Source organism: Akebia trifoliata, chromosome 16, assembly GCF_017979445.1.
Source record: "Akebia trifoliata isolate Shusen 1 chromosome 16, ASM1797944v1, whole genome shotgun sequence".
In the NCBI taxonomy this organism is placed as follows: Eukaryota; Viridiplantae; Streptophyta; class Magnoliopsida; order Ranunculales; family Lardizabalaceae; genus Akebia; species Akebia trifoliata.
In genome coordinates this window covers 23,180,165-23,324,343 of record NC_141390.1, presented here as the reverse complement: position 1 = coordinate 23,324,343, position 144,179 = coordinate 23,180,165, and the positions used below count along the sequence as shown (strand labels likewise).

The 144,179-nt window shown below is 34.2% G+C and overlaps 7 protein-coding genes and 5 long non-coding RNA genes across 64 annotated transcripts in view; 5 read left to right on the top strand and 7 right to left on the bottom strand.

Moving 5' to 3' along the window:
* The window catches only part of LOC147382942 (uncharacterized), a 4,914-nt gene extending 2,974 nt beyond the window's left edge, over nucleotides 1-1,940 (bottom strand). The window contains exon 1 of the long non-coding RNA XR_015173271.1: nucleotides 1,665-1,940. This is a non-coding gene — a long non-coding RNA (uncharacterized LOC147382942). The remainder of the gene's footprint in view (nucleotides 1-1,664) is intronic.
* A 4,312-nt stretch (nucleotides 1,941-6,252) lies between these two features.
* Nucleotides 6,253-13,514, top strand: LOC147382941 (26S proteasome non-ATPase regulatory subunit 2 homolog A-like). Of its 15 annotated transcripts, XR_015173776.1 has the most exons (13): nucleotides 6,253-6,505; nucleotides 6,606-6,714; nucleotides 7,482-8,220; nucleotides 8,393-8,555; nucleotides 8,653-8,760; nucleotides 8,846-8,950; nucleotides 9,040-9,114; nucleotides 9,741-9,871; nucleotides 10,482-10,561; nucleotides 12,063-12,197; nucleotides 12,325-12,668; nucleotides 12,896-12,958; nucleotides 13,045-13,514. XR_015173776.1 is itself a non-coding variant. In XM_086428771.1 (5 exons), exons 1-5 carry the CDS (start codon nucleotides 8,455-8,457, stop codon nucleotides 9,744-9,746), a joined length of 372 nt encoding a protein of 123 aa, XP_086284897.1. In that variant the 5' UTR covers nucleotides 8,399-8,454; the 3' UTR covers nucleotides 9,747-9,872. The 15 variants fall into 15 exon arrangements, 1 of the variants encoding a protein (XP_086284897.1); XR_015173775.1 differs by having other exon boundaries at nucleotides 6,253-6,714; XR_015173765.1 differs by lacking the exons at nucleotides 6,253-6,505; nucleotides 6,606-6,714; nucleotides 7,482-8,220 and having other exon boundaries at nucleotides 8,399-8,532; nucleotides 12,325-12,415; nucleotides 12,564-12,668; nucleotides 13,045-13,511.
* A 16,414-nt stretch (nucleotides 13,515-29,928) lies between these two features.
* Nucleotides 29,929-33,164, bottom strand: LOC147382940 (uncharacterized). 3 transcript variants are annotated; one of them, XR_015173232.1, is made up of 5 exons: nucleotides 32,501-32,783; nucleotides 32,161-32,387; nucleotides 31,043-31,478; nucleotides 30,829-30,933; nucleotides 29,929-30,670 (listed from the first exon to the last, which is right to left on the bottom strand). It is a non-coding gene; the product is annotated as an uncharacterized LOC147382940 (long non-coding RNA). The 3 variants fall into 3 exon arrangements; XR_015173231.1 differs by lacking the exon at nucleotides 32,501-32,783 and adding an exon at nucleotides 32,810-33,164 and having other exon boundaries at nucleotides 30,486-30,670; nucleotides 31,344-31,478; nucleotides 32,161-32,345; XR_015173230.1 differs by having other exon boundaries at nucleotides 30,494-30,670; nucleotides 31,344-31,478; nucleotides 32,501-32,776.
* Nucleotides 33,165-42,291: 9,127 nt separating this feature from the next.
* On the bottom strand, nucleotides 42,292-45,552 carry LOC147382939 (uncharacterized). Its single transcript, XM_086427059.1, has one exon. It carries the CDS (start codon nucleotides 45,416-45,418, stop codon nucleotides 42,605-42,607), a length of 2,814 nt encoding a protein of 937 aa, XP_086283185.1. The 5' UTR covers nucleotides 45,419-45,552; the 3' UTR covers nucleotides 42,292-42,604.
* A 12,207-nt stretch (nucleotides 45,553-57,759) lies between these two features.
* LOC147382935 (phospholipid:diacylglycerol acyltransferase 1-like) lies at nucleotides 57,760-116,505 on the bottom strand. 18 transcript variants are annotated; one of them, XR_015173268.1, is made up of 9 exons: nucleotides 68,266-68,487; nucleotides 64,702-64,832; nucleotides 64,153-64,562; nucleotides 61,424-63,788; nucleotides 61,229-61,301; nucleotides 59,665-59,921; nucleotides 58,494-58,984; nucleotides 58,052-58,153; nucleotides 57,760-57,966 (listed from the first exon to the last, which is right to left on the bottom strand). XR_015173268.1 is itself a non-coding variant. In XM_086427419.1 (9 exons), exons 6-8 carry the CDS (start codon nucleotides 59,854-59,856, stop codon nucleotides 58,780-58,782), a joined length of 369 nt encoding a protein of 122 aa, XP_086283545.1. In that variant the 5' UTR covers nucleotides 59,857-59,921; nucleotides 61,229-61,301; nucleotides 61,424-63,788; nucleotides 64,153-64,562; nucleotides 64,702-64,832; nucleotides 68,266-68,484; the 3' UTR covers nucleotides 58,160-58,339; nucleotides 58,494-58,779. The 18 variants fall into 18 exon arrangements, 10 of the variants coding, with proteins under 10 accessions (XP_086283545.1, XP_086283537.1, XP_086283536.1 ...); XR_015173265.1 differs by lacking the exons at nucleotides 57,760-57,966; nucleotides 58,052-58,153 and adding an exon at nucleotides 58,160-58,339 and having other exon boundaries at nucleotides 61,424-61,497; nucleotides 61,684-63,788; nucleotides 68,266-68,486; XM_086427419.1 differs by lacking the exons at nucleotides 57,760-57,966; nucleotides 58,052-58,153 and adding an exon at nucleotides 58,160-58,339 and having other exon boundaries at nucleotides 58,494-58,892; nucleotides 58,929-58,984; nucleotides 59,657-59,921; nucleotides 68,266-68,484.
* Nucleotides 78,870-79,475, top strand: LOC147382938 (uncharacterized). The gene is made up of 3 exons (XR_015173274.1): nucleotides 78,870-78,961; nucleotides 79,044-79,126; nucleotides 79,371-79,475. It is a non-coding gene; the product is annotated as an uncharacterized LOC147382938 (long non-coding RNA).
* On the bottom strand, nucleotides 85,773-86,405 carry LOC147382937 (disease resistance RPP13-like protein 4). Its single transcript, XM_086427245.1, has one exon. It carries the CDS (start codon nucleotides 86,403-86,405, stop codon nucleotides 85,773-85,775), a length of 633 nt encoding a protein of 210 aa, XP_086283371.1.
* LOC147382934 (BRCA1-associated RING domain protein 1-like) lies at nucleotides 89,290-130,142 on the top strand. Of its 19 annotated transcripts, XR_015173260.1 has the most exons (9): nucleotides 122,668-123,244; nucleotides 123,720-123,790; nucleotides 123,880-123,980; nucleotides 124,091-124,492; nucleotides 125,650-125,991; nucleotides 126,156-126,629; nucleotides 127,989-128,082; nucleotides 128,692-128,739; nucleotides 129,772-130,142. XR_015173260.1 is itself a non-coding variant. In XM_086427409.1 (8 exons), the coding sequence occupies exons 6-8, from the start codon at nucleotides 126,559-126,561 to the stop codon at nucleotides 128,290-128,292; spliced, it is 336 nt and encodes a 111-aa protein (XP_086283535.1). In that variant the 5' UTR covers nucleotides 122,668-123,244; nucleotides 123,720-123,790; nucleotides 123,880-123,980; nucleotides 124,091-124,492; nucleotides 125,650-125,991; nucleotides 126,443-126,558; the 3' UTR covers nucleotides 128,293-128,321. The 19 variants fall into 19 exon arrangements, 11 of the variants coding, with proteins under 11 accessions (XP_086283528.1, XP_086283529.1, XP_086283530.1 ...); XR_015173256.1 differs by lacking the exon at nucleotides 126,156-126,629 and having other exon boundaries at nucleotides 122,667-123,244; XR_015173259.1 differs by lacking the exons at nucleotides 128,692-128,739; nucleotides 129,772-130,142 and adding an exon at nucleotides 128,122-128,685 and having other exon boundaries at nucleotides 127,989-128,010.
* LOC147382936 (uncharacterized) lies at nucleotides 102,815-112,253 on the bottom strand. Its single transcript, XM_086427244.1, is given in 6 exon segments — nucleotides 102,815-103,588; nucleotides 103,619-103,819; nucleotides 103,822-104,957; nucleotides 105,014-105,278; nucleotides 105,281-105,576; nucleotides 112,117-112,253. Coding segments are annotated over 6 exon segments (2,700 nt in total). The 3' UTR covers nucleotides 102,815-102,923.
* Nucleotides 130,143-131,637: 1,495 nt separating the features above from the next.
* Nucleotides 131,638-133,994, bottom strand: LOC147382933 (uncharacterized). Its single transcript, XM_086427397.1, has 2 exons — nucleotides 132,088-133,994; nucleotides 131,638-131,774 (listed from the first exon to the last, which is right to left on the bottom strand). Exons 1-2 carry the CDS (start codon nucleotides 133,849-133,851, stop codon nucleotides 131,772-131,774), a joined length of 1,767 nt encoding a protein of 588 aa, XP_086283523.1. The 5' UTR covers nucleotides 133,852-133,994; the 3' UTR covers nucleotides 131,638-131,771.
* A 7,872-nt stretch (nucleotides 133,995-141,866) lies between these two features.
* Nucleotides 141,867-142,814, top strand: LOC147382932 (uncharacterized). Its single transcript, XR_015173275.1, has 3 exons — nucleotides 141,867-142,077; nucleotides 142,540-142,610; nucleotides 142,693-142,814. It is a non-coding gene; the product is annotated as an uncharacterized LOC147382932 (long non-coding RNA).
* Nucleotides 142,815-142,918: 104 nt separating this feature from the next.
* Nucleotides 142,919-144,179, top strand: part of LOC147382931 (uncharacterized) — a 1,686-nt gene continuing 425 nt past the window's right edge. Inside the window, exons 1-4 of one of the 2 annotated variants that reach the window (XR_015173273.1) lie at nucleotides 143,053-143,083; nucleotides 143,208-143,374; nucleotides 143,783-143,902; nucleotides 143,987-144,088. This is a non-coding gene — a long non-coding RNA (uncharacterized LOC147382931). Of the gene's footprint in view, nucleotides 143,375-143,782; nucleotides 143,903-143,986; nucleotides 144,089-144,179 lie in introns of both variants that reach the window. The other variant, XR_015173272.1, reaches the window with a different exon arrangement.

The window sequence follows — 144,179 nt, the reverse complement described above, 5'->3', positions numbered from 1 at the left end:
GACCTGTGGTTAGTTGTATGATATCAATATGGAGTTTGGTGATTTATTATCGTAGTTTAATGTGGGATTTGATGTTATGATATGAGAATTCATCACTTAGTAGGAACAATTACATAGCTTAACCCTAACTCGACGTTTTCCTGTTTGATTTCTGATTTTACCAATTTTTTGAATTTTCACCTTGCCATCTTATTCCCAAACCCCGACTTGGTGAATATGCTTCTCTCTAATGAAGGTAACATCAGAAGCAAGTACATTTGACTCTAAAATTTTGAAAAGTGTGATGTTGACATCTTTCTAGGGATGTCATATGCAATCATAGAAAGATAAGTGAAAATTTTGTTACTTTCAGCCAAAGATGATCAAGATGTTGGAGCTAGTAGAATGAAGTTTCCAACAAATATGCCTAGAATTATTTCTTATTACTTTTAGTTTCAAACAAATATGCCTAGAATTATTTCTTATTATTCGTCTTTGTTTTCATAGAAAGAAACAATATTAGACGAATGTCGACGATTAAAATTAACTTACTTCATCAAAGGTAACCATTTTTCCCTATTATCTTGTATTTCCTTCAAGTGAAAAGGTTTTTGGTGTACATACCAATATTTGAATGTTCACTACATGCTATAAAGACAAATCAAAAGGAGAGACATTTCACCAACAGAAATCTTGAGGTGTAAGCCCTACACAAGTATTCATTTTTTAAATAGATAAATAATCCAACATGTAATAAATAGGAAAAATTCTAATAAATGAGAAAAAATCATGAAAAAAATGACAAAACATAGTTTGTACATTCCAAACTTTACTATCAAAATTCCAAGGTCATCAAATCAAATGAAAGTACAACATATCCATAATTTAACACTTTCTAAGTTTATACTTTTAATCCCTAAAGCAAAAGAACACTTTGTAATAATCGATCCAACTAAAAAATCACAACACCTCCTAATAGTAGTAGGAGAAGTGTAGGCATAAGTTTGGCATGTTGAGAGAAATAGAAATCATGAAAAAAAAAAAAAAGTAGAGTAAGAAAAACTAGAGATTGTACGCAAATTAAGTGTTATAAAACGAATTACTTTATAGCTATAAAGACTATTATATGATGATGTTTAACAAAAGAGCCAAAAAAATATAATACATTCCCCATTAGGCATATACCTTAGAAAAAACGTATGGACATCCCCCAAGGCACAAGCTTTTTCTTAATGTCTCTTTGAGTAAGGCATAAGCATTTTGGGAAAAAAGCTTTTCCTTAAAGTTTCAATGTATTTTACGAGAACCTCGTCCAGAAGCTGGACTCTAGTGACCTTGAAAACGTTAACATAGACTATGTAAAGCACAAAAAAAATGTTTCTATGTTATGAAATACGTAATATTTAGGCCTACTTCATTTTTTAGATATTTTTAATTTTTTCTGGACCAGCTTCAACTATTAAAGCTTTGGATAGACAAAATCTGAGAAAATATGAATCATAGATTTCTAGGGTTTGATCATATAAGTGAAAATCAACATCAAGAGCACTCCCAAAATATATCTGAAAATGCATATTATTATATCGAAACAAATCAAAACAAAGAACAATTACAACACATACATGAAGAGAAACCCAACATAAAACAATTAAAGAAACAAGTCTACTGGTTCCAAAGATTATTACCAGAATCAAAGTTGGAGAGGCTCTCCAATCTCACTGATTCAGAAGCTGATTGCAAAATAAGATTCCTGAAACTCTGATTCAGCCATTGATGAGAGCTATTCTCCGAAACTGGACTCACTTGTTTGATAAATTTTCCCAAATCGAAGAACTAAGATTGAGAGAAGTAGGGTTTCGATCTTCTTCTCCAGTGAGAACTGACCTGTCGTGTGATGGCACAAAATGGACTTATTTGGAAATACGAGCTTTGTTCTTGGCTCAGTGGCTTGAATTGTTTAGTGTTGACATGCGGTTTAGTAAAAAGTTATTATAAAAGAAAAATCTATCGATTTGTGTTGCAGTTGGAGTGACCTCAAGATTACGGTTGGCAATGATCTGATTTGGATCTAGGAATAGGATTTGGATTTTTGGATCGGATTCGAATTGAAATGTATAGAGATCCGGTAAAATTTCAGATCGGTATCGGACTACCCTTAATCCGATCCAATTTGTTATATACCCAAAAAATCTAACAACCGAATGAATTTCTATCCAAATAGAAGAAATTTGGTTCTTTCTCTTCTCTTTCAATCCAAATAGGTTGAAGAGAAATTAGGTTTCTCTTCTCTTTTCTTAATGAATTTCTCTTCTATTTTCTTCTATGAAAATTTATCAAACTCGACCCATTTAATAATCATGTTAAAAACTTAAATCCAAATCAACCCATTTATAAATAGGTATACCTGACTCAGACTCACATATAACATATTTACTAATATTCTAATCTTTATTGAAAAATAAGTTTTATTTTCACCGTTAAAAATAAAGTCACACAATCATTAAACAATATCTACGAACATAAATTAAGTATCACAAAACATAAATTAAGTTTTATCATCAAAAAAATTTATCACAACCAATTACAGTGACGAGAGCCTAGTACAAAAACTACATATCCTATAAAAAAAATTAAGCACTCTTTTATAATCTATCTCCATCTTCGTCACCATCACAATCTTACTAAAGGTTGTTGGACCTAAATGGATTACTAGATTTGTAATTCAACATCATAGCCTTTTTGAATTTCATGGAAAAACTCAAATTAAAAAAAAAAAAAAAACAAAAACTCAATTTTTTCTTTTAAGTTTTATCCAATGTTTTGCAAAATTACGACTATCTAACTCCCAAAATTTTCAATTACAAGCCAATGGTGAAAAATAATTTGCTTTGGATTTTATATTTTATTTTTTTGTTCATAGAATTTTGTCCTTTAAATCACCGTGACATTTGGTCATGTTTTTGGATGTCATAAGGTGATGTTGTCAAAACTTTCCTTACTAACATAATAAAGAAATTATTTTTCATTATTATTATTACTGGCTCAAATAAGTGTATTTTACTATCACATGAGACATACAAGCCTTCCTTAGTATAATCTTAAATCTTATTAAGAGTATTTTACCCATATGAATCACCATATAAAAATATAAATAAATAAATAACTTAGTAAAGAAAGCATTTTTTTTTTCTTTCTTTCCCAAAATAAAAGCATAACCATTAATTATTTAAAAACTATCTCTTAGAGTTTGAAAAAATGTATTATGAAAAAATATAGGAAATTATAGCAAAACAAAATGGGTAATTTAAAAAAATTAAATAATTATTGATATATTTAAAATTAGATGTTAATGAAAAAATACCTAAACGTGTCAAGACGGGTTAAGTAGATTGAAGTCGTAATTTGGTGTCATAACCTAAACCCAATTAGGCTTGACCCAAACCCCACTAATTCCGTGTCGTGTTAAGATTGCCACCCTTAACTAAATCCCCCCCCCCCCCCCCATGCCACAATCAATTTTTTTTTTTTGAAATAAAATATTTCAAACATTAATTCCTTAGATTGTGGCTCATGTGGCATGTGTTGATGATTTTAATCCTCCACCTTAGGTGCATACAAGCTGGACTCTTATTTTTTTACCCCAAAAAACACTTACAATTTTCATTTGACCATTCAACCCTATATTACCTGATTCATAGGTTTGCTCGATTCGAATTCAGGTTCGCAATTCATGGTTTGGCATTCTAGAACGAATCTGATTTGTGGAGGTAGATAGAGATAAGGGCATTTGAAGGTCGAAGATGAAGGCATTGATTTTTTTTTTAGTATATTAATAAAGACCAAGGTCAAAGGGGCATGCAATCAGTTTGAAAACTTGGTTAGTTACCTCAAATACTTCAAAACATGGAGGGCTATGTGAAAAATAAATGAAAGTAACACTATTCATTAGATTCATTATATTCCACGAATCAAGTGCGAACTGTACCGTGACTTGATTCACTACGAACTGGATCGCGGCTCGCATCTTGTGCAACTCTCATGATTTTCTTTCCAAAATTTTGAGAAACTCCAAATTTTGTGAAAATTATAGATACCTTCAATTTTCAAACTAATCATCTACCCCTCCTGACTTGCTCACCACAAGAGACTAACCAAAATGACTAAAGTTTGAGATCTGCCATTAAAGAAAGCAAAATAATTTTACCTTAGAGGTTACATCAATTTTTTTTGGTGGGGGAAAAGCAATGGTTTTGATCAAATTCGAAAATTAGGGTTTTTTTCATTTTTTTGTTTTGTTTTTAGTCTCTCATAGAATATAAAAGTCGAGGGGTATGTAATGAGTTTGGAAACCCCAAAACTACCTCAAAAAGAATTTTCATTTAAAAAAAAAAACCTCTTGTATTGCAAAATGAACTCAATTGTAATATGGTACAATTATTGTAACATGGTGGTACCAGCAGACCCTTTGTAGTTTGCACCACCAACTCCTAATCATTTTTCGACTAAGCATTTTGTTATAGTCAATGAACCCAACATTGGTCACTTGTATCTTTGTTCTTCTTTGTGGATATAAAACCATTCGTCGCAAAACTTTTTTCCTTCCTCTTCTTCACCGTTGTTCCGTAAAGGTGATTTTTTCGGGGAAGTAAAGTTGATTCTTCTTGAATCTACATTGCTTTTGGGTGATGTATAATCAACTTCTTTCGAATGATCTTTTTCACAATCTTGCTTTTTAAGCAAGTCTACATCACAGAAGAAATTTCTTTCAGACTTTTGTAGAGAATCTCCTTTATTTAGCCATGAGTTTAGATCATAGTCTTTTGCCGATTTGGCTTCTAAGCTATCGTCGTCATCAATTTTTGTGATAGATAAGTTGCTTTCAATGCGTTTGTTGAGCTATAAAAAGATGAAAAAGTGACTTAGGAATACATACATACTACTACTATTAGGAGATTAATTATTTGGATTTCAACTAAAATTCGACATAATTGATCGATCCTTACAGATTTTTAAACACTAATAAAGGAATGTGGTTGACCAATGGTATGAGGATCATCTAATGTGACTGCTTTTTGGCTCAGCATTAATTACTATTCATTCACAAATTGGCAAGGCTCTAAGAGCAACTTCAACCCATGTCTCTAAGATTTGACTCCAAATTGCCATCTTCTCTAAGTTTAAAAAATATGCTCTCCTCTGAATCAATTTGAACTCCAATTGATCCCCCACTCTAAATCACTATTCATTTTCTAAACCTAGGATTGAATAAATTTTTTTAACATAAATAAGGGACAAAAATAATATTTAAAAGATGAAAGTAAAAAAAAAATGATATTTATGTAAAAAAGTAGATGCAAAATGTTATTTAGAGTAATGAATAATGATTTAGAGACAAACACAAATTTTTTCAAACGTCTCTAAATATAAAGTCATGAACAGTGATTTAGAGGGGCTATCACAGATTTAGAGACCAGTTGGAGCAAGGTTCGGACATCTCTATCTCTAAATTTAGAGATTTCGAGACCATTGGAATTGCTCTAAGGAACTAAATAAACCACATACACGAATAGAAGCTAGCAGTACTATATTTACTATCATAAAGAAAGTCTAAGATGATAAGATTAAGTTGGCTAATGATTTTCTTAGGAAAATGTTATTCATCACTATTATGCATAATACCAAAAAACCTTTTTTGTTTTTTAAATCTCGTTTTAAACGCATCTTGTAACTCTTAAAGATTAAAACAGTAAAGAAAAAGTTGTCTTTAAATATTTATATAAGGGGGCAGTTTATGAGATGTTTAAGAAACCTGTTGAGAAATCGATGGGTGTTAATTGTTCGATTTAAGGAAAACAACAGCTTGGATCATAGCAGACGTCAATTCCAATCTTTTATAATATTTGCAATGAATTCCAAACACTCCCTCCTTCTTTTTATTTTTTTATTTTAAAAGGAAATAAACTCTCTCTCTCTCTCTCTCTCTCCCGACTTCAAAGAACAGCCCCTATACAATTTCCATTTTCTTTGATTTCTATAGAAACCCATCTTCTCCTTCTTCTCACTACGTCATATTGCGTTTTTCGCAACGGCGTAATTGCGCTAAAAACGACTGCTTAAGGCTGTCGTTAATTGCAACAGTTTTAATCTGTCGTTTAACCGTCGTTTCTACGGAAGAAGTAAAAATTGGGGTGCCAATAACCATTCTAAAAGAGAGAGAAAAACGACTCTCTGTTTCTCTGCGGTCTCTCGTTCACTCTCTGTCTCTCGTCCTCGGATTAAACTCGACTTCCGCCATTGTCGAATGCTTCTCTCACTCTCACTCTCTACTCGTCTGTCTCGTTTCTCTCTCTCTGTCTCTCTCACTCTCACTCTCTTCTCGAATCTCTCTTCTCAAATCTCTCTCTCGGATCTCTATTCTCGAATCTCTCTCTCTCGGATCTATCTTCTCGAATCAACTCTAAGCTTTGATCTAGCGTTTCTCCCTCTCTCTCACTCACTCGACTCTCTCTCTCTCTGAATCGATCAGGTTTTTCATTTTTGAAAGTAGATCGTTCGGATTTTTTTTTTTTGGAAAGAAATTGATTGGAGTTTGATTGAAAGATCTTTGCTCGATCTCTCACTCACAGAATCTGTGATTTTGAAGACGCAATCATTTTCGATTTGCAAGTTTTAGGGCATAATCGGTCGGCGTTTGATCGAAAGTTTTAGGGTTTGTTCGATTGACCGAATCTTCAGGTATGTTATAGCTTTTGATTGAATCTAAGAATTTTCTTAATTAATTTAGGGTTTCAAATGTTTTGAAGTTTGCATTCAACATTTTAGATTATTCTTGTTTGATTTTGAAGTTTTTCCTTCATATTGTATTTCTTCCAGATTAATATGCACCAACTGTTTGTAAAAATTCCTAAGAGAATCGAATCTATTACAACTAGTGCATATTCATTTAATCTAACCTTTTTTTTTCCTGAATTGGTCACACCAGTAAACAAAAAGAATTAATTATTTAAGTAAAGGTGTAAGAACCATCTGGATCAACATAATAGCGGTAAATATATGTTCTTCCAGAATCCCAATCAAGGCTCTGTAGACAAAAAGAAATATTGTGTCATGCAATCAATGAATTACATTTCAGATAAGAAAGACAGAGATGTTGCCCCCACCACCACCATTAGATAGACAACGCTGTTACAATTTCATTTCTATTTGCCTAATTTTGGCTGAACCTCTAAAAGATATTAACTACAATAAGTAATTACATGCTGTTGTAATAAGAAATGTAGGGGAAACCAAAATTTGAATATTCTTTTGTTAATGATTGTTTAAGAGTGCTTAGTTGGATAGGAATTATTAAGGAGATCCAATACAATCCTACTTTCAAAATGTTGTTTTGTAGCTCATTTCCTCCTTGACTGATATTACACCATCGATAATTTTTGTAAAGTTTCTTTTAAATTTTGTACCTTCTATTAATTTCTACTAATTTAGAAAAGAAATCAAATCAGGTGGAGATTATGATGGCTCTGGAAGAGAAGTTTGGAGTGTCAATAGGAGAAGGTGGAGCGGAGAACATCATAAGTGTTCAAGATGCTGCTGATCTGATTGAAAAAGTGAAGGCTCATTCAGCTTAGGCAACAAAACCTCAAGGCCGAATATGAGGGAAAGTCTGTTTTTTTGCAGAATCTAGTCAAGGATCCACCATAAAAATGACTACATCTTTCATTTTATTTGTAGCCATTTTTTTTTTTTAAAATTAGCTTGCAATGTTTTCTGGTTTTGGTTTGTTGGAGAGGCTCTCAAGTAATCATAAGTCATGAGATGTTTTCTTTCTCAAAGAAAAATAATATAACATGTCATTGATGTTTGGACATGCACCACAGTTATTCTTGATAGCAACAAAACTTTATTGATTACTTGATACATAATTGTATCAACCATTTCATCATGAGACCTTAATTAATACTGATTATAATACTGTGAAGTAGTGAGCAAGATCCTAAACATTGGATGCTCCTTGACTACGTCACTTCACGTTCCTTTTTATCTTTCTCTGTTGAGTTTAGTCCACATCGGACACTCATTCCTTTGTGTCTTTCCTTTTTATCCGTATTGTCATGTAGGTACACTGGACATTCTCATGATGTATGGTGCATATTCTACAACACGCCATCTAGCTGTTTCTCGAATATTTCTCCGTTTTCTTTGGTTTAGCATGGCGTCTGTATTCATTTCTTATCTTTATGTGTAAGTTTTGTTTATTACTTTTAAATATCTTCCATATATTCATTTAGTGAAAATGGAAATGCTTATCAGAAAAACAACCTTTGTATAATTTGTTGTCTTACTGATTCTATTTGCTTCTGCTTTGATAAGGATATACCTTATAGCTTTCCTCGTTTTTTCAATTATTTGTCAGCTGCACATTTGAGGAAAAATAATAAAAAGTGAGACAGAAACATAACCTGAGTGATTCATGAGATGAGCTGCTGGATTCCTTTTGAAGGTCAAACAAGCATGACAATGGATTTTTCTACATGCTGGATTCCATTTGGGATGGTAGATCTACATTCCACATCCAAGTACTTGTTTTGCTAGTCAATGAACCTTTGAAGCTTGTGTCAGTCTGTGCTTTAAACTTAATTTTTTGCATGATTTATTTACATTTTGTTTTCTTAGGTGCATTTGATTGATGGCCTAGCAAGTGCTAGTGCAAGTGTTGATTCAGCAAGGCAGAACTTAGCAGCAACCTTCGTTAATGCTTTCATGAATGCAGGTTTTGGTCAGGTAAAATATGTAATTTTAAAGGGATTCTCATTATGTTTATTACATAATGCACATGATTGGAAATATTTTTTTCCCTCTTCTACAGGATAAGTTGTTGACTGTCCCATCAGAAACTTCTAGTGGTGGCTCTGCAGGAAGCTGGCTTTTCAAAAATAAAGAACATGGGAAGGCCAGTGCTGCTGCAAGTCTGGTATATTTCTTCCTTTCTACATGATTTGCCAGTTATGCTAACACCTACGACTTCTATGTGATATTTATAGTTATTTTTCCTTGTTGTAGGGCATGATTTCGTTATGGGATATCGACTCTGGACTCGCACTAATTGACAAATACTTGCACAGCAATGATTCTGTGGTACTCTTAATTTCCTTATCTTTTCTCACCGAAATTTCGGAATGGGCTGATTTTTTATGATAATGATCTCACCATAGAGATCATCCTTACAAAAAATGAGCCCATTCCGAAACTTTTAACATATATAGGACAAAACATTGTCTCCCTAAGCGTAAGCTGCCGAATGTGTGTGTGCATTCAAGAAAAAGCACTCCAGCTTCCAAACACTGGTAGACAGTATCCCTTACTGTATTGATGGTGTAAACTGCAATACTGCATCACTCTACATTTCTATGCTTAAGCCATGTTAAATTTGTCTTTCTCATTATTAAGAAAGAAAAGGAAGTTATACAAATAATAGAATAATTCTGAGACTCCGCGGCTTGCAGAAGCTGCTCCTCTGTAGTAGCTCCAAATACTCTTTGCAGGAACTTGTGTACAACTGAAATGAATTCTTCCACCTTTTCTTCATGAGGCAAATGGCCACAGTTGTTGATTACATTCATTGGATCATGTTTATTATGTTAAAGAATCTGTTTTCATTCATCGCATGCATATGCCCAAGACAAATGTTGGCTCTACTTATCTTTTCCATGGTTTTTTTTTCATGTTGGCTTTGAAATATGTAAATATGTAAATTTTTGCAGATCTAACGTATCAAAGAGTGCCCAATGCTGATATGGCTGAATCATCCAATGGAAAATTTCACAAGAAGCTCGTTGTAGAAGATAATCACTTGCTTACAGTTTGAAAACAACAATTTCTAGACGCAATCATGGTATCTCTCCATATTTTGAGCCATATATTTGAATTTTATTGAACTTTTCTATAAAATGGGTTACACATAAATCCAATTCTTTTAATTGAGAATTATCATGGGGTGCATGTTATTCTATGTCTCTCTTTTTGTCATATGGCTTTCCAATCTCTTGGGTTTTTGTTGGATCATTACCTAATTTGTACTGACCTTTAAAAAGAATGTGATGGGTTGGGTAATATGATCATCTTATCAGATTGTTTGTTGACCCTACTGAATTCTTGCAATACCTTTAAACGTGCACCACAGGCTAGGAAGATAACCATTCCCTTCCTCAGGATTCAATGCTGTCTAACTTAATCATGAATTTGTTTCTAATTTTTCTTCCAACTATTCTCTTTCTCAATGTGCTCATTTTACCTATTGTCATTCTATGACTATGTTGTTTCTTTAATCTATTCAAGAAACATTATTGTGTTTCGCAATTTACAAGAATACTTCTAAGCGCTTTGTGAAATTTTTTTCAATGGGGCTGCCCATTATCATTTTCTTAAAAACCCAATGTTTATTGGTTTCAAAGTTTTTTCTATGTTCACTTTGTAATTTCTTTTGCTTACCAAAAAAATTACAGGTTGTGGCAAGCCCTGCTGATCTCATAAAAGTGAGGATGCAAGCGGACGGTCGCTTGGTGAGTCAAGGCCTCCAACCAAGGTACACTGGTCCATTTGATGCTTTAAACAAAATTGTAAGAACAGAAGGTTTTAGGGGATTATGGCAAGGAGTTGTTCCCAATGTCCAGAGAGCATTTTTGGTAAATATGGGAACTCATCCAAGCTTGAACCTCAATGTATCCTACCCAAGGTTCATCATATAAAAGTGCAGATCCAAGAGCAAGAAATCTCTAAATGTAGATTGTTAGTTTTTTACTATGTTGTTTGGCATTAATTCATGCTTTTACATTAAAATTATCTTTCCCATCAAAACTCTTATTAGAATAAAAAACTAAAATATACCATGAACCCACCTAAAAATACATGCCATGAGTCCCCGAATCCCTTGTTTGTTGTTGGTTTTTTTTTTTTTTTTTCTCTCTTTATTTGTTGAAGTTGAAACCTATCACTCATGTTTGTGCAACGTAAGGCAAAAGTGATCTGGAAGAATTGGTCCAGACGAATTGATCCTTACATCTGCAGTGTACAGTGGATATCTGGATTCAGATTTTCTACATAAAAGGACAATTCATTTTCCATATTAGGCAATGTCATATTCACATGTTGGACACGTTGTTTACAAGTGTAGATTGCACTCGAAAAGATAATGCAGAGGAGATACAAATTTAGGAGGTTGAGAAGACCTACCTAGCAAAACAAAAAGAATCAAATAAACAAAGAAGAGAATGTTGGTAGTCTTTCTAACACACTGAAAAAATTGAACTCAGTAAGAATCAAGTCCAGAATCAGGGAGGCTGGAAAAATCAGCCACAAGTGGTTTTTTGCTTTGTGATTGGAAATGTTGAGGGAGACAAGCATGTGGGAGCTTGCTTCAGCTAGAAAAAAGTCCAAGATCATTGAGTGTGGAACACAAAACAGACATAAATAGGGAAAGTCAATCGAGATGGTATGGTCCTGCGCAATGACAACCGATAACATCCTCAATTAGTAGAGAATCTACAACTTGAAGGTTCTAAAAGAGTAAGACAGCCCAAAAAAGATGTGGATTGAGGTAGTTAGAGTGGATATGAACGTAAGTGTATTAACGAAAGATCAGTAGAATCGAATGGAGGAACATGATAAATTCAGCTAATCCCAAAACTTTAGGATAAGCCTTCAATGATCATCATTGTCATGACTCATGATAACATTAACAAATTTAACTGCATAAAAGGGCCACAAGGTATTTAAGAGGTGAAAGGTAGCAATCATAGATTATGATTAACTTGCTGAAACTTTTATGGCCTACCAATCAAAACTGAAGAATGTAAGCAGGACTAGAAACATACAAATGCACTGAATAATCCCTCTTATTGCATATTGCTCTTTTGTTCGACAAACGAATGCTGTTAATAATCCCTCTTATTGCATATTCGGGCATACAACGATCATTTGTGTGGTAAATGGCCAATTTATGATTATTTTTCTTGCACATCTCTTATTTTCTTTAGCAAAATATCTACACTAAAATGTTTATTTTGCCATTCTTTTTTTTTGATAAGTATAATATATTAAAGGAGAAAGGGGAAGCAAAGTACAAGGAGGCCGAGAGAGTCTCTCAAACAGCAGCTAAATAAAAGAAACTAGAACATTAGTGGTTACATAAAGAATTCCATCTAAAAAGAAAGTCATCAAAGGTAATCTCCACAAACTCTATATTTTGCTTTGACCAAAATAATGTGAAATCAGACCTGCATTGTTTTATAACCTTTTGCACTCAAACAGCTTAAATTTGAGTTTTCCATGGTGTACTATTTTCTTTAGAGTTGGCCATGCAATCAAACACGCCTTTAAGAAGAGCTGGATTAACTTAAAAATGCTGGACATAGATATGGCTCCCATTTGAAGTTTCCAAGTAATATCAACTTTAGAAGACATGGTCATGTTTTGAGTTGTGTAGCTTTTCCTCTCTTAGCTTATCTACTACTTGAGCATTGGATTCTGATATCACTCTCGTAGTTGTATTTTCAATTAACTAATGATGTATGATGTGTACACTTTAGGCTGGCAAGCTGAAATTAGGAGATTTGAAAGGGGCATTGTTGGATGCGGACTTCACTATGCGGGATGGAGAGGCTAATGTGAAAGCCCTGTTCCGTTAAGGCCAGGTTGGTATCTTCCATTAATAGGAATTTTAAATTTTTGGGAGTCTGAGCTCATCAAGGAGAAGTTAATGGTTTCTCTTGTTTTGCATATGGAGAAGTTTTTATCTCGTAGAGAACATGTCTTCCCTCATCATAATGAAGATGGATTGCTAGCTTTTTTGAGTACTTTATGTGATCCTTACATGGTAAGTTAAGATCTCAACAAAATTTGCTTTTATTTTGGAACCCAGGATTTCCACATGAGTGTCCTAATAGCATATATGCACCCCAGCTCAGAGTCTGAGCTCATCAAGGTATCTTTCTTACCTATTCTTTTTCGCATTGTTGACTCTTTCGATTTTTCTGTGGGATGGCTAAGTTTTTCTGCGCCCATTGGCAGATCAACTTAATAGCATCCAGAAACTATGAAGAAGGGCATACTTACTGTCCATTCTCTCGTCCTTCCTACGGTATGGGAGGTTGATGTATGCATCTTCACACGTATAGAAACATATATGTAGTTATATGTATCAAAAGTATTAAAATAGAGGAGACTAGAGCATCAAACCAGACATGGGGGCATTAGTCTGTAAGTATATGATGTATTTGATTAGCGTCTAAGACTATGGTTTTGTTTATTATATTCCAAGCTTTTGATTTCATTTGTGATCAACTGATATCCCATAATGAGTAACATTGGTGATTATAAATATTGGAATGTCTCTCATATTGGTGTTAGTGCTACTCTGTCAAGGCCAAGGGTTTCATAGAAAATGTATATATATGGATTTGGGATTTGCTTCATTACAAATAGGTTATATGTAATTTGGAACATGTTTTGTTTTCAGTGAAAATGAGGGGCATTTTGGTCTTTTCATATTATTAGTTGGGGTCTAGGTCATCAATGTCAAAACATAGGGCTATCTTCAATATTCAGCAACATGTGAAGGGGGGCAGGTGTAAAATTTTTTTTTTAAAACAAAATACCCTATAGCGACGGTCGGAGACCGTCTCTATATCCCTATTTTACCGTCGCTATAGCCCGATGTTAAAGTCGTTTTTTCCGACTATCTTGGACAGTCGTTTTTTAAAAACCACTCCTTTTTAAACGACTCTTTTTGCGACTGCAGGGGCAGTCGTTTTTGCCGCATTATGACGTAGTGTCTCTTAGCTCTTTTTCTTTACAATCCATTGAAGATCTCTCACCAAAGCTTCGAAAGATCGCAAAACTTTTCCAATTGGTAAGAGAACCCAAAGCGAAGTACGAGCACTAAGTATCACCCTTGAGTCTGTATGTTTTACCACAGATGAATCTGCTCGAGGAGATCAAATCTAAGTTCAGCCTTTTTATTTTTACATTTGTTATAGATGCAAGAAAAGATCCCTTGGCATATTCTAGTCGTTGATGTAATGATGATCTATGAAATTAGAGAAAGAAATTGCAACTATAACTATGGAAGAATATATTAGAAAGTAAAGGTTGAATGAAGGTGCCAGCAAGGCTTCCCTCACACTTTTAGAACAATTTTGCCTTTCAAAGAAAAAATAAAATCAATAGAAAAAATGAGTGGTTGTCAAACTCAATTCTAGGAAAATGCAAAGAATACCATTTTAGGCTAGCAGGCTCTTGTTAATATTAAATAAGGGAGACGGCCATATCCAAAGTTAGAATCATAGAGTATAGTACGTAATATTGTTCTGTAAGCTGTAGTATATGTCTGGTTAGATTGATGAAATTGTCTGAGAAAGAAGTAGAGCATTATTAATACAATATCCCAGTATTATACCAAAAATTCGAAAGACAACCTTCATTTCCAATGTGAACAAGAACAATGAAATGTATAAAGAATAAAAGAATTGACAATTGCAGAAAGTATGCACAGGTGGCTTCAAACCACAGAAAAATACCAAACAACAACAACATAAAACGGGCAGCAGAAGTGGTCTTTGGGATCATTTCACTACAATACACAACAATAAACCAAGCACATCTCCTTTAGAACAATTTTCATATATAAAGAAGGAAGATAAGAACATCATCATCAAGAGGTAGAGAGAGAGAGAGAGGATTTCATTTGATTTCAGATCGAGAGAAAAAGAAGAGACAGTGATAAGAGAGAGAGTTTATTTCTTTTTTTTTTTTTAAATAAAAAAAGGAGGGGGGCATTTGGAATTCATTATAAATATTATAAAAGATTGGAATTGATCTCTCTCGCGATCCAAGCTGTTGTTTTCCCCAAATCAAACGACTAACACCCATCGATTTCTCAGTAGGTTTCTTAAACGTCCCATGAACCACCCCCTATATATATATGAATATATATCTTTTTTTATGTTTTAACACTTTTTTTTACATTTTAAATGAGTCTTTACATTATAAACACGTTTTTTCCAAAACAAAAAAAAAATTAAAAATTAAAAATTATAATAATAAAATTCTATTTATTTAAAAGGAAACAATTAATTTTTATTATCTTATAATTGTTTGTAATCTAGTTATAAGTATTGTTTAATGTGGGATTTGATGATAATGTCTTGATGGTATGATTTTTAAATATTTTTAAGTGTATAATTATACTCAAAAGATATGGTGATGGTCAAACATCATGAAATGTATCGAATCAGTTTCATACTCTGGGCCCCATACACGAAATCAACAATTGTGAATCTTTTGATTTCTCCAGAGAGTTATATTAGACTTTCTCACATAGTTATGAAATGTTGAGTAGACTTAAGAAAGAAAAAAAAAAAACAGTAACCTTTCCAATCTCCCCCAAATTCTTTTCTTTTTCTCTACCAATCTCTTTAGAATTAATACCCTGTTTATCTCTATCGATCTGTCCAGAAACAAAACACTTGAAATCATCTTGAGTATCCAATTTTGGAGAGTCATAAATGTAACTCGAGAACCAGTTTCTGATATCAAGTGGCTCTGATGGATCAAACCAAAGGATTTAAAAATAATAATAAATAAATAAAAAAACAGAAACCCTAAAAATTCAAAATTTACATGAAGAGATGTTCAACACAGAAACAAAAATATTTAAATGTTTGTTACGAACCAGAAGGCAATGAGAGCACAAGCACAAAGAACCCAGATTCTACAAATAAGAGTAAAAATGAAGACGAAAGATTTTAATTTTGGTTCTTGAGAGAGATATCGCAGAAATGGAGATTTGGGTTTGAATCCTCTATTATTTCTTCTATTTTTTCAGCCATTTTGGGAGTAGAATCTGTGGGACGTATGGTTTTTTTCCTTGATTTATAGTGGAGTCTGAGTCTGTAATCAGCTCTATCACTTTCTGGGACTTCTATTTCAAAATTCCCACGAAGGGTTGGCGGTCAAAATTTTGTATTTCAGGAAACACTAAATAGAACATTTCCTTTTGGTGGACCTAAAGGCCCAAAGCTTAATTGATGATTGAAAACCATAATATCCAAGTTCCCCCCAAAATGATCAAAATCAAAATGGTCAGAAATCAATCATGAAAAATGATTAAATTTGTTGGCTACTGATCAAATTAATTATTAAGTCGATTGATCCACCAAAAGATGGGCCAAATGTCTAATTGGATCAGTGTCCTCACAAAAAAAAAAAAAAAAAAAAAGAAGTCAAAATGTTAAAATAAAAACGCCCATGTTTTATCCATCATTCAGTAGATCTAAATAAAAAATTAGTTTGATCAATTATTTCAAGCAATTGGTTTGAGCAATGACATTGAATCCGTTAGCGTATAAAATAGATTTCATTGTCGATCTATTCATTGTTTTCAACCACATTCTTCTATTGTTTCGTTACCTTCGAGTTGGGAAAGTTGTGGGTGCATATTGATTTTACATACATTACTTATTAAGAAGGTGATTCAACGTCAAGTTTACACAAAAAATGAGTACAATTAATTAAATTAATTTTGATTATGATAGTTAACTGCAAAAGCTGCCTATAAAACACAATAACTTGACAATTAAATGATGACCTTCATAGGTGATAGAGAAAAGGTGATCGATCATTCAAAATGTCCTCCTGACATGGTCTCAAAAATGGTATCAATTATCAACAAAGGTACCCAAAATGAGATCGGTGATTTGATAGTTGTCACCCATGTCATCTCATTTTAACATATATAATATGAAGATAGAAAATGCTAAAGTAACATTGAAGTTGACATTGTTTCACACATTGCTGATATGGATGTGTGTACAAAATCAAAGGTGCTTTTCATCAAGATGTACAAGTGAGAAGCATCTATGATTCTATGCACATCAATGTGTGAAGTAATGTTACTTTCAATATTACTCCAGCATGACTCTATGAAGATTGGTGAAATTTAAGAGATGCAATTTTCCATACCTCAAGTCTATTTGTAAACACTGCACTGAAGTTCGAAGTTTGATCAAAGTAAAAGGCCAAACACGTTGTATCTTCATCTCAGGATGTTGATTAATCCTATGGGGACTCACCATTTTGTAGGTCCCATTCCACCTAGGGGAATACAACTGACTTGATTGATCAATCACAACCACCCAATCTAAAGACTTTGTCTAGAACTCTTTTGAACGTAGAAAAGAACGCAATGCACATGTATGTTAAGGACCACCTGATAGGGTTCGTTTGGGTTGATCGCATTGTTTCTAAATGTTATTTATAGATAATAATTGTCATCAACTCGCTGGAAAAGATGATACACATTTGCAATTCGGCCTGCGAAAAGCAATATAAAAATTCATTGTACAACTATGTGATCTATTGCCATGGCTTTGATCTTAATGGCAAAAGTTTTGCACGATTTTAAAAAAAAATAAGATCATTTAAAAATTCCAAAATTTTCAAATAAAGATTTTATGAATTTGATGAAATAAAGAAGAGAACAATTAAGAAACCCAATAATTATGTGTGATTTTCCAAAATTCCCTACATCCACGTGCAATGATGAGATCCTTCCCTTATTTTCATAAAAAATAAGGTTACAATCCCTCATTCCCACTCTATCCCAATAATTATCTTACCTCTCATATTGAATTCACTTTCATTTGAGTTAGCATTAGCATAACTCCTGGCTGTTAATACTAATTTGAATAATGTTGATGTAACCTCAGGCTGGAATTTCACGTCAAGGAGTGCGATATGAGGTTCCAATTTGAGGTCACTCCAATACAATTGTACTAATTCTACTTTCCTTCACTACAAATGTAGTAGAAACTCTAATTGTGAATTTACAATCTGTACAAAAGACGAAATTTCCCTTCATGCAAAAGTTAAAAAATTGAGGAAAATAATTTGAGTAATGATTTCCTCCCATGTGGCATACCCAAAATACTCTCCTGATGTGGTATGTGGTAGAATCACATATCTTTTTCTCTCACGATACACAACTGCACATATTTATGGGGATGTGCATATGTTTATCCCGAGACATAAAATCTATGATTCTAGCACATGCCACATCAAGAGAGTATTTTAAGTATGTCATGTGAGGACATCACATTATCATGATTGAAATAATTTTGCACGATTTCTTAAGGAAAGTGTGAAAGTACAAAACTTTGTAGTGTTTTTATCAATCACCCAACAAATTTTTGTCATGATTTAGTGAGGGGCAATCAAGCATTGAAAGATCACAAATTCTATTTTGTTTTGTCTGATTAATTAACTAGGATTTGTGAATTGCCAAGTAGGATCAAAGTTGCAAAATGTGTGAATTATTGCAATTTGGAGGCCTACCAAATAAGACCATATCATACATGTTAGTCGATTTTGATGGGTCCTCTTGGGCTCTCCAAAAAGAGAGAGAGAGAGTATAATACAAACAAACATTTATTCTAGTTGATTTTGCATGGTGGAGCTACTTACATATATTTAAATCACTCCTTTGAATAAACGTTTCTAACAAATATTTACTTTATTTGATTAATTTACATACCTTACTAACCCCCCCATCAAGATTCAACTCAACGAAATTCAAATAAACTTACTTACATTCAATCTAAAATCCCTATCTTATTTCACCGGCTCGAAGTTGCTTTTGTGTATGTGCAAAGAAACACACTTTTTGTTGACAATTTGCCCTGGCATTGCACATACGAGTTCTATACCTTGCACGATGTAACCAAAACTCAAAGACCCCAGGCGCCAACTCACATAACTCCCCCTTCTTGCACTATCCATAACAATAGTGGGGACATGCAACCGTGGAATAGTTGAATTTACGTGGATCGCGACGTTTAGCCTTCTCGCCCCGATGCATGAACGAGCATTCAATCCAATCGTGACTTCAGTTCCTTGGGCATTTCTTGATCTTGAATATGTACATACGGAATTCATCGGAATCACAAATTGGTGTACTAATGGTATATCCCTTATTCGACAAATCTAGGAAATTTGGATTGAACATTTTTAATTCCCCTTTTAATTTCTTTTTTTATTCAATGAATTATTATATGAAAATTTGCATGTACATGAAAAAATATATACGAAGGATTTTATTGAATTAAAATAAGAAATATCGAGCAGTCACTTCAAATGTCCCTTTCAAGAGACTCACCAACTGAGAATTTGACAATCAGTTCTGAAAATTTTGAGTTCAAAACTCAATTTTGTTATCTGTTCGAATAAGAATGAAAACTATGTTTTGCATTTCGAACAAGCATTATTTATAAACACTAACATTTCTTATTTTAAGAAATAATACCCAAATATAAAAATTATACTTACCACAATCAAGAAAGACAATAATAATTACTACTCATAAAACAAAATTAGGAGAGAGAGAGAGATCCATTCTCTATCAAAACCTTGAAAAATAATCTTCTAAATTATAACTTCCTCCCTCTAACATCTTATACCGTGTATATATGTATATATAGTGTGTGAGTGAGAGAGAGAGAGAGAGAGAGAGATTCATTCTCTATCAAAACCTACCAAAGAGGCACTAGATTTGACGAACAAGATCTACACACTCATGTGTCCGATTCCCGATCTAATTAAGATTTCCACCAAAGACTATCAATCTCTCCTCTATTTCTATCATTTTTTTTAAATCATTATATATTCTTATAATCTTAATACATTTCTCAGCCGTAATTATATAAATGAAATATGGTAACGATTTTTTTGATCTCACAAAATTTTTTAGGTTTTATTCATAAAATTTACCCAATGTCAAACCTCAACGTTGGAATGTATGTATTATAGAGTCAAGGCTCAAGAATACCTAATGCTGAAGTTTGACACCGTGGACGTTTTTCACATACAAAAACTTCTATTTGACAATTTTGTCAAGGTTTGACACTAAGTACTATTGAACATTAACTTTATAATACGTACATTCCAGCATTGAGAGGTTTCATACTGGGTACATTGTATAAACAAAAACATAAAAAATTCATATTTTTGCTACCATTTTTCCTTTTTATAACTATAGACAAGAAAATATATGAAGATTATAATAATATATAAATAATTTAAAAAATGAATGAAATAGAGGAGAGCTACAATTGTTCCTTAAAGCTATGGTCTCTTTGGTGAATTCAAATGACTTTTTGGTAGGTTTGGGTAGAAAGAACAAATCCATCTCAATTTCAATGGTATAAAATGTTGAAAGGGAGAAGTTAAAATTTAGAAGATTACCTTCAAAGATTTATTAGAGACATTGTAGGTGAGGATATTTCTATCCAAAATATGAGTTACCATAGGAAATAGCCATATTCTAAATATTAACAAAAAAATGTGGACTTTTTTTTTTATTTCTATAAATCTATGGATTTTTTATGCTAAATGTCCATAATAAAAAGTGCCAAAATGGGTTACACAGGTTGACATCCCTAACCTAATCATGACCCATTTAATTATCATGTTAGATAGGTCGACACTATTATGATCTAAACCCACAAATTTTGTGTCATTTTCAAGTCTGTGTTCACAGGTCATGTCCTGATAGTTCACTTGTATGTTGAGGTAAAACATCTATGGCTCTAAACACACATCCACATCCATACAAGTGAAAAACATCTATGGTTCTGAGCACACCTCCATGTCAACACAGTGTTACACGAAGTCACTCTAGCATTTTTCTTGGGAGACAATTTGAGATACCATTTGAGTTTTCCTATGATGATATGTCCCCTTCGGCCTCACTCTTTTGTGAAAACTTTAGGGCTGTCAATGGATAGATATCCATCGGATAATGTAATATCCGAATTCGAATCCAAAAAAAATACTGATATCCGAATTCGAATTCTAATCTGAACGGATATCACTAATCCAGATTCGAATTTGAATTCAAAAAATATATCGAATATCCGAAAATATCCAATTCGATAAACCAAATCGACCTTGCGAGCTCCATAGGTTGAAGATTTTAAGACTGAAATAGGTTGAAGATTTGGTTTAAACTTCGATTTTTTTTGAAAAAAAATGATCTTAAAATCAAATCAACTTTAATTTTTGAAAAAAATTATGAAAAATTCGAATAAAGATTTACATCAACGTTGAAGAAATAGATTTTTAACAAATAAAATCAAGGTTGAAGCCGATGGTTTTACTATGTGTGTGTGTGTGTGTGTGTGAGAGAGAGAGAGAGAGAGAGAGAGAGTTGGATGCTGCCAACAACAAACATTTTGGCAAAACATTTTTCAAAAGATGGGTTAGAGGTTTGGGAATTGGTTGATTTTTGGTGAGGATGATCTCTACGGTGAGGAGATCATCCTCACCAAAAATCAGCCCATTCCAATGCTTCTAGCCCCAGTTTATAAGTTGAAAAATCGTGGACCGTTCATTTTTGTAAACCATTTTTGATGGGTTTAGAAGTTTGGAATGAGCTGATTTTTGGTGATGATGATCTCCTCACCGTAGAGATCATCCTCACAAAAAATCAGCCCATTTCAAAACCTAACCCATGTTTTGAAAATTGTTTTGCCAAAATGTTTGTTGCTGAACATTTCCCATATTTAACAAACGTGTTTTGTCCTACATGGGTTAGAAGTTTTGAAATGGGCTGATTTTTGGTGAGGATGATCTCTATGATTAGGTGATCATCCTCACAAAAAATCAGCTCATTCCAAAATTTTCAGTCCCATGTTTACATGTTGAAAAATCGTGGACCGATAGTTTCTTGTAAACCATTTTTTATGGAGTTAGAAGTTTTGGAATGAACTGAAAATAATAATAAATGAATTTTTAAAAAAAAATTAAATATAACGTTTAAAAATAATAATAAATGAATGTTAAAAAAATAAAAACCCTTTAAAAAAATGTTAAAAAAACAAAAAATAAAAATAAAAAACGTTAAAAAACAACAACAAAAAAACGTTAAAAAAAAGGGTTTAAAAAAAACGTTTAAAAAAAACATTAAAAAAAAATAAAAATGTTTAAACAAAAAATTAAAAAAATTAAAAACATTTTAAAAAAAACATTAAAAAACAACAAAAAAAAACATTAAAAAAAGTAAACAAAATAAAAACGTTAAAAAAAAAACTTAAAAAAATTAAAAATTAAAAAAATTAAAAAAAAATGTTTTTTAAAAAAAATTAAAAATTTTTAAAAAAGTTAAAAAAAAAAAATTAAAAACAAAAACAAAAACACATTTTTAAGAAATTAAAAAAATTAAAAAATAAAAACGTTAAAAAAATTAAAAATCAAAAATTTTTAAAAATGTTAAAAACAAAACGTTAAAAAAACAAATAACGTTTTTAAAAAATAAAAAAATTAAAAAAAAAAATTTTTAAAATAAAAAAAAAACGTAAAAAAAAACAATAAAAAACGTAAAAAAAAAAAAAATTAAAAAACGTTAAAAAATGAAAAAAAAATGTTTTTAAAAAATAAAAATACATAAATAAAGAAGACATTTTACAAAAAACATTTAAAAAATAAATAAATAAAACGTTAAAAAAAGAAAAAACTTTAAAAAAATTTTAAAATTAAAAAAAGAAACGTTTTAAAAAAAATTAAAAAAAATAAAACATTAAAAAATTGTTTAAAAAAATTAAATTAAAAAGAAAAACTTAAAAAAAAAAAATTTTAAAAACATTTAAGGAAAATTAAAAAATTATTAAAAAAATAAAAATGCTATTTTTTTAAAAAAAATATTATAATAATAATAATAAATAATAAAAAATCAAAATCAAATAAACGTTAAAAAAACTTTTGAAAATTAAAAAAAAAACATTTTAAAAAAATTAAAAAAATTAAAGACGTTTAGAAAAAAAAAATTAAAAAAAACGTTTTATAGAAAACGTGTTGAAATAATAAAAAAACATTAAATTTTTTTTTTTTAAATTATAAGTCTTAATCTCTAAAATTATCAATCTATCGTCAATTCAATATTCACAGAAATCTCAAATTATTTTGAATCGCCTAAAAGGGACTTTTGATTGGACTATGATAAAAAAAAATTGTTTGGATTAAAAAAAAAAAAAATTCTCTTCCATGCTTATTCCAATGTTGGATATATTGATTATTTTTGTGCTATAAATTTTTGCCCATCTAACATGTTATGATCTTGATATACATATATTTGATGTACATGCCTTGATTCGATCTTGATGTTATGAATATTGTGTGTATTTCTTGATCAATAATTGGAATTCATACTCTTGTGATTAGGTCTGGCCTATAGGCCTATTTATCTGAAAAAAAAAAATCCCGGGCACAGCCCACCCTACCTTGCACACACTACATGCACGTTTATTGTTTTGCACGCTTGCACGTCCCATACAACCAACGTGGCACTAGTACGTGACCCGGTCTCTTCGGAGATGCGACGTCATTCATGAAAACCACAACTCCAGTCACGTACCTTAGGGTATATCAAAATGGGGCATCAATACCGTCTGATCAGGTGATTCTGAGAAGTATATTGATGTACCCAGGCTGGAGTGACCTGAGCCTTTGACCTATTGTGAGCCACACAGTCATATGTCCCGATTGCCAACGTAGTACTAGTACGTAGTCAGTCCCCTCGTGGGATGCAAAACCATTTATGAAAACTACAACTCTTGACTCGTACCCATAGGTATGTAAAAGATAATCTAAGTATATCAATTATACTTCTTGGTCAAAATCAGTGCCTAAGCGAGATCTTGCCCCGCTGTACCTTACTGTACGAAGGGGATAGACTACGTCTATTCTAGACGAGAGGTATTTAAGTGGGCTTTTGCTCAGCATTGTACGTTACCTCTCAACTGGAGATCAAACTGGCTGTTTTTGAATTCAAAGAAGTGAGTTGAGGTTTTAGATTATCACCTATACGGTATATCAAACCAAGTCACCACATATCGAGAGGTATATAGGTGTGCTTGGGCAAGGGTGGCCAGATAAATTGCATTGCACGTAGTAAACTTAGAGTCTAGAAGCTTTCCTATAGGTCACGACCTGAACTGACTATGAGTGTTCCCGGGTTGCTCAATTTAATCCAACAAATAGGTAAGTGGGTGAACTGATTCAGACTGATCAAATAAAACCCGTGATATCAGTCCGACCCAATCGGTGAAATGTACCGATTAAGTTGAACCATTTAAACTCGTTGGCCCAATTGACAAATGGATCAAATTGATCAATACCAAATCAGTTGGACTAATTGGTTTCACTTTTAAAGATCTAGACCACTTTGTATAGAAAGATTCGATCTTAGGATCAAATTAATTTGTCTAATTAAAGGTTCAATCCCAATTAGGGGTAAACCCGCATCTAATCTTTCTCACTTTCTTGGTTAATATAGATTTATAGTGCATTTGGATTCGATATTTCCCACCGGAGGATTAATTTATATCAAAATTTTAATCATGTAGTTAAAAGACAAACCTTCAGAATCGATGGTTAATCATAGGTGCCCCTAAACGTTTTAAACCCTCATCTGTGTCATTTTGGATCCTTTAAAAGAGTCATTTAGTCAAAGTACTAATGTCAAATCCAAGTAGTCCATCCACTCAAAAAGACCTTCTCTCTTTGTAGATAATTGTCCCTAGTTTTCTTTGAGTTTCAATCTAGTTTCGTCAATCTTTAAATCCAGTTAGTTGTTTCAGGTACGTTAGTCTTTCTTCAATTTTCAAGTTTTAGTCGAGTTTGTTAATCTATGTTTTTCAATTCCAATAAAATATAGAAGCTTCTGATTATCATGCGTGTAATAATGATTTGAGCATAATATCTAATATGAGGATTGACTTAGAGCTCATTAATCAAACTCGATAAATATTTGAATTAAAGAGTACACTCAAAAAGTGCAAATAGGTACTATATTTTCCTTAGAAGAACATGAGAAGAATAATAAATTTACTTGAGAAATTCAACAACGTTCCTGCATGGTCTCGTGAGAATATATGGATATATTGCACCAAAATAGATCAAATCCTAAAGTTGAGGGTGAACTTCAAAATCAAATATTATTAAGAATGATGTATTTGAAACCATCAACAAAGGTGTTAAGATCTGCAAAGAAGGGATTCATCATGTTTTTCACTTAAGAAAGAAGAGTTCTCATTCGCGAAAGAATACAAGATTTTTTTTCGAAGTTTCGAAAGGATTGAACGAGTCAACGTCAAATACAAAGAAGTCAATCACACTCAACTTTGTAAAAAATGACCGAAGATTTCTCTTTATCAGAAAAAGTCTGAAGATTATTCCTTCTCAGAAGAAGATTGAAGATTACTCATTCTCAAAAGAAGACCTTACTCGATAAAGCAATCGAGACATCGAGTTTCTAAAACCTTGACCAAATCTAGTAGTATTTCACAAAAGGAGACTTTCATTGGTCGAACTATTTTCTTGTCTTACCAAGAAGAAGACAACCTTCTTTAACCCCTCGCAGCCTTTAAAAAAAATCAATAGCCTCTTCTTTCTAAACCACGCCGACCAACCTTGGGAGGGAATCTTAGTATGAACTACGTTTTGACCTGATCCCAAAGGAAAAAAAGAAATATTTGGGGTACGTAGGCAACCTAAGAAGTTACTTCAGGCCCGGTCATTAAAAAAAAATGTATTCTCTTAAGGAAAGTGTCATCCAAAAGAAAAATCCACTATTGAAATGTTCCAAAGAAAAGAATGCCAAACTAAGGGCATTAGAAAAAATAATCAAAAGAATTGATAAAAAAGAATGCCAAACTAGGGGCATTTAGAAAAAATCAAAATAATTGACAGAAAAGAGAGAATATCAAACTAGGGGCATTTTGGAAAGTTAAGCCTTATATCTTTTCTTTCTAAACCATATCCTAAGCCCACCTATTAAGTCTTCTTGAAAACTAATTGACTCGGTTAAGGTGCAGGGAACCAAGAAATTGTAGAGTTGGTCATTCAAGATCATCAAGAAAAAAGAAAAGTCTACTAAGTCGAAAACTCGAAAAGGTGACTTAGGCAAAATTTAGGGCATAACCATAAAAAAGAAAGCCTGCTAGGTTGAAAACCTGAAAAGGTGACCTAGGCAAAAATCAAGGCATCATCAGAAAAAGAAAAACAAAGTCCGCTAGATTGAAAACCTGAAGAGGCGATCTAGGCAAAAATTAGGGCATCATCAAATGGGAGGAACGGTCCCATCAAGAAGAAAAATTCAGAAGGAAGCTTGTGATAAAACTAGAAAATACAGAACCATTCAAGCCACAATATTCGTTTTTCAGCCAAGAACTCACATCTGACGAAGACAATGTTGAAGTCGAAAAAATCAAGAGTCATCTTGAACATTGTAGGATCTTCAAAAGTATGTTTACCTGTTCAAATGTTCGCTAATGAAAAATGTAGAATCATCAACCACTTTGAAGAGGAAGATCTTCTATTCTAATATTTATCAAGATTTTTTAAGTCCAGCTCAAGCATTTTTCAAAAGAAATTCGAAAGAAAATGATCAATTCTTTATTACACATATGATAATCTTAAGAGTCTTAAATTTAAGAGAATGTCAGTTCTTCTACCTGTCATACATCAGAGTCTATATTTTCCAAGCGTAATCCATTCCATCAGTCTCGTAGTCAAATCCCAGTTAAAGCCAACCTTAAAACTAGGGGCATTTTTTAAAGTCATTTAATTCCAAAGTTTTTGTTCTTAATCACATGATAAAAAGAAAATCTTCAAAAGCTTAAAAGTCTGGCGAAGTCCAATGATAATTACGAATCCAGATGCATGATAAACCAATAAATGCCTAATCATTCAAATTTTGAGCTCGATTGAATTAATAGGATTATTTAAATTCCTATAAATCTAAGCCCGAGAAACGTGGCTTAGTAAGTTCGAGTCCGAGAAACGAGACTCCAACTTTTTGAATCATAGAATGAATAGGCTTTTTGAAGTGCCTATAAACCCAAGTTCGAGTTCGAGAAACGAGACTCCAACTTTTTGAATCATAAAAATGAGTAGGCTTTTTAAAGTGCCTATAAACCCAAGTTTGAGTTCGAGAAACGAGACTCCAACTTTTTGAATCATAGAATGAATAGACTTTTTGAAGTGCTTACAAACCTAAGTTCGAGTCCGAGAAACGAGACTCCAACCTTTTGAATCATAGAATGAATAGGCTTTTTGAAGTGCCTACAAACCTAAGTTAGAGTCCGAGAAACGAGACTCCAACTTTTGAATCATAGAATAAATAGGCTTTTTGAAGTGCTTACAAACCTAAGTTCGAGTCCGAGAAACGAGACTCCAACTTTTTGAATCATAGAATAAATAGGCTTTTTGAAGTGCCTACAAACCTAAGTTAGAGTCCGAGAAACGAGACTCCAACTTTTTGAATCATAGAATGAATAGGTTTTTTGAAGTGCTTACAAACCTGAGTTCGAGCCCGAGAAACAAGACTCCAACTTTTTGAATCATAAAATGAATAGGCTTTTTGAAGTGTCTACAAACCTAAGTTAGAGTCTGAGAAATGAGACTCCAACTTTTTGAATCATAGAATGAATAGGCTTTTTGAAGTGCCTACAAATCTAAGTTCGAATCCGAGAAACGAGACTCCAACTTTTTGAATCATAAAATGAATAAACTTTTTGAAATGCCTACAAACCTAAGTTAGAGTCTGAGAAATGAGACTCCAACTTTTTGAATCATAGAATGAATAGGCTTTTTGAAGTGCCTATAAATCTAAGTTCGAGTCCGAGAAACGAGACTCCAACTTTTTGAATCATAGAATGAGTAGGCTTTTTGAAGTGCCTACAAACCTAGGTTCGAGTCTGAGAAGCGAGACTTCAACTTTTTTGAATCATAGAATGAATTAACAGGATTGTTCAAGTTTCTTAGCCCGAGAAGCGTGGCTACAATAGGCTCGAGTCCGATAAGCAAGACTCAAACTTTTTTTGAACTCTAAAAAAGAATTTCAAATAGGATTTAACGAAGTTCCTACAATGTTATGACTCAAATTACCTCATTATTCAACCTTGTCATGATTGCTTTTGTTGCAAAAGCACATTTCAATTTTGAATCATTATTGTCAGTGAGAGAAGATCTCTAGGACCTGACACATTTTTACTCAGTAAGCATCACACTTTTGCACACACGTGCACTTTTGCATTAGTAAGGAAAAATTTTCTAAAATTCGAGGATCTGACATCGTCAGTGAGAGTTCAAGCTTGAGGACCTGACAACCTTTTAGTTCGGGGAGAGTTTTACGCTCAAGGATCCGAACACCCTGACGAATTACTAAATCAGGCTGCAAAATGAACTGTCACTAGCTTTGACATTCGGATATCGCACTATCTACCAAAATAGATTTGCTATTTAGTTTGCTTCAACCCTCTGCCAAAGAGGGACATCTGTAGACACCCCATTTTTGCATCCGCTTGATTAATCAACTCGTCAACCCGATCGTAATGATTCCCAATGATGGATGTGTATTCCATTATTTTATTTTGTTACCAGATGTGTTTCAGAAATATGGATGAGGTATCTCGAACTGACAAAACCTTAGAAACCACGTCACGCTAAGAAAATACAACTCCAGAAACATAGAAATCATCATCTTGCAGACCAAAAAGAAGCTTCACGATAAAAATCACTAAAAATGACCAAATTACCAAAATACCCCTAACATCAAAACAACCCTAGAGCCTATGTTACGATTAGGAAAACTCATTCAAACACATAAAACAACAAATCGTAACCAAATAAATCATTTCGCCAATTTTCACAAAATTTGACAAAATTACGAAAATGCCCCTCATAAAGTTCACAACATTTCACACAAAAAACTTATAAATGACACAAACTAATATTTCCATTGAATTCCTTATGAAAAATCAATTCTAAAACATCCTAAAACATTAAAAACCGACTTAAAACGTGAAAAGTCCTCTCTGGGGCAAAATAGTAATTTCATAATTTTCATAATTAAAAAATTTGAAATTAATAAATAAAATATTAAATAATTTAAAATTTTGAATCAAAGAAATCGATCAATCGGGCTCTCATGAAAAATTGTTGAGGGTTCGTGAGATATTTCTTTAAGGACCTCTCCATTTGGGGGTCCAAAGAATTAAAGAAATAATGGAAGAGGCTTCTCCAAAAATTTAAAGTCAATCAAGCAAGACTAAGGTCAAGGTATTAAAGTCAATCAAGTAAGAATAAAGTCAAAATTAAAGTCAATTAAGCAAGACTGAAGTCAAGATATTAAAAGTCAATCAATTAAGACTAAAGTCAAAATATCAAAAGTCAATCAAATAAGACCAAGTCAAAATCATAATAGAATTCTAATTAAATAAAAACTCTATCTAATAGAGTTCTAACTAAAAAACAATTCTACCTAAAACAATTCTAATTAAAATACAATTCTACCTAAAACACAACTTTAACTAAAAGAACTCTAATTAAATACTAACTCTATCCAAATCAACCCTTAAAATATTCTATAAATAAAGGTGCTCACACCCTATTTTCGTATAAAATCATAAACCCTAAGAGAAGTAGGTCTAAAAAGTCCCTCTAGCCTCCCATAAACCCTAGTTTTGAAGCCCCAACTCCTTACCTAACATCCCTCCTTCGATTTTAGCCTAGAAAACACGTAAAAGTCCTCCAAAAACACTTCAAAATCCATTAAAAAACTCGAAGAATTCAGATCCAAGAAAGAAGAGATACCTTGCCTCGGAGATCGGAAATCAAATCCGGAAACAGAACAAAGCAAGAAGTACGGTACAAGGAGCAATTTTTTTCAGATCTGAGAGAACAAAGTCTTTGCTATCGGAAAGGTATAACTTCTAATTTTTTATTTTATTATTATCTAGGTTTTTTAGCAATGTAACCTATTTGGAAAGTTAGTAGAGACCGACTTTGGTCGGGCGGGGTTGGTGCCTAACACTTTCCAACCCCGTAACATGATCCCCGAATTTAGTTTTTTCTGTTCTAGATTAGTCCTTTATCTGTTTAGAGTCATTGATCGCTTCCTAGACCGTAATAACTAGGTGGCGACTCCCAAACCTCAAGGGTCAAAAGCGGATCCGTACACCCCGCGGATCGAGGGCGCTTTCAATTTGGCATATTGCATACATGGAAAACACAAAAGAAACTTCAAAACATCCGAGCATGTTTTTCCAAAAAAGTGTGGATCCTGTCAATGGGTGGGATCAGGCTTGAAATCTGATCCGTTCTGATTCAGTAACTTCGATGTTTTGGAGTCTGATAAGGTTTCAATCTGATATCTTGTTGGATTGGATTTGGATCAATGCTGAACATTTTAATTTTCAAGGTAGTCTAGGTTGTTACTCAAGACTTGATAATGTCTTAAAAGATTTTTATTAGTAAAAAGAGATCCACTACTCTTTGGTTTTCATAGGATTTGAAATGTTCCTTGAGAGGATCTGTGTGCACATAATCTTGACAGTCTAAACACAAACAAACCTGGAATTTTTTGAATTTCAACAAGTCAGTAGGCATATAAATTATCATCAGCACTTATCTTAAAAGAAAATATCCCTTTATTGAAACCCCCCTCCTTATACAAATAAAGAAAATATTCGTTTATTAATTGAGTCCTTCCATGATAATCTAATAACAGAGAAAATAAAGCCAATACTTGGTCAAGGATGAATACTATCTTTTCTGTCTTCGCCATTGCTCCAAATGTTTCCACCTGTAACATAGTATAGTCATTAGAAGGCATTACTATAGGGGGTGCATGAATTTTTTGTCTATATCAAAAAGAAAATAACCAAACCAGCATAGGTCACTAAATAAAGCTCCTATCAAAAAGAAGTTTTATAATGCTTTGTAGTTTCTAGCGATACTTACAACAATTTCTTGCATCAAATCAGTAGCTTCAGCAACATGACTCTATTCTTCCTCAATCTTTACAAGTTTCTTGATTAGCCGTGCCCTCTCTATTTCAACATATATCTAAAAGTGACAAATAATTCAATTAAAATTCCCAAAAGAAAACAAAACCAACAAGTTCTATAAAAGGATAAGCTAACAGGACACCGTTGGACCCATCAATATTTCTCACCTTTCCAGCAGATACACTGTTGAGTGTTTTGATTAGTTTTACATGAGTTTCAATATCAGTGTCTTGTCAATATATTACATCGCTTGTTGAATGAGTTTTGATTAGCTATTACATCGCTTGTTGAACGAGTTTTGATTAGCATTGCCAATGTTGTTTCCAACAATTGAGATAAATTATATTTCATAAATATAAACTCAACTAGGCACAAAATAAAAATGAATCAGGGAAACATGAAGAAACCACCATCATTCCGGCCTTAGCTCCTAGGCAAAAACAAGGTAAAAGCTTAGCAACTGCTCACCTAGAAAAACGCGAATTTGATGACCCACCATGACATGAAAAGCTTTATGCCACAACACTTCAAATGCCTTGTAGCACACTTTTTGGGCCGAGTGACACCATGAACATTAGGATCGTCTCTTAGTGGGCCTTCATACTGCAAGCAAAAACATAGATTACATGCTCTTCAATCTTCAAAATATCACTTGAAATAGGTACAAAAATAACAAAACTGAATATTTCCATTTTGTGAGCATGAGGAGATCATCCATTCAACCATAGTCCAATTTGTATTAAGGATGACAAAAGAGTAACCACATGTAGTCTTCTAAATATCACTACCAACAGACAAATTTCTATTGGATAAATTTATACAATATTAACACAAAAAATTTAATCCTTATGCCTCATACACATTGAAACTCCTTACACGTTAAAGTTTTTAAAAAAACAACGAAGCCAAACCACGTTGAAGGTTTCCTCAAAGTGTTAATTTCTAAAACTTTTAAAACACAAATCTCCATCTTTCTATCATGATCTATCATTTTTTATAAACAACTAAAAGAGCTAGTAAGAGATTGTAATTGATTTGGAGCATCAAAGCACAAAAAGGATATTAATCATGCTGAACTCTATGTAGACACAAAAGAAAGAAGAATAATTCTTCTTCGACAGGGATGGTAAAACAACAAGCAAAATCCCATATTTGTAGAGTTGTAGGCAAAATCCTAAAATTTCTCCTTGAACATACAATAAGAACAATTGACAATGAGATTATGTATTTTGGTACAATATTAAAAAATAAAAATAAAAAAAAGAAGCAAAAGAGCATTAATTACCATCCCATTCAAAGTTGTTCCAGTAGCTGGTGTCACCCCATGACCAAGTTCCAATCCCAAGCTTTGTGACCTTCAAGTCAGACTCTCCCAACTTCACCTTTTTCAAATCCTCCGAGGAGGCAACACCTCTTATTTTTGTATCATTTCTTCTTCTTCTTCTATTTCCGAAAATCCACAAACTTGAACTGCAAATTTGAACAAGTGCCATCACCAAATTCTTCTCTCTTCTATAAAATAAAATAAAAAGAAAAATCCAAGCAAAAAAACAAAGTTTCATGCCTTCAGTTCAGTTTTTTTTTGGAGGAATTTAAGATATAAAAAAATAAAATAAATAAATAACCTGGATAATTGATGGTGAAGTCTTCTCCTTAAAACTCAAGCAAGTTCAATAGTTCCATTGAAGGGCATTCTAAGTGATTTCTGATATATTTTGCTTATTATTTCATAACCTCAAGTAATGTAAGTGTTTGTGAGCATTAAGTAGTAGTAAGTAACAATCATTTTCAACAAACTACAACCAATTCCGGAATAAATAAAAAACCCTAAACAATTACGGATTTTTTGTCTCCATCAAATCGGAAATCAAATTAATCGAAAGAAATCAAATTAATATAAAAGAGTGATGGGAGGAGGGAGAGAGAGAGAGTACCTGTCTTCGTCAAGAGGGAGTTGCAGCGAGAAATGGAGAGGCTTTTGTGGCTGCAGCGAGGTCGAGATGAAGGTAGTTGCAGCGAGGTCGTTGCAAAGACGTTCGAGAAGGGTGGTCAGCGAGAGCGAGAGAGAATGAAAGAGTGAGAGAGAGGGTCTGTTCAGCGAGAGAAGATGAGAGAGATCGAGATTTTCTCTTGAGTCGAAGAGAACGTCTGTTCTCTGTTGCTCTCGGGTTTAAAGAGAAGAAGGACTTTAGATTAAATATTGATAAATTGAGGGATGGCGCTTCAATAAATTTATAAATTATACGTTTAAGTTAAATCGCTGCGAGATTTAATCTCGTCCATCGGATCACGTTATATCGAACGATCTGAAACTGTTTGCCAAAAAGTTTGCCAAACCGTTAGCCAGCGAATGGGACCTATATATATATATAGGGAAATGTTCAACACCCGAAGCTTTACCCTACACTTTAACAAACGTATTTTGTCCTACATGGGTTAGAAATTTTGGAATAAGCTGATTTTTGGTGAGGATGATCTCTATGATTAGAAGATCATCTTCACCAAAAATCAGCCCATTCTGAAATTTTTAGCCCCATATTTACAAGTTGAAAAATCGTGGACCGTCCCTTTTTTGTAAACCATTTTTGATGGGGTTAGAAGTTTTGGAATGAGCTGATTTTTGGTGGGGATGATCTCCTCACCGTAGAGATCATCCTCACCAAAAATCAGCCCATTCCAAAACTTCTAACCCATGTATGGTCCCGTTCCCCACCCTAAGCTTTACCCTACACTTTAACAAACGGGTTTTGTCTTACATGGGTTCGAAGTTTTGGTGATAACTATTAATAGATCGAATCAAACTTAAAATCCAATCCAACCAAAGGGTTTGGAATGGTGGCATGCACACACACAGAGATTTGGAGCATGTGAATAAATAAGGTTAACCTGTCCTTGCACTAAAGAAGACCAAAAATAATCTAATGAGCTCCCCACAGTTGAGGTCAAAGGAAAAGGTGGTGGGAGAACGTGAGATAGAGTATGAGCAAGTTTGCCTTTGCTTTTTGGCTTTCTCTACCTTTATTCATCGAGATTTCCATAAGAATTGATCTGAATCGTAGTTCAGATCCAACTTGGTTAAGTGAGGGTGACCACAAAAGTCGTCGAATGGGTCCATTCCTTCAATTTCTGACATGACTGTTAGTAAATTTGAAACTATTCTAGTTTCTTATTGTGGCTCTCTAAAGCTTTTGACCTTGTCAATGCCAAAGGGGATTCACATACTAAAGAATATATGTGAATGAAAGAGTTTAAGGGTTAGTTCTTTTACTAATTTCTTTCCAAATCATTATGGATGAAACAAAGGGAAATGTTAATTTATCAAACTTCAAAAGAGAAAGGTAAATAAGTGTTATACCATTAGTTTATCATTAAAATCATGTTTAACCATAAATGCCGATGGAATCGCTAGACCCCTCTCACTCCTAAAGTGCAAATTGTTTTTACTATGCCACCACATAGATTCATCTAACAAGGTAAGCTCTAAATGGATCATATAGTCTTAACAATATATTAACCAAGCAAACAAAGGAACCCCCAAAGTAAATACAAATTTCATAAATCAGTAATAAGACAAGAGTAAACCAAACAATAAAGTTAATAATCAAATAAAACAATTGTAATTATGTAATTTAGATGAAAAATAAGGATGTTCATAATGCAATAAAGTAGAGTACTTGACAATTATGTAATTTGGTTTAATCTCACCACCCTTATTGCTATCTTATTCTTTGCCATGAGGGATGCCATTAGTTTCACAGCAAGCATTCCTACTTTTGCTTCCATGATATCTAAGAGAAACCGCCTTCAAGTCTTATAGTATTCAAAATATTGAGATGGTCACTCATTAATAAAATATATTTACATTTATATAGGTTAGAACAATCAATGCTTTTGTGCCTAAAGAAGGGAAGCAATGTGTACTTTCAAATTAAATGGCAATCATAGAAGCAAAAAAAAAAGTACTCTTACTCATCCAATGAAATGGGTATTACAGAAATAAGTATTTCTATAAGCGAAACACTTTCCTTACCATCATCATGGAAAACGAAGGATTAGAATTGAGAAGAAAACTAGATCACATGTGACCTATTTTTACTCTAATCTCTTCGACATACTAGCATAATCTAAACTTCTTTTTTATAATGTAGATCATATTGATGATGAAATTATCAAGGTTAATTTATATTATATTGTACTCTCTAATCCCACTGTTGAACTTAAATTAGAGAAATCATAGCTTTACATTGGGAACTAGAATTTTCCAATTACATAAATTAGTTCCTCGAGGCTGATGGAAAGATATTGGTTACTAGTGTATTTTATCTAGCATAAATTTCACTCCTAAGACCCTACCATACCTGTTAGGCAGCAAAGATTGGTATATTCACTAAATTTTCCACAAAGTTCAACAAACAAGGCTGAAACTAGTGTAATGTTCAATCACTGGGAGTTTTAGACAAGGCTGAAACTAGTGTAATGTTCAATCACTGGGAGTTTAAAAACAGAAAAACATAACACCAAAAGAGGGGGAAAAAAGGATTTATAAAAATCCTCATGGTCAATGGTATGAACAAAATCTCATTCATGGTGAATTCTCTAACTCATTAAATCTGTACATGTCATCAATTCATAGTCCATTGGTGGGTCTTACACTTAAAGGAAGATCACACGGCCAAAAAAAATATAATAAGTTGAAACGAATGACAAATTATAAGTTTGAAAGTCTATTTAAATGATGGTGAGCGACAATGTTTACAATATCGTATTGATTGAATATTTCGGTTAATGAAAGTTTCAATATGGTGTCAATTGATACATACCTAAAACATTCAATGTTTCATATCAGCTCGGCTGATACTGATACGTATCGATTGATACATTCTGATATTTCAAACCATAGTGAGAGATACATTTTGCAACATCTAGATTATCAATAGAATGTTAGCTTTCTTAGAATAATTCTCTTTGTTTTTCTTGTGGATTCAAAGTTCTTTATCAAAGGTGAATAAAGTGGTCTTCTTCTTCTTTTCACCACGATTCAATTGTGTATGAAATTCAATGTTAATTTTTTTAATCTACTAAGAAAAATCATATAACCATAAGTTAAAAAAATGTTCAATGTGAGTTTTGAATAGATAGATATACCTTTCACTTGTTCGTCTCGACAAAGCTTAGCAGCCAATGTAGTCTTCCCTGATCCACCAATTGCGCACAATCCGATCATACGCACGTTGTCTCTAAGCAACTCCATCTTCAATTCTTCAATTCGCACTTCCATTCCAATAGAAAAATTAGGGATTTCAGGAATTGCACACCGATATTCGTTCTGATCCTCATCTCCACTCCCAACACTTGTTTCTATCAAATTCAGTTGATCTAATTTCCTATTCACTTCTTGCAAATGGACCAAAACCTGTTTTTGATCTAGGAGATCGATTGCTCAAATAGAGTGGGAGATGAGATTTATCGAGGGAGACAGATCGATCGAGAAAGAGACTGTGAGAGAGAGATAGAGAGGTCAATCGATTGATGGAGTGGTCTATCGATCGAGAGAGCGAATAACAAATGAGGTCGATCGATCGAGAGAGTCACTGTGAGAAAGCGAGAGATCGTGAGAGGCGATCGATCGATCGATGACTGTGATAGAGAGACTGTGAGAGAGAGAGACCGTAAGAGACGATCGATCGATCGATGACTGTGAGAGAGAGAGACCGTAAGAGGCGATCGATCGATCGATGACTGTGAGAGAGAGAGACGATCGATCGATGAGAGACTGTGAGAGAGAGAGACTGTGAAAGACAATCGATCGATGAGAGTCTGTGAGAGAGAGAGACTGTGAAAGACGATCGATCGATGAGAGAGTAAGAGAGGCAGAGAAACAGTGAGAGAGGGAGAGAAACAGTGAGAGGCATATTATAAATTGGGTTTTAAAACGTGGTCCACGGGCCGCGGATTTTGGATTTTAAAATTCGACGGGCCAAGCCCAACAAATTTTTTAATGCAAATTTGAGATTTTCACGTAGTGATAAGGGGCTGCTGAACCGCTCCATATATATATATATATATATATATATATATATATATATATATATATATATATATATATATATATATATATATATATGAATTGAGTTTGAAAACCCAGGGGTGTATAAAAAACAAGGATTTGGGGCCCTTGTACTATTGATGAGGGCCACCATTTATGTGTGTATCTGTCTGTTTCTTTCTTGAAAGTCTAGTGCTTTATTTTAGAGTGCTTAAGTTAGTCTTTTTTTTTTTTTTTTAAATTTCTTTCTTCCTTTCTTCCTTGCATCAATTTTAGCGTTGTTTGGATCTATGGATACACATAGATCCAAACAACACGAAACTTATTTTTTCCATCTTCCAAGGGTGGATTTACTAAAATCATTAAACTTTATGTATCGTATTTGTAATACCTTGAAATACTAATAAATTTTCTATACAAACCTCTTTCATTGGAGTATGAATTATGTGATTGCATGATGTTGATAAAGAATTTTATTCCCTTTTTGAATGGAGATTTTTCTCTACATCGTTAAACTTTATGTATCGTATTTGTATTACCTTTCTTTAATTTCATCTCTTTATTACCCATTTGGGTTTGTGATACTAAAGAAGTATGAGAAGTACTTTAAGATGTATGAGAAGTACTTTAAGATCTAAGATCATGCATTCCAGATGAAGCTGGTCTTCCTCCATAGTAGATCTCCATCTGCATCCTTCCATCTCCACATGATTTAAATCTAAAATCTTCCATTAAAACACAAAGAGGTTCAAAGATTTATTCAGAAAGAAAGAAAAAAAAATTAAAGGAACTCAAGGCATAAAAACTGAGGAAGAACAAGAGTAGGAAGAAAAGCAAGTCGCTTTGCTTTACTTCTCTTCTTTTGTTTTGGATTGGGAACAACTTTGTTATAATTATTTCTTTGTTATTAGATATCTTCTTATTTTGACAATTTGAAACTCATCATGGTTAACAACTTGACATTGCAGGAGACATGCTGCCTGATAGATATGATCGTGTTCGTGGTGTCGGCCTGGGAATGACTCCTAGTAAATTATTTGCATCATATTCCGAAAATTCCTTTAGCGATTTTGCTGAGGTACATAGGTTGAAGAAGAAACTAGAGTCTTTGGAGCAACAACAGATTGTGAGAGATGCTTAGGTGGAGAGACTCAAGGAATTGATCATTACTCTAATGAGAAAGGTAAATTCTCACTAATAATAGAATATGTTGTGTTTTAAAAATATTTTATTAATAAATAAATATTTATTAATATGACTAATTTGATTAATGTATATGAATTGTAGGTTGATGAGCAGCACAATCAACCCGACAATGATCAATGTCCACAACAACAACCATGATAGATACCTTTTGTTTTTTGAGTGATAAACATGGATTTATAAGCATTGACTTTTAATTCAATCAACTTATTATTTTGTTATATTTGAATCTTAACTAATTTGATTTACTAAGTAATTGTGTTTAATTGACAGGTTGTATAAAAATAGGTATTTAATTACAAATAATTTTAAAATAAAAGAAATTAAAAAAAAAAAAAAAAAAAAAAAAAATCTTATTAGCGGTGGCCGTTACCGCCACTATAGACATTCAAAATTGTATTTATAGCTACGGTAAAAAATTAATTAGCGGCGGTTTGGGACCAAGATTGGGATTCACTTATAACTATAGCGATGGTAATACAAACTATTAGCGGCGGTTTTTGACCGTCACTATGGGACTCACTCATATCTATAGCGACGGTAATTCAACTATTAGCGACTGTTTTTGACCGCCACTATAGAGTTCCATATGGCTTTTAGCTACACCACCTATAGTGGCGGTATACGTGGCCATCACTATTAATAATAGCGGAGGTTTTTTGGTGTTTGCGACGGTTTTTGACCCCCGCTAAAAACCTAAAATTTTGTAGTGCAATATCATTAAGTTATTTTTTTAGTACGGAATTATCTTGTTACTTAGGTTTTGACTTGCTTGCTTCTATTGTAGCACTATTAATATTAAAGGACTATACTTTATTAAGAGTTTTTTTTTAGATAAAAGTGATGGAAATTTTATTTTATAATCAATAAATAGCTAAAATATTTATATTTTTGTTAGGCTAATTTTCTTATCTTGGTTGATGTAATAATTATAAATATCCTATCAGGGTTCATGTAATATTCATCCAAGGATTCTCAATAAAATCAGATTTCTTCAGATTGTTCTCTGGGAAACATATATATGAGAAGCATTCGGAAGCTTTAAAGAGAGCCAAACATTGTGCCAAATATTTTTCAATATATGGGCTAGAAGTTTTGGAATGAGTCAATTTTTTGTGTGGATAATCTCTATGCTGAGGAGATCAGCCTCACAAACAATCAGTCAATTATGAAACTTCTAACCCCATCAAAAGTGGTTTACAAATAAATGACGGTCCATGATTCTTCAACTTGGAATCAATCACAGCTTGCAAATTGCACCCTTTTGCTTCCCAATGTAAGATTTTGCTAAGGAGTTTTTTTGTTATTGGAAAATGTTTGGCTGCCAATATTAGCTCTAAGTAGCCATGATATATCTTGTGTTATTCTAACATATAAAAAATGGTGATCAATGTATCACCCTTATTTTGGGTTTGGGTCAATTGTCCAGAGTCTTCTCTTTCTGAACTTATTTACTGCAATTAATCTATTGGAACTCTTCTTGGGTGGTCTGTTTTGGTATAAAACTCTTACAAATCATTGTGAATTGTTATCTTCTTTGGTAGAATGGCTTGTTAAGTTAGTGTCTTGGGAACTTGTTTGGATGGTGTTTCTTGTGTTCTGGTTCTCAAAAATGCTTTTGGAGTCCAAATTTGCATTTCGTAACTAATGTCTCCATTGGTTTCACTTCCATCAAACCCAAAAGCTGATTAATTAGAAATATCACAACCATTGTGTCAAATGCAGAAGCGGTAAATGGGCAGAAATGAGATGCTGTCCAGACGCAGTTTCCTACTTCCAATGTTTGTGGAAGCTGATGGAACTTACAAGGATTTGTGGACGATAATACCATTGTCTTTCAGTTAATGGATATAAATACTTGAGAATGTTTCTAAGAAATTTTTTTTAGAGAAACCAAAAATATCAGAATTTTTAGTATTATTACCAAAACGTTCGAAGGAGTTGTTTTTCACGACTAATTTTGCAAGCACGTATCTACAGAATTGTGTCCGACAAGCTTAAGAAAATGCTTACCATCTAGTTGGAGAATTTAAAAAAACAAAAATTTAGAAATAATTAATATAAATATGTATCAAATCAAGATTACCTTACATCCAAATGAAAAGAATGTAATATGTACCTTGAAATTAGATATCCTTGAAATTAGAAATAATTGCTTATCTGAAATTCATCAAACAATTCAATGGAGTGCTGAACAGAACAACCTAATATGTTAACTGTTCATATTGTTTAGATGATTCGTTGCAGCATTTATCACGGTGGAACCTTAATCGATGCTTGAACATTAAGGCATCATGTGGATCGAGCTTCCTGAGATACAGATTATTAATGCAATTTGAGGTTACAGATTATTATTAATGCAATTTGTTCTGTGGCCTTGTGTTACCCCTAGATAATAATTTAACATGCTTAGTGGATTTCATCACACACATGTACGTAGACACTCATCTTGAAAATACCAAATTTGCTTGATTTCATTGGTGTGGTATTTATTGATAAATCAGACAAATTACAAGAAGTTCAATTACCTATTCCATTACATCAACATTATAGACATAAAACTTAGCAACAGTCAGAAAGAAAATAAAGTTAAGAAGACTTAATACAGCATAAAACCAATAATAGTAATCTAAGTGTGACACATTTAGATTATTCAATATCCACCCTTTGCCGCTCTTCTTCTTTGTGATATCGGAATCAGTTTTTAGAAGAATACTCCTAAGAAATTTCCAATTCCCAAGATACAAGTGAAATAAGTTCCAATTCTTTTCATTCCCTTGGGCACTTAAGCATAGAAGAATTCGATCTTCGCTACTTCTACAAATGTATCAGCGACTCCCATCAAAGAAAATTGTGGGAGAAGTATGAAAATACCAAGAGGGACGGTTTCATTTTTTCCCTTTATTTATTATCCCTTGCTGGCGCGAAGTATCGGTCATAGATTTTGAGGCTAATCAACATAGAGAGCATTTAATATCAGAATCATTTTTATCATTTGCTTGGTTTCCTCAACTTTGGTCATTGTGCATAGCATCCACAGGTTGCTTGCAGTGGTCTTTACGGCGGCTTTGTTGAGGAACCTGCAATGCAATGGGTAATGGTCACTGATGCCTTCCTAGTAATGTGCTTGAAAACTTGAAACAAGTTGACAATACCATGGGTGATTAATTAGGATTCCAGTTATAGGGTGAAGTTGGGATATCTTAACAAGTAAAACCCAACTCTCAACTCCCAAGTCTATGACAAAAAATGCGTAAATCTTGTGACTAGAAAATTATTAATAAGACCGATTTTGTTGTGTAAATCCACCAAAGGATAGGTTAAAACATTCATGGCACAGATAAATCAAATTCGAGGGGTAAGTCATCTTGGATTCAGAGGCCTCTAGGTGATTTTTCCACCATGAGAATTGGCCATCCAAACACTAGTAATTTTTTGAAAATACTTGATCTATGTTACAAAACTTGACCAAGTTGACTGTTATAGATATGATAATGCAAACATAAAGTCTCCATAGATTTTCAAGAAACTAGTTGGTCATCCAAGTTGACTTGAATTTTTTAGTTCAAAAACTATGTTTTAGTTTTGGGGGTTGGATGACATAAGAGAATATTGTTATTAACAATATTGTTCAAACTACGACTACTACTATGCCAACTAATTACTTCCAATCAAACTAAATGTTTCAAACAGATTATTACCTTCCAATTTGTGTTGTTTTAAGTTATTAAAAGAGAGCTTGTATTGCACATCAACCTGAGTTGTTTTAAATTATAAAATGGTACTCAATGTATTTCTCCTATTTTGGGTCATCTGTCTTGAGTCTTTTCTTTCTGTACTCATTTCTGTAATTAATCTATTGAACTCTTGGGTGTTCTGTTTAAGTAGAAAACTCGATTATAAATCATTATAATTCTGCACTAGATGTGACTTTTGTAAAGACTCTTGGATTCTTTAGGCAATTTTATCAAAATGTATTTTCACTACGAGTTTTTCCCATGTAAAATGTATTCCCTAATCTCAAAATGCTTAAAACACCATCATGGTTTCTCTAAGTAAATATGGCCCCAATTTATTGATATAAAAAAAAGGTATATGAGATAAGGATCACTCAAATTGTCTTTACAACTCAGTTTTTGTGGATGGGATTAAGTTAGAAGTAATTAATGAGTCTTAATCAATGAAGTCTACATGTAAGAGATGTGAGTAATACGCGCTATGGTTCTTGATATGCATAGCTAGATTATACTAAAATGTATCTTAAAAATTCCTTATCACACAATATTTATAGAGTCAAAGTTCAGAATAAGATTTTCTAGTCAAGCTCATACCATGATTTTCTACCATATATTTTTCTCATTCTTTTGGTGGGTAATATTAAATTAGAGGCAAAGAGACAACTTGCTTTATTAACAAATGTTACCAACTACAACATCTCATGAAAATTTTGAAATAAACTTGTTCTTTTTATTACATTTCTTCATCTTCCATTTCCCTGAAGTCTATGTATTCTCTTCAACCTTTTGCCTCGACTGTGTCGTTTCCTTTCAAAAGTCCTTGTAAGCCATCCATTTTCCTTCCAGAAAGTAATATATCCGATTGAAACACCAATTACCATCCCACATCCATATCCGATCATCATAGATTTCCAATCAAAGTCACTTGTGGACATTGAAACCTCGTGTTGTTGGAATGCTGTTGGTGGAGAAATCGCATATGTGTCTTTGCATTGCCTTGATAGTGGAGGCCCACATAATCCCGCATTATCTTCATAAGAAGTATTTGAAAATGTATCAAATTGTTTGCCTTGTGGTATGCTTCCCACAAGTTGATTATGCCCGAGATTCATTACTGCAAGGAATGTAAGACGAATTAGTTGTTGAGGAATCTCTCCAGAGAGCTTGTTTTGTGATAGATCCAATGACTCCAGTTGTGCTAAATTCCCTACCGATGAAGGGATGTGACCAGTGAGCTTATTATGAGAGAAATTCAACAGATGAAGATATTTGAGGTCCCCTATCGCTTCGGGAATTCCACCTTGGAATTGATTGTCAGAGAAATCGATTGACGTGAAGATGGTCAAGATCTTATCTTGTACCCTATCACATCCTTTGATCACAAGTGTCACTGAGATTTTATAGTAGGTATCACCTCCAACATATTTTGGCAGAGACTCGTTGACCATCATCATCAACTTCCAGCTTTGGAAATATTTTGTTGGCAAAGATCCCGTAAATCCATTGGAAGAAAGATCTATAACATGCAACACTTGAAAACCATGATTCGTTTGAGGACGTTCAATGGGACCATAGAATTTGTTGGATCTCAATACAAGGACCTGCAACAAAGGCAATGTCTCCATCCAAAATGGAAATGTATCATATAACTTGTTGCTTCCGAGGTCCAGAACTTCTAGGTATTTGCAATTACCTAAACATCTTGGCACAGGTCCTTCCAATTGATTTTGAGAAGCTTGAAGGATTTGAAGATAACTCAAATTGAAAATAGATTCAGGAATTTCTCCAATTAATTCATTATCACTGAGTTTCAAGAATAATAGCCCACTACAATTGCCAAGTTCCTTTGGTATTTGCCCACTTAGATTGTTTGTGGACAAATCCAAATATTCTAAAATTGATAGCATTCCAATCTCAGTTGGTATGTGCCCTGATAATCTATTATTAGACAAGATTAAGAACTGGAGATAATTGAGAAACCCAATTTGAGGAGAAATTATTCCAGTGAAGTTATTGTTATTGAGTTGCAAAGAGTAGAGTTGGGTCCAATTGGATAGAAAATATGGATGGAATTCACCAGAGAGGTTGTTAAATGACAGGTCAAGTCTAATAAGGTTGGTGCAAGATCCAAGCTCATTGGGAATGCTGGAATTTAAGCTTGTATTAGAGAGAATTAGGTACTCAAGCATCCTAAGGTTACCTATCCACGATGGTATGGGCCCACTAGTAAACGGGTTATTAGATAAATCAAGGAATGTGAGGTTAGTTAGAAGGCCAATTTCGGGGGGTGTGTGCCCTGATAATCTATTATTAGACAAGTCCAAGTAATGGAGATAATTGAGAAACCCAATTTGAGGAGGAATTATTCCAGTGAAGTTATTGTTATCGAGCACCAAAGAATGTAGTTGGGTCCAATTGGATAGAAAATATGGATGGATTTCACCAGAGAGGTTGTTAAATGACAGGCCAAGATAAGAAAGGTTGATGCAAGATCCAAGCTCATTCGGAATGCTGGAATTTAAGCTTGTATTCGAGAGATCTAGGACCTCAAGCATCCTAAGGTTGCCTATCCAAGATGGCATGGGCCCAGTGGTGAAAGGGTTATTAGATAAATTAAGAAATGTGAGGTTAGGGAGGAGGCCAATTTCGTGGGGTATCTTACCATTGAACTTGTTCCTTGCCAGGTAAAGGGTTTGAAGTTTGGTAAGATACTTGATTTCTGATGGAATCGGTCCTTCCAATGAATTATTTCTTAGGGTAAGGAATTGGAGGTTCTTAAGACTAGTAAAGAGGTCCACTGGAATACAGCCTGTTATATGGTTATGGCTAAGATAGAGGTACTGTAAGTTTTGTAAATTACTAAGCTCAGAAGGAATCATACCTGTGAAATTGTTGCCACTCAATCTAAGATAAAAGAGTTTTGAAAGAGACCCAATTTGAGATGGGATTTCTCCAGACAATTCGTTGTCGTAGAGGTTTAGGTTGGTGAGATTGGGGAAGGCCAAGGAGAAATTGAGTTGATGAAGAGTACCTGTTAGTGAATTGGAACCAAGGTGGAGAATACGGAGTTGTAAGAGATTTCCAATTTCAGAGGGGATCGTACCCGTGAAATAGTTATCACCAAGATCAAGAGAAATGAGTTTTGAAAGAAATCCAACTTGAATTGGAATTTCTCCAAACAAGAGATTGGAGGTGAGGTTTAGGGAGGTGAGATTGGGGAAGGCCGAGAAATCGAATTGATGAAGAGTGCCATTGAGACTAGAATGGTTGAGGTTTATCTCCACGATGCTGTCCAAATAATTGTCACATAGAATTCCAATCCAATTGCAAGTAGTGGAGGCCATGGTGAGATGGTCAGACCATGTCCATGAAGAAGTAATAATAGGAGAATAAGAGATCAAACTGTTTTTCCAGTGCAGCAATGCTTTTGCTTCATGTACTAGTCTTCGTGTTTTTGCTGATGCTGGTACTGCAGGTGCAACTGATATCTCTTCTCCCATTATTCTTATAAGAAGAAAAGCACAAGACAGAAAAAGAAAGAAGAATGTAGTCTTCATGATTGATTGAAAGACTATCTTTTGATTCTTAACTATATGTATATCAATCAAAAACCATCTAATATTTATACTACAATTAAATACATGGAAGAAAGAGAGAACAATGTGACTGGATGGAAAAAACAAAACAGAGAAGAATTGTCTCTTATGTTATTTCCATGATTTCGTGGGAAAGAGGATCATAGACTATAGAGTCGTGCTGGAATCGTTTTGCTGGTCTTGTTTTGTATATGGAAATTACATATGTGCCACTATTAGTTACAGTTACATAATTGCCCCTTATAATTCTTTCATTCCCTATTCTACACATTTATTTAATTAATTAAATTTTATTTTCATCTGAGATACCACCACCAGCTTATGCTTTCAAACGTATGACCAACACGTACTCCTTGAGATTACATATGTGCCACCCTGCACATGACAACAATTAAATATAGCCACATTAATGGAGGGCATATAAGATTCGAATGAGTGACTTGGTAAGTAGTAACCATTGACTTGACTCTTGGGTCTTTCTAGTTACTCCTTCACTCCATCTATTGAAGATAGTTAAAGTTTATAAAAGAAATTTAAGTAAAAATGTTTAAACAACATTTCTTGTAATTTTAAGAATTATAAAGATGATTCAAGCTATTTCACCGAAAAATTCAAAATTATATAGGGGGTTTGTGTAATTTTACACACAAAGTGTACTTTCTTGCTCCCATCCAGACGTTTCAGCGTGTAAACCTTAACTTGTCCTTTTTTTTTTTTTGTCTTGTTGACTCCTAGACATGCCCCGCCTAAGTTGGTTAAGAGAAAATTACTCCATGGATCCTGATGTAGGGACCCTTGTTAATAATCTTCCATTTAAGTGGTGGAAATTTTATTTTAAATCAATAGAACTAAAATATTTATATTACATTTTTTTTAGTAAAGAAATCTAATTTCTAATTATTTTATAGAAAATACAAATAATAATTTATATTTAAATAAAATATTAAATAATTGATATAATAGTAAACTAGCTTACGATTAAAAAATTATGGTTTTATGAGAAATCTAAAATTCATAACTTCCAATTTATAACTAAGGGCTTCTATGAATCATCATTCTAAATTCTTCTGCAAGGAAGAGCTGAAGTTGATTAATATTAAAAGGAGTTGGAGAAATGTTGTGACGTAGATATGCATTTGTAATTATATTGTAAAGTAGTGTTGGACTAGATTAGTCTCTTGGACCACAAAAGCTATATATATATATATATATATATATATATATATATATATGGGAAATGTTCAGCAACAAACATTTTGGCAAAACATTTTTCAAAACATGGGTTAGAGGTTTTGGAATGGGCTGATTTTTGGTGAGGATGATCTCTACGGTGAGGAGATCATCATCACCAAAAATCAGCCCATTCCAAAACTTCTAACCCCATCAAAAATGGTTTACAAAAAATGGACGGTCCATGATTTTTCAACTTGTAAACTGGGGCTAGAAGTTTTGGAATGGGCTGATTTTTGGTGATGATGATCTCCTCACCGTAGAGATCATCCTCACCAAAAATGAGCAAATTCCAAAACCTCTAACCCATGTTTTGAAAAATGTTTTGCCCAAATGTTTGTTGTTGAACGGGACCCATATATATATATATATATATATATATATATATATATATATATATATATATATATATATATATATATATATATATATATATATAATTTTAATAATTAAATAATAATAATAATATATAATTTTTATTAAAATTAAGGATTTTACAATAATACAAAAAAATAACGCACTCGATACTCCTAGGACCACAAAAGGTATATAAAAAGTCATCTTCTGTCAACACCATTGGAGTATGAGACGAGGCCAGTGTTTGACAAGTAATAAGGGTATTGATTATTTTCTTCAACAACTAATATTGTTTTTCTTACAAAAATATTTTTTTGAGTAATTTAGTAAATCCCCTATAAAATTAGTGATTTTAGGTTTACACCCGGCATAATGCAAGAGGTTTAAATTTACCCACTTGAATGAAAATCAACATTCCCCCTTTTTTTTTAATGAATGAATGGTGACATTACAATAAAAAATGTCTTACTAATCGATTTTTCTTAGAGTAATGTCATCAAGATTTGGACCCAAAAAATTTGGGTACTATTTCCAGAAGAATTGTAAAAATTATAAATAATAATTTTATCATTAAATATTTAATAACGTTGTAAATTTTTTTGACAAAGACTGAAAAAGAATTCACCAACAAAACTCTGCTTGGTGTAGAGACACGGTACTCAAAGCTCGAGAAGGTGGCTCTTGCGTTGATCAATAATATGAGAAAAGTAAGGTCATATTTCCAAGTACACCCAATTGAAGTCTTAATGGAGTTTCCGCTCAAGATCATTATCAACAAGTCCGATCTTTAGGCCAAATGGTAAAGTGGGCTATCGAACTACTCAATCAGTTCAAAGTTATGTTGGCCCCAAGAACCTCAATAAAGGGATTAGTAGTTGCTAAGTTCATCATAGACTTCCACGCAGAATGTCTCGACTCTACAGAAGAAGAAGCAACAACAGAACTATCTCGAGATGGAGAAGAAATAGCTCTAAAACCTTAGTCTTTTAAGACTGGGTGGAGACTCTTAGGGGCCATTTGTTAAACTAAGCAAACCAGTGCTGAAAGACTATTACTGTTGAAACTGTATAAGCATTGAATTTAAGTGTTACGAATGTTATCTATTTACTAATTTGAATTGTTCTGAACTGATTCAAATTAAGCATTGTAATCATAGAATATTTTTTGTTAGTTACATCTGAAAGCTAATAAAATGACTACATTGCCCTTTTCAATCACAATATATTTTATTTGACTATTTTAACTGTTAATTCACATCACACATAATAAAAAGAGCATAAATGTAAAAGATAATATATTTTGATATTCTAAATTACGTACGCAATTCATTGTACCCAAATTTTAAATTACAAGATAATAATTTTCTCATCAAATTTTAAATTGTTCGTACAACACACACGATCTTCTCTCTCATAGTAACAGTTGAGCATCCTATTATCTCATTTCAAAGATGAAAGAACTTAATTTTATATGAATAATTTTTTTATGGAAATGAAGGATGGGTAATTATAAAAGCACCCCATGAATTAATAAGGGCAACTCACACCATAGCCATTTTTTTTTTTTTGACTTCTTGACTCTTAGACATGCCTCGCCTAAGACGGTTAGGAGAAAATTACTTGATGGATCATGATGTGGGAACCCTTGTTAGCAATCTTCCGTTTAATATAGGGGGTTTTGTGTAATTTTACACACAAAGTATGCCTTCTTGTTCCCTTCAAGACGTTTTCGCGTGTAAACCTTGGCTTGTCCTTTTTTTTTTTGTCTTGTTGACTCCTAGACATGTCCTGCCTAAAACGGTTAGGAAAAAATTACTTGATGGATCATGATGTGGGGACCCTTGTTAGCAATCTTCTGTTTAATATAGGGGGTTTTGTGTAATTTTACACACAAAGTATGCTTTCTTGCTCCCTTCAAGACGTTTTCGCGTGTAAACCTTGACTTGTCTTTTTTTTTTTTTTTGCCTTGTTGACTCCTAGACATGCCCTGCCTAAGATGGTTAGGAGATAATTACTTGATGGATCATGATGTGGGGACCCTTGTTAGCAATCTTCCATTTAATATAGGCGGTTCTGTGTAATTTTACACACAAAGTATGCCTTCTTGCTCCCTTCAAGATGTTTTCGGGTGTAAACATTGGCTTGTCCTTTTTTTTTTTTCGTCTTGTTGACTCTTAGACATGCCCTGCCGAAGACGGTTAGCAGAAAATTATTTGACGGATCATGATGTGGGGACCCTTGTTAGTAATCTTCTGTTTAATATAGGGGGTTTTGTGTAATTTTACAAACAAAGTATGCCATCTTGCTCCCTTCAAGACGTTTTCGCATATAAACCTTGGCTTGTCCTTTTTTTTTTTTTTTTTTTTTTTGTCTTCTTGACTCCTAGGCATGCCCTGCCTAAGACGGTTAGGAGAAAATTACTTGATGGATCATGATGTGGGGACCCTTGTTAGCAATCTTCCATTTAATATAGGTGGTTTTGTGTAATTTTACACACAAAGTATGCCTTCTTGCTCCCTTCAAGACGTTTTTGCGTGTAAACCTTGGCTTGTCCTTTTTTTGTTTTTTTTTTGACTTCTTAACTCCTAAACATGCCCCGCCTAAGACGGTTAGGAGAAAATTACTTGATGGATCCTAATGTGGGGACCCTTGTTAGCAATCTTCTATTCAATGTAGGGGGTTTTGTATAATTTTATACACAAAGTATGCTTTCTTGCTCCCTTCAAGATGTTTTTTATTGTAAACCTTGACTTGACTTTTTTTTTTTTTTTTTTGCTTTGTTGACTCCTAGACATGCCCTGCCTAAGATGGTTAGGAGAAAATTACTTGATGGATCCTGATGTGGGGACCCTTGTTAGCAATCTTCCGTTTAATTCTTGAAAAGTGCATGAATTTTTCTTTTTTTTTTCAATGAAAGTAGTATTCCCTGATTATTGAACTATTCTGAATAATTCATGTATTTTAAGTTAAAAAAAGAATAAAATATGATTTTTTTTACGAATTTTCATAAGACTCAGTCAGGAAAAAAATGCTACTGTAATTTGTTTTGGATAAGATTTAAGATCCCAAGTTCATTTTTCTCATTTTTGAATGAGACATCCCAAACGTATTGGAAAAGTCATCCGAGACGACTTGGTATCTTGCATGGACTAGACGAGGCAAAAAACCAATTTTTAAAACCATGGACTGCATACTAACAACTAACAAGTGACTGGGTTCTTGTGTATTTCTCGGTACAACTCCCTCACGTCATCTATTGAAGATAGTAAATGTTTATAAAAGCAATATAAGTAAAATTGTTTAAATAGCATTTTGTGTAATTTTAAGAATTATAAAGATGATTCAAGCTATTTCATCGAAAAATTCAAAATGATATTGGGGGTTTTGCGTAATTTTACACAAAAAGTAGTATGCCTTCTTAAGAACGTTTTCCAGTCTTTTCAAGTCATTTTCCGTGTAAACCTTGGTTCATCCTTTTTCAACACTGGGACCCATTTCACGTGCCCCTCGTTGAATATATGGTTAAGGGAAAATTACTTGATAGATCCTACCGTGGGCCCTCTATTTAAAGGCACCCTAACTTTAGACGTGGTATCTACTTGATCTCAATAATTTGATATGTCGATATTTATATTTGAATCATTGATCTCAAAGATTCAAAGAGGGATGAGAGCATTAAGAAATTAAATATTTGTGAGGGTATTTAGAAAAAAAATACCTCCAATATCATTAAGTTATTTTTTTTAGTACAGATTTATCTTGTTACTTGGTTTTGCTTCGCTTGCTTCTATTTTAGCACTATTAATATTAAAGGAGTTTACTTTATTAAGAGGTTTTTTTTTAGATAAAAGTGATGGAAAATTTATTTTATAATCAATAAATAGTTAAAATATTTATGATTTGAATCATTGAACTTCTTTGGTAGAATGGCTTGTTAAGTTAGTGTCTTGGGAACTTGTTTGAATGGTGTTTCTTGCGTTTTGGTGCTCAAAAATGTTGTTGGAGTCCAAATTTGCATTTCGTAGCAAATGTTGCCATTGGTTTCACTTCCGTCAAACCCAAAAGCTGATTAATTAGAAATATCACAACCGTTGTGTCAAACACAGAAGCTGTAAATGGGCAGAAATGAGTTGCTGTCCAGAAGCAGTTTCCTACTTTCAATGTTTGTGGAAGCTGATGGAACTTGTGGACGATAATACCATTGTTTTTCAGTTAATGGATATAAATACTTGAAAATGTTTCTAAGAAATTATTTTTAGAGAAACCAAAAATATCAGAATTTTTAATATTGTTACCAAAACGTTTGAAGGAGTTGTTTTTCACGACTAATTTTGCAACCATGTATCTATAGCATTGTGTCCGACAAGCTTAAGAAAATGCTTACCATCTAGTTGGAGAATTTAAAAAAACAAAAATTCAGAAATAATTGCTTATCTGAAATGTTGGGTCGTTGGCTGGATTTGCTGAAGACGTGGATTTGCACAATCCCTTTGTAGTGGGATTTAGTTTTTTGAGATCCTATTTTTTAGGATCTGTTTTTACACGTATTTTTTAGTTACGTCTCTATCAATATGTAGAGAGAAAAAAAAATATATGAACTCTCTGTTTTGTTTTTAGAAACAAGAGATGTACGTAGTTCTTTGAAGGAAGTGAACAAAAGAAATAAAGAGGATTGATCCTTGCTGCCCGTGGAGTAGGCTATCGCCGAACCATGTAAATCTATTTCTCTTTCTTGTGATTGAATTTTTTTTTCTCTGCATATTTGTTATTTGTTCATATGATTTAAAGTAATCATCAATATTGTGTGTAAGAGTTTTCGCGAGGCTTTTTGCACAACAAATTGGTATCAGAGCCTGGGTTGCGACTTAGGCATTGGAGTTTTTTTTTTTTTTTTTTTCTTTTGTGATTGGTGATTGTTTGTGGATTTGATATTTGGAGGAAAGATGTCAAATGAATCATCTTCTAAATCAGTATTAGCAGCAAAGACTACGGTCTCAAATGCTAAATTTGAAGTAGAAAAATTCGATGGAACAAATAACTTCAGCAAGTGGCAATGCGAAGTTTTGAATGTTTTGACTCAACAAGAGTTAGATATTGCTCTTGAGGATAAACCTGCAGAGATGGAAAATAATGTTTTGGAGAAGATCAATCGTCAAGCTTGTGGCACGATCAGGCTTTGTCTTGCTAAAGATCAGAAGTATTTTGTTATGAAAGAGACTTCGGCTAAAGAGTTGTGGAAGAAACTAGAAGACAAGCACATGACCAAAAGCATGGAAAATCGTCTTTATCTGAAGAAGAAACTTTTCCGTTTCCAGTACAAAAAAGGTATTTCGATGTCTAAGCATTTGAATAATTATAATAAAATTCTTGCTGATTTACAGAATCTTGATGTTAAAATTGAAGATGAGGACAAAGCATTGTTACTATTAAATTCATTACCTGATACTTATGAGCATTTGATTACCACTTCACTATATGGGAAAGATGAAATTAAATTTGATGATGTGTCTAATGCTTTGATAAATAATGAGTATCGGAAGAAGGACAAACAGGCCTATGGAGGTGCAACATCAGAAGCTTTGATTGTAAGGGGCAGATCAGAAAACAGGAAATCTGGTAGACGGGGTAAGTCTCGTTCCAAAACAAGAGGAGTATCATCTGATAGAAAAATTCCCATGAAGGATGAATGTGCCTATTGTTGAAAGAAAGGGCATTGGAAAAAGGATTGTCCACTTTTGCAAAATAAGGACAAGAAAAATTCAAATGTGAATGTTGCATGTGGTGATGATGATGATTCTGAATTTGCACTAACTGGTTCATCATTGGTATGCCATTCAGATGAGTGGATTTTGGACTCGGGTTGCACTTATCATATGTGTCCCAACAGGGACTGGTTTTCCAACTTTGAGGAGTTGGATGGTGGAGCAGTTTTTATGGGTAATGATAATGTTTGTAAAACGAAAGGAATAGGTAAAATCCGTTTGAAGTGGCATGATGGAACAGCTAGAATGTTGACAGATGTTCGGTATGTATCGGACTTGAGAAAAAATCTCATCTCTTTGAGTGCTTTAGAATCAAAGGGTCTTAAGATTATTATAGAAGGTGGAACTCTAAAGGTTGTTTTGGGTGCACTTGTAGTAATGAAAGGTACTCGTCAGAGTTATTTGTATTTCTTACAGGGAAGTACAGTTATAGGTGGAGCAGCAACAGTTATTGAAAGAATAGACAAAGTTGTTTCTGATGATACTAGATTGTGGCACATGCGCTTAGGGCATGCAGGGGAGAAGGCTATGCAAGGATTAATGAAGCAAGGCCTGTTAAAAGGTATCAAGACCTGTAAAGTTGGATTTTGTGAACATTGCATTCTGGGCAAGCAGACTAGAGTCAAGTTTGGTACCGCTGTTCATCGTACTCAAGGAACTCTTGATTATGTTCATACAGATGTATAGGGACCTACCAAAGTTGCATCTTTGGGAGGTAAGCATTGATTTGTCACTTTTGTTGATGACTTCTCAAGGCGAGTTTGGGTGTACACTTTGCAATATAAAAATGAAGTCCTTGATGTATTCCTAAAGTGGAAGAAAATGATTGAGACTCAGACTGGCAGAAAGATAAAAAGGTTCAAGTCAGACAATGGTGGTGAGTATAAGTCAGATCCATTTTTACAAGTATGTCAGGATGAGGGGATAATTAGACATTTCACAGTAAGAGAGACGCCGCAACAAAATGGGGTGGCAGAACGCATGAATCGTACTTTACTAGGGAAGGTACGGTGTATGTTGTCCAATGCTGGGTTGGACAAAGTGTTTTGGGCTGAGGCAGTGACATATGCATGCCATCTCATAAATAGGTTGTCTGCAGCTACGAATGAGGGGAAAACTCCCATAGAGGTATGGTCTGGAACTCCTGCTACAGATTATGATTCTTTGCATATATTTGGTTTTCATGCCTATTTTCATGTCAAAGAAAGTAAATTGGATCCTAGAGCCAAGAAAGCTTTATTCTTGGGCTTTAGCACAGGTGTGAAAGGGTATAGGCTTTGGTGTCCCGAATTGAAGAAGGTTATACTTAGCAGGGATGTATCTTTTAATGAGTCTGTTATGTTTAGACAAAACACACAAAAGGGCTCTCAGGAAGATAGCACAACCAAAGGTGCTTCACAGAAGGTAGAGTTTGAGGCTCCAATGATCTCAGTGAAATCTGTTGAAACAGGTGATATTCTCCCAGGGGATTTAGATGGTGAGGACTCTGGTACAAACGAGGTTGAAGCCCCAATTGTGGATTCTCCACTGCAGCCAGACTCTATTGCAACCAGTAGACCAAGGAGAGAGAGTCGAAAACCTGCACGGTTTACTGACATGGTAGCATATGCACTCCCAATTATTGATGATGATATTCCGACTACTTACAAAGAAGCTATGAGAAATTCAGAAAGCTTAGAATGGAAGAAGGCAATGGATGAGGAGATGCAGTCTCTTCACAAGAATCAGACTTGGGAATTGGTAAAATCGAAAAAGGAAAAGAAAGCAATTGGTTGCAAGTGGGTATATACCAAGAAGGAAGGTTCTCCAGGGATGGACAATGTGAGATTCAAGGCCAGGTTGGTAGCTAAAGGCTACGCACAAAAGGAAGGAATAGATTACAATAAGGTATTTTCTCTAGTTGTTAAGCACTCTTCAATTCGCATTTTGCTAGCTTTGGTTGCAATATTTGATCTTGAGTTAGCACAACTCGATGTCAAAACTGCTTTCTTGCACGGTGATTTGGAAGAGGAGATATACATGTTACAGCCAGATGGGTTTAAGGTTGCTGGAAAAGAGAATTGGTTTTGCAAACTGAGAAAGTCGTTTTATGGTTTGAAACAGTCTCCAAGACAGTGGTACAAGCGATTTGATCGATTTATGATAGAGTAGAAGTACACAAGAAGCCATTTTGATCATTGCGTTTATTTTCGTAAGCAATGTGATGGATCCTTTATATATTTGCTTTTATATGTAGATGACATCCTTATTACATCTAAAAGCAAGGTGGAGATAGACAAGTTGAAGACTCAGTTGAGAAATGAGTTCAAAATGAAGGATTTTGGGGAAGCGAAGAAAATACTTGGTATGGAAATTAAAAGAGACAGGGTGAAGGGTAGAGTTTGGTTATCACAGAAACAGTATTTGAAGAAAGTGCTACAGCGTTTTGATATGGATGAAAACACAAAACCCGTAAGTACACCTTTAGCTCCTCACTTCAAGCTTAGCGCTTTGATGTCTCCGTGTACAGATGCGGAACGTGAGTATATGAATCAGGTTCCATATGCAAGCGTGGTTGGTAGCTTAATATATGCCATGGTATATACAAGACCAGACATTTCACAGGCTGTCAGTATGGTGAGCAGGTACATGCATGATCCTTGAAAAGGGCATTGGCAGGCAGCGAAATGGATCTTACAGTACATCCTAGGTACTGTGGATACTGGTTTGACGTTTGAGAGGAATGATAGATTTGGTCAGCATGCGGTTGGATATGTGGATTCGGATTATGCCGGTGATTTGGATAAACGTCGATCTACTACAGGATATGTTTTTACACTTGCTGGGGGACCGGTTAGTTGGAGATCGACATTACAGTCGACCGTTACATTGTCAACTACTGAGGCAGAGTATATGGCAGTAACAGAGGCTATTAAGGAGGCTATTTGGCTACGTGGGTTGATTGAGGACTTGGGTATTATTCAGAAGCATGTTGTTGTCTACTGAGACAGTCAAAGTGCAATTCACTTAGCAAAGAACCAGGTTCATCATACTCGAACTAAGCATATCGACGTCCGTTTCCATTTTGTACGAGAAATTGTGGATGAGGGTGACATTCTACTTCAGAAGATTGGAACCGCAGATAATCCTGCAGATATGCTGACTAAGGTTGTAACTGGGATCAAGTTCCAACATTGTTTGGACTTGATCAACATTTTGCATGCTTAAGCACTTTCGGGTGCGTGATGCCTACGGGCGCACTTGGAGGCAACATGATTTATTCATGTTGTTTTGAATGGCATGGGGTCTATTTGCATTTGGAGAGCATGTGGCCTGCAAATCTCGCCAAGGTGGAGATTTGTTGGGTTGTTGGCTGGATTTGCTGAAGACGTGGATTTGCACAATCCCTTTGTAGTGGGATTTAGTTTTTTGAGATCCTATTTTTTAGGATCTGTTTTTACACGTATTTTTTAGTTATGTCTCTATCAATATGTAGAGAGAAAAAAAATATATGAACTCTCTGTTTTGTTTTTAGAAACAAGAGATGTACGTAGTTCTTTGAAGGAAGTGAACAAAAGAAATAAAGAGGATTGATCCTTGCTGCCCGTGGAGTAGGCTATCGCCGAACCATGTAAATCTGTTTCTCTTTCTTGTGATTGAATTTTTTTTTCTCTACATATTTGTTATTTGTTCATATGATTTAAAGTAATCATCAATATTGTGTGTAAGAGTTTTCGCGAGGCTTCTTGCACAACATGAAATTCATCCAACAATTTAATGGAGTGGTGAACAGAACAACCTAACATGTACCTTAATCTATGCTTGAACGTTAAGGCATCATGTGGATCGAGCTTCCCGAGATACTTAAAGAAACAAATGTTGAGGTTACAGATTATTACTAATGCAATTTGTTCCTTGGACAAGAGTTACCCCTTGACATGCTTCGTGGATTTCATCACACACGTACGTAGACACTCATCTTGAATATTCCAAGTTTGCTTGATTTCATTGGTGTGGTATTTATTGATAAAATCAGATTAATTACAAGAAGTTCAATTACTCATCCCCATCCTTCGACCTTTCTATTGTCCTTGTCAGGAAACATCTCGGTGGCCTTTTGCATCTCCCTTACCTATTCCATTACATCAACATTATAGACATAAAACTTAGCACCAATCAGAAAGAAAATAAAATTAAGAAGACTTAATATAGCATAAAACCAATAATAGTAATCTAAGTGTGACACATTTAGATTATTAAATATCCACCCTTTGCCGCTCTTCTTCTTTGTGATATTGGAAACTGTTTTTAGAAGAAAATTACAAAGAAATTCCCAATTACCAAGCTACAAGTGAAATAAGAAGTTCCAAGATTTTTCATTCCCTTGGACACTTGATCATAGAAGAATTCGATCTTCGTGACTCCTACAAATGTATCAGCGACTCCCATCAAAGCAAATTGTGGGAGAAATATGAAAATACTAAGAGGGACGGTTTCATTTTTTCCGTTTATTTTATTATCCACTACAATAAATATGCAAATTAAGAACAATTTATAACCATTCCTAATCCAGTATGAAACGGTTGGCAGACCATTTCTAATCGAGGCGTCGTTAATGAATTTAAACAGCTGGAAGCCATTCTAGATATCAAGATTTGAAATAGTTAAAAACCATTCCAAAACTCAGAATTTTGGAACAGGTAAAAACACTTCCAAATCTGTGTTTATAAAACAATACACACTAACACAAAATATATCTTAGACATCGAATTAAAATCCAATGTCTATAAGACTGATTTCCTAAGTCTGAGACTTTGGACATTGGTTACAAACCGATATCTAAACTTTAAAAAAAAAATTAATTTTTAATTTTTTTTTCCACGCACCTATTACCTACCATCAAAATAGACCCAAATAGAGAACATCGAGGTTCTCTAACACATTAATTTACACAAAAAAGAGTCACAATGAGTCATTATTTACAAGTCCAAAATTACAATCATCGATAAACCCTTCACAATCATTACACAAGCACAGGAGCCTACAAGGAAGCAATGCCATCCCTCCCTAGCTTCTTTAAGATCCCCACAATGCCCGCAATTGCCAATCGAGCAACCTTTCGTGTCACCACATTGCATACTCTCACGATGAGCATCCGTACCTTCAAAGGAATGTCTAAGATCTGAAAACCCAAATCCCATAGAAGAACAAGATTAGAGTAGTCCCCTTAACAAACAAATAGACTGATCATAGTGCAACTTGTATACCTGAAGCATGTCTTCCAAGATTATGTCAATGAAGGCATTGACATTTGATAATTGCATCTGCCCGCTCCATGTAGCAAGCATTTGTGCTAGTTCCAATAATCACTACAACAACAGTGTCGTCTATCAAGATATGTATAGTTAAAAATTGGCATTCCAATAGTCGGGAGACTGAGAATGAGAAAATATCAGGAAATGACTGATTTGAGTGGCTTGAGATCTCTCTTTTTCCTCTTAATCTTCATGAAATGATTAACCTATTAAATATAGTCCCTCATTGAAAAAGATAATCTGAAAATATGACAAATAAGTCAACAAAGGTTACCAAATGCACAAACGGAACGAATTATACACATACAATTACTAAAAGTTAGCAATGCAACAATTTGGCATTATATATGATAGTCTGATGGATTATATAAAATAAACCAGCATTGTGAACTACCTGTTGAAACTAGAGTTGCAAATCGATCTTTGCAGACCACTTGAAGATACCATAACAAACTCGATCACCACCCAAGTCATCTCCTGTAACCCCTGCTGCAACTCTAATAATATCCTCAATCAATGCCAAGTTCCCCATTATATCAACATGAGCACCACTCTGGGTGCCCCAGCCCTCCAGAAGATTTGATGGAGGGGCATGATCATAGTCCCTAATGTAAGTTTGAATAACCGAAGGATTGAGCCGGGTTTTCCCATGCCAACCTTTAGCACACATGAACCCTACACTAAGAATTGGTAGTCTCATCTCCATCAACCGTAAAGACCCCAACTTTCAGACATCTTCCCTCCTTTCCACCCTCAGCTGAGGTATCGATCTGAAATGAAATGTAGCATTCAGCAGTGGAGCTTAACCTACACATGTAAGCTCTTTCAGTGGGGATTCCAACTCTATACATGGAATAAATCTCCATGTCAAGAGCATTGGGTAATCTGCAAACAAATTTGATTAGATGAAATAGCAAAAATGGAAAATTATTTCACCCAATTAATGGGCTTTACAGCTAACTAGAAGAGAAAATAATCATGCATCATTACAGTCGTACAAACAGGTAAAAGCAAATAACCATAATTGGTTGAAAAGCAGAAACAACTGGCAGGTAATGAAGTTCCTATATTTCATAGTGTTAGAATCAACTATGCACTTTGGTTTATGTTGTGTCATTCTTATTTGTGATTGATCTCAAAGAAATAACTACTGTCCATATTTTAAAAAGCTTTAACCATTTTGCAAATTCGAAAACTTTGACTGGACCTATTTCATCTCCCTGATAAACATCAAAAGTTAACAAATAGGTAGTTTTGTCATTTCATAAGAATTTCAAAAAATGGATGGAAAATATCAGAGAATAGTTGTTCTCATTTTTACCCAAACCTGCACGTTAAAAGTTCTTTCTACAACATATGGGGTAGAAAAGTAATGTAAAGGACATCTAATATACAAACATGGTAGATATCAACATTTTCCCTTATTAGAAGACCCTACTAACTGATATAGATTTTTTTTTCCAATTATCCACAATTTTCTCTGAAAATGAAAAAAGAACATTATTCCAAATCAAAACCGATTAGAAGAAGAAATAACTTATATTGGGAAATCTGTACATTCTCACTTTGTTTCCAATGGTTGGACCAATATTTGTGGTTTTTGTACATAGGATCATCCAATCCTCAGCTATCCCATATGAAAAACGAGCACCTCCACGCTTCATCATCTTTGGAACAACAAATTGAAGCAAGTCCAAAAGTGAGCCAGTTGTGCAAACTTTATAATCTGCGATAGCTCTGATACCTCCAATGCCCATGTCTTGGTACTCCGTCCATACACCTCACAAGACACATTTGCAAGGTTATTACCCTTAATAGCGCCCTGCATATTAAATAAAGAGACAATCATATATAAGGGAAATCACAAATAAAAAATCAACGTAGACAGTAATTTCTAAACAGTAAATATTGAAATTGTTATAGAGGTAAGCATCAGATGTCCATAAGATGCATGTATATAACAATGAAATCAAAGTGGAATTTGGTTGGATGGCAAGAAATAAAAGAAATTTAGCATGACAGCACAACAGTCAGACATTATATGGTAGGACAGGAACTCCGGCAAGTATATGGCAAGACCCCACTTTGAAAAACACATCAGAAGTTGTGATCCTTTTGCCTCCAAGGGGTTGCCTCAGTGGTAAAACTAACGACAGGGGTTTTTACACTCAATAAAAACTAAGACCACTGAAACAAAAGGGACTCATATTCAGATTGATATGAATCAGGCTATATTCGATCTAGTTCATCATTGCGATTGATCCGTGAATGTGGATGCCATACTTTGGGTCTGATACAATGTTGTATGGATTACCACATGTTCTAGTCAGTCCATCCGAAATGCCATATAGAGTAATCCAGTAAAGTGTTGTGATACACAATAGTAGGTGCCAAATATAAGGATCTCAATAGCTCATTAGGTAGGCCCGATAATATTACACCACACTCATAGACCTGATACACTTGCTAACCTAAGAACCTTACAAAGTCGTGTTCTAAGGTACCTTGCCCCTTAGTGAAAGATGTCTTCGAGATATCTTTCTATGTTAAGAAATAATATGCTACATGAAGAACTGCTAAACACAATGAGATGCAACTTCAGATAAACATATTGACAAATGCATGATTTGTATAAGAGACCTGCCTTAAAAAAATTTCTCAAGCACAAGGCATTTCTTGGCTATGAGCTTTATGAGGTTTTTCTTTTTCAAATATCATATGCAAGAGTTGGACTTCTAGGGTCAGGTTTGGTGGTTTAGATCTCAATAGATTCACAAATAGATCACACTGCAATTGGTTTACATCTCAAGATATGGTGTTGCAAAGACATAACCGACACTTAGATCAACCTTCAAATGTTATTAGTGACAAGATAATGGATATTCCAATTTCTTAAGCATAGATATTCTTTGCTTTGCAGCATCATTATCTCCATCATCATTTCATATAAGAAAAATTGAACCCTTCTTCAACTCTTGCTATTTAAGTCCCAATTAACAGCATGAACAAAAGATGCAGAAAATAAGACTAATAATTAGATCTTCATTATGAATCTAGTAGCAAGGGAGTAAAACTCAAATTCAAATAAAGGAAGACACATAAGAAGCAGAAATAAAATGGAGGACTCACTATCATCTTTGTAATATGTCCTATTAACCACAACTTGCAGGAGTGGCAACCATTCAGGTGGTAAGTGGTCATTCTGTAAAGAGTGAACATTAAGAGCAGCAAAATAAAATAGTGGGTGGATATAAACACTTGAGAATGTTTCTAAGAAATGTTTTTTAGAGAAACCAAAAATATCAGAATTTTTAATATTATTACCAAAACGTTCGAAGGAGTTGTTTTTCATGTATCTACAGAATTGTGTCCACCAAGCTTAAGAAAATGCTCACCATCTAGTTGGAGAATTAAAAAAAAAAATTTCAGAAATAATTAATATAAATATGTATCAAATGAAGATTACCTTACATCCAAATAAAAAGAATGTAAAGTGTAGATATCCTTGAAATTATAAATAATTGCTTATCTGAAATTCATCCAACAATTTATTGGAGTGCTGAACAGAACAACCTAATATGTACCTTTATCGATGCTTGAACGTTAAGGCATCATGTGGATTGAGCTTTCCGAAATACTTAAAGAAACAATGTTGAGGTTACAGATTATTATTAATGCAATTTGTTCCTTGGCCTTGAGTTACCCCTTGACAATACTATAACATGCTTAGTGGATTTCATCACACACACGTACGTAGACACTCATCTTGAAAATACCAAGTTTGTTTGATTTCATTGGTGTGGTATTTATTGATATAAATCAGATAAATTACAAGAAGTTCAATTACTCATCCCCATCCTTCGAACTTTGGTGCTCTCGGCTATATTCCTTGTCTGGAAACATCTCAGTGGCCTTCTGCATCTCCCTTACCTATTCCATTACATCAACATTACAGACATAAAACTCAGCACAGTGGGAAAGAAAATAAAGTTAAGAAGACTTAATACAGCATAAAACCAATAATAGTAATCTAAGAGCGACACATTTAGATTATTCAATATCCACCCTTTACCGCTCTTCTTCTTTGTGATATCAGAAACAGATTTTAGAAGCAAACTACTAAGAAATTTCCAATTCCCAAAACTCTGAAAGCTGGTTAAGAGATGAGAGTAGTTGATGATCTACTTTTCTTGCTAATCGTAATAGTAGTTCCTCCTCCGCATTATTGTCATTGTTTTTTGGAAATATTATAGACAACAACTCCAATTGTGTGAGCTCTGACAACACCTTCAGCTCCCCTTCTTCTATTCCATCTTCTGAATCTATGCAAAACCCAAGTTTCTCTAATTTGAGTCAATTTCTTCGCCAGAAATGCGAAACCCCCCATCCTTGACTTTTGAATTCACAATAAAAAATAACCTACACAGTTGTTGAAGGTATCCAATCTCATTGTGGAAGAATTCTAGAGACCCATAACCAAGTAAACTCAATCTGCTTAATTTCTTCTAGGATGCTATATTTTTTGGCAATCTCTTTAAATTAAGACTCTGTATAGGTTTAAAATTTGAAGGCTTTGAGAGTCTCCAATAGAATCAGAAAGTCTCTCTAACCGAGAATTTCGTATCTGAAGACAAACGAGGTACTGCAATGATCCTATCCCACTCAACCAATCTACTCTTGCAAGGGTCTCCTGAGATGATGAATCCTTAAGAATATCCAAAACCCTCAACCATCTTAATTGGCATAACTTTGATTCCAAATTTTGAACCAACTCCTCACTCTCTTCTAAATCAATCCCTCTTATTGTCCACAATGATTTGAAATTAGTTTGCTCGGATATGAAGAGATTCATATCCGCGTTCAACACCATACCTACTCGACGTGAGGAAGACTTCTCCCCATCATTTATACAAATAAAATTTTCTTCCTCTGCAAGCCTTCTAATCATTTCGCTTACCATATCATAGACTCTAAACAGAAAAGCTTTTGATCCAGAAAGCTCCTCATATACAAGAAGTAATAAACATTGGCTGATTAATTCATCAAGATACCCTTTCCCAATATCATATGTAATCCTTCCTTGCTTCCCTACTCAAACAAAGCCCTCACTAATCCACCAATCAATAAGATCCTCAAAATATATATCATGATCTTCGGGAAACAGAGCCAAACATAATAGACCTAGTTTCAAATGCGAAGGAAGCTCATCATAACTTAATTGTAGAATAGGAAAGATTAATTCATCTTTCTTATCCAACTCTTCGCTTAGGTTCTTAGATATTCGCTCCCACTCCTTGGTCGAACTTCCTTTATTCATCATCATTCCTCCCACAACTAAGATTGCCAATGGAAGCCCTCCACATCTACCAACAATATCCCTATCAATATGCTCAAGCTCTGAATTCGTACACTGGCCTTCTTCCCTTGCGAATGCTATTTTTGTGAACAATAACCAATTGTCCTCAGCATCATATAGAAACTCTCTCAATTGTCCCACAACATTTTTAATTAGTTTATTGTGGTCCTTCCTTCTCACTCCCTCTACATGTACAATGTAGCTCTGCACTAACTGAAGTTTTTCTTTAAAATCTTGAACTGCTTTTGGAATTCAAGCACATGAGAACCTTCATTTAGGAGGCCTTCGACCAATTTTTCCATGAGAACATTGATGACCGAATCCACCGTTTTCCTGCAAAAAAATTTATATTGAAATATAACAATCATTTTAAAGTTAAAATTAGGAAATTAAAAAAAATAAATAAATAAATAAGAACTAAAAGCCCAGCATAGTGTTCTTGCCTATAGTTATTCCAACAATAGAGAAGAAAACATAAGTATTAAAAGTCTAGGGCATCTAGACCAGTATATTAATATTGATCTTAGTATCTGGAGAATCTAAATATTCTTACAAATTAACCTATATCATGTGGGCAACATAATAGAAAATGTAACTATTGGTTGTAATGAAATAGCTTAGTAATACTTAATATCAGTGAATTTGCATGTAAAATGCAACAATGATATTTTCTCAAAATATATCAATAGCAACTTACCAAATCATCTCGTTCTGCGCCAAACCTCTATAGCCACTTACCAAGCAAAGCCCCATTCAAACTCCCCATCTTCCTGAAGTCGAGCCCTCCCAGTTTCTTGATAGAACACACATTCCTCCAACTAACCAAATGAAGATTGACTTTCCCTACCTTATCATGCCATAAGAAATATCTAAACAGCTTGTCCAACCTCAGCTTCACGTTTCTAGGAATAGTAAATAAGGAAAAATAATAGACTGGAATGTTGGATAACACACTCCTAAAGAAGGTTAGCTTGCCACCCTTAGAAAGGTAATTTGCTTGCCAATATCTCAACTTTCTTAAGACTTTCTCTATCATTGGCTCCTAGAAACTCCTATTCTTGTAAGGAGCTCCCAAGGGTAAGCCTATGTAAGACGAAGGAAGAACACCTGCATAACACCCCAAAGTCACTACCATAAGATTCACATTTGGCACTTGGCCCACAGAATACACTTTGCTTTTTATAAGATTAACATGTAAACAAGTAACCGCCTCAAAGCAACACAATAAACCACAAAGGAACCTCACTTGCTTGATGTCTGCTTCTAGTTAAACCAACATGTCATCCACAAACTACAATTGGGTAACAAGACCATCTGCACTTGATCAGAATCCCCCTAAATCTCCATTCTCCACTACTTGAACAGAATCCCCTAAAACTTTAAGAGATCTTAGTATCAATAAATAATATATTGTGAACATAGCATCACATTGTAAATCATATGCATATAAACATACATTAGAAAAAAAAAATCAAAATTTCATGATAGAGTTAGTGGAGCGTGTAGAAAGATCAGAGCATGGAATTAGAGAAGCCTGGTTAGGTGTTTGGAACTACACATATTTAAAGGAAAATATATTTTCAAGATGAATGGATCCAATAAAAATTAAATTTGTCAAACCACTCAAATGTTAAACATTTCCAAGAATATTACAGAAACTTTGTCAACCAAGAAATAACTTGAACATAGAATGTCTAGAAAAAATGAGGATTTTGAGATGAATGTGTGAGGAATAGGAAAGACCAATATCATAAATGAGTGCACCTAAGGGAATTCAGGAATAGTCAAGTAGGAGAAAAATAAAGGAAAGGGAAGTCGCTTCAAATTGTTTGGGCATGTACAAAGGAGATAATAATATCTAAGACCGTCAAAGGGTGCTTTGGAGGTCCCTGGAGCAAGCCTGGACTCTTTCCTAACCATATTCTCAGGAGAAACAAGTGGACAAAGGATGGTCTTTCCGAGGCAACAAACCAAATTGTGGAATACTCAGATTCATTTAGTTGGTCAGATGCCAATGATTTATGGGCTTTCTACATAAGGGGATTCCTTGGGCAATAAAATGGATCAGACCCGATCGAAGCTAAATATCCATATTCAGTCTGGATTATCGAATACGCACTCTAATCATACTAACCAATAGAATATTTAAACCCTTTTTGTTAACTAAAACCAAACCCAACCCAACCTAAATTGCTTGATTTGGGATGTGTAGGGTCAGAAAATCCTGGACCGTTCAATATTTTATTCCTGTTTCACTTCTTTGCAAGCATATAATACTATTTTATATTACAAGAATCCATCTTGTAGAAATGTAGTAGAAAAGGATATTTTGATAAACTTGTGATGGACACAAGTAGCTCAAGCATTGTCCCTCAAGGAATCCTGTCACAACCCCTAAATCAAATCAGGGTACTAATTTTGTTACTCCAAAACACAACTCTCATCCTAAAGATAGAATGAAGTACCCATCAACATAATCACCAAATCCTGCGACTTACTAAAAAAAGTTACGATAAAATCGTGAGTTTTTGCATTATCGATTTAATTGGGACTTTTCAATAAGTCCCGATTTTTACGAACTTTGCAATTAGATTACAATGTTTGTGATTAAATCGAGAAAAAAATAAAGATGATCTTGATGAAGATGATACCGATGAAACGTCAAGTAATGAGGATGACATTGATTTTGATAATATTGACCAGTTGATGAATCTTACGTTTGACTCATTGTTATAAACTCTTTATATTTTGAATGATATAAACCTTGAATATATTGTAGACCTGTGGTTAGTTGTATGATATCAATATGGAGTTTGGTGATTTATTATTGTAGTTTAATATGGGATTTGATGTTATGATATGAGAATACATCACTTAGTAGGAACAATTACATAACCTAACCCTAACTCGATGTTTTCCTGTTTGATTTCTGATTTTACCAATTTTTTGAATTTTCCCCTTGCCATCTTATTCCCAAACCCCGGCTTGGTGACTATGCTTCTCTCTAACGAAGGTAATATCAGAAGCAAGTACATTTGACTCTAAATTTTTTAAAAGTATGATGTTAACATCTTTCTAGAGATGTCATATGCAATCATAGAAAGATAAGTGAAAAATTTGTTACTTTCAGCCAAAGATGATCAAGATGTTGGAGCTAGTAGAATAAAGTTTCCAACAAATATACCTAGAATTAATTCTTATTACTTTTAGTTTCAAACAAATATGCCTAGAATTATTTCTTATTATTTGTCTTAATTTTCATGCAAAGAAACAATATTAGAAGAATGTCAACAATTAAAATAAACTTACTTCATCAAAGGAAACCATTTTCCCCTATTATCTTGTATTTCCTATTAGTGGTGTACATACCAATATTTGAATGTTCACTACATGCTATAAAGACAAATCAAGAGGAGAGACATTTCACCAACAGAAATCTTGAGGTGTAAGCCCTACACGAGTATTCATTTTTTAAATAGATAAATAATCCAACATGTAATAAATAGAAAAAATTCTAATAAATGAGAAAAAATGACAAAACATAGTTTGTACATTCCAAAGTTTACTATCAAAATTCATCATCAAATCAAATGAAAGTACACCATATGCATAATTTAACACTTTCTAAGTTTATACTTTTAATCCCTAAAACAAAAGAACACTTTGTAATAATCGATCCAACTAAAAACTCACAACACCTCCTAATAGTAGTAGAAGTGTAGGCATAAGTTTGGCATGTAGAGAGAAATAGAAATCATGAAATAAAATAAAGAGAGTAGAGTAAGAAAAACTAGAGATTGTACGCAAATTAAGTGTTATAAAACGAATAACTTTATAGCTATAAAGACTATTATATAATGATGTTTAAAAAAAGAGCCAGAAAAATATAATACATTCCCCATTAGGCAAATACCTTAGAAAAAATGTATGGACATCCCCCAAGGCATAAGCTTTTTTTTAATGTCTCTTTGAGTAAGGCATTAGCATTTTGGGAAAAGAGCTTTTCCTTAAAGTTTCAATGTATTTTACGAGAACCTCATTCAAAAGCTAGCCTCTAGTGACTTTGAAAACGTTAACATAAGACTTTGTAAAGCACAAAAAAAATGTTTCTATGTTATGAAATACGTAATATTTAGGCCTACTTCATTTTTTAGATATTTTTCATTTTTTCTCAAAATATTAGGAAATCATTTTTAATTAGATGATTTGTATTATATTTGTGTGAGATCCTCTCTCACATTCTCTCCCTATATCCTTTGCATTTTTGGTCGTTCGAAGTAAATCAACTTTTACCAACAAAAATAGTACTCTAGTGAAATTATGCTAACAATTTAACTCAAAACGAAGGTAGCTCCAAAACGTTCCAAGGAAAAGCTCATCTCTGCATGGTTGCGTTACTCCAATTAAAAACGTTACCTTTCATGATATGAATTGTAAAACAATTATATGGAAATAAATAATAAAAAACAGGGATTTCTAAGAGAAACGCTACGAACAAACATATTTATAATTGGTTTCAAATGCAAGTGACATCAGCAACAGAAATTCCATGATTGAATCAAGCATAAATATCACATTTCATCTTTCTGGACCAGCTTCAACTATTAAAGCTTTGGATAGACAGAATCAGAGAAAATATGAATCATAGATTTCTAGGGTTTGATCATATAATTGAGCATTCCCAAAATATATTTGAAAATGCAGATTATTATATCGAAACAAAACAAAGAACAATTACAATACAGACATGAAGAGAAATCCAACATAAAACAATTAAACAAACAAGTCTACAGGTTCTGAAGATTATTACCAGAATCAAAGTTGGAGAGGCTCTCCAATCTCACTGATTCAGAAGCCGACTGCAAAATAAGATTCCTGAAACTCTGATTCAGCCATTGCTCGTTTGATAAATTTTCCCAAATCGAAGAACAAAGATTGAGAGATGTAGGGTTTCGATCTTCTTCTCCAGTGAGAACTGACCTATCGAGTGACGGCACAAAAAGGACTCATTTGGAAATACGAGCTTTGCTCTTGGCTAAGTGGCTTGAATTGTGAACATGGTTTTTAAACTCGGTATTTGGTCTCGTCTCGTTCACCTCCGATACCGAGTTGACTCGGACGATACGTCTCGTCTCGTCGAGTCGTCCCGTTCAACATTAAAAAAATGGTTTTTAACCATTTAAAAAATCTAAAAAATTCAGGAAAATTTCAAAATTGATTCTTATTAAAAAATGAACCCCCCAAAAAATATAAAATTAAAAAAAAAAATCATAATATACCTATCAATCAAATTCAAGGTAATTAAATAAGGGTCCCGTTCAATGACTAACTTTTTGACAAAACATTTTTCAAAACATGAGTTAAAAGTTTTGGAATGGGCTGATTTTTGGTGAGGATGATCTCTATGGTGAGGAGATCATCATCACCAAAAATCAGCCCATTCCAAAATTTCTAACCCCATAAAAAATAGTTTACAAAAAATGGACGGTCCACGATTTTTTCAACTTGTAAACATGGGTTAGAAGTTTTGGAATGGGCTGATTTTTTGTGAGGATGATCTCCTCACCGTAGAAATCATCCTCACCAAAAATCAGCCCATTCCAAAACTTCTAACTCATATTTTGAAAAATGTTTTGCCAAAAAGTTAGCCATTGAACGCTACCCATTTAATAAAACACATGTTTCCTAAAGATTAGTATAAATTTCTAATGAAATTTTCATCAAAAAGCTTCTAAAGAAAAAATAAAACAAATTATTAAAAATACATTTAAGTATTTATCACAAGAAAGTAATAATATCACTCAATAGCTATTGCTAGTAAAAATAAAATAAAAATTTTCATTTGTAATTTTTTTTTTCGCAAAACTCGGTTGTCTCGATTAACTCGGACGAGATTTTGAAAATCTCGTCCGATACAACTCGTTTGTCTCGCGAGTTAATGTAAAATCTGTAATGTCTCGGATATCTCGTTCGTCTCGGACGAGTTTTGTGAAAATATCGTCCGAGACGACTCGTATATCTCACGATACGCGGTTGTCTCATGACTCATTGTGAGTTGGTATCGTTAGGCTGCGATACCGAGTTAACTCGGGCGATACGTCTCGGTCTCGGACGAGTTTAAAAACCATGATTGTGAAGTGTTGACATGCGGTTTAGTAATAGGTGTTATCTACTCAGTACTGATTTCTTATGAAGAGAGAGAGAAAAAGTTTGAAAAATTCTGATTAAATTGAATATAATAAAAAAAAATATTATCTAAATAATGGTTGAAGTGTGCACAAAGCACTATCCTAAAATGAAATTCATCCTTGTTACGGTATCACAATCTGTAGGCGTTCGTTCTGCAAGATTCAACAATTCACATATCCAAAAGGGTACTTTAAATTGGAACGTAACTTCGAACTCAATGATGTTGTGAGGAGATCATCCTCATCAAAAATCAACTCATTCCAAAACTTCTAACCCCATGTTTACAAGTTGAAAAATCGTGGACCATCCATTTTTTGTAAACCATTTGTAATGGGGTTAGAAGTTTTGAATGAGCTGATTTTTTGTGAGGATAATCTCCTCACCATAGAGATCATCCTCACCAAAATCAGTCCATTCCAAAACTTCTAACCCATATAGGACCAAACATATTGGGCAAATTGTTGGATAAATGGTTGGGTGCCGAACGGGACCTAGCACAGAAAGATGTCTGATTAATTAACTAGGATTTGCGAATTGCCAAGTAGGATCAAAGTTACAAAATGTGTGAATTATTACAATTTGGAGGCCTACCAAATCAGACCATATCATAAACCTTAGTTGATTTTGATGGATTCTCTCAAGCTCTCCAAGAGAGAGAGAGAGAGAGAGAGCATGAAACCGCATACAAACAAACATTTATTCAAATCACCCCTTTGAATAAACATTTCTATAAACATTTACTTTATTTGATTAATTTACATACCTTACCAACCCCCCCCCCCCCCCTCCAATCAAAATTCAACTCAACTAAATTCAAATAAACTTACTCACATTCAATCTAAAATCCCTCTCCCTATCTTATTTCACCAGTTTAGAAGTCCAATCGATATCAGTAAATCAGATTCATCGTCGTCATCATACCTAATCTTCAATCCCCTCAAATTATCCAAAAAATCTCAATTTAATTCCACATAATTCTCACTTTTCATCGGCATGGATGACCCTGCCATTGTAATCTTACAATCCTAACCATCCTCAATTCTCTCTCCTACCTTTGATCCATTGTTACAAGCAGAATAACATAATTGAAATTTATTTTTGACCCCGGTTCAAAGTTGCTTTTGTGTATGTGCAAAGAAACACACTTTTCGTTGATAATTTGCCCTGGCATTGCACATAAGAGTTCTATACTTTGCAGGATGTAACCAAAACTCAAAGACCCCATGCGCTAACTCACACATAAGTCCCCCTTCTTGCACTCTCCTTTACGATAGTAGGGACACACAACCGTGGAGTAGTTGAATTTACGTGGATCATGACATTTAGCCTTCTCGCCCTGATGCATGAACAGGCATTCGGTCCAATCGTGGCTTCGATTCCTTGGGCATTTCTTGATCTTGAATATGTACATACGGAATTCATCAGAATCACAAATTGCTATAAAAATGGTATATCCCTTATTCGACAAATCTAAGAAATTTCCATGGTTACTTTCTAACGGTAACGGACGTCTCTTAGGGTCTCTAAAAAAATAAACCCCACAAAGTTCAGGTTCATTAAACAGCGTTGTATAAAAGCAACAGAAAATTTGTAAAGGCATGAGCTCACACGTGGCGAGTAATAAGTGACTTTGCTTATATCAAGACAAATATTTCGGATTCTTTTTTTGTGCGCGCGTTAGACATTGCTTGTTTCAGGAGTTTAAATTTGATGCGAAGTCATCTCATCAAAACAGATGTTAAAAGAGAAAAAGCAAAAAAGAACTGTACCTGACAAAAAAAACAAGGCCCACATAAAGGATGGACCTATAAAGAACGTCAGATAATTTATTTGACCATTTTAAACAGTCAAATCTAATGATTTTTAATCATCAATCAACCTGATTTACTTTGATATTAATGGATCAATGGACCTAATAATGTGCCACAAGGCATTTTCAGGGGAATGACGTGTCGTGATAGAATCACAAATTATCCCTATTCTTGATCGTAGATACAAAATTCTCTAAATTTTTCAAAAATTAATTAAGATTCTTAAACTAAAGAATAATGCATAAATTAACAAATTAATTGACTATATATCAATTAATCTTTACCTTTAACTATCGAAATTTTATTTTTTTTGACATTCAAAATTCAATAATAAGATAAGATTTGAAGATGATGGGTTTTGTTAAAAACCCAAAAACATCAATCGTTTGCACCTTAAATTTCTTTTTTTCCAATTTTAATGAATTTTGTTTCAAATTTATTTAAATTGTTCATTTTCTTCTTCGAATGAGGCGAATGGCGGGTGTACTAACTACTAACCAGCAAGCAATTTTATTTTTTTATTTTTCATACGTGTAAACACCACTTTGGTATCTACAAAAACACAAGGGCGATGATGTTATAGAACTGGTGGTCCTCAATTATTTTCTATAATAAAAGTGGCCCTCATTTGCATTCGGAAGGAAAGTTCTTTTTGCATGCCTAGGCAACTTAATTATTTTACAATAGAGGAAGTAGATAGAGGAAATATGAGAAAATCATGAAAGATCTAAGATATTTAATTAGACAAGATTTTCTTACCTATAGGGATTTTAGACATCGCACATCCTCCACATTTAGGAGAAGAAAAATGCTAAAGTAACTTCCTATGACACTGCGTTCAACACTTGGAGATATGAGATGATGGCACAACACAAGCCGTCATATCTTTGAGGGCTCTGCTTTATTGTAAATCTAGCTTTGGCTCATCTTGAAGAGGGGATGCTCCACCACTTCAATTGATGCAGACACAGTTCCCTCGTTGTGAAAAAAGTAATAAGTTCAATCCTAGGTCAAACCGTGTTTCGTTGTTGCTTGTATATCGTTGCTTTCTAAGATAGAGATCTAGCAACGCATCTGGGCACATATCATTGATATAGGATGTATCATTAGACTCTGTTGAATCAGATCTATTCAATTTTTTTGTGTTTCAAAAAAGAAACCCCTTACCCTCCCCTGTGTTTATAAATATGAATATTCAATTGGGAAAACTGTCAGATGGCAATTGTTCGTATCGTGTTGAGGAAAGGGTATTTTGTAAATTTACCCAACCCAAACCCAACACATTTATTAAATAGGTAACTGACCCAACCAGTGTAACCCACATATTTCTACCACAAAAAGTAAAAAAAGCCAACATTCTTAGAATTATGTTGTCTATATCTTTATGGCATCAAATCATGTTTTTGGATGCCACAAGATAACATAGTAAGGAAAAATATATTAAAACCCCTTCAATTATTGGAAATATATATTAAAATCCCTCTATATTTTTATAAAATTTGAAAACAAAAATGTGTTATGAAAAAGTTCTACAAAATCTAGTAAAAATGGGTAATTTTAAAATTTCTTAAATAGTAGTGAATTTTTGAAATACATCTAATGTTTCATGATTTAAAACGACATTTAACATAAAAATTCCATAGATTTATGGCAATGGCAACAAATGATCACTTTTTTTAATACTCAAAAGAATGTTATTTGTTACAGTAGCTCATGTTTTCGGACAGAAATACCCTCACTATAATTTCCTCCCTCTAACATCTTATACTGTATATATATAGTGTGTGAGAGAGAGAGAGATCCATTCTCTACCAAAACCTATCAAAGAGGCACTAGATTTGAGGAACAAGATCTATACACTCATGTGTTAGATTCCCGATCTAATGAAGATTTCCACCAAAGACTATCGATCTCTCCTCTGTTTCTATCATTTATTTTTAAAACTATTTATATATTCTTATAATCTTAATACTTTTCTCATCCGTAATTATATAAATGAAAAATGGCAGTGATTTTTTTGATCTCACGGAATTTTTAAGGTTTTGTTCATAAAATTTACCCAATGTCAAACCTCAACACTAGAATGTACGTATTATAGAGTCGAGGCTCAACAATACCTATTGTTGAAGTTCGATGCCGTGGACATTTTTTACATACAAAAACTTCTATTTGACAATTTTGTTGAGGTTTGACACTAAGTACCATTGAACCTCGACTTTATAATATGTACATTCCAGCGTTGAGGTTTGATACTGGGTAAATTTTATAAACAAAAACATAAAAACTTCGTATTTTTGCTACCATTTTTCCTTTTATAACTATAGACGAAAAATATAAGAAGATTATAATAGTATATAAATAATTTAAAAAATGAATGAAATAGAGAAGAGCTACAATTGTTCCTCAAATCTACAGTCTCTTTGGTGAACTCAAATGGCTTTTTGGTAGGTTTGGGTAGAAAGAACAAGTCTATCTCAATTTCAATGGTATAAAATGTTGAAAGAGAGGAAGTTAAAATTTAGAACATTACCTTTAAAGGTTTACTAAAAAAAATTGTAGGTGAGGATATTTCTATTCAAAATATGAGTTACCGTAGCAAATAGCCGTATTCTAAGTACTAAAAAAAAAGTGGCTTTTTTTTCCCATTCCCATAAACCTATGGATTTTTTTTGCTAAATGTCCATAATTAAATGTGCCAAAATGGGTTATGCGGGTTGACATCCCTAACTTAATCATGACCCATTTAGTTATCATATTAGATGGGTCAACACTATTATAACCGAAACCGACAAATTTTGTGTCATTTTCAAGCTTGTGTTCACGAGTCATATGACTCGTATGTTGAGGTAAAACATCTATGGTTCTAAGCACACATACAGATCCATACAAGTGAAAACCATCTATGGTTCTGAGCACACCTTCGTCTCAACATAGTGTTACATGAAGTCACTCTAACATTTTTCTTGGGAGAATACTTGAGATACCATTTGAGTTTTCCTATGATGATATGTCCCCTTTGGCCTGAGTCTTTTGTTGAAACTTACATAAAATGACTTAAATGCCTCATCACCAACCCCTAGTAAAAAAAACCCTTTGATTTTGTTTTTTTTTCCCCCAAAATTAAGTTATCATCTCTCCGCTAAAGTATCTTAATATAGCTAATCCATCCTCATCTTAAATCTATCATCTCCAACATGTTTTAGAAAGCCCTTGTCTTTTTTTTATACTCAAATATCCAACATTTTTTTACTTTTCAAAAATCATATCTTGTTTATGACGCTTGATGGTTGAAGGAAAAGATTTTTATGGTTGAGATGAGTTCCCGAATGAAGATAAAAATCAGTGGACTTTGGCAAGAGGTTGAAGATGAGGCATTTAGTTTATTTCTATTAGTAATCTAGAGTAGACCGTAGTCAAGAGGGGCATACCATTAGTTTGAAAATGCAGGAGGTATCGCAAATATTCATCAAAATATGGTTTTTTTTTTTTTCTATATCATGTTATCTGATTCACCAGTGCGAGTTTGGGGTCATGGTTCACAACTGTAAAATGTTAAAATATTCTAAAGAGTCCAACCAAAATAAAATTCTAGATTACAAAGAAGATTAAGAGGCATAATCAATTTTTTTTCGGGAAAAAAAAAAGTTTTATCATCACTATTTGGTTGTCAAGCCCATTGACAACATTGTGAGCCATAATGGTTAGATTCCCAAATTGATTTAGCTGAATTCCATGAACACAGTACCAACCATATTGCAAATTGACTCATTTTTTGTACCAGTTCAGGGTTCGGTCTAAGTAGAACGAATTAGCTAAATTACATTTACCAAGGAGGGCCAGACGTTCAGAGGATACCACATTCACGAACATTGGTGGGATCCTCATCCAAATTTAATAGAAAAAAGAACTTACATGACAAGTTGTCAACAAAGCGCGCATAATCCCAAAAAAGTTGGGTCAACTAAACAAATCATCTCAATCAACTATATATCCCTGAGTTTATCACCGATTAGGATTACTCCAAACTTTTCAAGAGTACTATAATTTCTGGTTTTTATCTTTCTTAATCATTTCCTGCATCCAACTTAACATTCTCATCTCTACCATCCTCAATCCACAAATATGTTGCTCTTTGATCATTCTACAATCAACTCTATAAACATACATGGTCTGTAGTAGTCACTACGTCAAAACTGAAAAATTCAACAGATAAAATTGAATTGAATTTTGACGGTCTAGGACCATCAAAATTCTTGATGTTTCCAAGTTTGATGGTTTAGAATTGTCAAATTTCTCCATCCTTCATTAATTTGACAGTTTTGACTCGTTGAAAACAAAAATTTGACAATAAAAAATTTGATGCCAATTCAACCCCTTTGTCCGTCGAATTTTATAATATTTGATTACCCAAGGGCGTCAAATTTGGGCTTTTTTCACATTGTGAGTCTTCTATATCTTTTCTTCTAATTTGATTGGAATGCATCAATCTCATAATACTCCAAAAACACACATCAACTTCAGTTTAATTTTTCCAACTGACACTATTTTTATACGTTATATGTCTAATCAACTAACACTTATCATGAACATATAACATACACACATATGGCATAATCTTGAATAAGAACATTTATTCATTTATAACTGGAGCAAAAATATATGGACCCAAAGTTGATCCCTAATGTAAATCAATTGTAACTAGAAACTTATTTGTCTCATTACTACAAAATACCATCTGTTCTCAATTCACAACCCATGCACCCGTATATGTCCTTAATTATGTCTATATATCCATTTGAGATTTTTTTCCTCCAATACCCACCGTATTAACTAAAGTTAGGTGCTTAGTCAAATATATTATTTGAGAATTTTTTCCTCCAATACCCACCGTATTAACTAAATTTAGGTGCTTAGTCAAATACATTATTTAAGTCAATTAAAACAATACAAAAATCTTCTTTTCTCTAAGTTTTTTCATCATTTTTCTATGAGTAAACAAAGATTCATGCTTTAATGGTTTATTTAACAAAAGATAAAATAAAATTAATTGTATAATATATTTTTTTAAATCTTATATCTTTGTTCTTTCATTCTTTCCCATGATTTCATGACTTACCAAAATTATTACTCAACTGAGTCAACTTTATGTTTTTTATTGAAATGCATCAACTGAAAATTTTCCCATCTTAGAAAAAGACATTGTTTTTTATTTGGAAGGTCTAGATTGATGAAGGCCTTAAAAACATGCATTTTAGCCAATATTAAGCTCAGATAATGACACCAAGATGGATGTCAAGTTGGTAAACTAGAAAACAACTAACTCTAAGATGACAACTGTCGACAATAAATTTCAACGGATCTACCTTGAGATTCGTGAAATAAGATCGCAAATGATTTTATTAATTTTTTATGAAATGTAGATACAGCTTTCACTATTTCCTCTGATTAACAGTCAAATACAAAATAGTGATGATGTATGTAGCTTTTCTTCTCTCCGAGCTTTGCGCTTTATCGACTGAAAAGGTTGCTTGGACGGTGACTTTGCTTTGTGCTTAATCTTCTGTAGAGGTTTCTGTAGATTTTCTTCTCTCCGGGTTTTGCGCTTTATCGGTTGAGAATATTTTCTTGACTTCCGGAGAAGAGCTTTATGTTTGATCTTCTCTTTAGTCGGAGTCCGGATCTCTGAAGAACTTTGCTTTGTCTCTGGAGGAGGCCTTGAAAGCTTCTTCTTCTCTAGAGGGAGGGCTTCTGTCTTCTGAGAGAAAGTGATCCCGATCCCTTCTCAATGAGAGAGGCTCTTGTATTTATAGACTTAAAGGTAATTTAACTTTCCAATTATACCTCCAACTTAAAAAGATTTAATTGATTTATTTAAAAAAGGCTAAATTTATCCAAATCCAATTTTAAGGATTTAATGGATTGTTATTAGGCCAAACTTATTTATTTGGATATAAGGCCTAATATTTAATGTGGATCACTTGGATTTGTTGGATCATGGGCTTTATCTGCGAAAACCCAAACCCAAGTCATATGAAGCCTGTCCCGATTAACAAATCCCCAATTTAGATTTTTGGCCCCATTTTGATTTGGTGGGCTTTTTTTTTTTTTTTTTTGTTTGTTAATTTAGAAGGTTGTAGGGGCCCGTTTAAATTTTAATGTCTACAAATGCCCCCTTAAGGATGCGTTGTCGAATGCGTATCTAACGACGATGCATTCTTGATATGTTGACATGAGTGATTATTTGGGGAGAAGTATTTTTCTTTGAGAATTTCCTTAAATGTTGGAATCAGTATCCCTCGTTCCTTTTTTTTTTTTTTTTCTTGATTTCTTTTACAAGATTTACTTGCGAGGACCGGTGAGTATCGGCGATGTGTCACGTGAACTTGCCATTTTGTGGGAAAACCAACATTTTTCATTTATTGGATGTGACAAGTTATCAAATGCTTTATAACGTCTTTTCCAAAATTCCAAATATCACACGCCCATGTACCTTTTATATTTTGTCTTGTAGTTAATGTAAAATTGGGGCTTAGCCCAAATGGAATTAAGCCTGAACCAAGTCATTAAGAACATGTACTATATTCATGATAACTGTACCCACTTTACAATGCATCATAAGCTCCCTTCTTTAAAAAGAAGATGATGTCACTCTCATAAAGGGAATACCTATTCAATGGTTTTTTTTTTTTTTTAAACAAATCTCTAGGAGCATCCCATGGTATGATTAAACTGTTATACCTAAAATACTTAAAGGTTAAGTCTTTGACATTTCCAAAGGTTTGTTTGAGTTGCATGGAATCAAATCCCATTCCCAAATTTCCAAACTAACAATCAGTTGTAGTCGAGATGTGTACCCAATACTTGGTGAATAGGATATGTATGGGATCAAATCTTATGTCCTCTTCTTTAACCAAGCAATCTGGTTACTGTAAGTTTAGTTGCTCAAGAAGAAGTAACAATACGCAAATCATCTTCAACATCATCAATATTGGGGGTTTTGCGTAATAGTAGAATTAGATGTTTTCTTCAGGCCATTGTGTTTGAAGTTTTAATCACATCTTGAAGGTGACGAAATTTTGAGCTGAGATGTTGAGGACGTTGGCCATTTCTAACATTTCTTGTTTGAGTTGACCATATCTTCAAATGTAATCGTCCAAGGGATAGAAGATGATAGAGATTTTTTTTTCGAGATGTCAAGATTTCCCATCCTCGTGTTGAGTCATCCAAAAAAAAAACAGAGTTAAGTCATCCAAAAATCTGAGTTGATTCATAGAATTCTTCACACATGAGTTATGACCGAGTTATTTCGATATCCAACTGGGCTGAAAAGAATTGACTCGCAATGGGCTCATGCATCAGAGAATAGTTTAAATTGGATTAAATAGAGTTCTGTTAAATCACGATCTTGTATTTGGGAAATTCTTCAACCTCTTTTCCTGTTGGGATAGGGTTCTCTTAATCCTTCTTTATGACTTTATCGATTGGTACTCGGAACTCGAACCAAAGGTACACTCTTCTACTTCTCCATCTGTCTTCTTCTTTTTAAATTTTTTTTTTTTTTAAACCTACTTCTTTCTTATTTATTCAGGAGGAAAGACAAGAGAGAGAAAAAAATTTATTGAAATATCAAGAAGTTTCTTCTTTCTTCTTCTGCTTGCAATACTAACCCAGGTACGTCTTTCCTCTTCATCTTCCAAGCTACAATGTTCTCAAAAGATTTTGTTTCGCTTTGTGACTATGAAATCTCTCTCTAAATCAGCACGAATTGAGATGAAATCTCTGGTTTCTTGATGACTCCATTGAGGAATTTTGTCGTCTTTCTTCATTGAAGACATTATTATTATTTTTTTTTTGAAATTGTCATCGAATTTAGTTGCAGAGGTAGGGATGTTGACATCTTGTTTGTTCGATTCAGGGTTTCAACTTCTTCGTTCCAGCCCATCATCATCTCTTCGTCGTCTTTAGAGAATAATGCTAGTGGTAAGTTTCAGTCGCCTTCCCTATTTCGAATTTTCTTTTTTTTTTTAGCCGTCAGATTCATTCCATAACCCATTATTTCTCTGCCGATTTTTCCCTTTGAGGATCTCCTCTAAAACAGAACGCAGCACCTCAGCAAATTTTCCTTCATTGGCCTTCCACAAATAAGTTCTTGCTAGATTTTCGGGGGTACCTCTGTGATCAATGCTTTTTCTTCTTCCTCCATTAATGGATGTTGGGGGGGGGGGGGGGGGGGGGGGCAGAGGTCTCTAAACCCTTTGGATTCAAAGGGTTCTGTTAGAAAGACTTGTTAAAGATTCTATTAACACACCGGTTTTCTCTTGTAATAAACCAAAGGGTGGGATTATTTGGCCACCAATTTTTTACTTGTAACAAACCAAAAATTCATATCTGTCAAAAAATAAAGTCCCTTTTTGGACTTTATTTGAGATTGGGACAGGTTTGAAAACTGAATTCATCGAGAAGAAAAAATATTGCTGAATTAAGTATCAACTCCTTAATTATTCAGACTTGCTTACACTTTCTTTATCATTGTTGTCGCCATCGAGGGAGAAGAAAATTCTTTTGTTGATTGATCAATTTAAGTCAAATAATACTGATTAATTTGACAAGAAACTTGATTCTAAAGGTGTTTTCTTGACCTCTTCCTTTAATTTTTTTTTTTAATGAAAACATCGCCTGACCACCCATGACACAGTGATTTTCATTAAAGTATAACAACTTGTTGAAGGATATGAATAGAGTTCTTTGAGCATATAAAAACAATCTTCTTGAATTGATTGTGATTTGAATCCCTTTTTGATTACTTTGTTATACTTTATCTCTTCTCCTTGTTGGGTCTTTTTTTTTTTTTTTGAACGAAACAATATTGAAACTTCTCTGTTTCTTACAGATTCAAGACTGTCAGTAATATTGATATAAAGATCTCATTCTTTTGAACCGATTGCAACTTGACTACAGCTTCGAAACCACAGGAAGGTATGGATCTTAGTCATTCTTCCCATATATTTTTCTTTGAACTTTGTCATCTTCACATTTCCTTTCTTATGAATTGTCACCAGAATTACAAATTGAGAACTTATAACCCTTATTAATCAATTTTTAGAACATTTATCTATTAATCTGCTTAACAGTGGCCAATGTTGAATTGTTAAAAGTGTTGCGTGATAAACGATGTACACGTAGAAGAACTATGCGACGAACCATTTGTCCAGCTAGTTGGCCAATCTCTAGCGCAACTGTTCATTAGTAGTGCTTAGGAGGTGACAACGTCAACTGGCTAAAAGAATCAAATGACGCAATGTTTGTATATGCAAAAGCCCTCTACGACGAACAATTTGTCCAATTAGTTAGCCAATCTTTAAAGCAACTGTTTACCAGTAATGCTTAAGAGTGGACAATGTCAACTGGCTGACAAATGTCAACTGACTAGCAGAATCACAAGATGCAAGATTTATACACATAGCAAATCCATGCGACTAACTATTTATCCAACTAATTGGCTAACCTCTAAAGTAATTATTTATCAGTAATGCTTAGGAGTGGATGACGTCAACTGGCTAAAAGAATTGTGGTACGCAAGCTTTATACATGTAGAAGATCCATGCGACGAACTATTTGTCCAGCTAGTTGGCTAATCTCTAAAGCAATTGTTTATCAGTAATGCTTAGGAGTGGATGACGTCAACTGGCTAAAACAATCGTGGTACGCCAGCTTTATGCACGTAGAAGATCCATGCAACGAACTATTTGTCCAACTAGTTGGCAAACCTCTAAAGCAATTGTTTATCAGTAATGTTTAGGAGTGGACAATGTCAACTGGCTAGCAGAATCACAGGATGCAAGATTTATACACGTAGAAGATCCATGCGACGATCTATTTGTCCAGTCAGTTGGCCAATATTTAATGCAAGCATTTTGATTGGAATGCATCAATCCCATAATACTCCAAAAACACACATCAACTTCAGTTTAATTTTTCCAACTAACACTATTTTTATACGTTATATGTCTAATCAACTAACACTTATCATGAACATATAACATACACACATATGGCATAATCTTGAATAAGAACATGTATTCATTTATAACTGGAGCAAAAATATATGGACCCAAAGTTGACCCCTAATGTAAATCAATTGTAACTAGAAACTTATTTGTCTCATTACCACAAAATACCATTTGTTCTCAATCCACAACCCATGCACCCGTATATGTCCTTAATTATGTCAATATATTTATTTGAGACTTTTTTCCTACAATACCCACCGTATTAACTAAAGTTAGGTGCTTAGTCAAATACATTATTTGAGAATTTTTTCCTCCAATACCCACCGTATTAACTAAATTTAGGTGCTTAGTCAAATACATTATTTAAGTCAATTAAAACAATACAAAAATCTTCTTTTCTCTATGTTTTTTCATCATTTTTCTATGAGTAAACAAAGATTCATGCTTTAATGGTTTATTTAACAAAAGATAAAATAAAATTAATTGTATAATATATTTTTTTAAATCTTATATCTTTGTTCTTTCATTCTTTCCCATGATTTCATGACTTACCAAAATTATTACTCAACTGAGTCAACTCTATGTTTTTTATTGAATGCATCAACTGAAAATTTTCCCATCCTAGAAAAAGAAATTGTTTTTTATTTGGAAGGTCTAGATTGATGAACAAAGACCTTAAAAACATGCATTTTAGTCCAATATTAAGCTTAGATAATGACACCAAGATGGATGTCAAATTGGTAAACTAGAAAACAACTAATTCTGAGATGACAACAATTGATAGAAACTAAGAACATCTCTAATAAGAGAGAAAATAAAGCAGAGATAAACAACACATTAATATGATGAAGGGAAAAAATGATGATGGGTGCGAGGAGACAATTAAATGGAGGTCTTTAAGTACATGAAGGGAAGAATCAAATTTAAAGAAATTATCTAGGTAGAAAGAAAATTTCACACATTTTAATAAAAGATTGGCTCAAGATAAAATTGATTGGTAAAACAAAAAGATTCACATTGCTTACCCTAAATAGTTGGAAAGAGGCATTGATGACAATGTTGATAATGTTTAAGAGAACAATAAAGCACATTTAGGGAAGAGAAGGGTTTCTAGGGTTGATTAAAAATAATTCATATCTTTTGTAAATGAATTTAATATAAATTGATATATACAATTAATATAAGAAATTAATTTTAATATTAGGGTCCAAAAGGTTTTTCAAAATATAATATATGCTAGATAAGATTAAAACAGTGTGAGAATTTTTCCATAATAAATTTTTATCCACATAACTATTAGTCTGTAATTTTTCAAGATCAAGAGTCATATATATATATATATATATATATCTCAAGAAACCTATTCATGCTCTTAAAGATTAAATATTAAGGTACTTACCTTATGTCATAAGTTAAATCAATAAACTAATTTGCTGGAGGTAAGCCTTTCTCAATCCACGTGCCTGTGATTCGATATATGTAAATCCCTGACCATTCTCTAATTTTCAGATTCTCCTTCTCTTCCTTCTTTGTATTGGTTTGACCTAGGGCTTTAGTGATTAATGGAGACCACCACAATTCATAACCCTAAATTTCTTCTTTGTTATACATGTTTTGTGCGTACTTATTATGAGGTGCCGGTCCATTTAAATAGATGGGCATAGAGGGCCTAGAGATCATTTTTTAATAGGATTCCTATCTATCAAGGTTTCCTTCTAAGACTTAAAGAGTATTTCTATTTCTAATATAATTGGGATTTACCCTTAATTATTAACATCTCTACAATATAAATCATTGTGCGAGTCAAAAACTTAAAACATATAAGTCAATGGGCCACATGTTAATTGGGTTCTAACAAAAATATCAACTGATTCTTAATATATCTACATCTAAGGGTATTATGATGGTTTTAATGAAATCCAATAGTTATATAAATTTCAACAAGCAATAATTATAGGTTATACACACATCACCACATTATAGTAATTTACCAAAATGCTATTTCTTGCTTTTCCCAAGAGCAATTCCAAGAAGCAATTCCCTATCATAGAAGCTGGCAGCATAACCAAACACCACGCCTATCTAAAAATCAAAAGTCATATCACCATCACAAACTACTTTTATCCCAAATTAATTGAATATAATGACAACAAAACCTCATCCCAAAAATTTGGAGTCGGCTAAAACAATCCTATTACATAGTTTATATGATATATATATTTTTATTGATCCAGCCTATAATAGAAAATAATAATTATTTAAAAATTTTATCCAAAATGATTTTAACAAGATGCCTCATTAGAGACAAAAACAATTTGAATGAGGCAACTCAATAATATGGGCAACTAAATGAGATGAGAAATCCATGAGTCTGGATGTGATTAAAGAATATATTTTGCTTGGATAAATGAATAATATTAAGGGCTGGCTCATCGAGATGAGTGTAATAAGATGATGTGTTCATTTTTTTTTGTGAAACATGAATATATAGCAAGGAAAAATAGCTTTGAAAAAAAAAGTCTTAAAAGAAATGATATATGAATGGTGTTGGTCTACACCCAATGTTAAAAGAGATTCGATCCATCAAAATGGGAATTTGAATTTGGATTAGCAATTTATAGCTTAATTGTCATTAACTATTGAAAAAAAAAATTGCATCCCTAAGAAAAAAAATGAACTCATCCCTAGAAAGATAGTAGTAATTTCTAGGACATCTGTACATCTCCTTTAATCCTAACCTTCCATTTAATGAAAGCTAATAGAAAAATCAAAAAATCAGAAAACACAACAACATATGAAAGAAGGGTACTTACATCAAATGTAAAATGAATAATTTATTCTTTCCTCCAAGTACCGGAACCATCTTCATCCAAGTCAAAAGGGAGTCCATTCAATTTTCGACATTTGACAATCTCTAGGAGTCTTAAAAATGGCATTGCCTTTTGCATTCTCGGCCATTCCACCTCCAATTCGTCTAGCTTGAAAAGAATTAAGACTTCCAACTTCCAAACAGTAGAATCCTCATCTCCAAAGAATTCTGGACTCATATGGCTTAGATATGTACTCTCGTAAATGGTAAGATACCGTAAATTGGGAAGACAATTTGGATTGAGCCAAATAGGTGTCTTTTCTCCTACTTCGCCACTAAGCCATAGCTCTGAAAGCTGATTAAGAGGTGAGAGTAGTTGATAATCTACTTTCCTTGTCAGTCGTAGTCATTCCTCCTCCGCATCAACATCATCGTTGTTATTGCTTTGAAATATTATACCCAACCACTCCAATTGTGTGAGCTCTGACAACACCTTCAGCTCCCCTTCTTCTATTCTATCTTCTGAATCTATCCAAAACTGAAGTTCTTGAATTTGAGTCAATTTCTTCAACCCAGAAATGCGAAACCCATCCATGACTTTTGAATTCACATTAAAAGTGAATATACATAGTTGTTGAAGGTTTTCAATCTCATTGGGAAAGAATTCTAGAGACCCACAACCTATTAAACCCAAGCTGACTAATTTCTCCAAGGATGCTATATTTTTAGGCAATCTCTTTAAATTAGGACAACTTATTAGGTTTAAAATTTGAAGGCTTTGAAGATTTCCAATAGAATCTGGAAGTCTCTCTAATCCAGAGTTTTGTATCTGAAGACAAACGAGGTGCTGCAGTGATCCTATCCCACTCAACCAATCTACTCTTTTAAGAGTCTTCTGAGATGAAGAATTCTTAAAACGAATATCCAAAACCCTCAACCATTTTAATTTGCATAGCTTTGATCTCAGATTTAGAACAAACTCCTCATTCTCTTCCAAATCATTCCCTTTTATTGTCTGCAACGATTTTTAATTGGTTTGCTCTGATATGAAGAGATTCATTTCCGTGTTCATAATCATAGCTACTCGACGTGTTTGGAAACGAGAAGACTTCCCCCCATCAATCATGCAAATAAAATTTTCTTCCTCTGCGACCCTTCTAATCATTTCTCTTATCATATCATGTATTGTAAAATAAAAACCTCGTTCTCTGGAAAACTACGTATATTTTAGATGTAATAAGCATCGGCTGATTAATTCATCAAGATACTCTTTTCCAATATCATATGTAATCCTTCCTTGCTTCCCTACTTGAACAAAGCCCTCACCAATCCACCAATTAATAAGATCCTCAGAATATATATCATAATCTTCGGGATACAGAGCCAAACACAATAGACCTGGTTTCAAATGCGAAGGAAGCTCATCATAGCTTAATTGTAGAATTGGAAATATTAATTCATCTTTCTTATCCAACTCTTCGCTTAGGTTCTTAGATATTCACTCCCACTCCTTGGTCGAGCTTCCTTTATTCATCATCATTCCTCCCGCAACTAAGATTGCCAATGGAAGCCCTCCACATCTACCAACAATATCCCTACCGATATGCTCAAGCTCTGAATCTGTACACTGACCTTCTTCCCTTGCGAATGTTATTTTTGTGAACAATAACCAACTGTCCTCACTAGGGAGAAGATGAGGATGATGTCTGCGTGTCACTGTGATTCCCATTGAGTGAGCCACATCCTCATTCCTGGTTGTGACAATGACACAGCTGCTACTGTGAACAAAAACTACCTTCAAACTCCCCCACCACGAGAGGATAACCAAGCATTTCTTCCTCTCCATTATGTCTTGTAGCTCCTGTAGTAAATCCTGAAAATTTATGTTTGCAAAGTCTCTGGGCCCATTAATTGTTTTTAGCATAGCCTTGATTGACTCTTCAAATTGAAAAGTTTGTGAAATAGTCACCATCAAGATATGATCGAAGTAATGCTTCATATCACCATCATTTTGTATCTTTTGGGCAAGGGTAGTTTTGCCTATCCCCATACCGACTATTCCAATGATGTGCAAGGGCCCTTGTGGTGGGTTTAAGACCCATTGCTTAATTTTCTTCACGTCATTCTCCATGCCTACTATTTCAGCATCTTTCACTAGAATTGGATATCTTGCGGTCAATTATTCCCCAATTGTTCTTGATTCAGAGGGACAATAGTTGCCAGATTAACGAAAGAACACATCGTCTCTAAATGATTTCGTATGTCTTGATTTATCTCACCAAGCTTCTTTCCCATTCTATAACGAAGTTTCCGGAATGAAGGAGAGCAGTAACGCTTGAATTTCGAGGCCCTTTTTCTTCTTTCTAAAAATAACATGCAATTTGATATAATGTCCTCTGCATCATAGAGTAACTCTCTCAATTCTCCCACAACAGTCTTAAGAAGTTTATTATGGTCCTTCCTTCTCACTCCCTCCACATGTTCGATATAGCTCTGCATTAATTGAAGCTTTTTCTTTAAAGTATTGAACTGCTTGTGGAATTCAAGCACATGAGATCCTTCATTTAGGAGGCTTTCGACCAATTTTTCTATGAGAACATTGATAACCGAATCCACCATTTCCCTGCACATTTTTTTATATTGAAATATTACTATCATTTCAAAGTTAAAATTAGGAAATTACAAAAAGTAAGAACTAAAAAGCCCAATATAGTAGATTTAAAAATATTAAACATTGGCCAAGGGCTGGACTTGTAAACACGATCATAAAGATGCTTTGCAATGTGTTAAACCAATTGAGCTATGGGTCAACCGAATTACTATTAATAATATATAATTGGCCACGGGGCTTTTTTCAAGAGGTCGAAGATAGGGGTATTTTAAATATGAAATGGGGTATATGAAATAACCACTTTGGATAACATTATGGTTAATCTCAACCTATTTTCATTCAATCGTTGATATCAATCTTTTTTATATGTATTAATCTTGACAATCTAAATCGTAGGTATACGATTACAAATGACTAATCTCAGTCATTGAATCATCCAGAATGGTTGATCTCGACATATTTCAGTCTAATCATAGACATCAATCTTTTTTACAAGCATTGATCTTGACATTTTAAATAGTAGATTTAAGTCAACAACCACACAATTTGCAAATTTTGAATATGATAATTTGAAGGGATGAGGTTAGAAAAGTCAATTTAATTACTGTGGAATCAGATTTATAGAACCATCTTCCAAAAATATAATTTCAAGAATATAGGATTTGGTGATAATAAACAAAATGAAATAAAGACATGAAAAGCTTTATCATTTTAATATTAATATTAATTTGTTCTCTTTCTCTCACTTTGGGAGAGAACAAAATTAAGCATTTTTCTCTTCATTAACTTTCTTTTTGATATACCCCTGCACCCCAATTTAATCCAGATTGGAGACTAAAGAAAATGACCTAAATACCTTCATATTTATTATATATTGATCCAAAAACCCTTTATTTTTATTACAAAATCCATTAACTTCAATTAGTAGGGAATTTTTATTTTTTTTTGCCAAAATTAATCTTCAACCTTGAGAGTCAAACTCCAATTTTCAAACCGCAATAACAAGATGAGATTAATTTCCGAGAAGTACATGATGATCGTGTTTTAGTAATAAAAAAAATGCCAGCGATTTATAAATTGATCAACTTTTAAAATTATATTATTATTTATATCAACATATTTAATGACATTTTTTTGAACGCCATTAAAAACTTTTTATAGTGTTTTCGCAAAGGTTATAATTTACAATACTATAGTTTTTCATTGAGGGAATTTCACCAACAAGTTAGGGAAATCAGTATCTTGCCTTGGTGACTTAAAAATGAAGAATTAGTAGACAAAGGCTTAAGATCAAACTTCATATGCAAAAAAATCATTTTGGAGATTAAGTATTTGGAAAGATACATGAAAATCTTTTAAGATCTTCAATACCTTTCTTGGGCAATCATAGTCACCTTAAGTCACTTGGTTCACCTTGTGAGAGGGAAATAAGATTGAAAACAGCACAAAGGTTTTTTTGAAAAAAAAAACTTACGTTTTATTCTAAGAAAAATTATTAAAGAGAATTAAATATGTTAGAGAGCTACTATTGCCACACCAATTCTTATATAAATCACTAAAGAATTGCACACAATTGGTGTGATGCTAGTAAAAATTTGTATGGCAATAGCAAGTCTCATATTTTAGTACTTAAAAAAAAATCTATTTTTTCAAAAATTACCAAATATTAATTAAGTCACTAGACAGTCGGTGTTTTAGTAACTCGTTGGCCTCTCTAGCATTTTAAATGGAGAATAAATTATTGGCATGTTAAAGCAATCTATTAAAACACTGGACAGTCGAACATTTTAATCATTAAAATGGAATTTTTGGTAAAGCATTGTATTTTAGCACATTAAAATGTTGGACAGTCCAGTGACTTATTAAAACACTAGATTGTTTATCGACTTAATTCATTTTTTTGTAATTTTTGAAAAAATATATTCTTTTTTTAAATATAAAAATATTTAATCCTAATTTAATAATTTTCCCTTTATTCTATAATAATTTCAAGTGCACACTGTAGAATGACTAAAGAAAAATTAGCAATGAATAAGTAACCATGTGGACAAAGAATGTGCGTGTAATTCAAATACTCCCCCAAAATTGATAAGATAAAATTGAATCATGCGGGAGTGGCCCCAAGCTTGAATCTCATATCGCACAACTCTGAAAGTAGATCGGAATCATAGATGCTTTTTTGCTTGTATCTTAAGAAGAGCATTTATTATGATTCTCATACACTTTCACCTTAGGGTGTGTGATGTGAGGTCCAATTTTGAGGTCACGTCAGCATTATTCTATAAATTTTATAGGATACAATGATGTTAGTAACACTGCACATGTGATTGGACAAATAACGATTTCCTAGAGATTCTTATTGAATTCTGAATTTAAACTCCTAGAGATTGGCGCAAGTGCGATATGAGGTTCCAGCTTTAAGTCACAACAGCACGACTCGAAAACTAATAGTCATTACCCGCGCTTGATTTTGGAAATTGGAAATGAAAGGACAATAAAACCCTAATTGTAGAAAGAGAGTCATGGTTCTTCTGTGATTGACCCTAATTGTAGAAAGAGAGTCATGGTTCTTCTGTGATTGAGGTTTCGTGGGTCCTCCATTTGCAAAAAATGGGTTTGGAACTCAAATGCCCCTTATGGTTCGTTTCTTTCAACTTCTTTGATTGAATGTAGGGTTTCCATGGTTTAGTTCATTTCTTTAATACTCTGTTTCATCTTTGTTATTTCTGTTGCAGCTTGAACCTGCTCAATCGACCAATGTTGCTTCCATGCAATCATATATTCTGCTGGTATTATATATTTATTTATTTTTTTAATTGTTTGATCTCAATTTGGAGTTTTTAGTGGGTCGTCGATGTTATTGTGTTTTAATTTAATCTGGGTCTTTGAAAATTTTCGACCTAAGTTTGTTTTTTGTGTTTTTTAAGTGGGTAGTCGGTGTGTTTAATTTGATTTGAGTCATTGAAATTGCTTGTTCTAAATTTGGGTTTTTTTCTTTTTTTTTTTAAATATTTTTTTTTTGGTGATTAGTTTGATGCGACGTTTCTTTGTGTTTTAATTTGATCTTGGTCATTGAAAATGTTCAATCTCAATTTGGGATTTTTTTTGGTGGCTAGTTGATTTTAAGCTTGTTTGTACTCTAATTTGGTCTGGGTCTTTGAAATTATTTGATCTTAATTTGGGACCTTTTGTTGGTGGTTAGTTTGATGTTATGTTCCTATGTGTTTTAATTTGATCTGGGGTCTTTGAAGTTGTATGCAGTTCATGCATTCCGGACACAAAGGAGTTCCCATCAGAGTTTCCAAAGCTTCAAACCAATGCTTTGCTTTAGAAAAGATAGATAAGGATGATAAATTAAGCAATGAAATGATTGGGGTGATTGGAAATAAATGAGTTCAGGTTTCTCTTCGTCCATCAGAACTTGAAAGGCCCTGAGATCTTGTATGCTAAGAGAGAGTGGAGAGGTCAGAGAATATAGGAAAATGGGAAGCAAAGAAGAAGGTTTAGTTGGTAAACAAATTCCACCATCATCATTGTTTCTTTGGTCAAAAGATGAACATCACAATGAGGGTCAAAATCAGGGAATAGATTTGAATCAAGTGACGCAAACATCATTTGATAGCCCTCCATCCTTTGGTGAAGCTAAGGATTCGGATGACGACATAAGTGGTCATAGCGGTGAAGATGTACGTTTATTTTCTAATTGTGACATTTTTTCTATTGAAAATTTGTTCTATGTTTGCGATGCACCTAATGTTTGGACTTGTTCATAGGTAGTATATTTCTTGTGAGAACTTTGTGGATGTAAAACCTTCTAAGTCTTCTCATTACAGTTTGACCACATAGATTTAAGTTTATTATGGTTTGTCCTTGTTGGGAAATAAGGCTTTAAAAAAAAAAAATACTGGATGTTATTAGCCACCAATTTGGTGGTCTAATTGAAACTTTGTCCTCCATACTTTTGTATAATTTCTTACATTATCAAGAGAGAAGAACAATAACTCACTATAGAGCATAATTGTGCACATTCAATCACTTGCACAAGATGTAAATTACGGAAGAAAAACATTCTAAAGAGTATTAAACTATCAATAATACTAAGGCATTGTTTAATGCAGTTAATATTTAAATAAAACTTTGAGTGGAAAATGTTGTTGGTTTTATATATCTTCATGTCCTATTGTACTTTTGTAATTTTGATGTTTCTCAGACTTCCTATTTATCATATGATGAGTTTCTCCATGTTCTAACCTTTCCATTCTTTGTTAATATATGAAGCTATGAGCATCACTTTTGTCTTCTCCACAGTTGTCATTTGCTTAATTACCTTTGGTAATTTTTCCACATTCCTTCTTTAACATTTTTTATGCTTGGAAATTTTTATTGCTTAAAGATGCTCATTGTTTGCTCTCACATTTTTCTTTTATAAGATTACCCATTGGATATTTTTTCTTATGATCTATTTGGAAACTTAGCATTAATAGGTTTTGCAAAAAAATTCTACTAGAAACATGTGCTTGTTTTGTACGGCTAACTAGATTTTTCATATTTGTGTACTTATTTTTAAAACACTTACTTTTTACTTTTGATAAAATAATGTATTCTTAACATTAATTATTCTGAGATCGATTCAAAAGAAGAAAGATAGTGCCTTTGCACATCCAAAAAGTCTTAATTAGCATATATCATGTTATGTTTTGCTAACATTTGCTTTCAATTTCCCGTTGGCCTTTCAATTTATAATACTGGAATTGATCTAAATATCTATGCAGAGTGTCAAGAGATTGTTACCAATTGTCACAATCATGAAGGAAGTGGAAAATTCTACAAACACAGAGATTTATAGAACACCTATCCTTCAAATCAAAGAGGAGCATCTCAGATAAGCAAAGAGAAAAAAGTTGGACTATGGGCTTCAAGACAAGGCTATAAATAGTGGCAGAAATGCTCAGTCCACATGTTAGGATTATGAAAATCTACCAATGTCTAAATTTGGAATTGAGCTTGAACCCTGTAAACGTCATTTTGGTGCACGACCATCCAGTACTTCAAACTGTTTTGATGCAAATCCAGTTGCCATATGTGCGTTTTGCCAGTCCTTTAGACTGTTTGAGGTGATAATTTGTTACTCAACTTTCAAGCATTTTCATATATCTTATTACAGTTATTAAAAATTGTTTCATTTGGGTGAAGCCTAAAATTTGCATTTTTGACGATAGAACATTTTATCTATGTATTATGCAATGTTTGGCTAGTGGCCTATGTCTCCTTTTGATATTCTTGTCACCATTTTTGTGTTTTTGATGGAAACTTCTAGGCTTCTGGACCAATGTTGCATTATGACAATGGAAAGTCGGTAGTTGAAGATGTGTTAACCCGACCCAATGTCTTGTATGTCCATAGAAAATGCAGTGAGTGGTGATCAGGGTTTAGAAAGTCGTTTTTAGAGTCCTAATTACATAGACTTTATCAATAAATTGCACATTAAATCCCCTCATTAGATATAATTCATGGTTAATCCATAATAATTCTTGTTTTTAATTAAATTATGTAATTCGGAACTAATTATTGTTATTTACGTGTAACAGGAATTGTTCGCGAAGTTTCAAAGCGAATCGGGAAAATCTGAAGCTACCACTGTGATCCAAGATCTAAAAGAAGACCGTGGGCCAAAAGTCAAGTCAATTGACCAAAATTTTACGACAGAGGCGTGGTCAACTAAGGTCAAGCGTCAAATTTCGTACTGAAGGTTGGCGGCTGCACATCATTTGCAATAGATTATTTTTAGTATTTTTTGTAAATACAGAATGCTTCCGAAATCCAAAGTTCCATAAAAAAATCCTACTCTGGTCTATCTATAAATAGAAGACCAGACCAAGAGTTGAGGAAGTTGGATTTTAGAGAATTAGTTTAGTTTTTATTTTCATTCTTTTCTAAGTTTTATGAAAGTTGTAAGGAGGTTCTGTCAGTTTGAAGTCAAACAATAAAAATAACTTCTTTCTTTCATCTCTCTTTTCTCTTCATGTTTTCTTTATTTTATTTTTTGCTTTATTGTTCTTGCGATAACTATTGGCTAAATTTCCGGTAGATCGGTTGAGGAAGCCTGAGTAAGATTTGTTAGTGTTTTACTGTTTTCGTAATGATGTAATAGTTTTATTGTGATAGCGTAGGTATTTATTATTAGGCTGAATATTAATTGTTTTTAAAGTTTTGATGGTCTCTTTCTTTGATAAGTTCAAGAAGAACCATGTTCTATAGAAAATAGTTAATGTTTATCTAATAATCTCGGTCTAAACTATTTCATACTTTTGATTTTGTTTATATTATAACAGTTTGATTTTCCGATCTACAAACATTAGTTTTGTTTAGTGGATCGAAATAAGTAAAGAATCAAAATTCACTGATAAAGCTTGTGAAGGTGGATCTAATTAATCTACACTTCTCTCTCATATTTTTAAGTTTCTTTTATTTTAGTAGTTTATTTTAGATAAATCATCTCTTGCAAACTGTTTTTAAATTACTTATTAAAATTGAATTAGATTGAAAGTAAAAAAAATTATTTTGGATTAACGTTGTCTCTGTGGTTCGACCCTTGCTTGCCAAGGTTTTCTTTTGTTCATTATTTTATCATCATCTACAGCTCGAACAAGTGGTATGTCTCAGATTTCTTTCATAGACTTTCTTCTCAAATAGTAATAATGTGTATAGTTATGATAATGAAAGTAAAAGTGGGAAGGCATGTTTTTTTTTTTTTTTTTTGAATTTTAGTATGTCATAGTTCTTCCCAATTGATGAACATCTGTGATAATATTTGAGAATGAAGGGCACCCCAAGTGTACTTTGTCGGTGAGAATGTTATAAACTTGGAAACAGAACTTGCAAGGGGTTCTAAGCTCAAGTGCAATAGTTATGGGCTGAAGGGGTGTCACGGCCATAAATTCTATCACCTAAAGTTAGGTGTAAGCTCGTCTCGGAGTCATTCGGGAGCACTCATGTAACACTATGTAGGCTCAATATGAAGCTATATCAGTTCCGTGTCAGGGCATATCTGTTAGCTTAGTGGCACTTTTGTAATAAAGGGAGTATGATCGACTTTCACTTTTGATGGTTCCCTCTAAAAACTTAGGAAATGAATGTTAGCATCCTTGTAGGAAGAGTGTCTAGTCCTTCCCAATCTTCGGCCTATACCCACGTTGACTGAAGCCCTCGAGCCAAGCTACGTGAGTCTCATGTGTCATAGGATCATATATTGCTTATAACGCACTTATTGCTTTTTTACGTGTTACACCGTGTAATCTCAATATTATATCAACAAAGTTGCTTCCGGGCTTTATCTCGTTTATTTGTTTGCTAGTTACGTTTGTGATGTACGATCATTTTTTACAGGTTTGCTTGTGGATTAACATCCCTTGCGTCGCACGACCTCGTTTCAAAAGAACACGGCCTTGACAGTTGGTATCAGAGCTCAGTTGTTAGAGGACAGTTGGTAGCCATACCAAGTTGGTTTCAACCCCAAGCTCTTTTCCTAGTTTCCATTTAGTTCACGCGAACAATGGCAAGAGGAGAGAAAAGTACCGCGGACTAACCTTCTCCAAACACTACCACCACGTACAAACAAGAAACGCATTGAGATACTAGAAAATAAGATGGCCATGTTATCTGGTTTCGTTGATGGTATTGCGCAATTAAATGGTCGCCAGAACACGTTGGAAGAAGAATCCGTGACCCTCAGAGTTAGAGTAGTTGACCTTGAAGAAGATACCCGAGGATTTTTAGCCAAGTTTCAGGAACAGATTATGGAGTTCACTACGAAGGTAGGTCTCCTAGTCAGAGTCGTCGGTAATGAACAGCCTACCAGTAGTGATGCTTCTCCCTCGCGTTTGCGAGTCCTCAAGCCACGCACCTTCAATGGTGTTCGCGATGCGAAAGAGCTCGAGAATTTCCTGTTCGATATGGAGCAATACTTCCGTGTAGCACATTCTGATTCAGAAAAGGTAAAAGTAACAATTGCTTCTATGTATCTTGCAGGTGACATCAAACTATGGTGGTGAATAAAGTACACCGAGATGGAAAGTGACCAATGTTCCATTGATACATGGGAGGATCTTAAAAAGGAGTTGAAACTCTAGTTTCTACCAGAGAACGTGAAGTTCATTACCTGCAAAAAGTTGAGGCACCTCCAACAGATATGTACAGTTTACGATTACGTCAAGTAATTTTCCGCCTTGAAGTTTGATATTTGTGAGATGTTAGAGAAAGACAAGCTGTTATCATTTTAAGAAGGGTTCAAGCCTTGGGTTCAAACAGAGTTCCAAAGGTAACGTGTACAAGATCTCATATCTACCATTGTAGCAGCCAAGCGGTTGACTGATTATACTTCCACGGAAGAGAGCCAGTAAAGTATATATCCTCAATCGAAGGGGTACTCGCAGCAACATGAGCACATAAAGAAGTTTTCGAATGGTAAGAATGGAGGGTATAGACATAGTTCTAGTCAGGGATCCTCACGGAATTCCTTCCCTTCATAGAGTAGAAGCTCGCCAGTCAAACGTTGTCACAAGCATGTATGCATTTTGTGTGGTGGGCCGCACAAGACATTTAAGTGCCCACAGTGAGCCAAATTGATTGTACTATTAGCCTCCCAGAGTTACCTTAGTCATTAGAGTACTAGTGAGCTAGATAATGAAAATTCTCCTCACATGAGAGCCATGCATCTATTGAATGCAATGAAACAGACATTTGAGACTTAGGAAAACCATCAAAAGAAGGGTCTTATGTATGTTGATATTGAAGTTGGTGGCAAGACCACTCAGGCAATGCTTGATACAGGAGCTACGCACAGCTTCATTACTCCTACAGAGGCGAAGCGCCTGAATATCTGGCTCGATAAGAGTTCAAGCCGCATGAAAGTTGTAAACTCCTAAGTCACTTCTATCCAAGGTTCGACTAAGTCAGTGTCCGTCAAGATACGTACATGGAAGGGTAAGCTTGATTTACTCGCAGTTCCTCTCGATGAATTTAGAGTTGTCATTGGGATGGATTTCTTGCGACAGAACATGGTTGTACCAATGTCATTTGCCAACACATTGGGCATGTTAGGGTGAATATCCAAGCTTTATTTCCGTTTCCACAGGCAAGGAAAAAAGAAAGTTGATTGCAGTCCTTCAGCTGAAGAAATGGTTAAATAAAGGTGAGTAACCGTACATTGCTACCTTCAGAGTTGAACCTGAAGAACAGGACCATAGTTCAACTCCTACGCAGGTTACACGGGTATTAACAGAAGTTGATGACGTGATAACGAATGAGTTTTCGAAGACACTACAGCCACGTAAGTCGATAGATCATCAAAATGAATTGTTACTTGGTACTACACCTCTTATAGAGAGGTCTTTCAGGATGAATCCTCTAAGACTAACTAAGTTGTGCAAGCAACAGAAGTATGGGTTTTTGCAACGTTGTGCCGATTATCGAGCAACGAAGAAAATCACCATCAAGAACAGGTATCCTATCCAATAGATAGTTAGCTTGTTTGATAAACTTGGGACGGTCAAGTACTTTTCGATTGGGTTTGAGATCAGGTTACTGTCAAGTTCCAATTGTAGATGAAGTCCCTCAGTTACTTCGTCAGAGTGTTAACAAGAATTGGGATGTGCCCAAAAGCAGAGTCAACGACAGAGATTCAAGAGTCACAGGAGAGTTATGGGATGAACCGTGCAGAGTACTTGGGTTTCAGTTTGATTTTCCAACAAGTGGACATCTTCAAGCAGATTGGCCAACGGAGATATTTAATTCCGTGTTGAAGTATTTCAGGTATCTTACCTATGTTGATGATGAGAATTGGGCGAATTTGTTCAATTTCAACTTTTAGAATAGTTCTTTCAACAAGAGTCCTTTTGAAATTATCACAGGCCAACAGTGTTTAACTTCTCACACTATTGTTTCAGACTACAGGAGACATAGTCCAATGACGTACAGGTTTATTAAACTCTGGTTACCGTACAGGTTATGCAATATTCACTCTGTCATCCATGCAAAAAGTCTCAAGCCATACCATGCAGATCCAGGAGATCCCACATGCAGTATTCCAACACGTACATTTTTTCATTCAGTTATTCAGCCAGAGCGTGTTGTTGACAAAGTTCTGGAAGGCGTCAATTCAGCAGCAGTTCAATCCAGCAACAGCAGCAGCAGCACGTGGAGTACTTCGTCACACAGAAGAACATGTCATAATGTGAAGCTACACAAGAGAGTGCAGATAACCAACAACCTTTCAAATTGAAGATTGAAGAGTTTGTCAGGGCAATGCGACGAGGACGTCTGCAAAATAGGTGGGGGAGTTTGTCATGGCCATAAATTCTGTCATCTAGAGTTAGGTGTAAGCTCGCCCCGGAGTCACCTGGGAACACTCATGTAATATTATGTAAGGCTCAATGTGAAGTCATATCAGTCCCGTGCCAGGGCATATCTGTTAGTTTAGTAGCATTTTTGTAATAAAGGGAGTATGACTGGCTTCCACTTTTGATGTTTCCTTCTGGAAACCTAGGAAAGGAATATTAACATTCTTATAGGAAGGGTGTCTAGTGCTTCCCAATCCCCGACTTACACCCACGTTGACTGAAGCTATCGAGCCAACTTACGTGGAGTCTTGCGTGTCAAAGGATCATCTATTATTTGTAACACACCTATTGCTTTTGTTATGTGTTACACCGTGTAATCTCAATATTATATCAACAAAGTTGTCTCCGGACTTTACCTCGTTTATTTGTTTCCTAGCTACATTTGTGGTGTACGATCATTTTTTACAGGCTTACTTGTGGATTAGCACCCCTTGCAACACACGACTTTGCTTCGAAAGAACACAGTCGTGACAAAGGGGCAGCTCTTAAATGTAATGCGAAATCCTGTCGGAAGAGCTTTCCTGTTCCTTGTGCGGTTAACATTGATGATTGCCAGTGGGATTGTGTAAGTTGCCTTAATTGGTGGTCGTACTAGCAGGTGTTATTGTTTTTACACAGAATTGTAGTTTTTTCTTGGTTTAGAATTTAGATAATTTAAATTGAAATTTTGAGACATGGTGTTGAATCTTAATTGGATAGAAACAAGATGTTTTTCTAGCAACTCTCGTTAGATGACTTCATACTGAAATCATTGACATCAGTCCAAGTATAGAAACTACATTACCTTGATGGTACTTTATTCGTCTAGCATATCCAATGAGGGCCGATTGTGTGAACATCTAGTTACTATCGCATTCCCCTTTTTCCTTCATGCTTTGAATTAATTATAGTTTGCAACTCTTTTGGCTTGTGACAATAAACTTTTCTAGTGCTCTGTCTGACTCGTACTTCACAGAAATTTCCAAATGAAATATCAAAGTCTAATAGGGACCTTGGGACAAACAGTTCTTCCTCAACTCTAATGTACTATCTTGTTCTTTTGAATCGTTAACTTTGTATGCCTTCCTTTAGTTGGAAGTAACTTGGTCAAATTTTTATTCACCACCGTATCAGGGATTTGCGGCTTGTTTAAATTGACTGTGTAGAAAATCATTGTCTTGCTAGTACCTTGTTAGTTTTTTTAATTTTGGGTTCTTAAATGTTAGTAATAAGACTTTCAAATCATTCGGCCATGATTCAACATTCAATAACCATTTGAGGTGCAACAATCCTCAATCCTTAAAACACTCACAATTTCCACTTGGAGGTGGAGCTTCCTGAAGGATGATGAAGATCTACAAGGTGAAATGCTTGATAGATATGTACCTTTTGTTTTACATGATTGTTATGGTTAACACCCCAAGGTCTTCATGTGAGTATGCAATCCATAATTATCTCGAGCGCACAAATCATGGTCTTCAATGCATCCTGAGTTGACAGGTCAGGTCCTAGGCTACATAAGTTTGAGATTTTAAGAACCGAATTTGGTTTTGTTGGTGATGATGAGATTATCGGAATGCTACATAAGCTTTCTTGCCTTCTTATGGCCTTAGAGTGTCTGGCCCAAATTTTTTTTCCTGGTGTCAATGTTAGTTACTCCTATCACACTTGTAACTGAAGAGAAAAGATAACTTGGATAGTTTTTCTTGAAGATTCAGCCGAATTGACCCATCTCAATAGTTATCCTTCCCTCTTTGAAATGGAAAAGTAAAATCTGTGTAGTTGTTCAGAGGTACACAATTGATGTGTTTCCTTTCCAATAATGTATTGTATCTTTGATGTGTTCTCGTACAAATCTTCTGGTGATGTTATATTTTAAGGAAAATTTTCCTTGTCTTCTGCTTCTGAAGTCTTATATTTGGTTGTATTATTATTGTTTTGCCAGAGCCAGCCTGTGATCCAACAAGGTTTGGGAAGCATCATCTGATACAGTTGATGAATGGGTTCTGTGTGGATCTGCTCTTTCTTTTGCAGAGAAGGTACACTCTATTTTATGTGAAGAGTTGCATCTATTTATTGTTCATTAGCTCCACTTGTGTCTGCAAACAATTATATAGAAAATGGTTCATTTTTTTACATGGAGATTTTTTTGTGTGTGTGCAGAATTTGTTGGCCAAGTTTGCAAGAATAACTGGTGCAACTATCTCCAAAATCTGGAAGCCAAACATCACCCATGTTATTGCAGCCACTGATGAGATACATGCTTGCAGCATGACATTGAAAGTTCTTATGGCCATCTTGAATTGGATATGGGTTTTGAAAATTGACTGTAAGCTCTCTCTTTTTTTCTTGTGCCTGCACCTCCTACTTGTTGTGTTATAATAGTTTATATATATATCCAATGATCAGCATTTTTGATGCCATGGACTTGATCTTGGTCATTGTTGCTAGCATTTTTCATCAAACCTTTCTATCCTGATATTTCTAGTGGACAGATATATTATGTTTCATTAGCTTTACCAAACATGTGTAGTACTTTAGCAGCACCTATCAGTCCCTGTTGAGAAACTAAAAGATGGAACAATAAGGGAGGACTGAATTGGCTGTTTATGTCAAAATTGTTTGTTTAATCTTTTATGACAAGAATTGACCATTTAATTGGCATTAAAGATTCAAATGCTTTGTTAATTGTCCTTTGTGTATTTATACAACTTGAGTTTCTGCCGGCAGGGATAAAAGCATGCATGGAAGCTATGCATCCTGTGGATAGAGTTATGGATTAGGTAACTCCCGTGTGCATACTTCACACTTCAATAATGTTGTATTACAAATCATGGGTTCACTAAAATTAGTGTGGATACGTGCAGGCACCGAAGCTATGTAGTGGCATTAACTTCTATTTAAGTTGTGATTTTGCACCCACGTACAAAGTATACCTTGAGGACTTTTTGTTAGCTGCAGGGGGTACTATCTTTGACTAAGAACATTTTGATCTCGCAGGGTTTCAATCCAGAAATAGTTTGCTCTACAACCTTGGTTGTTTACAGTCTTGATCCCCTTTCAAAGTGTGAACCAGAGGAAGTATCTTCAGTTATGGAGCAGAGACGAGAAGAAGCAGAAACTCTTGCCGCTCAAACTAGATCATGGGTTGTGGGTCATACATGGCTTTTGGAATCAATCGCAGTTTGCACGTTGCAACCTTTTGCTTCCTAATGAAGGGTTTCGCTAAGGAGTTTTTTTGTTGTAGAACATTGGCATGCCTCATAAAAAATTGTGAGCAATGTATCTCCCCTATTTTGGGTTTGGGTCAATCGTCTAGAGTCTACTCTTTCTGAACTTATTTACTGCAATTAATCTGTTGGGACTTTTCTTGGGTGGTCTGTTTTGGTAGAAAACTCTTACAAATGGAAAAAAGTAACTTTGAAACGGGCAGCCCGCCTAAAAGTTTTGAAGAATCCCTCTTCCTTGGAGTACATGTGGCATCTTCAAGGAGGTATCCCAAATATTGAAGAAAAAGTAGGGATGTGAATTAAATACGAAAAGTCATGTGTCAAAGTGCGAATTGTAATTGGGTTGCCTGCTTCAAAGTCGGCCTCCTTACAAACCATTGTAAATTGTAATCTTCTTTGGTAGAATACCTTGTTAAGTTAGTGTCTTAGGAACATGTTTGGATGGTGTTTCTTGTGTTTTGGTGCTAAAAAATGCTAGTGCATCGTAACAAATGTTGCCATTGGTTTCCACTTCCATCAAACTCAAAAGCAGATTAATTAGAAATCTCACAACAGAATCGTCTCAAATGCAGAAACTGAAAATTGGCAGAAACAAGAAGTTGTCCAGACTCCAGAGCAGTTTCCTACTTCCCACTTTTATGGGTAGCTGATAGAGAATGTTTCCAAGATATTAATTTTAGAGAAACCAAAAATATCATTATTGTTTAATATTATTATTGTCAAAAAAAATCGAAGGGGTTGTTTTTTATGACAATTTTTGCAACCATTTTTTCAATAGAATTGAGTTCTAGACTAGATGTTGTCGCTTATCCCGATCTTGTTGTGGTAGTGGGATAGGTAGAAGGATTTCATATTTCTGTGGACCTGCTTAAGGTAGACTAAAGATATCAATACAGTTTTGAAATAATATTGTTGGAAAATTATAAAATTTATTCCAAAATAATTAATATAAATATGTATCCAATCAAGAATCTCTTACTAATCTGAATAGTTTAGATGATTCATTTACTTATTTGGAAAACAATTTATGCATTTATAATTTAAATGTCCAAAATTTTAGTGCGATTTTATCTAATCTCAAATATGGTACTAACACATTTTTGTATATTTTGCAGCATTTTACCATGGTGGATCCTTAATCGATGATTGAACTTTAAGGCATCGTGTGGGTCGAGCTTGTTCCCGAGATGGTAGAAATTTTTTTGAGGTCACATTATTAATGCAATTTGTTCCTTGGCCTTGAATTGTCCCTTGACAATACTATAACATGCATGCGCGCATTAGACACTAATCTTGAAAATAGCTTGCTTGTTTGATTTCATTGGTGTGGTATTCATTGATACAAATCAGATAAATTACAAGAAATTCAATTACTCATCCCCATCCTTTGAACCTTCGTGCGCTTGGCTATTGTCCTTGTAACACTTATATTCCCCCTAAATTGTAATGTGTAGATGACAATCATGCCCAGTCTTGTAAAGATCTTGATGGAAAATTATAAGATTTATTAGGAAATAATTAGTATGTTCTTTTAATTAACATGATCTGCATCTCATACTAGTTAATTTTTTGTACGGTTTAGACATTGTATAAGGTAACCTATATTAAGCTTTAGTACTTGGGAAATTGGAAAATTTGAGCTACAAGTGATGAGTCGGTTTCTAGGTCCTTTGCATAGCATTAATAATCTTACAAACCAAAAATCACCCTATCTACCGTAGGGACTTCTTTCTAAATACCATGTAACTTTTGGGCGATAAATTAACAACCCAGTTACTAAAATCTCTCTTTAAATCCCTTCTCAGCTCTCACCCCACTATATGATTTCTTAAAACACCATCATGGTTTAGTATAAGGGACACCAAAAGATATTCCTCTACACTTTCGGTTTCTCAAAAGATATTCCGTCTATTCCCCCGACTTATCAATAAAAAAAAATGATACATGAGATGAGGAGCACTCAAATTGTCTTTGCAACTCAGTTGCTCTGGATGGGATTGACTTAAAACCCTTAATCAAAGAAACAACAAAAGTTGAGTTAGAACACTCTTAACACTTGAAACAATGAGTCTTGATCAATGAAATCTACAGTACGAGATGTGAGTAGTATACGCTATGGTTTTCGATATGCTTGATTAGATTATACTACAATATATCTTAAAAGTTTCTTACCACCCAATATTTGTGGAGTTAAAAGGTCACAATAAGATCTTCTAGTCAAGCTCATGCCATGAATTTCTATCAAATATTTTTTTTTGCATTCTTTTGGTGGGTAATATTAGATTAGAAGCAAAGAGACAACTTGCTTTATTAACAAATGTTACCAACTACAACATCTTATGAAAATTTTGAAATAAGCCTTGCCGACATTGTTAAATTGAACAAAAGCTTGTTCTTTTTATTACATGTTACATCTTCCATTTCACTGGAGCCTATGTATTTTCTTCAACCTTTGCCTCAAGTGCGCCGTTTCCTTTCAAAAGTCCTTGTGAGCCATCCATTTCCTTCCAGAAAGTAATATATCTGATTGAAACACCAATTGCCATCCCACATCCGTATCCCATCATCATAAATTTCCACTCAAAGTCACTTGTGGACATTGAAACCTCATGTTGTTGGAATGCTATTGGTGGAGAACTCGCATATATGTCTTTGCATTGCCTTGATAGTGGAGGCCCACATAATCCCGCATTATCTTCATAAGAAGTATTTGAAAATGTATCAAATTGTTTGCCTTGTGGTATGCTTCCCACAAGTTGATTATGCCCGAGATTCATTACTTCAAGGAATGTAAGGCAAATTAGTTGCTGAGGAATCTCTCCAGAGAGCTTGTTTTGTGAGAGATCCAATGACTCCAGTTGTGCTAAATTCCCAACCGGTGATGGGATGTGACCAGTGAGCCTATTATGAGAGAAATTCAACAGAATAAGTGATTTGAGGTCCCTTATCGCTTCGGGAATTCTACCTTGGAATTGATTTTTAGAGAAATCGATTGACGTGAAGATAGTCAAGATCTTATCTTGTACCCTATCACATCCTTTGATTGCAAGTATTAATGAAATTTGATAGTAATCTCCAATATATTTTGCCTGAGATGCATCAACCACCATCATCATTGCCTTCTAGCTTTGGAAATATTTTGTGGGCAAAGATCCCGTAAATCCATTGGAAGAAAGATCTATAACATGCAACATTTGAAAACCATGATTGGTTTGAGAACATTCAATGGGACCATAGAATATGTTGGATCTCAATACAAGGACTTGCAACAAAGGCAATGTCTCCATCCAAAATGGAAATGTATCAAATAACTTGTTGCTTCCGAGGCCAGAATTGTAAGGTTTATGCAACTACCTAAACATCTTGGCACATGTCCTTCAAATTGATTTTGAGAACCTTGAAGGATTTCAAGATTACTCAAATTGAAAATAGTTTCAGGAATTTCTCCAATTAATTCATTATCACTGAGTTTCAAGAATGCTAGCCGATTGCAATTGCCAAGTTCCTTTGGTATTTGCCCACTTAGATTGTCTGTGGACAAATCCAAATATTCTAAATTTGATAGCATTCGAATCTCAGTTGGTATGTGCCCTGATAATCTGATATTAGACAAGACTAAGGACTTGAGATTCTGGACAAACCCAATTTGAGGAGGGATTATTCCAGTGAAGTTATTGTTATTGTGTAGCAAATAGTGGAGTTGGGTCCAATTGGATAGAAAATATGGATGGATTTCACCAAAGAGATTGTTATATGACAGGTCGAGATAAGAAAGGTTGGTGCAAGATCCAAGCTCATTGGGAATATTAGAATTTAAGCTCGTATTCGAGAAAGATAGGTACTCAAGCATCCTATGGTTACCTATCGAAGAAGGTATGGGCCCAGTGGTAAAAGGGTTATTAGATAAATCAAGGAATGTGAGGTTAGTTAGAAGGCCAATTTCAGGGGGTATGTGCCCTGATAATCTATTATTAGACAAGAAGAAAGAGTAGAGTTGGGTCCAATTGGATAGAAAACATGGATGGATTTCACTAGAGAGGTTGTTAAATGACAGGTGAAGATAAGAAAGGTTGGTGCAAGATCCAAGCTCAGTGGGAATGCTGGAATTTAAGCTTGTATTAGAGAGATATAGGTACTCAAGCATCCTAAGGTTACTTATGGAAGATGGTATGGGCCCACTAGTAAACGGGTTATTAGATAAATCAAGGAATGTGAGGTTAGTTAGAAGGCCAATTTCGGGGGGTATGTGCCCTGATAATCTATTATTAGACAAGGACAAGTAATTGAGATAGTTGAGAAACCCAATTTGAGGAAGAATTATTCCAGTGAAGCTATTGTCATCAAGTAGCAAAGAGTGGAGTAGGGTCCAATTGGATAGAAAATATGGATGGATTTCACTAGAGAGGTTGTTAAATGATAGGGCAAGATAAGAAAGGTTGGTGCAACATCCAAGCTCATTGGGAATGCTGGAATTTAAGTTTGTATTCGAGAGATCTAGGACCTCAAGCATCCTAAGGTTGCCTATCCAAGATGGCATGGGCCACTAGTAAACGGGTTATTAAATAAAGAAAGGATTGTGAGGTTAGTGAGGAAGCCAATTTCGGGGGGTATCTTACCATGGAGCTTGTTCATTCCCAAGTAAAGGGATTGAAGTTTGGTAAGATACTTGATTTCTGATGGAATCGGTCCTTCCAATGAATTATTTCTCAGGGAAAGGAATTGGAGGTTCTTAAGACTAGTAAAGAGCTCCACTGGAATACAGCCTGTTATATGGTTATGGCCAAGAAAAGGTACTGTAAGTTCTGCAAATTACTAAGCTCAGAAGGGATCATACCTGTGAAATTGTTGCCACTCAATATAAGGGAAATGAGTTTTGAAAGAGACCCAATTTGAGATGGGATTTCTCCAGACAATTGGTTGTAGTAGAGGTTTAGGGAGGTGAGATTGGGGAAGGCCGAGAAATCGAATTGATGAAGAGTGCTATTGAGACTAGAATTGAAGAGGTTTATCTCCACGATGCTGTCCAAGTAGTTGTCGCATAGAATTCCAATCCAATTGCAAGGAGTAGTGGTGAGATTGTCAGACCTAATAGGATATCTCCGGATTATTCTTGATTATTCTTTATTATTCTTGTAATATTCTAGATTAGGATAGTTGGGACTTTCTAGATTATTCTTATAAACTTTTAGATTAGGATAGTTAAGACTTTCTAGATTATTCTTACAATCTTTTAGAATATGATAATTAAGACTTTCTAGATTATTCTTGTAATGCCTATAAATACCCTATTTGGGCATTTGTAATAACCATCTAAGAATTCTCAATCAAATAAGATCTTTACATGGTATCAGAGCCTCAAGGCTAACGCCACCTATTTCTTAACGCTAGCCGATCACACCTCAATCACAAAAATTTTCTTTCTAAGTCATGGCCTCCACTCCAACCACACCGTCATCAACCACCCCACCGTCATTAATCCTCTAGACAACACCACACACCTCATTGCTATTAATGTTTCAGCACAAGCACCTCTAAAACTCACATCCACAAATTACACCGCATGGAGGCTCCAATTTCAAACACTTCTCATCGACTACGACTTACTCGGATTTATTGATGGAACAAAGCCATGTCCACCTTCCACCATCATGCAAAACGGTGTCTCATCACCCAATCCCGATTATCTCATATGGATCCGTCAAGACCAACTCTTGCTCAACGCCATCATCGGTTCTCTCACACCGTCACTAATCTCATTCATTGCTACTGCAAAAACATCCTATGATGCTTGGATGACTCTTTCCAACACCTATGCTAAGCCGACTCGTGGTCGCATTCTCGGTCTCAAGAGCCGTCTCACCAACCCCGTCAAAGGTACTCAGTCTATCACTGAGTATATGCAAGGTATCAAAACCACTGTTGATGTACTAGCCCTTATGAACGTCTCGGTTGATTCTGAAGATCTCGTCATGAAAATTCTTAATGGTCTTGACGAGAATTATAAAGAACTCTCTAATGCTATTCAAGCACGAGAAACATCCATCTCTTTCGATGAGCTACATGAGAAACTGCTCAACCATGAAGCACAACTGGCGGCCAAAACAGATTCATCTTCTCCTATCCCTGCCACAGCTTTCCCTACTACTCGGTCTTCCCCACAGAGTTATGCTTCATCGTCCTAACCATCGCGTGGTCTTCCCCGCCCCTTTAACCAAACTTGCGGTCAGTCAGTCCGATCGCCACACGCCTCCTTGACATCTCGACCTCCATTTTTCGTCGACAATCAAGGACAACGCCCGTATCTCGGTCGCTGCCAATTGTGTGAACAACAAGGCCATTCTGCAAAACGTTATTCCGTTTTCAAGTATATTCCATGGACTCCTACTGTCCAACAGTTACGTCCCCGGCCTCGTCCAGCCTATACGGTGCCAAGTGCTCACACGGCCACTCATCCATCAGCTTCTTCAACACCATCTAAATGGATCCTAGACTCTGGTGCTTCTCATCACGTCACTACTGATCTTGCGAACCTTTCGCTTCACTCTCCTTATGATGGTTTTGATGACATTGTCATCGGTAATGGTAAAGGCCTGGTCATCACTCATATTGACTCCCTAAACCTACCCATTTCATCCTCATTATCCTTCTCAAATACTCTTTGTGTTCCTGAAAGCGCCCTCGATCCGCGGGGTGTGCGGATCCGCTTTTGACCCTTGAGGTTTGGGAGTCGCCACCTAGTTATTACGGTCTAAGAACCGATCAATGACTCTAAACAGATAAATGACTAATCTATAATAGAAAAAAACTGAATTCGGGGATCATGTTACAGGGTTGGAAGGTGTTAGGCACCAACCCCGCCCGACCAAAGCCGGTCTCTACTAATTTTCCAAATAAGTTACATTGCTAAAAAAACCTAGATAATAATAAAATAAAATAAAATAAATAAGAAGTTATACCTTTCCGATAGCAAAGACTTTGTTACCTCAGATCCAACAAAAATTATTCCTTGTACCGTACTTCTTGCTTCGTTCTGTCTCCGGATTTGATTTTCGATCTCCGAGGCAAGGTATCTCTTCTTTCTTGGATCTGAATTCTTCGAGTTTATGAATGGATTTTAGGGTGTTTTTGGAGGGCTTTTAGGTGTTTTTTAGGCTAAAATTGAAGAACGGATGTTAGGTAAGGAGTTGGGACTCCAAAACTAGGGTTTATGGGAGGCTAGGGGGCTTTTAGACCTACTTCTCTTAGGGTTTATGATTTGATACGAAAATAGGGTGTGAGCACCCCTATTTATAGAATTTTTTAAGGGTTGATTTGAATAGAGTTAGTATTTAATTAGAGTTCTTTTAGTTAGAGTTGTTTTTTAGTTAGAATTGTTTTAGGTAGAATTATATTTTAATTAGAATTGTTTTAGGTAGAATTGTTTTTTAGTTAGAACTCTATTAGATAAAGTTATTTTTTAATTAAAACTCTATTATGATTTTGACTTTTGGTCTTATTTGATTGACTTTTAATATTTTGACTTTAGTCTTAATTGATTGACTTTTAATATTTTGACTTCAGTCTTGCTTAATTGACTTTAATTTTGACTTTAGTCTCACTTGATTGACTTTAATACCTTGACTTTAGTCTTGCTTGGTTGAATTTGATTTTTTGGAGAACCCCCCTCTATTATATCTTTAATTTTTTGGACCCCCAAATGGAGGGGTCCTTAAAGAAATATCTCACGAACCCTCAACAATTTTACTTGAAAGTCCGATTGATCGATTTTTTTAATTCAAAATTTTAAATTAATTTCATCAATGTTTCACTTTAATTATTTAATATTTTATTTATTAATTTCAAAAATTTTAATTATGAAAATTGTGAAATTACCATTTTACCCCCGGAGAGGACTTTTCACGTTTTAAGTCGGTTTTTAATGTTCTAGGATGTTTTAGAATCGATTTTTCGTAAGGAATTCAATGGAAATATTAGTTGTGTCATTTATGAAATTTTTTGTGTGAAATGGTCATGAACTTTATGAGGGGCATTTTCGTAATTTTGTCGATTTCTATGAAAATTGACGAAATGATTTATTTGATTTCGATTTGTTATTTTATGTATTTTAATGAGTTTTCCTAATCATAACGTAGGCTCTAGGGTTGTTTTGATGTTAGGGGTATTTTGATAATTTGGTCAATTTTTAGTGATTTTTATCGTGAAGCTTCTTTTTGATCTACAAAATGATGATTTCTATGTTTCTAGAGTCGTATTTTCCTAGCGTAGCGTGGTTTCTAAGGTTTTGTCAATTCGAGATACCTCATCCGGATTTCTGAAACATTTCTGGTGACAAAATAAAGCAATGGAAATAACATCCATCATTGGGAATCATTGCGATCGGTTGACGAGTTGATTGATCAGGCGAGTGCAAAAATGGGGTGTCTACAGTTCCAACTATGACAAAAAATCTTATCTCTGTCTCCCAATTATGTAACACTAACAATGTTGTTGTTGTCTTTTCCATGTCTGGCTTTCAGGTGAAGGATCGTCAAACGGGGGCCCTTCTTCTCCAAGGACCACATAAGGACGGAGTTTATTATTGGCCGGTCACGACGGGCTCGTCAGCTCCACCACGTGTTCTCTTGTCTGTCACTCACTCCTTGTCTTTGTGGCATTCCCATCTTGGTCACCCATCCCACAAAATTATTCGTCATTTAGTCCCATCTAATGTTTTTTCTTTATCTTCCCGTCTTCTATCAAACTTTTCTTGTAATTCTTGCAAAATTAATAAAAGTCACAAGCTTCCGTTTTATGAATCTACCATTTCATCTTCAACACCCCTTGAATTAATTTTTTTTGATGTGTGGTCTTCTCCTGTTCTCTCGGTTGATGGATTCAAGTATTATGTTGTTTTTGTTGACCACTTCACTAAGTACATTTGGTTATATCCTCTAAGGCAAAAAGCAGATGTTCTTGAAACCTTTGTCAAATTTAAGTCTCTTGTGGAAAACTACTTCAAAACTAAAATAGTTACCTTATACACAGACAACGGGGGGGAATATATTGTACTTCGTTCCTTTTTTGCATCCAATGGGATTACCCATCTCACAACACCTCCACATACTCCCGAACACAATGGTTTTTCAGAATGTCGACACCATCATATTGTCGATACCGGTCTCACCTTCCTCCATCATGCGTCCATGCATCTTACTTTTTGGCCATTTGCTTTTGCCACAGCTACCTACCTCATCAACCGCATACCCAAATCCAATCTCTCCATGATGTCTTCATTTGAAAAATTATTTGGTCATCCCCCTAACTTTCAAAAGCTTCGTGTCTTTGGTTGTCAGTGTTGCCCATGGTTGCGTCCATATACCACTCATAAATTGGAACCTCGATCTCGTGCTTGTGTCTTTCTCGGCTACTCCTTAACACAAAGTGCATATATTTGCTATGATCAATCTTCTTCCAAAATATTTACTTCTCGTCATGTTGAGTTCGTCGAAGACGTTTTTCCATTTTCCATGCTCGTCTCATCTGTCCCACCCTCGAGTCCTTCGTCATTTTCCTCTATTTTCTTTAAAGCCCCGTTTACCTCACGTGGTGGTGCTGCCAGTTCATCTCTTTTGCTCAATGATAAATCCTCATCCTCGGTCTCGCTCACGGCCTCCAACGATGATTCATCACCATCGAGCTCTTCCTCTGTCCCTCTCATTTCCCCGATCACTTCCACTTTGCTCAGACCCATTTCCAATAGCTACCCTATGCTCACCCGCTCCAAAAATAACATTCACAAGCCGAACCCCTAGTATTGCCTTATCTCTTCCCATCCATCTACTGACTTTGAGCAAGTGTAACTCAAGCCCTTACTAATCTACTATGGCGCTCTTTTATGTCTACTGAGTTTGATGCTCTCCTTCGGAATGGTACGTGGGATCTTGTTCCTTCTAGTGGCTCGCAGAATATAGTTGGTTGTAAATGGGTGTTTCGAATCAAGCGTAATCCTAATGGATCTATTGACAAATACAAAACTCGTCTTGTTGCCAAAGGTTTTCACCAACGACCCGGCATTGATTACTATGACACTTTTAGCCCAGTTGTTAAGTCCACTACTGTTCGTCTTGTTCTGAGTCTAGCACTGTCACGAGGTTGGGCTCTTCGGCAACTTGACGTCAATAATGCTTTCCTCCATGGTCATCTTGATGAAGAGGTCTATATGGCACAGCCACCTGGCTTTATTGATGCCAATTTTCCCTCTTATGTTTGTAAACTTAAGAAAGCCATCTACGGTCTTAAGCAAGCACCTCGGGCGTGGTATCAAGAACTTCTTAGCTTTTTGCTTCAGTTGGGCTTTTTTCATGCACAGTCGGACACGTCTTTCTTTGTGTTTAACCGCGATGATCTCATTGCTTACTTCCTGGTATATGTTGATAACTTAATCATCACGGGTAGCGATACTGTTTTTGTTTCTCGCGTCATTGATCAGTTGGCTGCCAGGTTCTTTATCAAAGACTTGGTATCGTTATCCTACTTTCTCGGTATCGAAGTTCTCTTGCACCAAAACTCATGTTTCCTCTCTCAACGGAAGTACATTGTAGACTTACTTACTCGACACAACATGCTCTTTTCTAAACTGGTTTAGACACCTCTTGCAGTTGGTACTATACTTTCACTTTATGATGGCTCTCCCCCCACGGATGCCACTTTGTATCGACAGGTTATTGGAAGTCTTCAGTACCTCCTTGTCACGCGCTTAGACATTACCTTCGCAGTTAACAAACTCTCACAATTTATGCATGCATCGTCTGAACGTTATTGGGTACTGCCAAACGTCTGCTCCGCTATCTAAATGGTACTCGTGATCTTGGACTTCGACTTCTTGCAAGCTCTTCTCTGTCTCTTCACTGTTTCACCGATGCTGACTGGGCCGAAAACTCTGATGATCGCACATCTACAGGAGCCTATGTTCTTTTTCTTGGTCCTAATCCCATCTCCTGGAGCTCAAAGAAACAACGCTCTATGGCCCGTTCCTCTACTGAAGCTGAGTATAGAGCGATTGCCTCTGCTGCATCAGAAGTTCAGTAGGTTAGGTCTCTACTTGCTGAACTTGTGGTCTCATTCCCCTCACCACCAGTTATTTACAATGATAACATTGGCGCAACGTATCTTTGTGCTAATCCCGTTTTTCACTCTCGCATGAAGCACATCTCCATTGATTATCATTTTGTCCGGGATCTTGTTCAACGCTCTATGCTTCGCGTGTCCCACGTTTCTTCCACTGATCAGCTTGCCGACGTTCTTACAAAGCCTCTTTCTCGGACTCGACTGCGTGACTTAGTTTTCAAGATTGGTGTCTCCTCTAGATCACCATCTTGAGGGGGCCTAATAGGATATCTCCGGATTATTCTTGATTATTCTTTATTATTCTTGTAATATTCTATATTAGGATAGTTGGGACTTTCTAGATTATTCTTATAAACTTTTAGATTAGGATAGTTAAGACTTTCTAGATTATTCTTACAATATTCTAGAATATGATAATTAAGACTTTCTAGATTATTCTTGTAATGCCTATAAATACCCTATTTGGGCATTTGTAATAACCATCTAAGAATTCTCAATCAAATAAGATCTTTACAAGACCATGTCCATGAAGAAGTAATAATAGGAGAATAAGAGATCAAACTGTTTTTCCAGTGCAGCAATGCTTTTGCTTCTTGTACTAGTCTTTGTGTTTTTGCTGATACTGGTACTGGTGCTACTGATATCTCTTCTCCCATTACTCTTATAAGAAGAAAAGAGGATCATAGACTTTAGAGTCGTGCTGGAATCGTTTTGCTTGTCTTGTTTTGTATATAGAAATTACATCTGTGCCTCTATTAGTTACAGTTACATGATTACCCCTTATAATTCTTTCATTCCCTATACTACACATTAATTAATTAATTAATTAAATTTTATTTTCATCTGAGGTGCCACCACCACCCTATGCTTTCAAAATTATGACCAACACATACTCCTATGTCCCACTTTTTATTACTTTAGTTACATTTATATTACTACCATTGAACCACCCTGCACGTGACATCAATTAAATATAACCACATTAGTAGAGGGGCATAGAAGATTCGAAGAAGTGACTTGGTAAGTAGTAACCATTGACCTGGCTCTTGGGTCTTTCTTGTTACTACTTCACTCCATCTATTGAAGATAGTTGAAGTTTATAAAAGAAATTTAAGTAAAAATGTTTAAACAGCATTTCTTGTAATTTTAAGAATTATAAAGATGATTCAAGTTATTTCACCAAAAAATTCAAAATGATATAGTCGGTTTTGCGTAATTTTACACAAAATATGCCTTCTTACTCTCTTCAAGATGCTATCGCGTATAAACCTTGACTTGTCCTTTGTTTTTTTGTCTTGTTGACTTCTGGACATGCCCCGCCTAAGACGTTTAGGAGAAAATTATTTGATGGATCCTGATGTGGGGACCCTTGTAGTCTTCATGATTGATTGAAAGACAATCTTTGATTCTTGACTATATATTAATAAAAAATCATCTAATATTTATAATACAATTAAATACATGGAAGAAAGAGAGAACAATGTGATTGGATGGAAAAAAAACAGAGAAGAAAATAAGCGAAACCCTCATTAATTGTCCCACAAAGTCCTTGTGCCATAAATTAGAAGGGACCTTGAAGGAAGTACTTAATGACTTTATATTCTTATGAGCGCCTTTAGATTGCCAAGGACGCTACTTCATTCCATTATTGTAAAATTCTTTGATTTTTAATAAATTATATATTTGTCCTTATTTAATTTTGGGATAAAACATCAATTTGGATTTTTAATATATATATGCAATTCGGGAATCTCTATATAGCGATTCTGAAATTGCAATGTAGCAATCAAAAAATTTATGTAAGGCAGAAACAATCAAATTATAAGTTTTTCAAAACTTTTGTGAGAAAACAGCGGGAAAATCAGTGGAGAGAAATTGGTTGAACATTGAGTCGAAAATTGAAGAAGAAAAACAAAAGAAGGATAAAAAAATCTGCAATTATTTATAAATCAAGTCCGGAAGGAAGAAGAAAGCAATCTCATAAAACAGAGGAAATTTCCAAATTTGAAAAAATGAATAGAGTTTTGTTTTGAAAACTGATAATAAAAAAACAAGGCACAACATGGCCAAAGCAAGATTTATCAAATAAGAAAAGAATTCAGAACTGAAAGTGTGTTCAAAATGATCAAAATATGATGAAAAAGTTGTTCAAGTAATTATTTAAGTAACCATGTCTTGGATAAAAGAAAAATAAAAGGACATCCCTCAAACATTATTTCATTATTTTTTATGTTAAAATGATTTGCATATGAAGCATTCCATTTTCCCACAACTGTGTATGTTGTGCCAACATGAAGACCCCATAAGTGTGTTTAATAAAACAAGGTGGTGACCATGGGTATGCTCAAGCCATATGTGTGGACAATCTCGTGGTCTTCATAGGCTTTTCGAGCTGAAAAATAGTGTCAGCGTGCATATATTACATGTTCTCTTGGTTAAGCACCATCAACGCATCTCATAGGCACAAAATGTGGCAATATAAGCCCAAGATGGACATATATATAAGAGATTAAAGTTCCTCTAGAGACCAAATAAGGTTTATGAGGGCATTTAGAAAGAAATCCCTCAAGTGTAAAGTAATTTTTTTCAAAGGCTAATGATGCCAATAGGGAATTATCATGTTGCTTAGGTCTAGAATCACTTGCTTCTATTTTATCATAATTGATATTAATGGAGTTGATTTAATTTAGAGAATTTTTAGGTAAAAGTGATGGAAATTTTATTTTAAAATAAGTAGATAGCTAAAATATTTATATTACATTTTTTCTTTTAGTAAAGAAACTAATTTCTAAATATTTTATAGAAAATACATATAATAATTTATAATTAAAAATATATTAAATAATTGATATAATTGTAAATATCTTGTTGAAGGCTTGTCAACGTTGCTATTTATAGCGTAAATCAACTTACAAATTAAAAGTTATGCAATTGTAAAAAAATCTAACATTTCATAACTACCAATTTATAGTTAATGATCTCTTCTCTATGGATCAACTCTCTATATAAAAAGTCATCATCTTCTCTCAACACCATTGGAGTATGAGGCAAGGCCCGTGCTTGGCAAGTAAAAAGGGTATTGGTCATTTTCTTCGACAACTAATGTTTGTTTTTCTTACTAAAATATTTTTGAGTAATTTAATAAATTCCCTATAAAATTCACAATAATATACATTTTTAAGGATGTTGTCCCATTTCTTCAAATGGTTTTCAAGAGTAGACTTCCTTCCTCCTTTATGTGACTTCTAGACCCAACATTGGGACCCATCTCACCTTCCAGGAATAAAACAGTTGAGGAAAATTATTTAATAAACTAAGGAACTTCTTTCCAAATGCACCTTGACTTTAGAGGTTGTATCTCGACAATTCAGTTAGTAAATTCTTTCTTTCTTAAAGTCCGCTCACCCGTATAAAACGCCATGCATGATTTGATCTGCATAATTGGACTCGTTGGTCTCAACGGTTGTCAAAAGTCGATCAATCATTTGAATTGTTTATCTCTGTAAGTTTTTGCTTGTCTTGTTTTCTGAATAGAAATTACATGTATGCCACTATTAACTTTAATTACACAACTACCTCTTATAATTCTTCTCTCCCAAAACTAAACATTCATTCATTAATTAATTTTCTTTTTCCAGTCTTTCCAAGTCGTTTTATGTGTAAAACCTTGGTTCATCCTTTTCTGCGTTTTTTGTTTGGCTCCTAGACCCAACATTGGGACCCATTTCACGTGCCTCTCGTAGAATATATGGTTAAGGGAAAATTACTTGATAGATCCTACCGTTGGCCCTCTTTTTAAATGCACCCTAACTTTAGACGCGGTATCTTACCAATATAGTTAGGAAAATCTTTCTTCTCCCCCCTCACACCTAGTAAATGTCAAATTCAAATAGTACATCCCAAAGATTGTAAATGATCGATCTAATTGATTAGATCAGAGATTGATCTCAATAATTTGAATTGTCCATTTTTATATTTGAATAACTGATCTCAAAGACTCAAAGAGGGATGAGAGCATTAAGAAATAAAATATTTACGAGGATATTTAGAAAAAAATCCCTCCAATATCATTAAATTATTTTTTGGTACGGAATTTATCTACTGCAGTTAAGCTGTTCGGACTCTTCTTGGTTGGTCTGTTTTGGTATAAAACTCTTACAAATCATTGTGAATTGTTATCTTCTTTGGTAGAGTGGCTTGTTAAGTTAGTGTCTTAAGAACTTGTTTGGATGGCGTTTCTTGTGTTTTGGTGCTCAAAAATGCTTTTGGAGTCCAAATTTGCATTTCGTAACAAATGTTGCCATTGGTTTCACTTCCATCAAACCCAAAAGCTGATTAATTAGAAATATCACAACCATTGTGTCAAACGCAGAAGCTGTAAATGGGCAGAAATGAAATGCTGTCCAGAAGCAGTTATCTACTTCCAATGTTTGTGGGAAGCTGATGGAACTTTCAAGGATATAAATACTTGAGAATGTTTCTAAGACATCATTTTTAGAGAAACCAAAAATATCAGAATTTTTAATATTATTACCCAAACATTGGAAGGAGTTGTTTTTCACGACAAATTTTGCAACCATGTATCTACAGAATTGTGTCCAACAAGCTTAAGAAAATGCTTACCATCTAGTTGGAGAATTTAAAAAAAACAAAAATTCAAAAATAATTGCTTATCTGAAATTCATCCAACAATTTAATGGAGTGGTGAACAGAACAACCTACTATGTACCTTAATCGATGCTTGAACGTTAAGGCATCATGTGGATCAAGCTTCCCGAGATACTTAAAGAAACAATGTTGAGGTTACAGATTATTACTAATGCAATTTGTTCCTTGGCCTAGAGTTACCCCTTGACAATACTATAACATGCTTCGTGGATTTCATCACATGCACGTACGTAGACACTCATCTTGAAAATACCAAGTTTGCTTGATTTCATTGGTGTGGTATTTATTGATACATATCACATAAATTACAAGAAGTTCAATTACTCATCCCCATCCTTCGAACTTTCCTGCATCACATGCACGTATGTAGACACTCATCTTGAAAATACCAAGTTTGCTTGATTTCATTGGTGTGGTATTTATTGATATATATCACATAAATTACAAGAAGTTCAATTACTCATCCCCATCCTTCGAACTTTCGTGCTCTCAGCTATTGTCCTTGTCTGGAAACATCTCGGTGGCCTTCTGCATCTCCCTTACCTATTCCATTACATCAACATTATAGACATAAAACTTGGCAACAGTCAAAAAGAAAATAAAGTTAAGAAGACCTAATACAGCATAAAACCAATAATAGTAATCTAAGTGTGACACATTTAGATTATTAAATATCCACCCTTTGCCGCTCTTCTTCTTTGTGATATCAGAAACAGTTTTTAGAATAAAACTACAAAGAAATTCTCTATTCCCAATTCCCAAGCTACAACTGAAATAAGAAGTTCCAAGACTTTTCATTCCCTTGGGCGCTTGATCATAGCAGAATTCGATCTTCGTGACTTCTACAAATGTATCAGCGACTCCCATCAAAGCAAATTGTAGGAGAAGTACGGAAATACTAAGAGGGACGGTTTCATTTTTTCCGTTTATTTTATTATCCCTTGCGATGTTATGTCTCCTTCATCTCAGTCAAGGCGGCAATGACCATTATAAGTACATGCATCAATAGGCTAATCAACATAGAGAGCGTTTCATATCAGAATCATTTTTATCATTTGCTTGCAGTGGCCTTCCTAGTAATGTGCTTGAAAACTTGAAACAAGTTGACTATACCAAGGGTGATTAATTAGGATACCAGTTATAGGGTGAAGTTGGGATATCTTAACAAGTAAAACCCAACTCTCAACTCTCAAGTCTATGACGAAAAATGCGTAAATCTGGTGACTAGAAAATTATTAATAAGGCCAATTTTGTTGTGTAAATCCACCAAAGGATAGGTTAAAACATTCATGGCTCAGATAAATCAAATTCGAGGGGCAAGTCATCTTGGATTCAGAGTCGTCTAAGTGATTTTTCCACCATGAGAATTGGCCATCCAAACACAAGTAATTTTTTTAAAATACTCTATCTATGTTACAAAACTGGACCAAGTTGACCGTTATAGATATGATAATGTGAACATAAAGGCTTCATAGATTTTAAGAAATCTAGTTGGCCATCCAAGTTGAGTTGAATTTTTGAGTTCAAAAACTATGTTTTTAGTTTTAGGGGTTGGATGACTTAAGAGAATATTATTATTAACAATATTGTTCAAACTACGACTGCTAACTCCAATTTTCAAACCTCAATAACAAGATAAGATTAATTTCCATGAAGTATAGGATGATGATATTTAAGTAATAAAAAAAAGGCCAAGGATTTTCTACGAGATGTTAAAGAAATTGGATTCAAATGGAGGAAAAAATAATTTATCATCAAGGTTGAAAGGCTTGAAAATAGTAAAATTTGGAGAAAAAAAAAGTGAGGGTTTTTTGCCTAAATGTAAAAAATGAAGGTATATTTAGGTCATTTTGTTGCAAATCTTCTAACTAAACCAAGTTCAATCAGGAATGTTGTGGGCTTCTCAATATTCACTAATTAAAATGGGAAAGAGCATGTCTAGATTGGTTATTAAATAAAGATTGGGCTTCCATAATAGTCCCAAATTTTGGTAAAAGTCATTCTATCGTCTCTCATTTGATTCCCTGGATGACAAAAGATAATCACCAATCAAATCAGAAGTAGTTTGGAATGGGCGTAACTTTTAAAATGAATTTGTATAAAACAATTATATATGGGATGCTGGCCAAGACAAGCTGCCCGAGCCGCCTCTACACTACGTGAAAATCGTAAAAATTAAAAAAAAATTAAAAATTTGGGTTTGGCCCGATGAATTTTAAAAGCTCAAATTTGACAGCCATGCACCCACAAAATTTTGAGAAATCAGGGCAAATTTTTTTCCCTCTCTCTCTCATCTACATTTTTTTTCCTTCTCTCTCTGCTTCACTCTTTCTTTGAAGTTTGATCTGCAATTTTTTCCCTTATTCTCACACACACTCTCTCTCTCTCTTTGGTTCGTGAGATTCTCTCCCGATTGTGAGAATATCTCTCTCTCTCTCTCTCTCTCTCTCTCTCTCTCTCTCTCTCTCTCTATATATATATATATATATATATATATATATATATATATATGGGTAGCGTTCAATGGCTAACTTTTTGGCAAAACATTTTTCAAAACATGAGTTAGAAGTTTTGGAATGGGCTGATTTTTGGTGAGATGATCTCTACGATGAGGTGATCATCCTCACCAAAAATCAGCCCATTCCAAAACTTCTAACCCATGTTTACAAGTTGAAAAATCGTGGACCGTCCATTTTTTGTAAACTGTTTTTGATGGGGAGAGATCATCCTCACCAAAAATCAGCCCATTCCAAAACTTCTAACTCATGTTTTGAAAAATGTTTTGCCAAAAAGTTTGCTTAAAAGTTTGCCATTGAACGTGACCCTATATATATATATATCTGATCGATCTCTCTCTGTATTTGATCTCTCGACCTCTCTCAACACTAAAAATGATGGAGTGAAGATGAGATCTAGGGTTAACTAGAGCTTTAAAGTGATATGTCGATAATTCCTTCAAAAACACCTAGAATTGGATCCCAACCTTCCACACCTCTACAACCTAAATCTTCTATTAATTCTGGAAATTTCACAATTTTTACAGTTTCGTTCGTTTTTTTTTATTCATTTTAGAGATCTAATTTAGTTGTTTTGTCTTTCTGATTTCGAATTCGAATCCTAGGGTTCATGAATTCTAGTTTGGTTTAATTTTTGTGTTAGAGATCCGCAATTGAGACAATCGATTGTTTCAAAAAGATTTAGAATTTTGATTTTGTCTTGAAGAAACCACTAATTGATGTAATTTTATTTCACTTGTTTCGGGTTTTTCTGCAAGATATTTTCATATATGGAAGTTTAATTACTGCTGAAATCTAGATTCTGAAACTTAGGGTTCATGTATTTATGTTCTTATTTGAGTAATAATAATATAAATAATTTTTTATGATCTGTTGAACTTTGTTTGATTTTCAAACCCTCAAAGTTTAGATAAAATTTTCATTAGTTGCTAATATTCTCGTTAGTTTTTTGTTAGATCAGAGCTCTACAAAAGGTGTTGTAGTAGTAGATTATTGTACATATTTGGATTATAAGGTGATCTGAATTTTAATGTAGAATTTCTGACTTTTGATATTGTCGGTATGGTTATGACTTAGTGAAATTTTTTTGAGTTATGAAGTATGTGGATTTTGTTTTGTTTGTTGTAGTTGTTGATAATGAGAGTTCTGAGATTGTAACATATTACAGTTGAAAAAGGACTATAGAGAAAATCAAAGATAAGGGCATAGTCGCAAAAGAAACTTTACGACAAGCATCATGATACGGCACATGGATGCATCAAAATATGATTTGGAATAAGGCAAATTATGAATGCAACTGATCGGTTACTACTTGAAACTAGAGACGCTGCAAAAGAACTAAAAACAAGCATCCACATGGTAAAATTCAAGAGCATTTTTCTTTTTATGTATTTAGGTCATCGTTGTTTCTTTTATTTGCACTTATTTCTCTTCTTTTTTTCTTTATTATCAGTTAGTTTTAAAGAAATTTTGTTACTTCTCAAAATTAAAAAAATAAATGTTTCAATATCTAGATTATTGCTTACCCTGGCCAAAGCAAAGAAGGAGCTAACTTAAATCAGTAGGTTTTTACTGGAGAGTTGTTGATATACAAAATTTTTTAAGACACTTGAATTTAACTAAAAACATGGTTTTAGGTTGAATTGAATGGACAAACAAGATCTGTTCAATAGACCTTTTAATGGCTATGCTTGCATATTAATAATGAAAATAAATTTCTTATTTAATTTCATTGTTGAATTTATATGATGAAGCTCTTTGGTGAATCATATTGTTATTGTACAAGTACTAAAAATTTATTGTTCCCATTAACATTGAAAGTTTGATGTCTTCCCTGAAAAATGCCTAGTGATACAATATTTGGATTCATTTATCTGTTTGTTTGTGTATGTAAGTCTACTAAAAAATTGGCCTATAGATTTAGTTGGATTAACAAGTGTTCCACAAGATATTGCATACGGTGACATCAAACATTTGTATTTAGGAGATTGACAAATTCGAAGTTCAAGTGATGAGTCGATTTGTACGCCCTTCTCAAAGAATTAAAAGTCTTGATTACCAACCAAAAATCACGTTCTATATATCTGATCGTCTTTTTGTCTATTGCTAATATCTTAGGTATTTTATCATTCAAGTGGGATATGTTTAAAAACTTTGCTTATTTATTAGAGCAAATAATAGAGACATGAAATGACTCCTCGTTGAAAAAAATGTTACCAACTAAACAATTCAAAAGAATTTCATTAAAAAAACAATGAACATAACATTAACTTGAATAAAAGTTCTTTTTTTTTTTCTTTTTTACATTTTTTAGCCTTCCATGTGCTTGGAATCTATGGACCATTTTTTAACATTTTCCCATGCTTTTGTTCCTTCTCTTCAACATTCATCTTTACACATCTAGTTTTTGTACTATAATATTATATTTGATTGTAACGCAAATTAGCATCTTGGTTATTTCAAAAAAATTAAAACATATTTAATTCACCAATCTAAGATTATGAGATCTTCAAGTGAAATACGTAAAGGTGCATCTAGGGTGTAAGGGCGACTAGTCTGAGTTCAATGCAAACTCAATGAATAAATATTAAAATTATGTAAAACCCACATCCATCTAAACTTAAAATTGATCAACTTTTAAAATTATATTATTATTTATATCAACAAATTTAATGTCGTTTTTTGAACGACGCTAAAAGCCCTTTATATATAGCGTTTTCACAAAGGTTATAACATACAATTCTATAGTTTTTCATTGAGGGAATTTGACTAACAAGTTGGGGAAACTAGTATCTAGCCTTGGTGGCTTAAGATCTAACTTCATATATAAAAAATCATTTCGGAGATTAAAATCTGAAATGACACATGAAAATCTTTTAAGATCTTCCATACCTTTCATGAGTAATCATAGTCACCTTTTGGCATTTGGTTCACCTTGTGAGAGGGAAAATAAGGTTGAAAACAGCACAAAGGTTTTTTCCAAAAGAAAAATGTACATTTTATTCTAGGAAAAATTACGAAAGAGAATTAAATATTTTAGAGAGCTACTATTGCCACACCATTTTCTTATATAAATCACCAAAGAATTACACACAGGTGGTGTGGCATTAGTAAAAATTGGTATGGCAATAGCAACTCCCATATTTAGTAGTTACCAAAAAAAAAATTATATTTTTTCAAAAATTACCAAAAATGAATTAAGTCGCTAGACAATCCAACGTTTTAGTAACTCGTTGGCCTAACTAACATTTTAAATGGAGAATAAATTGTTAGCGTGTTAAAGCAAATTATGAAAGCACTAGACAATTCAACATTTTAATCATTCATAGGTTATTTTTGGTAAAGCAATGTATTTTAGCACATTAAAATACTGGACAATTCAGCAACTTACTAAAATGCTAGATTGTCTAGTGACTTAATTATTTTTTGATAGTTTTTGAAACATATATATTTTATTAACTATAAAAATATTTAATCCTAATTTAATAATTTTCTCTTTATTCCATGATGTATTCAGGTGACCTTATCAACCAAAGAAAAATTGGCAATGAATTAGTAACCATGTGGACAAAGAATATGCGCTTAATTCAAATACTCCCCCAAAATTGATAAGATAATATTTTGAGTCGTGTTGGAGTGACCCCAAGATATGATCTCATACTGTACATCTTGATGTGAAAGTGGATACGAATCATAGAAGCTTTTTCACTCATCTCTCAAGGAGAGCATTTATGATTCTCATACATTTTCACGTTAGAGTGTTTGATATGAGGTCCAATCTTGAGGTCATATCGGTAGCAGTACATATGTGATCGGACAAATAATAATTTCTTAGAGATTCTTATCGAATTCTTAATATAAACTCCTAGAGATTGCCAAAAGGGCGATATCAGATTCCAGCTTGAAGTCACTACTGCACGACACGAAAACTAATACACTAATTTCCCAGCAATATCGTCCTTAATATCGATAAAACTAGAGTTTGTTCTGATCCGTCCGGTCGGACCGGGCTATTATTATGGCAAAAACGGTTCGCTGTAAATGACGTCAACACTGTCAAAATTCTAATGGAAAAGAACCGCTCTTTCAATTCCCGCGCTTGCCTTTGGAAATTGGAAATGAAAATAATTGTAGAAAGAGAGAGATAGAGAAATAGAGAGTCATGGCTCTTCTCTTTCTTGGTTTGTTTCTATGAGTGAGGTTACTTGGAACCCAAATCAGGTCATGGCGGAGTCAGCAAGACGTACTCGATTAATCAATCCTTGGGTCCTCCATTTGCAGAAAATGGGTATGGGGCTAAAATGCCCCTTATGATTCGTTTCTTTCAACTTCTTTGATTGAATGTAGGGTTTCCATAGTTTAGTTCATTTCTTTAGTACTCTGTTTCATCTTTGTTATTGCTGTTGCAGTTTGAACCTGCTCAATCGACCAATGTTGCTTCCATGCAATCATATATTCTGCAGGTATTATATATTTATTTATTTTTTAATTGTTTGATCTCAATTTGGGGTTTTTAGTTGGTCGTCGATGTTATACTTCTATGTGTTTTAATTTAATCTGGGTCTTTGAAATTTTCCGATCTCAGTTTATTATTTATTATTTATTATTTATTTATTTTTGAGTGGGTAGTCGGTGTGTTTTTATTTGATATGAATCATTGAAATTGCTTGTTCTAAATTTGGGTATTTTATTTTTATTTTGGTGATTAGTTTGATGTCACATTTCTTTGTGTTTTAATTTGATCTTGGTCATTGAAAATGTTCAACCTCAATTTGGGATTTTTTTTAGTGGTTAGTTGATTTTAAGCTTGTTTTTGCTCTAATTTGGTCTGGGTCTTTGAAATTGTTTGATCTTAACTTGGGGCTTTTTTTGGTGGTAAGTTCGATATTATGTTCCTATGTGCTTTAATTTGATCTAGGTCTTTGAAATTGTATGCAGTTCATGCATTCCGGACTCAAAGGAGTTCCCATCAGATTGTCCAATCTGTAAATCATCTTATGTCAACCGAGGTAGATTTAATCTCAAACTTGATCACATTACTTCCAAATTATATATAAGGTTGTCAAGTAATTTGAGTTTTGGGTTTTGAGGATTTAAGATCAGCTCCTCACATGGAAAATATGGTGAGCATCTACAAAAGTACGGACGCCGCTTTTCCCGCTAATCTCTCTCAGCAGGTCTCTCAAGCTGATCTTCTTGGTATTCTCCTTTTTCTGCTCTTATTTGGAAGTTTTCCTTTTAGAATTACTGTAAATTTGAGTTACGTTGGTGATTTGGTTCCCTCTCTCATGTTGTAATCATATTTGTAGATGTGAGAAAAGCAAAAGCTTCAAACCAATGCTTGGCTTCAGAAAAGATAGATAAGGATGATAAATTAAGCAATGAAATGATTGGGGCAACTGGAAATAAACAAGTTCAGGTTTCTCTTCGTCCATCAGAACTTGAAAGGCCCATGAGTTCTATGCTAAGAGAGAGTGGAGAGATCAGAGAATTTGGGAAAATGGGAAACAAAGAAGAAGGTTTAGTTGGTAAGCAAATTCCATCATCATCATCATCATCGTTTCTTTGGTCAAAAGATAAACATCACAATGAGGGGTCAAAATCAGGGAATAGATTTGAATCAAGTGATGCAAACATCACTTGATAGCCCTCCATCCTTTGGTGAAGCTAAGGATTCAGATGATGGCATAAGTGGTCGTAGCGGTGAACATGTACGTTTATTTTCTAATTGTGACATTTTTTCTATTGAAAATTCGTTCTATGTTTGTGATGCACCTAATGTTTGGACTTGTTCATTGGTAGTAAATTTCTTGTGAGAACTTTGTGGATGTAAAACCTTCTAAGTCTTCTTATTACAGTTTGACCACGTAGATTTAAGTTCATTATGGTTTGTCCTTATTGGGAAATAAGGCTTTTTTTTTAAAATACTGGATGTTATTAGCCACCAATTTGGTGGTCGAATTGAAACTCTGACCTCCATACTTTTGTATAATTTCTTACATTATCGAGAGAGAAGAACAATAACTCACTATAGAGCATAATTGTGCACATTCAATCACTTACACAAGATGTAAATTACGGAAGAAAAACATTCTGAAGAGTATTAAACTATCAATAACTCTAAGGCAATATTTAAATAAAACTTTGAGTGGAAAATGTTGTAGTCAATATTTAAATAAAACTTTGAGTGGAAATGTTTAATGTAATCAATATTTAAATAAAACTTTGAGTGGAAAATATTGTTGGTCTTATCTATCTTCATGTCCTATTGTACTTTTGTAATCTGATGTTTCTCAGACTTCCTATTTATCCTATGATGAGTTTCTCCACGTTCTAACTTTTCAATTCTTTGTTAATATATGAAGCTATGAGCATCACTTTTGTCTTCCCCACAATTGTCATTTGCTTAATTACCTTTGGTAATTTTTCCACATTCCCTCTTTAACATTTTTTATGCGTGGAAATTTTTATTGCTTAAAGATGCTCATTGTTGGCTCTCGAATTTTTCTTTTATAAGACTACCCATTGGATATTTTTTCTTATGATATGTTTGGAAACTTGACATTGATGGGTTTTGCAGAAAAATTCTACTAGAAACATATCCCTGTTTTGTACGGCTAACTGGATTTTTCATACTTTTGTACTTATTTTTAAAGCACTTACTTTTTACCTTTGATAAAATAATGTAAATTACTTGTTCTTAACATTAATTATTCTGAGATCGATTCAAAAGAAGAAAGATAGTGCCTTTGCACATCCAAAAAGTCTTAATTAGCATATTTCATGTTGTGTTTTCCCAACATTTGTTTCCAAGTTCCTGTCAACCTTTCAATTTATAATACTGGAATGGATCTAAATATCTATGCAGAATGTCAAGAGATTGCTACCATATGGCACAATTATGAAGGAAGTGGAAAATGCTACAAATACAGAGATTTATAGAACACCTATCTTCCAAATCAAAGAGGAGCATCTCAGAGAAGCAAAGAGAAAAATGTTGGACTATGGGCTTCAAGACAAGGTCATAAATAGTGGCATTAATGCTCAGTCCACATGTTTGGATTCTGAAAATGTACCAATGTCTAAATTTGGAGCTGAGCCTGAACTTTGTAGACATCATTTTGGTGCACGACCATCCAGTACTTCAAACTGCTTTGATGCAAATCCAACTGCCGTATGTGCCTTTTGCCAGTCCTCTAGACTGTCTGAGGTGATAATTTGTTACTCAACTTGCAAGCATTTTCATGTATCTTATGACAATTATTAAAAATTGTTGCATTTGGGTGAGGCCTAGAATTTGCATTTCCGACAATAGAACATTTCATCTATGTATTATGCAAAGTTTGGCTAGTGGCTCACTTCTTCTTTTGATAGGAATTTCCAAGCTTTTGGTCCAATGTTGCATTATGACAATGGAAAGCCGGTAGTTGAAGATGTGTTAACCCGATCCAATGTCCTGCATGTCCACAGAAAATGCATTCAGTGATAAGTCTCAGATTTCTTTCATAGACTTTCTTCTCAAATAGTAATAATATGTATAGTCATGATAATGAAAGTAAAAGTGGGAAGCCATGTTTCATTTTTCTTTTTTTTTTTTGAATTTTAGTCTGTCATAGTTCTTCCTAATTGATGAACATCTGTGATAATATTTGAGAATGAAGGGCACCCCAAGTGTACTTTGTCGGTGAGAATGTTATGAATTTGAAAGTAGAACTTGCAAGGGGTGCTAAGCTCAAGTGCAATAGTTGTGGTCTGAAAGGGGCAGCTCTCGGATGTTATGCGAAATTCTGTCGGAAGAGCTTTCATGTTCCTTGTGTGGTTAACATTGATGATTGTCGGTGGGATTGTGTAAGTTGCCTTAACTGGTGGTCGCACTACATGTTCTTTTTTTTTTTTCTAAAGAATTGTATTCTTTTTCTTGGTTTAGAATTTAGATAATTCAGATTGAAATTTTGTGACATGGTGTTGAATCTTATTTGGATAGAAACAAGATATTTTCTAGGCACTCTCATTGGATGAATTCATATAGAAATCATTGACATCAGTCCAAATACAGAAACTCCATTACCTTGATGGTACTTTATTCATTGAGCATATCCAATGAGGGCTGACTGGGTGAACGCCTAGTTTCTATCGCATTCCTCTTTTCTTCCTTCATGCATTGAATTAATTATAGTTTGCAACTCTTTTGGCTTGTAACAGGAAAATTTTCTAGTGCTCTGTCCAACTTATACTTCACAGAAATTTCCAAATGAATGATCAAAGTCTAATAGAAACCTTGGAACAAATAGTTCTTCCACAACTCTAATGAACTATCTTGTTCTTTTGAACCGTTAACTTTGTATGCCTTACTTTAGTTGGAAGTAACTTGGTCAAATTTTTATTCACCACTGCATCGAGGTTTTGCTGCTTGTTTAAATTGACTGTAGAAAATCATTGTATTGCTAGTACCTGTTTAGTTTTTTAATTTTGGGTTCTTAAATGTTAGTAATAGGACTTTCAAATCATTCAGCCATGATTCAACATTCATAACCATTTGAGGTGCAACAATCCTCAATCCTTAGAACACTCACAATTCCTACTTGGAAGTGGAACTTCCTGATGGATGATGAAGATCTATAAGGTGAAATGTTTGACGGATATGTATCTTTTGTTTTATATGGTTGTTAGGGCTAACACCCCAAGGTCTTCATGTGAGTATGCAATCAATAATTATCCCAAGCGCACAAATCATCGTCTTCAATGCATCTTGAATTGACAGGTCAGGTCCTAGGCTACATAAGTTTGAGATTTTAAGAACCGGATTTGGCTTTGATGGTGATGATGAGATTATCAGAATGCTACATAAGCTTTCTTGCCTTCTTATGGCCTTAGAGTGTTAGGCCCAAATTTTTTTCCTAGTGTCAATGTTAATTACTCCTATCACACTCGTAACTAAAGAGAAAAGATAACATGGATATTTTTTCTTGAAGATTCAGCCTAATTGACCCATCTCAATAGTTATCCTTCCCTATTTGAAATGAAAAAGTAAAATAAGGGTAGTTGTTTGGAGGTACACAATTGATATGTGTTTCCTTTCCAGTAATATATTGTATCTTTGATGTGTTTTCTTACAAATCTTCTGGTGGTGTTATATTTTAAGGAAAATTTTCCTTGTTTTCTGCTTCTGAAGTCTTATATTTGGTTGTATTATTATTGTTTTGCCAGAGCCAGCCCGCAATCCAACAAGGTCTGGAAAGCATCATCTGATGCAATTGATGAATGGGTTCTGTGTGGATCTGCTCTTTCTTCTGCAGAGAAGGTATACTCTATTTAAATGGAGATTTTTTTGTGTGTGCAGAATTTGTTGGCCAAGTTTGCAAGAATAACTGATGCAACTATCTCCAAAATCTGGAAGCCAAACATCACCCATGTTATTGCAGCCATTGATGAGATAGGTGCTTGCAGCAGGACATTGAAAGTTCTTATGGCCATCTTGAATGGGAAATGGGTTTTGAAAATTGACTGTTAGCTCTCCTTTTTTTTTTTCTTGTGCCTGCACCTCCTACTTGTTGTGTTATGATAGTTTTTATATATATCCAACAATCAGCATTTTTGATGCCATGGACTTGATCTTGGTCATTGTTGCTAGCATTTTTCATCAAACCTTTCTATCCTGACATTTCTAGTTGACAGATATATTTTGTTTCATTAGCTTTACTAAACATGTGTAGTAATTTAGCAGCACCTACCAATCCCTGTTGAGAAACTAAAAGATGGAACAATAAGGGAGGACTGAATTGGTTGTTTATGTCAAAATTGTGTGTTTAATCTTTTATGACAAGAATTGACCATTTAATTGGCATTAAAGATTCAAATGCTTTGTTAATTGTCCTTTGTGTATTTATACAACTTGAGTTTCTGCTGGCAGGGATAACAAAAATTGGCGTGCAATGTATCTCCCCTATTTTGGGTTTGGGTCAGTTGTCTAAGTCTTCTCTTTCTGAACTTATTTACTGCAATTAATCTGTTGGGACTCTTCTTGGGTGGTCTGTTTTGGTAGAAAACTCTTACAAATGGAAAAAGTAACTTTGAAACGGGCAGCCTGCTTCAAAGTTTTGAAGAATCCCTCTTCCTTGGATTACATGTGGCATCTTCAAGGAGGTATCCCAAATATTGAAGAAAAAATAGGGATGTGAATTAAAATACAAAAAGCCACGTGTCAAAGTGCAAAGAGAGTTCCCTCCAAATTTTGAAGCGGGTTGCCCACTTAAAAGTCGGCCTCCTTACAAACCATTGTGAATTGTACTCTTCTTTGGTGGAATAAGTTGTTAAGTTAGTGTCTTGGGAACATGTTTGGATGGTGTTTCTTGTGTTTTGGTGCTAAAAAAATGCTAGTGTATCGTAACAAATGTTGCCATTGGTTTCCACTTCCATCAAACTCAAAAGCAGATTAATTAGAAATCTCACAACAGTATCGTCTCAAATGCAGAAACCGAAAATTGGCAGAAACGAGAAGTTGTCCAGAATCCAGAGCAGTTTCCTACTTGTGGGTAGCGGATAGAGAATGTTTCCAAGATATTAATATTAGAGAAACCAAAAATATCAGAATTTTTTAATAATATTATTGTCAAAAAAATTGAAGGAGTTATTTTTTTATGATAATTTTCACAACCATGATTTCGATAAAATTGAGTTCTAGACTAGAGGTTGTCACTTATCCCGATCTTGTTGTGGTAGTTGGATACGTAGAAGGATTTCATAATATATCAGTAATATTAAAGATATTAATACAGTTTTGAAATAATATTGTTTGAAAATTAGAAAATTTATTCCAAAATAATTAATATTAATATGTATCTAATCAATAATCTCTTATCTGAATAGTTTAGATGATTCATTTACTTATTTGGAAAACAATTTATGCATTTATAATTTGAATGTCAAACATTTTAGTGCGATTTTATTGAATCTCAAATATGGTACTGACAAAATTTTATATATTTTGCAGCATTTTACTATGGTGGAACCTTAATCGATGATTGAACTTTAAGGCATCGTATGGGTCAAGCTTGTCCCCAAGATATTAGAAATTTTTTTGAGGTCACATTATTAATGATTGAACTTTTATTGTCCCTTAACAATACTATAACATGCATGTGCACACGTTCGACACTAATCTTGAAAATAGCTTGCTTGTTTGATTTCATTGGTGTGGTATTCATTGATACAAATCAAATAAATTACAACAAATTCAATTACTCATCCCCATCCTTTGAACCTTCGTGCGCTTGGCTATTGTCCTTGTTTGGTAATATCTCAGTGGCCTTCTGCATCTCCCTTACCGATTCCATTACATCAACATTGTAGACATAAAACTTAGAAACGATCAGAAAAAAAAAAAAAAAAAAAAAAAAGCTAAGAAGGCTCAATGCATCATAAAACCAATAATAGTAGTCAAAGGAAGACACATTTAGATTAGTCAATATCCACCCTTTTCCACGGTCTTTTTTGTGATGTCGGAAACAGTTTTTAGAAGAAAACTACTAAGGAAATTTCCAAGACTGACTGGATTTGCTCCCTAGATCATGACTTCAATTCTCTATATGCCCTTCCATAAAAAAAAGTGGCTATTTGACTGCTGTACACCTGCCGGGTGAGATGGTCCGTACAGCCCGCCAAAGCAAAATAAAATAAAATAAAATTAGAAGTCCCAAGACTTTTCATTCCCTCGGGTGCTTGACCATAGAAGAATTTGATCATCGCAAATTCAACAAACGTATCAGCCACACCCATTGAAGAAAATTGAGGGAGAACTATGAAAATAGTAAGAGGCACGGTATCATTTTTACTGATGATATTGTTATCCTATGCAACGTTAAGTCTCATCATCTCAGCTAAGCCGGCAACGGCCATTATAATTACATGCATGACTAAGCCAATTCCCATTCTTAGTAACAAAGTGATTCCTCTTGGACTTTTTCTGTATCTTCTTATTCCTGGCATGAAGTATTGGTCATAGATTACGAGGCTAATCTATGACTCTCTAATTAACATAGAGAGAGTCACAAATGCAGTGAGACCTGCAATAGTAGTGAGTGATGCCTTCCTGGTAATGTGCTTGAAAACTTGAAAAATGTTGACTATATATAGGCCTGAAACTAATGTCCTCTTGAGGAATGTTGATAGGATCCGGTGTTAGCTTCAGGGGGTATTATCTTGACTAAGAACATTTTGATCTCACGGTCACGATCCAGAAACAGTTCGCGCTACAACCTTAGTTATTTCAAAATATGAAACAGAGGAAGTATCCTAAGTTATGGAGAAGAGAAGGACAAATATGCAACTTGTATTTCTATATAACTTGACTAGATTATACTACAATATATCTTAAAAGTTTCTTACTACCCAATATTTATGGAGTTAAAGTTCATAATAAGATCATCTAGTCAAGCTCATGCCATGGTTTTTTATCATATATATTTTTTTGCATTCTTTTGGTGGGTAATATTAGATTAGAAGCAAAGAGACAACTTGCTTTATTAACAAATGTTACCAACTACAACATCTTATGAAAATTTTGAAATAAGCCCTGCCGACAATGTTAAATTAAACAAAAGCTTGTTCTTTTTATTACATTTCTTCATCTTCCATTTCACTGGAGTCCATGTATTCTCTTCAACCTTTCGCCTCGACTGCGCCGTTTTCTTTCAAAAGTCCTTCTGAGCCATCCATTTTCCTTCCAGAAAGTAATATATCCGATTGAAACACCAATTACCATCCCACATCCGTATCCGATCATCATAGATTTCCAATCAAAGTCACTTGTGGACATTGAAAACTCATGTTGTTGGAGTGCTGTTGGTGGAGAACTCACATATGTGTCTTTGCATTGCCTTGATAGTGGAGGCCCACATAATCCCACATTATCTTCATAAGAAGTATTTGAAAATGTATCAAATTGTTTGCCTTGTGGTATGCTTCCCACAAGTTGATTATGCCCGAGATTCATTACTGCAAGGGATATAAGGCGAATTAGTTGTTGAGGAATCTCTCCAGAGAGCTTGTTTTGCGAGAGATCCAATGACTCCAGTTGTGCTAAATTCCCAACCGATGATGGGATGTGACCAGTGAGGTTATTATGAGAGAAATTTAACAGAATAAGAGATTTGAGGTCCCCTATCGCTTCGGGAATTCCACCTTGGAATTGATTGTTAGACAAATCAATTGACGTGTAGAAGGGCAAGATGCTGTTAGTTAGTACCCTATCACGTCCTTTGATTGCAAGTATCACTGAGATTTCATAGTAATTTCCAAGATATTTTACCTGAGACTCATCCGCCATCATCATCATCGCCTTCCAGCTTTGGAAATATTTTCTGGGCAAAGATCCCGTAAATCCATTGGAAGAAAGATCTATAACATGCAACATTTGAAAACCATGATTGGTTTGAGGACGTTCAATGGGACCATAGAATTTGTTGGATCTCAATACGAGGACCTGCAATAAAGGCAATGTCTCCATCCAAAATGGAAATGTATCATAGAACTTGTTGCTTCCAAGGTCCAGAACTTTTAGGTATTTGCAACTACCTAAACATCTTGGCACAGGTCCTTCCAATTGATTTTGAGAACCTTGAAGGATTTCAAAATAACTCAAATTGCAAATAGTTTCAGGAATTTCTCCAATTAATTCATTATCACTGAGTTTCAAGAATGCTAGCAAATTGCAATTGCCAAGTTCCTTTGGAATTTGCCCACTTAGATTGTTTGTGGACAAATCCAATAATTTTAAATTCGATAGCATTCCAATCTCAGTTGGTATGTGCCCTGATAATCTATTATTAGACAATAACAAGGCCCAGAGATTCTGGAGAAACCCAATTTGAGGAGGAATTATTCCAGTGAAGTTATTGTTATTGAGTTGCAAAGCGTGGAGTTGGATCCAATTGGATAGAAAATATGGATGGATTTCACCACAGAGGTTGTTAAATGACAGGTCAAGATAAGAAAGGTTGGTGCAAGATCCAAGCTCATTGGGAATGCTGGAATTTAAGCTTGTATTCCAGAGATCTAGGTACTCAAGCATCCTAAGGTTACCTATTGAAGATGGTATGGACCCACTAGTAAACGGGTTATTAGATAAATCAAGGGATGTGAGGTTAGTTAGAAGGCCAATTTCGGGGGGTATCTTACCATTGAGCTTGTTCCTTCCCAAGCCAAGGGATTGAAGTTTGGTAAGATACTTGATTTCTGATGGAATCGGTCCTTCCAATGAATTATTTCCCAGCTGAAGGGATTGGAGGTTCTTAAGACTAGTAAAGAGGTCCTCTGGAATACAGCCTGTTATATGGTTATGGCTAAGATAGAGGTACTGTAAGTTTTGTAAATTACTAAGCTCAGAAGGGATCATACCTGTGAAATTGTTGGCACCCAAATCAAGAGAAATGAGTTTCGAAAGAGACCCAATTTGAGATGGGATTGCTCCAGACAATTGGTTGTGGCTGAGGGTTAGGTTGTTGATTTTGGGGAAGGCCGAGGAGAAGTTGAGTTTATGAAGAGTACCTGTTAGTGAATTGTTGGCAAGGTGGAGAGTACGGAGTTGTAAGAGATTTCCAATTTCAGAGGGGATCATACCTGTGAAATAGTTATCACCAAGATCAAGAGAAATGAGTTTTGAAAGAGATCCAACATGAATTGGAATTTCTCCAAACAAGTAATTGGAGAAGAGGTTTAGGGAGGTGAGATTGGGGAAGGTTGAGAAATCGAATTGATGAAGAGTGCCATTGATACTAGAATAGTTGAGGTTTATCTCCACGATGCTATCCAAGTAGTTGTCGCATAGAATTCCAATCCAATTGCAAGGAGTAGTGGCGGCCATGGAGAAATGGTCAGACCATGTCCATGAAGAAGTAATATTCGGAGAATAAGAGATCAAACTGTTTTTCCAGTGCAGCAATGCTTTTGCTTCTTGTACTAGTCTTTGTGTTTTTGCTGATGCTGCTACTGGTACTACTGATATCTCTTCTCCCATTATTCTTATAAGAACAAAAGCACAAGACAGAAAAAGAAAGAAGAATGTAGTCTTCATGATTGATTGAAAGACTATCTTTGGTTCTTAACTATATATCAATCAAAAACCATCTAATATTTATAAGACAAATACATGAAAGACGGAGCGAAACACAGAACAATGTGAACTGATGGAAAACACAATGTTTTCTGGTCGTGCTAGAATTGTTTACATTCCCTATACTACACATTCATTCAAAGTTATGACCAACACATACTCCTATGTGCCACTTTTTATTACTTTAATTACTCTTATATTACTACCAACAAACCACCCTGCACATAACAGCAATTAAATATAGTCACAATAGTGGAGGGGTATATAATATCCGCAGGAGTGACTTGGTAAGTAGTAACCATTGACTTGGCTCTTGGGTCATTCTAATTACTCCTTCACTCCATCTATTGAAGATAGTTGAAGTTTATAAAAGAAATTTAAGTAAAAATGTTTAAAAAGCATTTCTTGTAATTTTAAGAATTATAAAGATGATTCAAGCTATTTCACCAAAAAATTCAAAATGATATAGGGGGTTTTGTGTAATTTTACACACAAAGTATGACTTCTTCCTCCCTTCAAGATGTTTTCGAGTGTAAACCTTGGCTTGTCTTTTTTTTTTTTTTTGTCTTGTTGACTCCTAGACATGCCCCGCCTAAGACGGTTAGGAGAAAATTACTTGATGGATCCTGATGCGGGGACCCTTGTTAGTAATCTTCCATTTAATATATGGGGTTTTATGTAATTTTACACACAAAGTATGCCTTCTTACTCCCTTCAAGACGTTTTGCGTGTAAACTTTGACTTGTCCTTTTTTTTTTTTTTTTTACTTTTTTGACTTGTTGACTCCTAGACATGCCCCATAAGAGAAAATTACTTGATGGATCCTGATGTGGGGACTCTTGTTAACAATCTTCCGTTTAATATATAATTATACACACAAAGTAGGCCTTCTTGTTCCCTTAAGACATTTTCACGTGTAAACCTTGGCTTGTCCTTTTTTTTTTGTCTTGTTGACTCATAAACATACCCCACCTAAGACGGTTAGGAGAAAATTACTTGATGAATCCTGATGTGGGGACCTTTGGTAGCAATCTTTCATTTAATTCTTGAAAATTTCATGAATTTTTTGGTTTTTTTTTCAATGAAAGTAGTATTATCAGATTATTGAACTATTTTGAATAATACATTATTTTAAGTTTAAAAAAAGAATAAAATAGTTTTTTTTTTTTTACGAATTTTCATAAGACTTGGTCGGAAAAAAATATACTACTGTAACTTGTTGCATGTTGCAAAGTGGAAACTTGTAAGTTGTGACGTGTAATAAAAGTTGACTTTGAAGAAACCATGCTTCAAATATTTGGAGGAATCCACCGTTTTAGGTGACAAATATCTATTTTATCTTTTTAAAAAAATAATAACATGATTGTACATTTATTTGAGATTACACCTTAATTTTTCAAATTGATGATTTGCCCTTTGACTTTGGCCTTCTTTTATAAACCAGTGGAACAATAACCTCAATTCCCTTATTATCAACACCATCATTATTACAATCACCACTATATCACCTTCACCATCACCATCATTGTTAACATCACTACCATTTTACTGATTTTTTTTTTTTTGGATTTTTGAAATGAGATGGATAATAGAGTATGAAGCATATGCCGCATATTTTCCATTTATCGAATTTTTTACCGGATATTTGCAATCCAAAATCAAATAGAATTCGCAATTTTTCACATATCAAATTTTTTCCGAAGGCCCAATTGTTAGCACGGGTGGGGACTTTAGTAATTTTTTCAAAGGCTAATGATGCCCATAGGTAATTATCTTGTTGCTTAGGTTTTGAGTCACTTGCTTCTATTTTATCATTATTAATATTAAAGGAGTTTACTTGATTAAGAGAATTTTTAGATAAAAGTGGTGGAAATTTTATTTTAAATCGAAAGAAAACTAAAATATTTATATTACATTTTTTTGAGTAAAGAAATCTAATTTCTAAGTATTTTATAGAAAATACATATAATAATTTATATTTAAATAAAATATTAAGTAATTGATATAATTATAAATATCTTCTTGAAGTATTGTCAATGTCACTATAACTAACTTACAAATGAAAAAGTATGGTATTATGAGAAATTTAAAATTCATAAATTCCAATTTATAACTAAAGGCTTCTATGAATCATCATTCTAAATTTTTCTCCAAGGAAGAGTTGAAGCTGATTAATATTAAAAAGAGCTGAAGCTGATTAATATTAAAAGGAATAAGGGTATTGGTTATTTTCTTCAACAAATAATGTTGTTTTTCTTACTAAAATATTTTTGAGTAATTTAGTAAATCCCCTATAAAATTAGTGATTTTAGGTTTACACCCTGCATAATGCAAGAGGTTTAAATTTACCCACTTGAACAAAAGTCAGCAATCCCCCTTTTTTTTAATGAATGAATGGTGACATTACAATAAATTTTTTCTTACTAATCGATTTTTCTTAGATTAGTGTCATCAAGATCTTAACCCAAAAAATTTGGGAACTATTTCCAAAAGTATTGTAAAAATTATAAATAAAAGTTTTATCATTAAATATTTAATAGCATAGTAAATTTTTTTTGACAAAGACTTTTAAAAAGAATTCACCAACAAAACTCTGCTCGGTGTAGAGACACGGTACTCAAGGTTTAAGAAAGTGGCTATTGCGTTGATCAATAATACAAGAAAGCTAAGGTCATAATGGAGTATTCGCTCAATATCATTATCAGCAAGTCCACCCAATTGAATTCCTAATGGAGTATTCGCTCAAGATCATTATCAACAAGTCCAATCTTTAGGCCGAATGGTAAAGTAGGCTATCGAACTATTCCATTAGTTCAAAGTTACATTGGCTCCAAGAACCTCAATAAAGGGATAAGTAGTTGTTAAGTTTATCGTATACTTCCAAGCACACCCAATTAAAGTCATAATGGAGTATTCGCTCAAGATCATTATCAACAAGTCTGATCTTTAGGCCAAATGGTAAAGTGGACTATCGAACTACTCAATTAGTTCAAAATGTGTAAAAAACTAAGTAGTAACTTGTATAGGGTCAACGTAAAAGACAAACCCTTTCCTTACTAAGATAGTGAGGAAAAAAGCCTCGAGATGCGTAAACTAGCATTCTAGACATTTACGAATCTCAAGGAATTTCTTTTCAAATCTTGAGTCTTTTTTGTCGGTGGATGAGGCTTAAGCATCTCTTACTAACTATGGTAGTAAGGCTAGTCAGACTCAAAAGTAAAATGCTCATTGTGTCTCGTTCCTCATGTTTTTTTTTTTTTCTAGCCAAACCGTGTGGGGCCACCTCAACAAACTTTTCTTTAGCAAAAGTTAAGACTAAAATAATAAATAACCTTGAAATTGAGACTTTGACTGAGTTTCCGGATTATTTAAATTTAAAGGCGTGTTTAATTGCTAAGAAAAATATTTGTCGGGCAAATCCTTTTCAACGAACAATTTCGTGCAAAATAATTTTTGTTGTTTGAGGTTCCTAATAAAAATAAATTGAGAGAAAATTAACTTTATCATTTTAATATTAATATTAATTTGTTCTCTTTCTCTCACTTTGGGAGAGAACAAAATTGAGCATTTTTCTCTTCATTTACTTTCTTTTCGATACGATTTAGACACGCCCCCCTCCTTATTGGTGAATATTGAAATACCCTTGTATTTTCAAACTCATGACATACCCCTACACCCCAGTTTAATCCGGATCGAAGATTAAAGAAAATGACCTAAATGTTTGATTGCATGGAAAGTGCCTTTCCATGGAAAAATAGTAGTGGAAAATAGGTAGGGTTGGAAAATCAAATTCTATTATTTGATTTACTTGGATAAAATCATGGAAAAAATATGAGAAAAAAAAAAAAGAAGGAGAGGATGAGAAGGAGGAAGAAGATGGGAGCAGGGGGAGAAGAAGAAGAAGATGAGGAGGAGGAAGTGGGAAGGGGAGGATGTGACAGCGACGACGGTGGTGGCGTCGACGGAGGTAAGTGAGGAAGAAGAATGGAGAACATGGTGGTGATGGTGGCGGTAGCAACGGGGGTAAGTGAAGAAGATGGACAAGGAGAAGGAGAAGAAGAAAGAGAGAGAGAGAGAGAGAGAGAGAGAGAAGGTAGCCGAAAATGGTGATGATGACGATGGTGACGACAACGAGGTTAGTGTGATGGTAGTGGTGGTGGTGGTGATGGTAGGAAAGAAGCAGATATGAGTGAGGAAAAATTGAGGATGAAAAATATGGGTGGATTTCACTTTCCCACCCATACGAGTGGGAAAGTGAAATCCATGTTTTGGTGGACTTTTTGATTGGGGTGGAAAATGAATTTCTATTTCCATGTGCAATCAAACACTTGAAAAATGTCATTTTCCATGGAAATTGATTTTCCACCCTATTTTCCATTTGCATTCAAACATACCCTAAATACCTTCATATTTATTATATATCAATCCAAAAACCCTTTATTTTTATTACAAAATCCATTAACTTCAACTAGTAGGGTATTTTTTTTTTTACCTCAATTAATCTTCAACCTTGAGATTCAAACTCCAATTTTCAAACCTCAATAACAAGATAAGATTAATTTCTAGGAAGTACAGGATGATGGTGTTTTAGTAATTAAAAAAAAAGGCTAGGGATTTTCTACAAGATGTTAAAAAAAATTGGGTTCTTGCATAAAGGTTGGAAGGCTTGAAAATGATAAATTTTGGAGAGAAAAAAGTGAGGGTTTTTTGCCTAGATGTTAAAAATGAAGGTATATTTAGGTCATTTTGTTGTAAGTTTTCTAATTAAACCAAGTTCATTTGGGAATGTTGTGGGCATCTCAATATTCACTAATTAAAATGGGAATGAGCATGTGTAAATCAATTATTAAATAAAAATAGTCCCATTTTTTGGTAAAAGTCATTCTATCGTCTCTCATTTAGTTCCCTGGATGACGAAAGATAATCACCAATCAAATCGAGAGCAATTTGGAATGGGGTAACCTTTAAAACGAATTTGTATAAAACAATTATATATGGGATGCAGGCCAAGCACAAGCTACCCAAGCTGTCTCTAAAGATTAAAAATTTATTGTTCCCATTAACATTGAAAGCTTGATGTCCTCCCTGAAAAATGCCTAGTGATACAATTTTTGGATTCATTTATCTGTTTGTTTGTTTATGTAAGTCTACTAAAAAAATTGGCCTATAAATTTAGTTGGATTAACAAGTGTTCCATAAGATATTGCACAAGGTGACAACAAACTTTTGTATTTAGGAGATTGACAAATTCGAAGTTCAAGTGATGAGTCGATTTCTACACCCTTCTCAAAGAAGTATTAGTCTTAATTACCAACCAAAAATCACGCTCTATGTATCCAAACATCTTTTCGTCTATAGCTAAAATCTTAGGTATTTTATCATTCAATTGGGATATGTTTAGAAACTTTGCTTCTTTATCAGAGCAAATTATAGAGACATGAAATGACTCCACTTGTTGAAAAAAATGTTAACAACTAAATAATTCAAAAGAATTTCATTAAAAAAATAATGACCATAATGTTTACTTGAATAAAAGTTTTTTTTTAAGTTTTTTCCCCCCCTACATTTCTTAGCCTTCCATGTGCTTGGAATTTATGGATCATTTTTTAACAATTTTCCTTACTTTCGTATTTTCTCTTCAACATTCGTTGTTACACATATATTTTTTATACTATATTATTATATTTGATTATAACACAAATTCGCATCTTGGTTATTTCAAAAGAATTAAACATATTTAGTTCTCTAATTTAAGATTATGAGATCTTCAAGTGAAATACCTAAAGGTGGCGACGAGTTTGAGTTCAATGCAAACTCAATGAATAAATATTAAAATTATATGAAACCCACACCGATCCAAAGTTAAAATTGATCAACTTTTGAAATTATATTATTATTTATATCAACATATTTAATGATGTTTTTTGAACGACATTAAAACTTTTATAGTGTTTTCGAAAAGGTTATAATATATAACGCTATAGTTTTTCATTGAGGGAATTTGACCAACAAGTTAAGGAAACTAGTATCTAGCTTTGGTGGCTTCAAAATAAGGAATTAGTTGACAAAGGCCTAAGATTAAACTTCATATGCAAAAAATCATTTCGGATATTAAGCATCTAGAATGACACTTGGAAATCTTTTAAGATCCTCAATACCTTTCTTGGGCAATCATAGTCACCTTCTATCACTTGGTTCACCTTGTGAGAGGGAAAATAAGGTGGAAAATAACACAAAGGTTTTTTTTTTTTTTGAATTTATGTTTTATTCTAGGAAAACTTACTAAAGAGAACTAAATATTTTAGAGAACTACCATTGCCACGCCAACTTTTACCAATGACATACTAATTCTTATATAAATCACCAAAGAATTGCACATAGTTGGTGTGGTGTCAATAAAAATTGGCATGGCACTAGCAACTCTCATATTTTAGTACTTACAAAAAAATTCTATTTTTATTTCAAAAATGAATTAAGTCACTAATCAGTGCAGCGTTTAGTTACTTGTGTTGGCCTATCTAGTGTTTTAAATGGAGAATAAATTGTTGTCGTGTTAAAGCAAACTATTAAAATGCTAGACAATCCAACGTTTTAATCATTTAAAGGGTATTTTTGGTAAAGCAATGTATTTTAGCACATTAAAATGCTGGACAATCTAGTGACTTACTAAGACGTTAGATTGCCTATAGATTTAATTCGTTTTTGATAATTTTTGAAAAAATATATTTTTTTTTAAATATAAAAATATTTATTCTATAATACATTCAGGTGCACACCTTAGCACGACCAATGAAAAATTAATAATGAATTAATAACCACGTGGACAAAGAATGTGCTTGTAATTCAAAAACTCCCCCAAATTTGATAAGATAAATTTTGAGTCATGCCGGAGTGACCTCAAGATTGGATCTCGTATTGCACATCTTGACATGAAAGTGGATTGGAATCACAAATGTTTTTTCACTCGTATCTAAAGAATAGTATTTATGATTATCATACACTTTCACGCTAGTGTGATGTGAGGTCACATCAGGATTATTCTAAAATTTGTATACAATACAATGATGTTGGTAATTGAGTGTCAAACTACATATGTGATTGGACATATAACGATTTCCTAGAGATTCTTATTGAATTCTTAATATAACCTCCTAGATATTCGCACAAGTGCAATATGAGGTTCCAGCTTGAAATCTCTACTGCACGACTCGAAAACTAATACAGTCATTTCCTGGCAAAGATCGAACCGTAAGAAATAAAACTAGAGTCTATTCTGATCCGTCCGGTCGGACCGGGCTATTATTATGGCTAAAACGGTTCGGCGTAAATGACGTCAACACTGTCAAAATTCAAATGGAAAAGAACCGCTCTTCCAATTCCCGAGCTTGGCTTTGGAGAGAGTCATGGTTCTTCTCCTCCTTGGTTTGTTTCTGAGATTGAGGTTACTTGGAACTCAAATGCCCCTTATGGTTCGTTTCTTTCAACTTCTTTGATTGAATGTAGGGTTTCTGTAGATGCAAGATTTTGCTCTACAACGCTCCTTCCTCTCTTTGCTCGAGCGGACCTGCGAATCAGCCCACTCCGACAATCAAGTTAGACACTACGAAAATTAAGTCTATAAATCTTAGTCTGACTTAGAGAGAAGAAGAATTCGAACCTCCCCTTTACCCATGGTCCTCTCCCTTTTATAAGCAGCCAATTTGATTGTTGTATGTGTCATTCTCTGAGGTGACTCAGGGCAGTTAGCTTACCCTCTGACATGTCAGCGGCAGGGGCAGTTGTAACTGCTCTGTCAATCCTGGTATAATCAGAGTTGATCTGACATGATATGGGCTGTCAGAGCTGTCAATCAATGGCACATCTGTCAGGCTCGTCCTACCGACCTACACTGACATTTGATACCCATGGAGCACGCCATCCGTGCTACTTGACGGATTGGTGGTGCAGGTACGAGCTGGAAATCCGTACATCCGAGGATTTTAATCAACTGGGCCCAAATTGCAGACCATCCGTGCTTCATTTCCGAGCATTACTCGAGCCACGTGTCTAAACTTGAGAATTTCCCCCCCACAGTTTCCATAGTTTAGTTCATTTCTTTGATACTCTGTTTTATCTTTGTTATTGCTGTTGCAGCTTGAACCTGCTCAATTGACTAATGTTGCTTCCATGCAATCATATATTCTGTAGGTATTATATATTTATTTATTTTTTAATTGTTTGATCTCAATTTGGGGTTTTTAGTGGGTCGTCAATGTTATGCTTCTTTGTGTTTTAATTTAATCCGGGCCTTTGAAATTTTCTGATCTCTGTTTGTTATTTATTTATTTATTTTGAGTGGGTAGTCGGTGTGTTCTAATTTGATATGAGTCATCAAAATTGCTTGTTCTAAATTTGGGTATTTTTTTTATTTTGGTGACTAGTTTGATGTGACGTTTCTTTGTGTTTTAATTTGATCTTGGTCATTGAAAATGTTCAATCTCAATTTGGGATTTTTTTTAGTGGTTAGTTGATTTTAAGCTTGTTTGTGTTCTAATTTGGTCTGGGTCTTTGAAATTGTTTGATCTTAATTTGGGACATTTTTTGGTGGTTAGTTCGATGTTATGTTCCTATGTGTTTTAATTTGATCTGGGTCTTTGAAATTGTATGCAGTTCATGCATTCCGGGCTCAAAGGAGTTCGCATCAGATTGTCCAATTTGTAAATCATCTTATGTCAATCAAGGTAGATTTAATCTCAAACTTGATCACATTACTTCCAAATTATATATAAGTTCATCAAATAATTTGAGTTTTGGGTTTTGTAGATTTAAGATCTGCTCCTCACATGGAAAATATGGTGAGCATGTACAAAAGTATGGATGCCGTTTTTTCCGCTAAGCTTTCTTGCCTTCTTATGGACTTTAGAGTGTTTGGCCCAATTTTTTTTTCCTGGTGTCAATGTTAGTTACTCCTAGCACACTTGTAACTAAACATAAAAGATAAATTGGATAGTTTTTCTTGAAGATTCAATCGAATTGACCCATCTCAGTAGTTATCCTTCCCTCTTTGAAATGAAAATGTAAAATAAGTGTAGTTGTTCAGAGGTACACAATTGATGTGTTTCCTTTCCACTAATATATTGTATCTTTGAGGTGTTTTCTTACAAATCGTCTGGTGATGTTATATTTTAAGGAAAATTTTCCTTCTGCAGAGAAGGTATACTCTATTTAATGTGAAGAGCTGCATCTGTTTATTGTTCATTAGCTCCACTTGTGTCTACAAACAATTATATAGAAAATGGTTCATTTTTTAACATGGAGATTTTTCTGTGTGTGTGCAGAATTTGTTGGCCAAGTTTGCAAGAATAACTGGTGCAACTATCTCCAAAATCTGGAAGCTAAACATCGCCCATGTTATTGCAGCCACTGATGAGATAGGTGCTTGCAGCAGGACATTGAAAAGTTCTTATGGCCATCTTGAATGGGAGATGGGTTTTGAAAATTGACTGTACGTTCTCTTCTTTTTTTTTTTTCTGGTGCCTGCACATCTTACTTGTTGTGTTATAATAGTTTTTATATATATCCAACGATCAGCATTTTTGATGCCATGGACTTGATCTTGGTCATTGTTGCTAGCATTTTTCGTCAAACCTTTCTATCCTGATATTTCTAGTGGACATATATTCTGTTTCATTAGCTTTTACTAAACATGTGTAGTACTTTAGCAGCACCAACCAATCCCTGTTGAGAAACTAAAAGATGGAACAATAAGGGAGGACTGAATCGGTTGTTCTTATGTCAAAATTGTGTGTTTAATCTTTTATGACAAGAATTGACCATTTAATTGGCATTAAAGATTCAAATGCTTGGTTAATTGTCCTTTTTGTATTTATACAATTTGAGTTTCTACTGACAGAGATAAAAGCATGCATGGAAGCTATGCATCCTGTGGATGAAGAACCTTATGAAGTTGGCCTTGATGTTCATGGCTGTCACGATGGGGACTAAAAAGGCCAGACTAAGAATTATGGATAAGGTAACCCCTGTGTGCATACTTCACACTTCAATAATGTTGTATTACAAATCGTGGGTTCACTAAAATTAGTGTGGATATGTGTAGGCACTGAAGCTATTTAGTGGCATTAACTTCTATTTAAGTGGTGATTTTGCATCTGCGTACAAAGGATACCTTGATCCCGATCTTGTTGTGGTAGTGGGATAGGTAAGAAGGATTTCATATTTCTGTAGACCTGCTTAAGGTAGACTAAAGATATCAATACAGTTTTGAAATAATATAGTTGGAAAATTATAAA

What these genes read in the sequence shown, in the direction of transcription:
- LOC147382934 (XM_086427402.1), top strand. Translation starts at nt 124,370, where the DNA reads ATGAGGGGTCAAAATCAGGGAATAGATTTGAATCAAGTGATGCAAACA. An exon ending in GTGGTCGTAGCGGTGAACAT is followed by an intron (nt 124,493 to 125,649) that starts GTACGTTTATTT and finishes ATATCTATGCAG; the next exon opens with AATGTCAAGAGATTGCTACC. An exon ending in AGTCCTCTAGACTGTCTGAG is followed by an intron (nt 125,992 to 128,121) that starts GTGATAATTTGT and finishes TTGTGTGTGCAG; the next exon opens with AATTTGTTGGCCAAGTTTGC.
- LOC147382941 (XM_086428771.1), top strand. Translation starts at nt 8,455, where the DNA reads ATGAGCTGCTGGATTCCTTTTGAAGGTCAAACAAGCATGACAATGGAT. An exon ending in GCTGGATTCCATTTGGGATG is followed by an intron (nt 8,533 to 8,652) that starts GTAGATCTACAT and finishes TTGTTTTCTTAG; the next exon opens with GTGCATTTGATTGATGGCCT. An exon ending in TGAATGCAGGTTTTGGTCAG is followed by an intron (nt 8,761 to 8,845) that starts GTAAAATATGTA and finishes CCTCTTCTACAG; the next exon opens with GATAAGTTGTTGACTGTCCC.
- LOC147382933 (XM_086427397.1), bottom strand. Translation starts at nt 133,851, where the DNA reads ATGAAGACTACATTCTTCTTTCTTTTTCTGTCTTGTGCTTTTGTTCTT.
- LOC147382935 (XM_086427416.1), bottom strand. Translation starts at nt 59,856, where the DNA reads ATGGGCATTGGAGGTATCAGAGCTATCGCAGATTATAAAGTTTGCACA. An exon ending in ATTGGAAACAAAGTGAGAAT is followed by an intron (nt 58,985 to 59,656) that starts GTACAGATTTCC and finishes ATTTGTTTGCAG; the next exon opens with ATTACCCAATGCTCTTGACA.
- LOC147382937 (XM_086427245.1), bottom strand. Translation starts at nt 86,405, where the DNA reads ATGGAGAATGACGTGAAGAAAATTAAGCAATGGGTCTTAAACCCACCA.
- LOC147382939 (XM_086427059.1), bottom strand. Translation starts at nt 45,418, where the DNA reads ATGAAGACTACATTCTTCTTTCTTTTTCTGTCTTGTGCTTTTCTTCTT.